Source organism: Peromyscus leucopus, chromosome 16_21 (genome assembly GCF_004664715.2).
Source record: "Peromyscus leucopus breed LL Stock chromosome 16_21, UCI_PerLeu_2.1, whole genome shotgun sequence".
NCBI lineage: Eukaryota > Metazoa > Chordata > Mammalia > Rodentia > Cricetidae > Peromyscus > Peromyscus leucopus.
This window is the reverse complement of record NC_051084.1, coordinates 76,679,890-76,824,068: the sequence shown is the minus strand read 5'-3', so window position 1 is coordinate 76,824,068 and position 144,179 is coordinate 76,679,890.

Here is a 144,179-nt window from a genome sequence, read left to right as displayed (position 1 = left end):
ATATTTCATATTTGTACACCTGTGTGAGTTATTAACCATCTGAGCTCAGTAATATTTGACGTTAACAAATCCGCAACATCCCCTGCCTTCCATTAAGGCAGCAGAGCCAGTCTCTAGAGAAGATACTCCAAATTATGGCAGTCACCAAAGGAGACTACACCAAATGACTGAAAAAGACTCCCTGGAAAGAAAAGGAAGCTCATGAAACCTAGAGGAAGTAACAGCGTTGGGAGGGAAGGTGGGGTGGTGAGGGGTTTCTCATTTCCAATCCTCAGGGGAGAATTTGTGTTAACATCCTTCTTAGAGAAAGTGCATACCTAAGAAGTATAGTCATTCTATTCCCCCATTTCTGACATAAATCTCCTTATGGAGAATTCTTGTCTCCCATTTTGTGTCTTAAACCTTACTATGTCAATGTAAAATCAAGTGTTCACTTTAACTGACAGGGCTCACAGACTCCCATCCCTAGCTTAGGAGCTATTTGTATTTGATTACTGCTGGGGGAAGATAGTTATCTTCAATGTCATGTCCTCTGATAGAATGCCAGTACTCCAGTGAATGACCCTACATCCACACACATTCTAAAAGCACTAAGTTGACTCAGTGGAATAAACTAGGGGACAAGAAGTTGGGGGAAGATGTTGGGAGAGTACAGAAAGAGCATGATTGATTATTAAAGAAAATAGATCTGTGTAGCTTTAGTTTTTCCTGCCTTGCCCACAGTCAGGACAAACCTCTGCCACCCGCCAGTCCCACAGCCACTCAGACCCAACCAAGTAAACACAGACACTTATATTGCTTTCAAACTGTATGGCCGTGGCAGGCTTCTTGCTAACTGTTCCTTTATCTTAAATTAATCCATTTCTACAAATCTATACCTCACCACGTGGCTGGTGGCTTATCGGCGTCTTCACAGGCTGCTGGTCATGGCGGCGGCTGCAGTGTCTCTGGTCATGGCGGCGGCTGCAGCCTCTCTGGTCACTGCGGCGGCTGCAGCAAGTCCTTCTGCCCTCCTGTCCTTTTATTTCTCCTCTCTGCTAGTCCCGCCTATCCTTCCTGCCTAGCCACGGCCGATCAGGTTTTATTTATTAACCAATCAGAACAACTTGACATACAGACCATCCCCCAGCACAGCCAAGTGCAGACCATCTCAAACACCTGCACTCAGGCCCATGGTCCTAATCGTCCTCTATAGGGACCTGCTGGGTAATGCCACAAAGAACCCAAGAAGGGCTCCCACAGGACTTACAGAACATCCCACAGCAGATCTGGCTGGATGACAGTGGCACACACCTTTAATCCCAGCACTCGGGAGGCAGAGCTTGTGGATCTCTGTGAGTTTGAGGTTAGCCTGGTCTACAGAGTGAGATCCAGGACAGGCACCAAAACTACGCGGAGAAACCCAGTCTCGAAAAACCGAGAGAGAGAGAGAGAGAGAGAGAGAGAGAGAGAGAGAGAGAGAGAGAGAGAGAGAGAGAATGGATCTGATCAATACATATTACATAAATTTTCAAACAATACATTTTTTTAAAAAAAAAGGAAAAAGAAAGAATATGCCATATCTCATTCCTTCCATCAATTACATTGCATATCACTGCATGCTGTCTTTTTGACATTATTTATCTCCTACAATTCTTTAAAAATCCATGCATAGATTATATAAAAATATAAATGCATTAAACTAGTGAAAAACCTACACTACCACCTTCAAATTATGAATAGTGGATGAAGCATACCTTTCAAGCTCTCAATCTGTTCTTGATATCAAGACTTGCTAGACAGAAATAGAATTTCTCACTCGGGTTCTGGTGTATTACTAGAGCCACTGTGGAGAGTCTCATGAATAGCAAACAGGAATCACTTGAAAGAAGGTAGGGCTTTGGTAAATCCAACAACATGAAACCTTAGATAGACATCATTAGCAAGTGGGGGCCTAGTGATGTTTCACCACCGAGCCATAGTGTCATCACCCATATTTTCTTTGGAAAATTCATTTATTTTTTGTCCATTAATGTTTTGTATGCATGTTTTTATGTACACTGTGTGTGCTTCTGATGCCCACTGAGGCCTGAAGAAGGTGACAGATCCACTGGAACTGGAGTTACAGATGGTTCTAAGCTGCTATATGGTGGCTGGGAACTGACTCTGGTCTTCAGTAAGAGCAGCAAGTACCATTAAGCACTGAGCCATCTCTCTAGGTCTTCTCTTTTGTCTTCTTGAGGAAGGCAACCGTTACTTCCACCATTGTCTAGATCAGCATGTCATTACATTTATTGCTTTATCTACAAAGTAGCAAAGGTTATTTTCCCTCCCTGCATTTATAAGGTAAATCACTTATTTAGGAATATGTGGGATAAGGTAATCCTCCCACATTAAAGCTATATAAGTTGCATAAATCATTTTTTATGTGCAGAAATTCCTGTTCTCTTGGCAAAGAGGACCTGTGAAGAGAGAGGGATAGTCCATGGAGACTTCAAGGAATGTGGACCTTCTGTCAATTTTGTGATGAGGTAGAGTGAATGAAGACATGCACAAAGGAAGGGATGACTATCTGGCACCTTCTGAGAAGTGAGAGCCTACCATTCTTCCTAAACATTTGTGGTCACAGAAATCAGGAAATACTGGGCTATGACTTTTTCTGGCATTGGTCATTGGTCCCCAGTCTTGTAGCTTCTGTTTTCTACCCAGACCTTCACTGTGAGAAAACAGAGGCACTTGGCTATTATGAGGCATGTTTCTTATCATATTCCTTTTTAAAGTTTCAGGGGCAGGATACATGATTAAAATGTAATTATTAGAATGTGAAGTCTTAGAAAAGGTTATAAATCAATAATAAACATTAAGTGCATTAAAAAGCAGTTATTACAATGTGTAGAATAGAAAAGGATTAGAAAAGGATATAAATCATTAATAAACTTTACAATGGTATTTTTGCTGCATGTCAGAAACTTACTTTAACACATCCAACTTCTTTGGCAAAGATGCTCGGTAGTTACAAAGCTTACATTCAAGCCACTAAGCTTTGTTTCAAATCAAAATGGAGTTAATTCTGCAGACACAAACATGAGAACACTGGGCTGCAAATAAACATTTCAGAGAATGAGTTATTTCTGTATGAGCTAATGAAGAGTGACATGTAAAGAAAATACTGCTCAGTTAAAAATAAATAAGTGTTCATTTGAAAATTTTTCTAGGATTTGAGGCTTACTGCTTCTATACACAAAAAAAACCCTCTTCTTTACAGTCATGCAATTTGTTTTCCATCCCAAACAGCTAGTCATTTCTCATGGATGAAGACTGCAGTTTTTCACCTTATAATTGTTATTTATGAAGTTGTCAAAGGTGTTAATAAGCACACATTAATAAAACTCTCGTCTGAAACTGAATAGTTAGTAGTCTGATGTCTGAGTAGAAGCAAACCTAGTCAATGGAACTAAGTTTAAAAATATGCCCGAGTTATTTTCCTCAATTAGGGATACAAAGTGCCCAAGGCTTAAGGGAGGGTTACCAAACATATATGTTGATGCCAAGACTAACTGTAATGCAGTGTCTAGATGTTTGGAGACTTATGTCATATTGTGCAAAGGGACCTGCGCAGACTTCACTGAAACTTATTTAGGAGTCACTGTGTCCTTTTCGTTGTTTCATTGGCAATATAAATTCAGTTTGATTCCCCTTTGACAGATGTGTTCATTTCAAACAGAACTTGCAATAATAAGCATGTGTTCCTAGGCTGCAAAGACTTTAGGGTGTGTGCATGTGGGAGTCTTCTCAGTGTTGGTTAACTATGTTGTTTGTAAGGAGGAACTTGATTATAGTTGTACATTGATTAACTGTCAGAATATGATAGTGAAGTGCATCATTTGGGAACACCCTGTGTGAACAACCTGAGGCCTATGGTACATAGGAAACCTGGACTCTTGAGCCTTTTTGCATATGCCCTCTAGGGCTAGTCTGTGTGTATATGTCTGTTTGTATGTGCATAATGATACACTTATGTGATATATATATAGCTAGATAATATATGCATATATGCATAATTCTTACATTATTATAAATTAGAGTAAAATAGGATCCTGCAGCTCCTAGGGTCACAGTGAACATTAGGATGAAATGAATCAGAGGAGCAAGTGATGCACAGAAGGGAAGTGGCAAATTTAAGATGGATGAGGCTGCTGGCTTAGCACATGAATATGTTTACAGTAAATTTCTAAGTATGAGGAAAAGTCCATAAACTAGCACTAAAACCTAAGGTATGCTAACTCTATGAACCACAACTGTGGTTGAATGAAGCTACCTAGCAACACACAGTTTTCACATGATCTAATTACAAAACATGGAGTTCAGCAGGTTCCTTTGTATCAGCATCTTCAGGAGCAGGTAGGCAATGTATTGTTCAGTGACATCAGGGTGGCTTGCAATGGGTACGTGACGGAACTGCTTTGGTGCCAGCATTGTATGGGTATATCCTGAAACCCAGTACTACGTTGTTCACGGTTGTATTTGGGCAATCCATGAAGTTTAATTATGAGCTATCTTCCCAAAGATAGCTTTATGACCATGCATGTGACTGATAGCAGGAATAAACAGAGTTATAGTAACCATAGCAACCATCACAGTTCAGCTCATCAGCAACAAGGAAAAACATCCTAGATCTTAGCATTCTGAACTAGTGTCCTGGTTTCAGGGTCTCTCTCTCTCTCTCTCTCTCTCTCTCTCTCTCTCTCTCTCTCTCTCTCTCTCTCTCTCTCTTTCTCTCTCTCCCCGTCTCCCTCTCTCATTTTGCTCATACATGTTCCCGCAGTTCTTTCACAGCCTGTTCATCCAAAGCTGTAGCACAAACTACAAACATTACGATACATTCTATACTTTGTCAGTTCTTTTGAGCTGTGTGGGTTTGACCCGGGCTTACAACCCTAGGAAAGAGAGGTGAAAATCCATCAATGAAAGATTTTGAGGATTCTTAAGGAGGATGGCAATTTCATTTGCTCTCCCTGAGTTACCAAATCAGTGGAGGGATCGGTTGAAAAGAAAGGATGACAAAGAAGGGAGATGTGGAGAAGACCAGAACAGGTGTCAGTTCAAAGAGAAATGTTAAATAATGGCACAGAACCCAAACCATGTCTGTCAGTCATGTGATTCAGTAGCAGTAGAAATAAGACCCTTGCTTAAGTAAGAGTCAAAAAATATATGGGAACAATAAAAAAAATTACATGGTCTGTTTATGTGAAACTGAAGAGCCCTATTGGTAACTAAAGGAAAGAAAAGACAAAATGATCAAATTTATGAGACTAAAACCCATGAATTCCCTCTAAATATCTCTACATTCATACACAGACAATATCATGTTACAAATATTTGAAGTTTGGGACATATTCAATTAATTTAAATAAATGACTCTGGTTTAGTTGCATAACCATGGTTTTCTAAATTAGAAGGTTTATATGCCCAGTAATGCTTTAAACTGATTTTGATACAATTCAGAAACTTTAAGACCCCACTGTAGTTTTACACATTAGAAGATAAATTTGATCTTATTATTTAAATTTAAACATAGAATGTGGACCAAAGCCCTGGCAAGACAGACATAAAATTTGAATGTGTCTGGACCTGTCTGAGATTCAATCAAAAAGGACTGGTGTTGCAATCATAAAATAAAGGCAAAAAGTTATGATTGTCAGGTGACAGAAAGTGACTTAGGCAGAAAAATATGCACACTTATACCAACCGATATTTTCCACTTGTATAAAATCTGTTTCCTGAGTATATGTTTCAAGCAAAAAGAAATCCACAGAGCCAATCAAATGCATTTAAAATGTAATAGAAGCTAAAATCAATTTGCTGTTGTATCCAGCTCATTGTACTTGAGATCATGTTGTTGCAGAAAGTATCATAACCACCATATTTTGCAAGTACAAACTGTTTTATTCTAATGAAATAATTATTGATTTTCATGCAACAGCTTAAGCTATATTATGTGAAACTGTTTAGAGCCCATTGTATTTGACCTATAAAATTAAAGGATTTTGAATTAATTAAGGAAAAACTTGGTAGCAATCCTTTATCTAAAGAATGGAACACTACAGAATTTTCATGATTGTTTTGAGGCACCTGCATCCAACTTTCTAGTCATTATTCTCTGCTTCTAAGTTTTGTATCACATTTTCCTGTAGTATATGTAGTATAACTATTATTGTAATGCTGTATATTTTTTAATTTTGTTTGTTTATTTTAAGATAGAGACTTTATTAGTGGGTTAGAAGTTACTAGTAGAGCACAGAGATTCATTTGTCACTGCCTCCTGAATGCTGGGATTAAACCTTGTTCTTATTGTAGGTGGTAATTAACAAAGAGACCCACACTGGACAAGGTACAGAGTTTGAGAGGTCTTGGAGTACTCATGTCTAAATAGAGTGTTTTTCTTGACTTCTTTTCAAGACTCAGGGATGATTCTGAAATTGTGGGCGGGAAGATTGTAAGAGACAGAGACAGTGGATGATTCCAAGGAGACAGCATTTTCTAGAAACAAGAGGATTGATGCACATATAAACTCACAGAGATTCTGACAGCATGCACAGAATTTGTACCAGCTTAAGCCGACAAAATCCCAGCATGGAATAGGTGAAGTGGGCACACAAAGTTTCACCCCTATCTAAAAAGCTTAATCGGTCTTGTTCAATGGAATGGCATGGACTGGATCAACCACATGGCAGTATTGGCCCATGGTCAAGAATAGTTGACCTATGCACACCGGACTCCAACTGAATTTAATTAATTAAATAATTAATTACATTTTGAGAGAGAAAGAAAGATCATGTTATGGGGTACGTAGAGAGGTGACAATGGACCTGGAGGAAGATGGGGGAGGTGGAAGAGTATAACAAAAATATATTCTATGAAGCTCTCAAGAATAAATGAAAACATTTAAAAATGTACTATTTTCATACATATCAACATTGTTTACATGTTAAATAACATTATAATACAATGATTTGGTTCACTTTTAAATAGAAGGAAAAAAATAAGAAGAAAACTTTTTAGTTATGAAATCTCTCCTCTCAAATCAATTTTTAAAAAAAAAAATCTTTTCTTTGTTCTAAGCTGTACAATGTGAGAAATATATTGTATTCAGTGACTAGCCACGCCTAATAGAGTTGAAAATAAAGCTCAATTTTTACATTCATACAGTACTTTTAATTAAACTATTTTTGGAAATTTATTCAAATAGAAGCATACAATAGATAATCATTATGTGGTGTGTTTTTAAGTCTCAGTTACACATAACAACTTTCTGAATATAATTGTGGGTTATTCAACGTGTCATCTTCCTTAAAGGTATCTTTATTTTTAATTTCTGAAAGTATTTTTGTAAATTGTTTCTGTTGAATTTAACTCAATTCTCATACTCTGAAAACCACCAGTTTCTTAAAAATAATCAGATCATGGTCTGGGGACACAATTTCAGGGATTCAGAGATCCTAGGTTCAGTCCCTAACATGGCAAAATTAAAAAAAAAGCTGGCCCCTTTGAGCGTTTCATGCCTCCCTTGTAAATAAAACAGCATATTTCAGTTTTGTATGTGAAGCAGTTATGCACATGTGTGCTTAACATTGCAGTTGTATGTGTACATTTATATGCAGCACTGATATATATCATTAATTATGTTCACATCTTCATGCATTTGAAATGTTTGGTATGTGCAAAGAATGTCATTCTATTTTCATATAAAACATTTGTAAAATTATTTTTAGAGTTTTACATTTTTATATATTTTTCTTTTTACATCTTTAAGGTTTACTACTCAGTATATTAATTATTAGATGAACAATATTTTTCTGAGAGTTCATAATCTGGATGAAATACCTTAAATTACATTGAGGAATTATTTTAAGCATCCAGCTAATTTTTGTTGATTTTATATGTAAAATTCTAGTAGTGTTTATTTAGCCTATATATCTTGTTTTAATTTATTTGTGTAGTTATTTATTGTACTGTATGTGTTCCACATAACATAATGCATCTCACTTTTTTCAACTCAGTTACATATTCTGTATTTTTACTTTTAGCCATTGTTTTGGGATTTTATATAAATATACACGCTGAATGTAATACTTTCTAAACTTAAAAATACTGATTTTATTATTCCCTACATTCATACACAGACTTTTGACCTTATCATCCTTTCTATCCACCTATCCCCAAATCCTCTCTAAATCTGACTCAGACTCCTGATGCATTTGCTTATTTATTTATTCCTTTTTCCTTCTCTCTTTTTGAAAAGGTTTATTCTGTTATTTGTTATTAGTGTGTGTGTGTGTGTGTGTGTGTGTGTGTGTGTGTGTGTATCTGTGTATAGATGCATACATGTGTGTAGGTGTGTACAGAGGACAGAAGAGGGCATCAGATTCCCTGGGAGTGGAATTACAGGCACTTGTAGCCACCTGACCTGGCATTCTGTGAGGCTGTAACACCAGGGCTATTTGTTTTGTCTTCATTGATGTCTGGTCCTTTTTTTCTGAAAACACACAAACTTTTAAACATAACCTACATATCTGCACTAACACAAGTATGGGATATGTGGTGTGCACAAATCAGCTATAGATGATTCTCTGCTTTAGGTTTGAGCAGGTGAAAGTCGGCTGTTAATTTTATAAGTTCATTTGGACTGTAAACCAAACTGTAATATAAATTTCTATCCATGCCATATGAAAGGATGACGTGTAATAATAAGTCATGAAGACTCTGTAGCCAACAAGATTTATCATATTTCATCCAGTCCTAGACCTGTTCCCATGTACAGGGATCAGCATACATGATACCTATATTGTGACATTTCTTGGTTTATTTCTTCTGCAGTCAAGACTTTCAGGAAGTCTCCCCTGCTCAAATTTAATCTTGATTTATTTTGAAGAAATCTATAGCTTTTCATTTCCTGTAGAAAAAAAGGGCATGGTCTCTCCCTCAATGTAACACATTTCCTGACTTCCATTCTGAAGTTAAGACATTCTTAAAACATATAGGCTGGTTTAATTGAGCAGTTTTTTTCACAATCCAATGTCTCTCAGTGGCTGCACTTCGTCCCCAGTTGGTGGTACAGTTTGAAAGCTATGAAACCTTCACTAGTGATAGCCAGGTTGGAAGGTCAATAGGGGTGGCTTTGAGAGTTTGTAGCTTCACTGCATTTCTCTGCTTCATGTTCACAGTTGGAGTTGAGATTTCTCAGCTTTCTTTTTTGGCTTCTTCCTTCATCATCCTGGACTCCCCCCTGGAAACCATGGTCGAAATAATCCCTTTATTCTATAGGTTGATTATGGTTGCATTTTATCACAGCAACAAAAAGTAAATAATACAATCTTTTAATATCTCTGTCTTAGCTCTATATTTGGAAATTAATTCCAAAGGCTCATGACACAAAAAGTGAACCAGAGCTATCTCTTTATTTTGCTTAATTCATAATTATAACTGCTAATAAACGGACATGCAGAAGACCTTACCAATATTATGGAGACATTTAAATGATTTATTTAGTTGGATGAAGGTGTAAGGGTAAACAGAAAGTGTGAAAATCCCCATCTTCATAGATTTACAACATTGGCTCTGCCCTGGGTTGGTTAATCCAGAAGTCTGATGGTCAGCATACAGGCTACAGAGAGGCTGCCCTAGTTGATGTCAGTAAGCTCAAGGGTCTACACCATTCCCAGGGGTTGTATACAGTCTTCTTGGAGGAGAGGTTTATACCAGGAAAAGCCAGGCTGAATAGGAAAGTATTATGGTATAATAATAAATAAATAAAGTATAATAGAACAGACATTGATCCAAACAACAGAAAGAAAATAGATTATAAAATATTTGTTGCTTAGCTGTCAAAAGTCTCTAAGAGTTAGAAGTCAGTTCTCTTCCCCTTGTATAACTTACAGAATCTCATAGAGGTGTGAAAATGTCCCTATCACTTTGACAATCTGAAACTTTCTCAAAAACTTTATGCTCATAATTTGTTGCTTGTTTTTACGATCTTAAGAGTACCTCCAGGCACTGTTATTTTTCTTTGTATTAGGCAGGGGGAGATAGGAATATTTTTCCTTGTATCATTTTCTTTAGAAACTTGTAGATTAACAGCTATTCTAGGGGAAAGAACATGGGAACAAAGTGTTGATATGGTCTATGGAGACAAGAACACACAACAATGCCAATCTGAAACTAGTTATTTACAAAGAATGTCCTGAAGGGAACAGAAACTTGCATTTACTAATTTTTTTCTTATTTGGGGGGGTTGAATCCAGAGCTCATTGCACCCTAAGAAGGTGCTCAGCAATGAATCCATACCCATGCTGTGATCGTACATTGTATTTATTGGCTGCTTGGAATATTTTATGTCACTCCTTTTGGTCTTACAAATGGCAAAATGCAAGACTCATTTACAATCTTATGGGTTAAATGAAGAAAATAAAATTCATCAATAGTTGTTTGGTGGCAGAGATGCATTTGAAAACCTACCTGAGACTTAGATTTGACCTAGGATAACCCATGATAAACAACTTGGAGAACTGACTATGACAGAGGCACTAAACAAACACAGTTGTCTCAGAACATAGGAGCCTGAACAAGTGCACACTGCTGTCTCAGTATTGGCCTTCCATAATGTATTGGGGATAACACCTTCAGAATAGTTTGAGTAGAAAATTAAGACGGTACTGTAGGGCATAAGTTTTCTCAGGTCCTGTCCTGGCCTGTGGTCCCCCAGCCACATATAAAATAATCATTTAGAGACTTAATGTTAATTATCAATTGTATGGCCTATGGCAGGCTTCTTGCTAGATAGCTTTTACAACTTAACCCATTTCTATTAATCTATGAGTTGCCATATGCAATGGCATTACTGGTCTGCTGGCATCTTGCTCCTCCTTAGGTGGCAGCTGGCATCTCTCCTCCTTTTGCCTTTCTCTTCTTTCCATATGTCTGCTTGGATTTCCTGCCTGCCTCTAAGCTGCCTTGCCATAGGCCCATGTAGCTTTATTTATCAACCAATTAGAGCAACACATATTCACAGCATACAAAGAGATATCACACAGCACTTCCCCTATTCTATCTAATCAAAAGGGAAGTTTTATAATTTTAAGATAGTAAAAGTATATACAATAGAACAGTTATTAAGCAGGAATTACAATTACAATATCTAGTCTATTTGTATTTGGCAAAATTAAAGAAAATATTCTATCTATCCTTTATTTGTGAGTCTGAAGTTTCATATCTCATTTATTTTTATCATAAACAAGGAAAATTATAATTATTTAGTCTTCAACTATATCAAAGACCCCAGAAAAATATATTACCTAACCAAACAGGAAGTGCATTGTAAGCAACTTCCAAAAATCTAGAATGACAGAGTCACCGAAAGTTTCCCTCCAATGTTTGGACATCAATCTTCAGCCTATAGATCTAGAGGTTTTTAGTCATTTCTCCCTGTATCCTGTATAATAGGTATACAGATTAGTAATTAGTCATCTAGGATAATCAAACTTATAGTTATGTTAGTTTTTTTTAGCTATATAAAGATATATTCCAGTTGAGGAGGTAATCTTCAAACACTTCAAAGACTTACAAGATATGGCATTTAAAATGTTTTAAAAACTTAGACTTTCTGGACAGTGAGACACATCTGCTCCTGGCAGCACTGATTTACTTCAAAGAAGATGATGGGCATCAAAGAAACTCCATATGGAGTGTGTTATCCTTATGGCAAAAGTTAGTCATTTGGGCAAGAAACTGTTCTTTCCTGGACTGCTTGACAAAAAGCTGTGTCAACTGGGCATGCAGGACCCATGGAAAAATGGCCACTAAATTTTGCCAAAACAAGACAAGATGGTCCTTCAGGTTCCTGCTTTGCAGAAGAGACTGCCAGATATTCTACAGGACACAGGGAGAAGCCACTAAGAACTCTAGACCTACAGGCTGAGGATGGATGTCCCCACACTAGAGAGGAGATTTGGGTGACTGTCTAGGCAGCCAGCTAGCTGTCTCTGTCATTCTAGATTTTTGGAAGTTGCTTATAATGCACTTCCTGTTTACTTAGGTAATATTATATCCTTCTAGGGTCTTTGATGTAGTTGAAGACTAAATAATTATAATTTTCCTTGGATGTGATAACAGATAAATTAGATAGGAAACTTTAGACTCACAAATAGAAGATAGATGATAAAATATTTTCTTTAATTTTTCCAAATATGAATAAACTAGATATTATAACCGTAATTCTTGTTTGATATATAATTTTACTATATTAAAGCTAAAACCTTCCTTTTTGATTAGATAGAAAAGGTGAAGTGCTGGGGTATGTTTTTCTGTATTCTATGAATATATGTTGTTCCCATTGATTAATAAATAAGCTGCTTTGGCCTGTGGCAAGGCAGCTTTGAGGCAGGTGGAAAATTCAATGAGAGGGACAGGAAAGAGAAAGGCAGAGAGAGGAGAGATGCTAGACTGCCATCCAAGGAGCAACATGTTATAGGATGCAAGTAAAGCCACACAGAACACGTGGTGATACATAGATTGATAATTATGGGTTGAATCAAACTATAGGAGCTAACCAGCAAAAGGTCTACCATAGTCTATACAGTTTGTAAATAATATTAAGCCTCTGAATAATTATTTTATAAATGGCTGTGGGACGTTAGGGCCAGGCAGGACTGGAGAAGCCTTTGAACAAAAAAGTACATCTTCATCTTGTCCATAGTCCAAAGCTAGTGCCTTAAACTGCTAAGACACCACTCAGAGTAAATAATGTAACACCAGACTTTTCTTCTCTTCAGCTGTGAATGAAAATGGCCATGAGCCTAAGACTTGCTCTTAATTATTATGGTTCATTATTGCCATCCATTAAAGTGTTATCATGGTTTTTGTACCTGCCCCTATATCTATGTTCCATTGGGATATCTATGCAGATTAGAATAGTATAATTTTTAAATTAACATTTGAACAATAATGTGTTCTTACATCAACCACTACCCACTTTACCAAGACTGAAAACAGCGCCAATCTATGATTAGAAACATACATTTTTAGGAGGCAGTGTGACAGCATGACTTGGGTCTATGACTTATTTATCCCTTGGTATTGGTCATGTTTACAGTGCCATGAATGAACTCCCTCTTTTGGAGCAAGTGTCAAACCTATTCAACAGAATGGTTGGTTATATCCATTAATAGTCATGACAGTATTGTACTAGTGGGAACATCTGGCCTGGAAGACTGTTATTGTAGCAGGCAGAGTTTAGTTCTGGGTAAGACCAATGCTATCTTTCCTCCCTTAGAATCCTTCATGGCTTTTGCATCATATCTGTAATTCTAGCTCTCCTGAAGCTGAGGCAGGAAGATTGCTATGAGTTAAAGCCAATCTGGATTTCAAAGTGAGATCCTAACCTGCACTCAAATCAACAAATATATAAAAAGTTAAAGGGTCAGATTCATGATTCCAAATATCTAATCTATTATCTAACATAGACATTGGATCTTAAATTAGTTATGCCATGTCAGTTATAAACTATGAGATATTTGTTACCCAGAGCATCTCTAATACTGCTTAGAGGAGCACAGTGCCTGCTACAGCCAGGTGTTGTGCTAATTACTGTCTAGCCATTGGAGTGAACTTGTATCCTCGACATTTTCTGAGATAAGCCAGGTCTCTTCTCAAGGGTCCTGTGCTTACCTTCATATTAGATGAAATGTGGAGGTGTGACTTTTGGTTCCCTGGAAGAATTAGGAATTCCAAGCTCTCATCTCACGGCCTCATCTCCACCTACTGCCTGAGGAAGTAAAAGCCAAGTGTCTTTAGTCAATGTCTGTGACGAGACTCAGCACAGCCATTTGCATTTAGCATTAAGGGCTGAATATTCTCATAATACAAAGTTCCCAGAAACTTGCAGAGAACACCTGCTAATGGGCTTTCTACATTGAAGCCTTTCCATCAGTGGCAGTTTAAATGTATAATTAGTTTTCAAATTTTGTAATGTTGCAGCAATTAGTGCTCATTGTGAAAGCTGTTAATTTTATACATGAAAACAACTTTTAAGGTTTTCATCTGATTAAATGAGTGGGAGAAAGGATTAATAGATAATATAAAAGTTGTAAAATTATGTTAGCTAAAGTTCAGGAATTTTTGAAGCAAGTGATGTCTATAAAAATTTAAGTTATGATGCAGAATAGTAGAATAGGGATTAGCCTACACTGTGATGGTTGACATTGTGAAATTGCTTATTGAGTTATGGTTTTAATATTAACCTAGAAGCACCCTAAAAGCTTCATTGACTTTTCTCAAACTTTATCCTTTGAGTAGTTTTCCACATCATGAGTTAGTAAACAAAATATTTTGTGTTGTATGTTATTTTGTTTGAATTCTGATTAATAAAGCTTGCCTTGAGATAAGAGGGCAGAGCTAGCCACTAGTTAACCATAGAGACCAGGCTGTGCTGGCACACACCTTTAATCCCAGTGCTTGGGAGAGGGAAGCAGGAAGATCATAAGTTCAAGACCACCCTGGGTTATATGAGATTGAACAAGTCTAAAAGAGAAATGGAGCTGGGCAGTGGTGGACCATACATTTAATCCCCAGCACAAGGGAGGTGGAGACAGGAATATAAGGTAGGTGGAGACAGGATCTCAGCCCTCATGCAGTATGAGGGTTTGGAAAGGTAAGAAGTTTCTAGTGGCTGCTGCTCTGTTTCTCTAATTTTTCAGATTTCACGTTGATATCTAACTCTGGGTTTTTATTCTTAAGGCTAATTAGGATCATGCTTCACATTTGATATATATGTATAAAATTCTGTAATGGAAAATTATTAAATATTATGAAGAAATCCATAATAAATCACATTGAACTGGGATATTCAGTGGGATTCGTACCTATGTGTTGGCTATATATGTACTAATGAATGCAGTAGTGAAGATTCTTCAAACTTATCTTTTCTCTAGGATAGACCACAACCAAAAGCCAGCATAATTACATTATTATAAAGAATATTCTAATTTAAAAAAAAGTTTCTGACTTTTCAGAAATTTCAAGAAACTTAATGAGTAATTTCTTTCTTTATTCTATTTTGCATTTCAACCATAGTTTCCCCTCCATCCTCTCCTCCTGTTTCCTCCCCTTCCCTTCTTTCTACCCCCCCTATCCACTCCTCATCCTTCTCCATTCAAATTGGGCAAGGTCTCCCTTGGGAATCAACAAAGAATGGCATATCAAGTTGCTTCAGGACCAAGCTCCTCCCCCCTGCATCAAAGCCGAATAAGGTGCCCCACTATAGGGAATAGGTTCCAAAGAGCCAGCTCACGCATCATGGACAGGTCCTGGTCGCACTGCTAGGGGCCCCACAAAAGATCAAGCTACACAACTATCACCCAGATGCAGAGGGCCTAGGTTAGTTCCATGCTGGCTCCCTAGCTGTCCCTCCATGAGCTCCCACAAGCTCAGGCCAGCTGTGTCTCTGGGTTTTCCCATCATGATATTGATGCCCCTTGCTCATATCATCCCTCCACCCTCTTTTCAACTGGATTCCCAGAGCTCAGCCCAGTGCTTGGCTGTGAATCTCTGCATCTGCTTCCATCAGGTACTGGATGACAATTATTTATGATGATTTATGATGATGATTAAGGTAGTCTCCAATCTGATTACAGGGAAAGGCCAGTTCACATATCAATTTGTAGCTAGAGTTTTCCTGCCTTGCCCACAGTCAGGACAAATCTCTCTCACCTGCCAGTCCCACAGTCGTTCAGACCCAACCAAGTAAACACAGAGACTTATATTGCTTACAAACTGTATGGCTGTGGCAAGCTTCTTGCTAGCTATTCTTATATCTTAAATTAACCCATTTCTATAAATCTATACCTTGCCACGTGGCTCGTGGCTTTCTGGCATTTTCACATGCGGCTTGTCATGGTGGTGGCTGGCAGTGTCTCTGACTCAGCCTTCCACTTCCCAGAATTCTTCTCCTCCTTGTCCTGCCTATACTTCCTCCTGCCTGACTACTGGCCAATCAGTGTTGTATTTACTAACCAATCAGAGCAACACATTTGCCATACAGAACAGCCCACAGCATTAATTCTAGAAGTCTTAGCTGGGGTCATTCTTGTGGTTTCCTGGGAGTTTCACTAGCACCAGGTTTCTGCCTAGCCCCTTAATGGCCCCCTCTATCAAGATATCTCTTTTATTACTCTCCCTTTCTTTCTTGTTCACTGATTGAACATCCTGATCCCTCATGTTCCCATCTCTTTAATCCCCTCTGCTCTATTCCCTCATTCCCCCAGTTTACCCAGGGCATCTTTTCTATTTCCTCTTCCCAGGGAGATCCATGCATCCTTCCTAGAATCCTCGTTACCTAGCTTCTGTGGGGCTAAGGATTATAGTCTGGTTATCCTTTCCTTTACATTTAAGATCTACTTATGAGTGAGTATATACTGGGTTTGTCTTTCTGGGTCTGGGTTACCTCACTCAGGATGATTTTTTTCTAGTTCCATCCATTTGCCTGCAAATTTCATGATGTCATTGTTTTGTTTGTTCTCTCTCTCTCTCTCTCTCTCTCTCTCTCTCTCTCTCTCTCTCTCTCTCTCTCTCTCGTAATACTCCATTGTGTAGATTTACCACATTTTCTTTATCCATGCTTTGATTGAGGGGCATCTAGGTTGTTTCCAAGTTCTGGCTATTACAAATAATGTTGTTATGAACATAGGTGAACATGTGTCCTTGTGATGTGATTGAGCATACCTTTGGGTATATACCCAAGAGTGGCATTACTGGCTCTTAAGGTACATCTCTAATTTTCTGAGAAATCACCATATTGATTTCCAAGGCAGACGTACAAGTTTCACTCCCACCACCAGGGAAGGACTGTTCCCCTTACTTTGCATCCTCTCCAACATAGGCTGTCATTAGCATTTTTAATCTTAACCATTCTGTCAGGTAAAAGATCTCAGAGTCATTTTTATTTGCATGTCCCTGATAGCTAAGGATGTTGAACACTTCTTGAAGAGTATCTTGGCCATTTGAGATTCTTGTGTTGAGAATTATCTGTTTCAATCTGTACCCAAAATTTTAATTGGACTATTTGGTATTTTGATGTCTGATTTCTTGAATTCTTTATGTATTGTGGATATCAGTCCTCTTACAGATGTGGGGACTTTTCTGTTTCTGTGGGCTGCCATTTTTTCTTACTGGCAATGCCCTTTGCCTTACAGAAACATTTCAGTTTAAGGAGGTTCCATTTATTAAATGTTGATCTCAGTGTCTGTGCTACTGGTGTTATATTCAGGAAATAGTTGCCTATGCCTATGTGTTCAAGGCTACTTTCCACTTTCTCCTTTATCAGCTTCAGTGTAACAGGATTTATGTTGAGGTCCTTGATCCATTTGCACATTCTTCTATATGCCTCCATCCAGTTATGCCGACACCATTTGTTGAAGATGTTTTCTTTTTTCCATTGTATATTTTTCATTTCTTTGTCAGCAATCAGGTATGCATAGATATGTGGGTTAATGTTAGGGTCTTTGATTCAATTCCATTGATTCACATGTCTTTTTTTTATGACAATACCAAACTGTTTTATTAGTAGAATTTGAAATCAAGGATGGTGATACCTCTTGATTTTATTTTGGTATATGTTTCCTATCAAGAAAGTTGCCCATTTCCTTTAGATTTTCCAATTTTGTTGAGTACAGGTTTTTGAAGTATGACCTAATGATTCTCTAATTTCCTCTGTTGTTATGTGCGCCTTTTCATTTCTGATTTTGTTAATTTTGGTATTCTCTCTCTTCTTTTTGGTTACTTTGGATAAGTGTTTGTCTATCTTGCTGATTTTCTCAAAGAACCAACTCTTTGTTTCATTGATTCTTTCTACTGTTCTCTTTGTTTCAATTTTATTGATTTCAGTCCTGAGTTTGATTGTTTCTTGCCCTCTGCTCTTCCTGGGTGAGCCTGCTTTTTTTTTTTTGTTTGTTTGTTCTTTTGTTTTTTGTCCTAGAGCTTTCAGGTGTGCTGTTAAATCATTTGTGTGAGATTTCTCCAAATTCTTTTGTAAGCACTTAGTGCTGTGAACATTCCTTTTAACACTGCTAATTTCTTTATTTCTTCCTTGACACAGAGGTGGTTCATATGAGAGTTGTTCAGTTTCCTTGAGTTTGTAGGCTTTCTGTAATTTGTGTTGCTGTTGCACTCTAACTTTAGCCCATGGTGATCCAATAAGAGACAAGGAGTTATTCCATTTTTTTGTATTTATTGATATTTGCTTTATGACTGAGTATGTGGTCAGTTTTAGAGAAGGTTCCATGAAGTACTGAGAAGAAGGTATATTCTTTTGTGTTTGGGTGAAACGTTCTGTGGATGGCAATTAAATCCATTTAAGTCATAACATCTGTTAGTATCCATGTTTCCCTGATAAGTTTCTGTCTGCAGACCTGTCCATTGGTGAGAGTGGGATGTTGAAGTCTCCCACTATTAATGTATGGGGTTTGATGTGTGATTTAGTAACGTTTCTTTTACAAATATGCATGCACTTGTATTTGGGGCATAGATGTTAAGAATTGAGACTTAATCTTGATTGATTTTTTCTTTGATGAATATGAAATGTCCTTTTCTATCTCTTGATTAAATTTAGTTTGAAGCCTATTTTATTAAATATAAGGTTAGGTTATCTACACCAGTTTGCTTCTTAGGTTCTTTTGATTGGAAAATCTTTTCCCAACCCTTTACTCTGAAGTAATGCCTGTCTTTGAAGTTGAGGTGTGTTTCTTATATGCAGCAGAAGGATGGAAACTGTTTTCATATCCACTTTGTTAGCCTGTGTTTTTTATTGGTGAATTGAGTTCATTGATATTAGAGATGTTATTGACCAGAGATTGTTAATTCCTGTTGGTTTTGGGTTTTGGTTCTGGTGATGGTACTGTGTGTATTTTCCTTCTTTGGGTTTTGCCATTGTGAGATTATCAATTGCCAGTGTTTTCATGGGTGTAGCTGGTTTCTTTCTAGTACTTTCTGTAGGTCTGATTTTGTGGATAGGTATGGTTTAAACCTGTTTTTTTCTTGTTCACTCCATCTATGGTGATTGAAAATTTTGTTGGGTATATTAGTCTAGGCTGGCATCCATGGTCTCTTAGTGTCAGCATTACATCTGTTTAGGACCTTCTGGCTTTTGGAGTCTCTATTGAAAAATCAGGTGTTATTCTGATGGTTCTGCCTTAATACGTTTCTTGGCCTTTTTCCTTTACAGCTCTTAAATTATTTCTTTATTCTGTATGTTTAATGTTTTGATTACTATGTAGTAAGGAGACATTTTTTATGCAACCTGTTTGGTGTTCTATAAGCTTCTTGTAGCGTCTTTATGGGCATGTCCTTCTTTATGTTGGGAATGTTTTCTTCTATGATTTTGTTGAATATATTTTTTGTGCTTTGAGCTGGGATTCTTCTCCTTCTATCTCTATTATTCTTAGGTTTGGCCTTTTCATGTTGTCCCAGATTTCCTGGATGTGTTGTGTTAGGAATTTACTGGATCTAACATTTTTTGGACTGATGAATCTATTTCCTCTATTGTACCTTTAATGCTTGAGATTGTCTCTTCCATCTCTTGTATTCTGTTGGTGATGCTTGCATCTGTAGTTCCTGTTTGCTTCCCCGATTTTCCATTTCCAGAATTCCCTCTGTGTTTTCTTTATTGTTTCTATTTCTGTTTTCAAGTTTTGAACTGTTTCCTTCACCTGTTTGATTGTTTTTTCTTGGTTTTCTTTAAGGGATTTATTGATTTTTTTGTTTGTCTTTTCTTCAACTACTTTAAGGGAACTTTTCATTTCCTGTCTAAGAGCCTCTATTATCTTCATAAAGTAATTTTCAGGTTCATTTTCTTGTGTTTCACCTGCATTGGAACGTCTGGGTTTTGTTGTTATACAATCATTGGGTTCTGGTGGTGCTGTATTGTTCTTTTGGTTGTTGAATGTATTCTTACACCGGCATTTACTTATATTTTTTTTCTGACTGGTGTGTCTTGTGCCTGTGCCTATTCTTCCAACAGTTGTGGTTTGCATTTTTGTTTATGCAGTCTGTTGGGGTTGTGGGGGAGAGTGTTCAGGTGATGGGGGTTGGGTGGCAGAGAGAATCTTAGTGGGGCAGAGTCCAGTGGGTGTCTGGGGTAGGAGTTCAGCCTGGAGGCAGGTATTTCACCTGGTTTCAGGCTGATGGGGACTGCAGCCAGCAGTAGAGTTCCACAAGAAGTGGGGACAGGGTCCAGCTCCCTTGCTGGTGCTGGGATGGAGAGGTAGGGTCATGGAATGTGGTTTAGTTAGGGTCTGGACTTTTGGCCAGTCCAGCTGAGAAGCCAGTCAATCTATTTTTCCAACTGGTGTAGCCTTATGTTTTCTCAGGACCTGCCTGGCCTGCAGTCAGGATGAATTTCTCCCACCCAAGTCCCGAAGCTGCTTGGTCCATGTAAACACACAGAAGCTTGTATTAGTTACAAGCTGTATGGCCTAATGGCTCGGCCTTCTCACTACCTAGCTCTTACAACTCAACCCATTTCTGTTTATCTATCTATGAGTTTCCATATGGCCTTGGCTTACCGGTACTTTCACATCTTGCTTCTCCTGACAGTGCTGGTGTCTCCTCACTCTGCCCTTTCTCTTCCCAGCATTCTCCTAGTCTGGTCACCCCACCTGTACTTGCTGCCTGGCTGCTGGCCAATCAGCATTTTATTAAACCAGTATACATGAGCATTATCCCACAGCATTTCTCCTTTTCTGTCTAGTCAAAAATGAAGGTTTTAACTTTAACATGCAGAAGCCAGCCTGCCACCTAAGGAAAAACATGCAAACAGTCTGGTAAGCCACAGAACACATGGCAAAACATAGATTAATAGAAATGGGTTAATTTAAATATAAGAGCTAGCTAGCAAGAGGCCTATCACAAGCCATACAGTTCATAATTAATATAAGTCTCTATGTGTTTACTTGGGTCTGAACAGCTGTGGGACCACAGGGGAAAGAGATTTGTCTGGACTGTGGGGGACCAAATGGAGCCCGAGAAATTTACAGCTATAAACTGGTGTGGTTCGCACCTGTGCCTGTGAAGTCTGCTGGGGTTGCAGGGAAGGGTTCTGCACAGGGAGGGTGTTCACATGTTGGGGTTGGGGGGTGGAGGTGATCTTGGCAGGAGAGCATCCAGCGGATGGCTGGGATAGGACCACAGCCTGGAGACAGATATCCTACCTGCCTGCAGGCTGATGAGGACAGTGAGTGAAATTTTAACAATAATATGGTGTTGCAATAAAAAATGTCCTACATACAATTTTAGATTTATTTTCAGTTGTACACATGGCATTACTAGGCATGGTTTTTAAATTTGAGAAAATATGAATTCAGTAATTTTAGTTTGTTTCAACTTTAAATATTTCACTTATAAAAAGTATGTTAATTTTAAAAACCAACTTCTGAAAATGAGCATCATGAGCTTGTCTGTCATGTCTTTCAATACATAATAAAAATGCACCTGAAATTTTATGTATTATAATGGTTTGAATGAAAATATCCCCCGTAGGCCCATAGAGAGGGGCAGTATTAGGAGATGTGACTTTTTTTAAGCAAGTGTGACACTGGGGGCTTTCAAAAGCTTAAGCCAGGACCAGTGTTTCTTTCTTTTCCTGATGTCTGTAGATCCAGATGTAGAACTCTTGGCTCCTTGTCCAGTAACATGTTTGCCCATGTTTCCCACCCTGATGATAATGGACTAAACCTCTGAAGTGTAAGCCAGCCCTCAATTAAATGTTTTCCTTTATAAGAGTTACTATGGTCATAGTATTTCATCACAGAAAAAAAACTCTAGGAATATATATATATTCAATACATTCATATGCATATAAACCTTTATATACATATACACAATTTTCTAAAAGTAGTGTGATGACACATAGTCACCATAAATTGTCAAAAGTTTCTTATGGTGAGCAGTTAATTTAGGGAAATTATTAACCCCAAAAGCTGTCATTGATACTCACACAACCCACTAAGAAGTTAACACTAGTCATCCTAAAACATCTTCATGTAGTCACGATATTAAGTCTGAATCCTTCACACACACACACACAAAAAAAAAAAAAAAACCAGCAAAGTTACCAGTCAGTAGATGATGCTCATGAATTTCCTTGTCACTACCACATCACCAGAGGTTATCTACATGATACTTTCCAAATCCATACTATAGAAATGACCCAAGGCTAGAAAACCTGACTTGGACATGAATATTAAAAAGTGTTTACATGAAACTTATTGCTGAAAAATATATCTGTAGCAGAATTGCCAAACTCTTCGTATAATGAAGTAACCAATGAATACATGAGCTTTGTGGGTCAAAAGTAAAGTACAACTTTTACAGAAACTTAAGAAATGCCTTCCCACCCCCCACCCCCACAACCCAAAAAAGCAGTTTTCCAAAAATAATGCATGAGTTGTTTTAATGTTGGTATGACCATATGACTTGATGGGAAGACCTCTGACGGAAGGCATAGTAAGTTGTTTCGGGTGTGGTTCCATAGGTGTTTAACCTGCCATTTGAGAAAGGTATGGAGAAGCATCTCAGCTCATACCAAAGCTAAGGAAGAGGCAGCCAGGAAGCAGCTGGGTAAGATAGCTCCAAGATTCAGCACCAACTGTCATTCTTACTACTGTGAAACCTCTCTTCTGAAAGTTTCCACAGCCTCCCACTGAGCACCACAAGTTGGGGACTAAGCATTCCAAACAGGAGCTTGGTGAGAAATTTTCAAATTAATGTCATAATACTTTTAATTGACAAAACAACTTAATGATTTGTGTTATTTTTAAATAAAATTTTCATATTAGTTTGCTTCTATGATAAGTTACCTTATATGAACATCACAAAGTAGCCTAGCTTCAAGTAGATCAGACATTTGGACATGGTTCCCTCAGCTATTAATCTGTTCTTGGTTTTGCAAGGCAAGCATAAAAGTGTCTACAATAAGGCTCTGATGTTTCTATATCCTCCAGTAGACCATTTGGTTCCAGGTCATTTTAGCTCCTGACAGATTTAGTTCCCATTTTCTGATCATTCATAGTCAAGTTAGCAGTAATTTATTACTTCCATACGAGAAGCATTCTTTGACTTAGGGTGTCCTCCTTAGTCCTTAAATCAAAGAATGACAATTTGTGTTGCTATCATTCTCAAAATTTTCTCTGCCGTTTCCTCAGCCTCATCTTTCTTGCCTCCTCTCCCATCTGTCTAGTCTAAATACTTCTGCTTTTAAGGTCTCTTAAAGTATAATGATACTAGCTTAAATGTAGACAAACCAGAAGATTTTCCCTGCCTTAATCTCAAATGATTGACATCTTTATGTCATTCTGCAAAGACACACACACTGAACAGTGCCTAGGTGAGTGTTTGATTGAGCACCAGGAAATGTGAATTTAATATGTGTGATACTAAGAGTAGGTTGGAATTCTGACTATAATAAATCTATGAATGGATAGAATAAAGAATTTTTGGTGAATATCATTTTATTTAGTATCAGTTCCTATTTAGAGTTTACTCATCTCAGATGTACTGCAAATCTCATTCTATGTCTCCCAGTCATTGAAAACAGATAACATATTCTTTGGCTCTCTATCTATTAAGTTTCTGAATCAGGGCTTGAAATATTGCACAGTGGGGTGTTTTGGACAGGAATTGTTTCCCATAGACTTGTACATTTGAGTACTCGGTCTCCTCGATGGCACTGTTTCGGAGAGATATGTAACCTTTAGAAAGTAGTGACTTGCTCAAGGAAGTACATCGGAAAGAGTGGGCTCTGAGGGCTTCACTCCTTCACTCTGCTTCTTGTTCTCCCATGCTGCTTTCTGTGTGTAGATGAACAGTGATTTCTGCTTCACACTGCTGCTGCTATGTTTTCTGTGCCTTTCTGGACCCTGTCTCTCTGGATCCATAAGCTAAAGTAAACCCATTTTTTTAAAGTTGCTTTTTGCTGTGGTATTTTGTGATAGCAACAACAAAGTAAAGTATACATATAGCTACCTAATACCTTATGAATACTTTGTCATATGTTGAAATGCCTAAAGTATATAAATAAGTAAATATACATAATTAAACATTTCTCATGTAAATTAAAAACAGCCTGACATACTCATATGTATATAAACTAGAAGATGCATATTGTCCTGACAGCAACTACCTCTGGAGGTAGAACAACAAAGTAAACTGATACTTCGTGGGGTCTTTACACATATAAGAAGAGGACAATTATTTAAATATTATAATGTATTCTAGATTTCAGAAATTGGTATTTGGTTTTGTTTAGTTCCAATCACTTATAAAATTTAACATCAAACACCTTATTCTTGGCATAAGGCAATATTGTGCAGTGGAGATCAGTATCTTATTTCAAAACCATGACCCAACTAACTAAATTGATGAAGACCTTGAGTGACCCATGAGTCCAGATCCTTACTGAATCTATCTTGTAACTCGGTCCTGAGAGAGAATCATGTCCTTAGAGAACCATGATATCTGTTTTAATAGACATATACAGAACTGTATAAGTATCCCTACCTTCAAAGGTGCTGGTTTTAAATTTACCTAGAAAACTGTCAACTCCTCATACAAATGCTATTGTCTTAGTCTCTTTGTCAAGGTTTGACTTTCTGTTGACTAATACATTGCAAAGTATATGACAGCATAACTAGAGGTGGGCCTGTGGACACGATTCCTCAGACCTACAACCAGGACCCCTAGCTCCTGCAGCTATTCTCAGAGGTCTATAATGACACATTTGATAGTTTTCTTCACTTTCTGTCTATTCAGAATATAGAAATCAAAGAATATACAACATATATTCTGGAGAGAGAGAAATAAAAGGAAAGATCGAAAATAACACCACTAAACAAAACGTATTCACTATCCATGTGGGAGGGATGGGAAGATGCATAGTGACAGAGAGTTATAAATGTATGGGAGGGCCATTCTGTATATTAGGAATTGATGACAATGATTGACAATATCAAAATGTCCTTGACGTAAACACAATTTGCCATATCAACATGAATATGTACATCTTATGTATGAATAAACAATGTTGATACATAGCATAGTATTGTTGAGATATAAGAGACAGTGAACAGACTGAGAAATAGCACTTGAATAAGATGTACCTGGGACCCAAAGTATATGAGGAAATAAAGTGTTATAATGTATGACTCCCTGACACTATTGAGGTAGTTTGTTTGATGACCTCAACAAAAACTCTCTTACAGAAAGTCTCAGAAAAGGAAAAAGTGTACCTGTACAAAAAAGCTCCTCGGGGGCCTGAGTCACTCTGAAGTTCCCTCAGGTAGGCTGATCTTCATTGTGACGGTGACTATAGTGCCATACCAGAGCTGAGGTATTTATAATGGACTGGTAAGAAAAGTGAATAACTGTGGTGATATTTGCAATCTAAGAAATAAAGGCCTGAAGATCAGAGCACAGAGCCAGCCACAGAATTAAACATAGAGGTCAGGCAGTGGTGGCACACACACACACACACACACACACACACACACACACACACACACACACACAGACACACACACACACCTTTAATCCTAGCACTCAGGAGGCAGAGATCCATCTGGATCTCTGTGAGTTCAAGGCTACACTGGGCTACATGAAATTGATCCATTCCAGGAGAGAAACAGAGCCAGGCAGTGCTGGCCACACCTTTAAACCCAGTATTTGGGAAGCACATGACATTAATCCCAGGACTAGGAAAGTTGAGATAGGAAGTGAAATGGCTGAGCGTGTAAGGCCTGAGGAGACAGGAATGGGGATGTTTTGGCTGAGGACTCAGAGGCATTCAAGCAGAGTGTTCGTGGAGTTGGCGAAGTGAGAAGTGGCTGTGGCTTGTTCTTTGTCTCTCTGGTCTTTCAGCATTTACCCCAATATCTGGCTCCAGGTTTTTATTAAAAGACCAATTAGGATTCGTGCAACACATAACTCTGAATTCAGCAAGCAGCTCAATATTAGAATACCCACTTACCCTGGAGCCGACTCTGTGTTCTATTCAGAATGGGAGGAAGAACGGGGAGGGAGAAGGGGGAAAGAAGGATTGTGGGGTGAGAAGGAGGAGAAAGCAGAAGGTGGGGAGGAGAAGGAGTAGAGCGGATGGCTGGGTGAAGGGAGAAAGGCTTTAACAATTGCTGTACAGTGGGCACAGAGTCAGCAACCATTGTTAAATATTTAGCTGAAGGCCACCCCAGCCCTGTCACATGCAATCACCTTTCCTGTCATTGTGGAATTGTAGTACACTGTAGAACCCTGATTTAGACTGGCAAGCAATTTAGAATTTGATTCTTGACAGTTCATTTCAAATTGATAAAATAAATAAAATATATCTTCTTGTCAGCTATCCCAAATATCAAATGTAAATATGTAGCATTATTTATATCAAAATAAAATTTGCCCTACCTTCACTGAATATCATTTCATGATATACTATATCTTTTATAACAGTAATTTCATCCAATTTCTAGGTACTGTCTTTCATTTTGGAGGAATAAAATTCTGTATTTTATGTCTTTATACTCTCCAGTGGGGCAATTCAAAAGTAAAAGTGCATCCTTAACATTAAATTCGCTTGCTTTTGGCCTGCACTAGAACTTTCCCCTCATTTCAATGAAGCTTTTGTATGGGCATGTGCAATAAAAACAGCTAATAAATGTAATAAATGGTTCAGTTGCATGACTGCACCTGTGTGTTACCTTCATCCTCATTATTCGCTTCCTCAGACATTGTCCATTACCTTGTCTTGGTCACAGAACCCTATTGTAAGGCTAATAAACAGTGCAATAAAAGTAAATAATCTGGGAAAATATTACAGTGCAAACTGAAAATAGTTTTGCAATAAATTCATGAATGTTTTACCCAATCTGCTAAGTGCAAGAGTGCTGTCATTTCACTGTTCTCTTTACGTCTCCCCCAGGAATATGACCCACATCCTCATTCCTTATGCGCTTTCTTCAGATGTGTGTTAGAAGGGCCTGATGCCAAAACATGTTTCCTTGATAGAATTGTTGGAAACCATTTCAGACAAGAGTGTATGCATGAGTGGGTGCATGCACATGCTTTTGAATTCTGAAGTGACCTTTAAATTTGTCTACAAGTTTGCAATAAAGTAGGAGATTGGGGTCTCATACTCAAGCAGCACAGGCATTGCGCAAGCTTATGCATGCTTTTCTGTCTCCTTTTCATTTATCTCTATACATTCGAACAGACAATTTTGTGAAGCCTTCTGAGGTGTATGGATTTCTAAACAGATCTACCTATGTGAGCTAAGAATTTCTGTTCATTCAGGAAAGCAAGATTTTTGAAAGGATGGTTAGGGCTGAATGGCATATCAGATAGAGTGCTGATGTGAAGAATGGGCTGAGTTCCAGACGCCTTTTTAGATGTTTTAAATGCTTTTTGCTGTGGAGCATTTTGTACATCCTGTGCTGATTATTAGATGCATTACTCCTTTCTCAGTCACTCTTTCCCATGAGGTCTGTAGACAACTGAATGTTAGTGCATTCCCTAATACCTTTGACAGTTCACAGCTAGCTTCTTACAGACCCGAGACAAGCACTGAAGAGAAGAGGCGATCCCCTGATGACAGGCATTTTAGGGAGGCTTGAGGCAGATCTAGCTGACTCTTGGTATATAAACTGCTTTCCAAAAACAAGCTCTGAACTAATGGATCAAGCTGATGAAAATCCTGGATAGATCTTCATCAGTTCAATACCAACCAAACTATAGTGTTTAGCATATGTATTTTACATGTTTGTGTACATGATATATGCTTAGATTGCTGGCATAAAAGCCAGTGTTGCCCTTGCTGACCATAAGTAGGTCAAGTTAGTGCGTCATGCGTCGTGTGTGTGTGTGTGTGTGTGTGTGTGTGTGTGTGTGCCTGTGTGTATGTGTGTGTGTGCATGCACACACATTGGAAATTTAATCCAGAAGAGAATCCAGTGAGTCATCTATCCATTCCCAAATTTAACTTTTACAAAATTGGACTACTCCAAAGTTTCTTTCAATAGATTTTCTTTTTATAAGAAAGACTCCCATGAACTGGTGCTACACAGAAAACACTTGTGTCTTCATCTGAAAAATATGTTTAGAAGCATTAGACAATGTTAGCAAGTTCAAAATATGACAGTTTGAGCTACACCAAGCTGGGGATGAATGAAAGCCCTGGATTTTACCACCATGGCATGACACGTCTAAGTCTCTTAGATCATAGAGTACTCTAATCTTTTCTTGATGAAATCTCCTCATTTGTGTATTTCAATGATCTCTGTCTTTCCCTACGTGGCTGTATGATTCCTCTTGCTCCTCCTGCTTTGTATTTTAGTATTTCAGCTTCTATTCTAAAAACAAACATAGATACCCTGATGAGAATAGTGATTAAAAAAAATCAACAGCCACCTGATTTACAGAATTATACATATAGTTAATGATTCATTAGGGAAATGCTGAGCTTAGCTTACTTATAGAAGAGACCTGAACAGTAAACAGTTTGTTGTATCAAATTTCTATTAACACATTATGACTCTAAAATAAAAGTTATAAAAGAAGCTTTCATTAAAGTAATTGGAATATTTGTGTTCTTTGCTTTTAAATATTTGAAATAGCAATACAGTCATAATTAGCAAAAATAAATCCCTCAATTTATGTTAATGTTTTATATGCTAAATATATATATATATATTATTTTATAATTAATTTAATTTTACATATCGGCCATGGATTCCCCTGTCCTCTCTCCTCCCACCCCCCAGCCTTCCCCAATCCACCCCCATTCCCACCTCCTCCAAGGCAAGTTCTCCCCTGGGGAGTAAGCCTAGTCTGGTAGATTCAATTGGGGCAGGTCTAGTCCCCTCCTCCCTACACTAAGGCTGAGCAAAGTATCTCAGCATAGGCCCTAGGTTCAAAAAAGCCAGCTCACGCACCAAGGACAGGTCCTGGCTCTACTACCTGGGTGCCTCCTAAACAGTTCAAGCTAATCAACTGTCTCACTTATCCAGAGGGCCTGGTCCAGTTCCATGGGGCCTCCTCAGCTATTGGTTCACAGTTTATATGTTTCCACTAGTTTGGCTAGTTGTCCCTGTGCTTTTTCCAATCATGGTCTCACTATCTCTTGCTCATATAATCCCTCCTCTCTCTCACCTATTGGACTCCTGGAGCTCCACCTGGGGCTTGGCCGTGGATTTCTGCATCTGCTTCCATCAGTCACTGGATGGGAGTTCTATCGTAACAGTGACAGGGTGTTCAGCCATCTGATCAACAGAGTAGGTCAGCTCAGGCACTCTTTCGAACATTGCCAGTAGTCTATAGTGGAGGTATCTTTGTGGATTTCTGGGGACCTCTCGAGCACTCTGCTTCTTCCTATTCCCATAGGGTCTTCATTTATCATGGTATCTCTTTCCTTGTTCTCCCTCTCTGTTCTTGATCCAGCTGGGATCTTCTGCTCCCCTAAGCTCTCCTTTCCCTGACCCTTGGCCTTCATTAATACCCCCTCATGTCCAGTTTGCTCATGTAGATCTCATCAATTTCTCTGTCATTGGGCAATCCCTGTGTCTTTCTTAGGGTCCTGTTTTCTATGTAGCCTCCCTGGAGTTGTGAGTAGCAGTCTAGTCACCCTTTGTTTTTCATCTGGTATCCCCCTATGAGTGAGTAAAACCATATTTGTCTTTCTGAGTCTGGGTTACCTCACTCAGGATGTTTTTTTCTAGTTCCATCCATTTGCCTGCAAACCTCATGATGTCATTGTTATTCTCTGCTGAGTAGTATTCCATTGTGTATATGTACCACATTTTATTTATCCATTCTTCAGTTGATGGGCATCTAAGTTGTTTCCAGGTTCTGGCTATTACAACTAATGCTGCTATATATTAAATTTTAAGGTGGTAAGCAGTAAACATTTCATTTGGTTTCTATTAGTCTAGTTGCATTAAAACATATGTAGTGAATGGAGATAAAATGATACTAAAAGTGTATAGAAAGTAAATATTCTCTGTAATGACTCTTAAATGCGATAATTGGTAATCTTGATTTTCAACCAATATTTAGCTATGTATCATTGTTGCTTGATGACATTATGAAAGAGGAGACATGGATCCCTGAGAAAGCAAAGCCCTAAACAGACCTACAACATTTTCTCCTTGGAAAGTTAGAGCTTCCAACACTAAGCTTAATATTTTGAATATATTAAACTCTTAATAAGTGTTTGTGATAATTAAATAACTCCCAAACCACCTTATGATGTGCAACAGTTTTTGAAATAATATTTTGGAAAGTTCTGTATTATAGAGTGACCTCACCAGATAAATTACTCAACTACATACATTCATACATAAGCTAAGTTATATTGACATGATTGAGACTATTTAATTGTTAATTTGTTCAATTATGAATTTCTGAAAAAAGAGAATAATTTATTCTTCATTTATTTATTTCTCATGCAAAATAGACCAGAGAGATTTGACATTCCAGACATAATGGTCACTTTTGGCTCCCATTACTGAGTCCACCATAATCTATAACCTAAATCCCCATGTAAATATCCCACAAGAACTACAAGACAGATGACCTTTATCCTACTTCCTCTCTTGAGGCGACCCATAAAGATAAACAATCCTTACTCTCCTGCAGTGTTTAAGGTGATTCAGGGGTTAAACATGACAGCAACATCAATGACTCCAAGGTTAAAACATTTCTCATCCTTGATCTCAGAGTTCTGCATTTACTGCCCATGGGGACTCTTGATTGCCTGTATTTCTTTTCAAGTCCCATATCTTACTTATTTGGATATTAGTATTTAACTCCTCACTGCCCGGGTCTACTCCATATCAAAAATAAAAATCTCCCAATTTTTCATTTCTCTAAGTCATTTCCCTATATGTCCTCTCAAGGAAGTCCATGCCATTATGCAGAAACTTTGACATTCCATTTGGGGCTGACTTTGTTTTAATAAAATCCTTAGCTTTCAGACAGGGCTGTCAGAAGTACTGGTTTAAACAGAAAAATCACCCTTAGCATTCTTCCTCCTTTATCAGCATACAAAGAGGAAAAGGGGAAAATAATAAAATAAAAATAAAAAAGAATAAAAACTAAAACATAAGTAATATGTTTTGCCATTACCATGAACACACCTTCACCTTTTAATATAATACTCTGTAATGAGCAAAAATGAGGGGTATTTTCTCAACATTATTAAATAACTCCATTTGTTTTAGTGATGACTGAACATAAAGTACTTCTCAGTGGCTGGCACGTACATGTTCAATGATAGTTTATTTTTGTTTAATTAACATATATGTATATATAGTACCTTTATTATGTAAATAAAATGTTAATTACTATAGGAAGGTAAATGGGGGAAGATTATGGAAAATAAGCAATCACTGTGTGCTGGTGACAATGGAAACTCTGAACTACAAGAGCCTAGATTTGAAGGCATATCATGTAACCTAGTATGTTATATTAAATGCCAGAGAGTCTCATCTGAGGCCTCTAACAAATAACTCTTCAGCCACACCTCCATTGCTTTCTTCTGACCACACATTCTCATTTTGCACAATATGGTTTCTTGGGGGTTTTCTAGATTTGCAAGTGGCATTCCTCTTTGCTTAGCAAGTTTTTTAAAACACTACTCTCCTTTGCTTTTAGCTTGAGACAATAAGGAGGGCCAAACCAAGCCTCTGACATTCTTCAGAAATCTCCTCTGATAATATTTGATTTCATCACATGCAAATTCTCACTCCCACAAAACACTAGAACACAGCTTCCCCAGAATCTTCCACTCTATATTAAGGACAATCTTTCCTCCAGTTTCAGATAACCCACTCCTATTTCTGAAAAGTCATCAAAACAGGCTCCCACATCCTTAATTATACCAAAATGTCTGTCATTTTACACTAATCACTGCTTTCTTCTAACATGCACCTCAAAATTGTTCAGTATCTATCCATTACCCGGCTCCAAAGCCTCCTGCTCACTTTTACTTGTCACTGTAGTAACTCACTTCTCAGCGCCCAAACCTAAAATAGTTCAAACCTAAATTATGGACTATCTCATAACGGAGTTGTTTTACTAAGTATCCATTAGTTCCAAGAACATTATCTCAAATATTAAATTCCTTTCTCAAAGTAGCTTGAATTCATGTACAGAGGAAAGCCATGTCAAAAAAGCAAGGTCTTACATTCAACCTAAACACAGTGAGTGGTTCCATGACACACTGATTATGGAAGTAATCATAAAGCAACCTATTTCTTCTTTGGTTTCAGATGAGAGCTATTGATGTCACGGTGCCAATGCTGGTCTTTGTGTACACATGTCTACAGCTTAATGAGAAAATATTTTACGTTGAGTAAAACTTTCCCCAAAACATTGGCTTCAGTGATCTCCCTCATTCATGAGGAATTGTCTGTTGATGTTAGGCACTCTCTCACCACATTAACAGAAAGCAATTGTGGCATTTTCTCTCTTGCATGGCTGCCCATTAAATAACTTCTTAATAGTAACTTTTGACAAAAGAAATAAAAAAAATGCTGACTTTATAAACATACTGCTTCAATAAATCCAATACTTGACTAAAACATTTCTCAACATTATTTGTCATATAAATTCAATAAATCCAGTACTTGACTAAAACATTTCTCATCATTATTTGTCATATACATTGTCAGTGAAATAAATAAAAAAAATCTGAAATTATGTAAAATAATATATGAACTTACCAAAAGTATTTAAGTATGTTTTCTGCCCTCTTTATGTATCTTTAGAAAATGTTCCATATAGTTTCTCTAGCATTGAGGCTTTTAATTTATTGTCAGTAGACTATCAGGTCTATCCATGCCATCCACACAGACAGCAATATGGATAGATATGCAGAAATAATCCATATGCCTTTAAAATTTAGTTAACATGGTAAGGATTTATAAACATCCTTGGTTACAATTTTTCCTTTTCTTGGTTCATTCTATTTTTGTAATATTTATTATAAATTTTTGAAGTGGAGAGCATAAAAATTTAATTGGTTTTAATATTCTCACCTATCAATATAAATCTCTAGTGAAACATTTGGGTTTGATTTTCTAGTGCCACCTTTGAAACCCAAATTTTTATGTGTGCTAAACAAATGCTCTACCACTGAGCTTTACCCTCAACCTGAAGCATCCAGATTTTAAGTATCAATCAATTTTTAAATCTGAGTTTTGGAAAGTACCAGAAAAAAGGATAGTAGAAAGATTACTAAACGGATTTTATGTATAATTCCACAAAGAATTCAATATGCTTTTGTAAGTCTTTGAAAAGGGGCGGCTTTCATGGGGCAAACACGGTTTGGTAGATATGCCAACACATATCAGGGTTTTCTGTGCTTTGACTCTTCCAAAATTCACTTTCTTTCTCTTCTTTGATGTGCTCAGCCCACCTGGATCTCATAGACTATACTTAAATCTCTCGATTACATTTGAGACATCAGGCTTGAATAAACTCAAGTAGATTTTCATTTCTCTATTTTACAACTTAGAAACTTAGAAAGCCGAAGCTCAGAATCTGCAGCTGTATTTGGGTTCCCTAGAGAAACAGAACCAATACTATTTATGAGAAGAGATTTATTAACCTGGTTCACCAAATATTCCCACAGAGGCTACCTTCAGGCTGGAGAGACATAGAAAATGGTAGCTTTCCTCGAGGAGGCTAGAATCCTCAGAACAGAGACCAGTGGCAGCCGTAGTCCTAGGATGAAGGCCTGGAGGCTCTCTGCAGAGTCACTGCTGCAAATCCAAGATGAAAGCCTGAAAGAGCCAGACCCCAGACCCCAGACCCCAGGGTATCAGCACTAGACAGGCGTGCTTGCTCTGGAAGGGTGCATGCAGTCCGGCACTTGCTGATTTTTCCTTCCCTCTGGGCCCCCAGTACACCAGACAGTACCACCCACATATGGGGCAGGTGTCCTGCTCTGTATGCACTGACTCTTCACCACATTCTCTCTGGAAACACTCTCCTAGAATGACCTAGAAGTCTACCTTTCCAGTTCTCTAGGAATCCATCATTGTAGTTAGCAACTTGAATTGGTTATCACATGCACATATTATATATAGCCTCTTACATTGTTTTTAATCCTCAGTTTATGTAGCTCTTGCCTCGAGGTTCTTCGAACCCTTTATAGTAACAACTTATTTAACTGAGTTTTCCAATTTACAGTTATTCTCTAAGCATTTACAAAAGAAAAGGCCTGCCTAATTACTAATTTAATCATTATATAAAATAGCATATCAAAAATCCATGTAATTGTTTTATTCTGTCTCAATAATGAATACATTAAGTAGGTTAAGTCTCAATAGTTTGATATGCCATGATGTATTTTTATATACCACATGGCCATGGCTTATCAGTCTGTTGGCATGTTATTCCTTTGGTGGCTTTAGTGTCTCCCTTGCCTCTCCTTTCTCCCTATGTCTAACTGTTTGGATTTTTCACCTGCCACTAAACTGCCTTGCCATAGGCCAAATGGCTTTATCAACCAATCGAAGCAACATATTTTTACAGAATACAGAAAGATATTCCCCCATCAATAACTAAACTATTGCACATTTTATAGTGCATTCTGCATTGTGTTCTATTACATGTAGACTTAAGTCTGCTATGGTGTTTTTACCATATCTGCTGGAAACATTCATTCATTTTTATGTTTATTTGCATTTTACTTTTGTCTGTTGAAGCCCAACACAGTGCATCTGTGCAACTATGTTGGATGTTAAATGCATATATGCTCACTGTGTGCAAAAGCATCAATGATGAAGCACAAAAGGTTAGCACTAGAAACTAAAGGGGGGATGAGATTGGAGCTTTACCAAGCCAATAACCTCCAGAATACAGCTTTAAACATTTGTTAAAGGCATGGTATGAGCAGGTCCACACATCCTTAAAACACAGTAATGTTTTGTATTTACTATATGTATAGGGAGATCAAAGACTTTGTCATAAACCCCCCTGATATTGTTTGAAGATCTTATTCGAGGTAGAGGTCTGGCTTTTCTTTTTACTAAAAGCATAAAAATCACATGCAAAACAATGACCTATATTAGTAGCATATTTAAAATTTTAACCAGTGCTTCTTAACATTAAATGTTACATTCAGGGCTTTGATATACACCATGTCTAAAATGTTGAAGTAGTTGTCTTAGTTTATGAGCACAGCTTGCCAACACTTATTGCACACCTACTCAGTGAACAGCACTGTAACAGGTATAGAGCCTGCAAAACATTAACTTTGCAACTCCACACAATGCTGTGGCAAAATATTCATTTTTCTCTCATGTTGTATGATGTGATTAATAAGTATCTTTATCAGCCTTTCAAAATGCATTATATTTAACAGAGCTGAGAGCTTATTCTGAACATCTACTCATTCTTTTTGACAGCTGCCTGCTGGCAGGAATAAAGTTCTAGGTCACACTTGGCCGAGAGCCCCATGGCCACATGTTCAATGTAAGAGGACAAATTCCATTTACAACACTGCTATGTTCAAGTTCTGTTATTTCAGTGGCTTCTTTTAACTTTTTTCTCTAATGTATTCTTCTTAACATAGAGAATCTGTTTACAGAAACCCTGTGAATTTGAGGTATTTGCAATGCTAGTAAGTTTATTGATAATATTTCTCCAAACAATGGCAGGCAAATGATAAACTCACAATAGAAGTTCACAGCCTCTATACACATGATGATAACTGTATATAGCTGGTCTACATTGTTAAGAAGTGTGGTTATAAGTGAGTCTTGTATTTTAGATTAATTTTTTTGAGTCATCTCCTCTATGTAATATGAAATAAACGGCAAAGGAAATTATAATAATGAGGAAGGATATACTCTTCCATTGTACCTCCCAGTTGCCTCTCCAAGAAAAAATTAAATCCAAAATGCAAGCTGAAGCTCCACAAGAGCATAGTTGTAAACCAGTATGCACGCCAGGCATGCAGCTAGCAGAAAGTTTCTGATGGTTTTTCTGAAAAATAAGTTTGTTGTATTTCTCTGTCCCCCTCCCTCTCCCCCACCCAGCTCCCACTTAAGTCAATTTCTCTGTGTAAATGGATGAAAAGAATATATAGAGCATAGGACACAAATGAATTGAAATGTTACAGAGCAGTTTCATCTACAAATATGGAGCCCCAGGCCAGGTAGGACTAAGGGTATTTGCCCCAGAAAGAACAAGGAACGTGATATTCAGTCCAATGTGAATAGGTAGGAATTTTTGATTGAAATGTCACAAATATTTCTATGAAACAAAGTACAGCCTTCCTGTGTTTAATTGCATTTTTGGAGAAAAAGTAAAGTCGACCAGAAGTCATAAGCAGTTGTTGAAATGTTCCACAGTAGAGAGTGTCTTTGCTGAGAAATGAAAGTTATATTATGTGCTAGCTTTTCATCTATTGCATTTCTTTGCCAGCTGCAGAGACACGTCAGAGGCCATTATTCTGCAAATTGTCCTCTCCTTCTCAATTGCTAACCTCTTGTTGACAGTAATCAGAACTTGATGGAGGGGCCTCTGCAGGTGTTATGCGATAGTCGATGCTAGCGTGATACTGCATGCGACAGTTTTAGTATTACATCCTGTAGGATGATCTATCATCTGATAATATTTCAGATAATCCTTAGTCTTTCGGAAACATAATTGTTACTCTTCTAATAATATTTCCAGATGGCACAGTGGGTGAGGTATGGGCTAAAAATACAAGGCAAGATCAAGCCTGTGCATCCAGAGTAAAATGTGTGGCAAAGTGAACAAATAGCCTTTGTACTAAACTGAAAAACTGTTCCAAAGTTAGGATTTTATAAGAGCATCCAGTGTGAAAAAGTAAGAAGAAATGAGAAATAACAGTTCAGAACAGTAGGGTAACTTGAAATGGTTTTCACACTAGGCTCGTTTCCATTGGACAAACATTGCAGGGGAGGTAATTACTTATTATTATTATTTTTAATACCAAGTGGGAGTATATAGCTCATAGAAATGACAGCCTTGTAGAAAATATCTATTGGTTAACACCCGATCATTATAAGAAGTTATTATTTTTATAATTTTGATTTACCTAAGGCCCAAAGATTTTATTGCTTTAAAAAGAGTCACTTATTTTTCATTGTTGTTAGATAATGTCTAACATTATCTTTTTACTTCAGCAGAGGATACTAAGATGTGTTTATTTTTTCACCAGTGTGTAAATGTTTTTCATTTACTCTAATACAGGACATCACTTTTTCAAAAGTTAATTCTTCTCAGTAAACATGGTTTTGTCTAGATTAGTGAAAAGTAATGTCACCAACAGATCACATCAACATGAAGCTGGTCTGTCTCATAGGATGGGTCTGGAAATGTCCCTTCTTCACTTTTTTCAAGTTTTAGAAGTGTTGGTAGTAGTTCTTTATCTTAACATTGGATTTAAGGTACTATAAATAAGAATAATGTAAGTTCAAACCCAATAGAAGCAAGAAAATTCCAAAGATAAGAATACAGATTCAAAATCGGTGGCTAGAAAAAATTAGTCATCAACAAAAATGGATTGATCTTTATAGAGGAAAAACTGCTGAAAGTTTTAATACACTAGCAAGAGGAAACATAACAACTGATATCTCAGAATTACCCAAGCATGAAGAATACAATGAACAGCTAGTCATTAACAAATGGAGGTATAAGAAAGCATTCAACCTACCAAGAATGAGCAGGGAGAAGCAGACACTCTGAAAAGATCAACTATGAGTCATGAGATGAATTCAGTAATCAAATGTTCCTTCAAAGAAAAGCACACAATCTGTTGATGTCATTTGGTTGTTTGGAGGCCAAGGAAGGGAGATATGAGCAACACTGGTGTGAAGCATCCAGTAAAGATTTACTTTCCCTACAACTAGACAAATAGTGGTCACTGCTTTGCGGTCAGATATATTACCAAACAAGGTTGGTACCTCACTTAGCGGTTATCTCTGTGTAAAAAGTATACCTCATAACTCTACTCCCTAAAGTGTAGATCAACAAAACTGTAAATCAGTTTGATTTAAACATTCTAAAATGTGTGTACATAACAACCCTACCCCCAAAAATAGAGATATGGACACATTATGTGTACCGAAATGGACATAATTCATTACTATTCAAGTTAAAATGTTTTTTCTTTTCTTTCTTTTTTTTTTTTTTTTTTAAGAAATCTGTCAGAACTTTTTCTTGTTTGTTAGTGTATGTGTTATTTCTAGGGACACAAGAAAATCTCAGTGCATAAAATAAAATGATACTGCATTTAATAAGACTATTCTTATACAAGATTCCAACCCAAAATGACGAATTGTTATCTACTTGTCTGAGATCACACTGCTGTTAATTTGGCAAAGCTGAACATAGATGCAGACAATTATCTCCAGGCCTAACTTGTGTTGCACCACCAACTTCACAAATAGATGCCATTTTAAATACTACTTCCACCCAAGTAGAGGAAAAAGTTTACCTCAAATATGTGTCAGGTTAATAATATAAATAGAATACACAATTCACAAATTTCCAATATTTGGCAATTTTTCATTAAACAGGCTTATGTTCATATTTGACACCAATTTTGGAACAATTCTTGAACATGACAACTTTTCACATTTTTGTTTCTGTCAGAATTTACACAGAGAGAGACAGACAGACAGACAGACAGAGAAAAATACCACTGTATTATTTAATGTACTCCCAAAACTTGAAAATTGCCTTTTCCAAAGTATTAGTACTTAACCATGGCCATCAAATATAAAAGTGAGACTATAACAATTTTCTTTATCTTAAACATATCTTAAATATAAATAAGAAATGTATTTCAGTTTCGATGTTAAAGCACATTGTATCCTACTAAAATCTCCACGAGAACTAAAACACCTCCAGGAAATTTTGCTTTGCAGTTTATTTTATGAGGGAATTTCTAAGTTTCAATTTGTCACATAAGCTTGTGTATATGGACTGACTAGCTGAGTCCATTCAATCATTTATTCATGGAGAAGTCATGTTCAGAATATGTACCACACAAAGCTTATAACTAACATAAGAAAAACTATATACAAAAGTACAATAACTATATACAATATATACAAGTAATAAATACCTAAGCAACTTCTAGTTCATTTGTATTTGACAAATTCAGAGAAAATAATTCCATTATCTATTCTATTGTATCTAATTCACTTTCTATCCTAATTCATCTTCAACTATAACTAACTAATCTTCAACTCCCTCAGAGACCCAAGAAGGGAATAATATTAGCTAACAAAAATAAAAACAGAAAGTACATGCAAGCAAATTCCAAAAAATTGTGAGTTGACAGAAAAAGCCAGCTGCTTGGACAGGCATCTGAGTGATTAGTGAACTATAAACCCCATTCAAAGCCTTTGCTGTTACAATAAAGGGGAAAGGAAGGACATTAGGAAGGAAAGAAGGATGAAAGGGAGGGAAGGAGAAGGAGAATGGAAGGAAGAGCAAAAGAAAGGGAGAAAGTGGGAGGGAGGGAATGATGGTTGAAGAAAAAGCAAGATGTAGAAATGGAAGAAAAGAGAGAGACTTTTAAAACATTATTAGGAGTTAAATTTGGAGGTCTTGAAGTCTGAGAGTTTTATGACTGGATAAAGTTATTCCTCCCTTTGGAGAGTTCAGAATTTCATTCCAGGTGTGAATAACCTCAGAACAGGGGGACTTTCTGCAAAGTACATTAGCTGTAAATTACTAATAAAAAACAGATTTTATTTTGGGGAGTGGTTAGTGTGGGAATTGGAATTCCACATCCTCCTGTTACAGTTCACTCAGCAATTCGGTAACAGTGGAATAGGAAAGAGCATGGACTTGCCCATAGTCTTAATATCTAACAGCAGAGCTCATTGTGAGTGTGGACCACAATTCCCACCAGACCTGGAGTCTGGATGTCTGCCTGATTGATCTAATCCCATAATGCAAAGGAGGCAAGGCGGTGTAGAAACAAAATGTTTTCCCTCAGCTCATGTCTTCCTCTAGGTTGCTAGTTCTGTCTGCCCCTCACATGAGATATATGAACTTAGCACTGGTTATTTGGGTTCTAAATTGAAATAATAATGTAAAACATAATGAAAATTTCCTTTACTCTGTCCTCTATCGCATTCCCTATTAATCCCCTCTTTTATGAATATTGTATCAGAGGAGGTAATGCAGGGTTTTGACTGTGTATTAGGAAACCGTTGTGAAAACCAGCTATTATTTTTAGTACAGTTAGTGCTAGCACCTCTGTCTCTCCAGCCTCCTCTACCTCTAAAAAAGTCTGGTATTTGTAACTGTTTATGACATCACCTCTTCTGGCCACGTAACCAGAGTATCTTTTATCTTTCTTCCTTTGTGCTTTGGACAAGTTCATTTAAAAAAATCTGTTTTTTTAAATGAGTGTGATGCCCTCCCCCCCAGACCATTTATTTTGGAAATAGCATCTTGCTACATAACCCTGGCTGCCTTGGTATTTGTCAAGTGTTAGATTTCCTTGGTTCATGAAAGGGTCAAAGGCCATAGTGACCTGGGAGAAAGGCTATTACTTCAGAGAATTCAGGCTTAGGCAGTGAAGGGGCGCCTGTACAAAGTTCAGTCTCAGCCCCAGAGCTAGATACTCCAGGTGAGAACTTGGGTGCTATGGCACTGTTCCCTGAAATGGTACTAGGTTGGAAACTGTGATGAAGGACAGGAAATGTATGGGGTCAAAGAACTGCCAAGCATCTAGAAGTTCTCACCTTTGTCTCTCTAATTTAACAGCACTGCTAATAGCAGTTGGCTCAGCAGCTAAGACAAAGTACCAAGCAAGGAGAGGTTGGTGGTAAGTTTGGAACAGGTACACATATTCCTCTCAAAATTTTCTCAGCCTTAAACTTCTGGCAGCCTAATGAACAACTTCAACTATGAATCTTTAAGGAACACACAGCTGAAAAATGTCTCAAATGAAATCTGCCATCTAAGCATTCATCCTCTGCTCTGCCTCATTCCTAATGTAGATCACACATCAGTAATCCAGAAGCCAGTGCAGCTACTCTATGTTCATGAACTTACCATAACTCTGTCACTTATACATAACTATCACCTCTAAATTGAACCTGAACACTGTTCTCAAACCCATAACGTCCCCAGACCCCTGTTATGCCTCTTGCACAAGTTAAGCAACTGTCTTCTTTATTTTACTTTTAGTGGGAAAAAACACCATGGCCATGGCAACTTGTAGAAGAAAGAGTTAGTTTGGGGCTTAGAATTCCAGAGGGTTAGAGGCCGTGATGGCAGAGCAGAGGTAGTAGATGGCACACAGCTCGAGCAGCAGCAAAGGACTCACATTTTGAACCACAAGCAGGAAACCGATGGAGCACACAAGAAAAGGCAGAAGTCTTTTGAAACTCTAAGTCTGTTTCGAGTGATCTACTGCTTCCAGCAAGGGCATACTCCTAATCTTCCCCAAATGGCCATCAACTGGGGACCAAGTATTTAAATACAGAGACTTATGGAAGGCATTTCATCCATACCACCACAGTAACCATTTAACCTCATTTAGAATATAGCATGAATTTCTATCCTGTATCTTTCCCAGGTCCTCCCAAATACTTCTCATTGGGAAATAAAAATTTGACCATGTCAAACATCAACTCTGAATATTTTAAAACCTTTCTGGGATTTCTGGGATTAAATGACTCCTCCAAAGCCAACTCATCTCCCTCTTCAGTCACCAATTTCTTTTTTTTCTTTTTTTTTTTTTTTTTTGGTTTTTCGAGACAGGGTTTCTTTGTGTAGCTTTGCGCCTTCCTGAAACTCACTTGGTAGTCCAGGCTGGCCTTGAACTCACAGAGATCCGCCTGCCTCTGCCTCCCGAGTGCTGGGATTAAAGGCATGTGCCACCACCGCCAGGCTAGTCACCAATTTCTTATGACCTATATCTTAGAGATTCTTAATTCTTTACCATTCATTATATTTATAAAGGGATTATCTTGAGTATAAAAAGAAGTAGAATTCAGACAAAAAGTTTATCTAGAAAATATATTGGAGTAGATTTGACAAATAATAAAATTTCTAAAAACATTAATATTTAAAACAACTTAAATTCAAGTGGCTCAGAATAATGGCAGTAAAATCTATATTGATTTATATTTTAGTAATATTTTATGGATTATATGCAACAGAAATTGACAATACCTAATATTTTTATAAGAGAGGAACTGTATTCACTCACGGAATTGTAATAAAAACTTAGTAAATGGAGAAAGCAATGGAAGAACTGTCGCGATAGCAATTCGTGCATTTTGCTTTGAAAATTCCGTATTTCATTAAACCCTGTAGTAAGTGGTACCAGGCTGTGTCTTTCCACTTTAAATTTTTATATCAGAGAATGAAAACCTGATGGTCATAACTGGAAGAGTATGTGTATGGATGGTGCTCAGGGCATTCATTAGCACACAGAGCAGAGACGGGGATATTGGCATACTTCAACCCACCTGAACCGAGTCAGTTACAGGGGACTTACCTCAATACAAGTACTCCCTGTTGGGTTTAAATCATGATTAAGAATATGATATCAATTCCCATCTAAAATAGGAGCAGTTCCGTTTGAGTCTTGTAGGTTTGGGGCATGGGACTATTTTGGAAGATGCTTTAGCAAATATGGCTGATAGGGGTATCATTTTAATAGTTCATCTAATTATTCTTAGCAGGTATGAAAGAAAAGTGTGAAAGTTGTCTCATGCTGCAGGTCTACAGGACTCAGTGCATACTCCGGGTGATATATTACATAGTGGTGTGGACAGGAGGAATTTTTTTTTTTTTTTGCTGCTAAGAACCATATTTCAATGAACTTCCATTCTCAATGGTTGTTGGAACAGAATCTGCATAATGTTTTGTCTTCCTAGATATGGATGTGGGTTCAAGGCATGCCCACCTGCTGGGGCAGCAGCCAGTCTGTCTCAGGAAATAAAAGACTGCTGAGCAATTCTTCTAGATAGACCTCCTAGCCTGTTACCCCGTCTGTCATTCCCTATCCACTCCACAAAACCTCTTAACCTCAAAGTTGTTGGGGAGCCAGATATTACCAAAAGGACTTTGAGAATATAAAACAGCTGGCCTGTCTAGTGTCCTATAGATGCACATATACTCACTTTTATAAATGTTCTCCTGATAATTTAAGCAGATGCTTGTTGTACTGAAATATGAGTCATCTAAGAAGTATGGATCTCAACATTACTCAAGGTTTTTACCTAGATTTATATAATTTCTTTAAAATAAACGCTATATATGTATGTATTCCTCATTCACATATGTGATTATAGAAAATAAAGATTTTACATAATAAGTAATGCTTGGTTGGTTTAAATAGAATGAAAAAATAGCTAACTTCATTTAAGTCTATAATTTGAGTATTCAAGAGGCTGATAAAGACAAATAATCAGAAGTTTAAAGGCAGCCTGGGATAAATAGTTTAAAATTATAATTTTATAAAAATTAATTACAAACATCTTAAAATCGTTTTCTTTTTAAGTGGTTTACACTGAGATAATCTTACATTAGTGAGGCTCTGGACTTGATTCTCAATTCCAGGAGCACAATGAAACAATAAATTACAATAAGAAATTGTTTGGATGGTTGCTTCCATTGAGTTAGGTATCAGTGGCATTATGTTTAATGTCATTAGGAGGGTGTCTACACCATCACTCTAGCTAGGAATCATTGCAGATTCCCTCCTCATATTTTCAAGAATAAGCTGTCAGGTGTGCTTCAGAATGCCTCAGTAAATACAGCATTGTCTGTCCCTTCTTTTAAAATATTAGCACCAAGGAGAGTAAGCAAAAAAAAAATAAATTAATTAATAACAATAGCAATGATAACATTATTTTTAAAACATTCATTATTTATGGATCCTGGAAATATAGCTATAAATGCCTAGTAATTAAAAGATAGTATCAATAAACCATGATTACAAATTGTGATTTTTTTCTCTTTTGTGTAATGTTTAGTGCTCATAAATATAACATCTAAAGTATATTTTAATTAAAATAAGTCATCATATATTATCTATATTAAGTAATAAATGATTTAGGATTAGACGTGGTTGTAAGGAACATGAAAGACCACATGTGTAAATATGATGGGGGTTTCCCTCTCTATAACATAATGGATTGCTGATGCTCCAAACCAGAAGAGCTGAAGCACTGTGCAATAGTAGTTAACTGTGGCATCTCTAATCATTTAAGTGCGATGCACAAGGTCCTTTGAACATTACCTCAAGTTGGTACATGGAGCCTGAGTCTGGCCTATCTGACAGCCAACAGAAGTCAGTGAGAAGTACACAGTCGCCTCTGTGAAAACACAAGTCTTGTTTCACATCCATCGTTAGATCAGTCATGCTGCTCACAGGTACATAAACTCCTGGAAAATGGGCTCAATTAAATGCGTAAAATTATTTTCCAATGCAGAAAAATGCCATGAGCTTGGGAGTAAATTTATTTCATTCTCCATAGAGCAACTACACTTTCATGATAAATACTGCATCTTTGTGACATTAATTTCACTCCACAGAATAAAAGTGTTTAAACATGTATTTGCTTTTATTTGTGTGTGTCAGGGTGTGTGTTTGTGTGCCTCAATGAATTATGTGCGCTACATGTGTGCAGGTGTCCACAGAGTCCAGAAGAAAGTAACAGTTTCACCTGGAGTTAAAGGTATATAATACTGTGATCCACCTGATGTGGGTGCTAGGAACTGACCAGAGTCCTCTGCAAGGGCAGTACCAGCTCTTAAACACTGAGGCTTCTCTTCAGCCCTTCAAGTAAATTTTGAAATTGTGTTCCTAGCATGTTATTTTTATACAAGTTTCATCATTAATCTATTCAAACTCACAGATCTTTCTTCATGGAATAATCAATTAGCTATTAGCCTCGAGTCTGCTAAATCAATCACTATATTCAATTTTCAATATTGTCCATTAGTGGTTTCTTATTCTATTTTGTCTTTTGTGCTGATATTTTATTTGTATATTAATGAAGAAAGTTTGCCTGGAGATCAGAGGACATAGATAGCTAGCCATAAACAAGTCAGGCAGTGGTAGCACACACCCTTAATCCTATCACATGGCAGGCAGAGTCTCTGTGTATTCAAGGACACAGCCAAGCGTGGTGACACATGCCTTTAATCCCAGTACCAACCATAGAGACCTGGAGGTCTGTTCAAACAGGAAGTGACAAGGAAGTGAGGTAGCTGGGCTAAAAGCCAATGAGAAGGCAGAAGAGCAAGGCAATAAAGGCACAGGTTAGACAGGAAGAAGATGGTTCTCTGGGGAAGCTAAGGTGGCATGGTGAGATAAGGTTAGCTGGTGGCTATTCCTAATTCTCTGATCTCTATGACTTTCACCACTGTATTTGGCTCTGTGTTTCTTATTTAATAAGACTGTTTAGATATTTTGTATACAGTCTTTTTGTTTCTTTGTGTGTCTCATCTTATTTAACTGGAAGCCTGACATCTTGAGCTTTGTTTATGCTACATTTTAAATATCTTTGTTTCCTAGAATCCAAACGGGCCCTAGTAGTCTTTTTTACTTATGCCTAGAATGCAGTTAAGTTACATGGAAACAAGCTGACCCTTTGGAGTTTTGGTTTATGATTTCTTGAGTCATTCTGTAAGCAATGGTTTAGTGCAATAAAATGGGCATACATTACTGAGAATTAGATGGAGATTTTATAGTGCTGTTCTTTATGGGTCATTTTGCCTGCTTTAGTGTGAACTTACACAAATTTTTTTTTTTCCATTCTTCCTAAGGGATCCTTGTTCAGTATATGGCACTTTCCATACATGGGTATGGTGATGAGCATTTTGATGGACATTCTAGGTAAACCTTATTCAGATCCCTGAGTTTCTCCTTCACTCTCTAGCATGGTCCTATAAGCTACCCAGTGGGGCTCCATAAACTCTGAGTTCTGAACTCTTAATTTCAAAAATTTCTTCTAGGCAACGTTTGTATTTCCTTTTCTTGTCAACTAGCAGACAATCTCATTGAGAAAGCAGGTAGGTAACTTAAGAACATCTGATGACATTCCCCATGTCGTGGAATTCAATCCTTCATTCCTTCAGACTGAGCATATTGCAAACAGTGACTCGTATTTTTGTGTCTGATTGTTTTCATTCCCCTATCACATCTAGGCAGGAAATAGTAATGCTGCTCATGTCTCTTTGAATAAGAAAATCTTAATAGAAAACAGTTAAATAACAATGTTATAGCGTACAGGAGGAATAGTACTCTTAGAGGGTACAAAAAACTTACCTTGTCGTAAAAAAGAAACTTAGAACATTGAAAAACCCAACTAGGCTGAACATCTCAAGGTAGAGATTCAAAACCTGTAACAGGAGACTGGTTCTAACAGCAACACACTACCAGCTGGTGTGGAAACAATAGTTCAGAATGCTGGCCTGCATGGGACAGGAGTGTGGATATGATGAGAATTTATAAGATTCTTATAATTTACCTCAGGTTTTCTTCATGGCAGCTAGTATCGTAAAATCTACCCAGGGAGCTGGTTTCTCCTTATAAGGCACTGGGACCCTGTCCAGTGTCTTCCTTCAAAAACCCTAACATAAGATAAGTCGGCAACAGAGAAATGTGCATGGCCCTGCAGCCCACACATCAGAAGGTAGAGAGGCAGGTATTGGAGATGAAATGTGAAGGGTGACAGAATATTCTGTATCATAAGCATAGTAAGTGCCATGCTGCTGCATGAAGTAGAGCAGATGACCTGTATCAAGTCTTCATGAGAGAGCATACATACTTCATGACATTTCCTGAGATGTAAGCAAACATCCATTTACCCTAGGTAGACTCCCAACAAAAGATGAACTAAATAACTCCATTCCTATCTAGTCTAATGAACAAAAGACTTGACTAGAATTAATTGTAGGAGAATGGATGACTCAATAGCAGCTGCATCATAATTAAAAGAAAAAAAGCCCACCATACCTCATGAGGACTCACAAAAGCTACTTTCTTCAAGCTCCTTGCAAAAGCTGCCTGCTGTAAAACTCTTTCAGTCAACAATTGTTTCGTGTGTATAACTTTAAAGATGGGCCTTGTGAGTCTTTAAATAATTAGGCTAAATTTAAGGCAAGATGTGAATGAGAGATATGAAGTTAAACACTCGGGTGCTGCTTAAGTAGAAAGAGTTTATGAGAAGCTCAGGGACAAGACATTGCACATAATTAGGACATGGACTAAGGGATTATTTTAATATCTTTCTTAACTCACACGTGACTAATAAGTAAAAGTACAGAAGGAAGTTGAATTGTATATTGCTTTCAAGAAGAAAAATGACATGTAACTGTTACTGCATGCAAAGAATGTTAGACCCCTTCTCTCAATGTTGTATTCCAAAAGTACAGACTGATCAGAAACAATATGTATCTGGAGTCTGTGCCTTCAAATTATTCCCTAATTATCCACAAGTGGAGAAAGGATGGTAGGAACCAGAGGGGTCATACAAAAATACCCACGGAATCAACTAACCTGGGCTAATAGGGACTCACAGACTGAACCAACCATCAGAAAGCCTGCATGGAACTGACTGGGCACTCCGTATGTACGTGACAGTTGTGTAGCTTGGTCTTCTTGTGGGACTCCTAACATGGGAACAGGGGCTGTCTCTGACTCTTTTACTGACCTCTGGAACCCTACTCCTCACACTGGGTCACCTTGCCCGGCTTTAATACATGGGGAGGTGCTTAGTCTTACTGCAACTTGATATGCCATGTTTTGTTGACACTCATGGGAGACCTGCCCTTTCCTGAACAGAAACAGAGGAGAAGTGGCTTGAGGGTGGGAACAGAGCGGGGATGGAGGGAGCAACTGTAGGGAGAGGAGGGATGGGAAACTTGGGCCTGAATGTAAAATCAATCAATCAATCAATCAATTAATTAATTAAGAAAAATGGATATCCCCAAATGCTTCTTGGATTATATGGACCAATCCAAATTTAAATAAAAAATATTATCATTAAAGTATGTAATTGATAAGTTGGTATAAACATGACTTGATTAATTTCTTTTATATTTTAAAATCATGCCATTTAAGATTTACATTTTGAAATTCTGGTTAATGAGTGGATTTGCTTAGATTTGCATGTGGATGTTTTCCATCCCTTGTCTGATACTCTAAAGGCCCTGTGGGTTTTCTCATCATAGGGAACACACCTACTCTTGAAGAACAGAGGTCTTTTCCTGTGATACGAAGAGATACTGGCTGACCTGTTAAAGATCAAGTGTATTGAACAATGATAGAGCACATTATAATAAGGGCACCATATTTAAACACTGCTTGCCTGAGTCTTTAATTAAAATGCAGGAAGTTCACCACAAATGAAGAATGTTAATCAAATATCAAGACTCCATTTTTATGAGGAATAGTTGTAGGAAATATTTAATGTTTAAGTACAGTGAATATATTTTAATTATTTTGATTGAATGAACAGAGTCTCAGACCATGTTTTAATGACAATGAGAGAACATAGGAATATAGTTTCTACTTAAAACATTTTGTATAAGTGTTTTTTATTTAAAGTACACATACATATATATGTATTGCATATATATCACTAACTTGTGATATATAGTAATATCTATATCTATATCATTAACTTGTAAATGACTTATTTAGGAATATAGCATGGTCCTAGGGAGGAGGGTAATAAGTGTATCCACTGAGGTGTGTGAATTCAAGTGTTTCTCCTAAAAAATGTCAAAGGAATGAATCCTTATTAACCTAACCATCCCCCCATTTTTATACTTCCTTTTGATTGTAGAATATAACCAAGTTTTCATGCAGCAAAATATATATAAAAAAAAACTGGCAACTTTTCAATAAACCTAATTAATGAAGACTTTGCACTGGTCATGTATGTTCTGAAATGAAAAGTGCATTGAGTTAAAGTTTTTATTGGTTTCATGTCATTATGAGTAAAAGAACAGTACCTTCACCCTGACTGGTGTGTATCTTCTGAACTCACCTGTGTGAAAACAGAGTCGGCCATTGTTCTCACTGCAAAATCAATGAATACACTTGGTTTACTGTCTGTCAATACACCTGTAAATATGTGCTATTTCAGATATGAGGAAACAATGTAAATCACATGTCACAAAGAGACCACTGGAGATACAAAAAAGAATAGCTTATATAGTGCTCTTGGGGGTATATATAGTGTGTATATACAAAGCATCATCTAACAGGTTAGAGACAGGTTCATATCTTAATTGTAATAGGCTTATATATTCAGAATAAAATATACCTAGACACATGAAAGCTCTCATATTACTTAGCACTCACATTACTTAGGCAAATTGTTTTAGTTCACTTTATGCTTATCAACACCCTCAAAGACAAAGTTGTGCATATGTTATGGAAATACAACTTGTATATCTACACACAAAAAATTAGTGCTGATGTATATATGACGAGTAGGAGATGCTTTCTGATAATTAAAATAAGACATGGAGAGGGTGGAAAATGAGCTTTACTAAAAGAGTAGTGTCTGGAAATGTACAAGGACTTGAGTTCAGATCTCTGGCAGCTATGCAAAAAAAAAAAAAAAAAACTCTCTGTGTGAAAGTGAGTGCCTATAATACAGCCCTAGGAAGCAGAGACAGGAGGCTGCTTGGGCCCGCTGGAGAGTCAGTCTAGATGAGATGGTGAGCTATAGTTTCCCCAAATCAGATCAAAAAGAAGTGACAGAAGGCTTCCAACTTACTTATCTGGTCTCCATACAAATGTAAACAAGCATATGTAAACATATACCCTAGACACACACAGATAAGACATGGATGATTCATATTTAATAAGACACATTGCTATGTCCTTAAAAGACTGTCTCATTTATTTAGAAAAGCTTATTTCACACTGTTATGTTCTAGGAACTTTCTCAGTTACTGATGAATATCGACATTGATCTGCATATTGTTCTGGGGAGATGCTCAGAGCTTGAATGGTACTGCTCTTGCAAAAGTCCCCAGTTGGGTTCCTAGTACCAAAGTCAGGTGGCTTACAGGCACTGTAACTTCAACTCTAAGCCATCTGATACCCTCCTCTGGACCCCACAGGTGCCTGCACTTATGTCTACACACCTCTAATGTATGCACACATGATTAAAAACAATACATAAACTGGAGTCATCCTAGTAGATTTCAGGGAGTGTCCCTGGCACCAGGTTTCTACCTCACTTTGAAATGTCCCTCCTTTCCAGTTATCTCTTTCAGTACTCTTGCCCTCTATGCCTCCCTCACCTGATCTCTCATGTTCCCATCCCTATGCACCCCTCCCAGAGATCCAAGCCCCTACCCCCACCCATTACTCCTCCTTGTTATCTAGCCTCTCTGAATCTGTGAATTGTAGCATAGTTATGCTTTATTTACAGCTAATATCCACTTATAAATGAGTTTGTCTTGCTGGGTCTGGATTATCTCACTAAGAATGATTTTATTTTTTTTTTGTAGTTCCATCCATTTACCTCCAAATTTCATGCTGTCATTGTTTTTAACAAATGAGTAATTCTCCATTGTATAAATGTACAAAATTTTCTTTATCCATTCTTAGGTAGAGGGACATATAGGTTGTTTGCAGGTTCTGATTATTAATAATAAAGCTGCTGTGAACGTAGTTGAGCAAGTGTCCTGTGGTGATATATTGTGTACCCTAATAAAATTTGCTTGAAGATCAGATAACAATACAAGCCATTAGATTAAACATAGAGGCCAGACAATGGTGGCACACACCTTTAATCCTATCATTCAGGAGACAGAACTCCAAGTTCAAGGCCACACTGCGAACAGAGCCAGGCATGGTGACACACATCTTTAATCCCAACACTTGAGATCTCATGCCTTTGCTTGGGAAGCACAGATGCCTTCAATCCCAGGAAGTAAGGTGGCAGGGCAGAAAAAATGGTACATAAGGGAGGCATGAGGAAACAGGAACTCACTCTCCTTAGACTGACGGTTTCCCAGAGGTAAGAACTAGTGGATGGCTGTTCTGTTTCTCTGATATTTCAGCTTTCACCCCAATATCTGGCTCTGGGTTTTCTATTAATAAGACTGTTTAACAATTCATGTTACAGGTGGCAGAGAGATTGTGGGAATAGCCAACCAATGTCTCCTTCATTCTCGGATCCATGTCACAGGATCAAGTCCATACATTACACTATCTGGAGCAACAGGATCCAGAGACTGGATGGCCCTTAGACCTAGGAGAGAATCAAAGAGGATTAGATAAAAATGCCAATGTACCAATGTAATGATGCTTAATTATATTCTACTGTAGTTATAGATTGGTGCCTAGCCCAATTGTGATCAGAGAGACTTCATCCAGCAATTGATGGAAACAGACGCAGAGACCCACAGCAAAACATTAAGCTGAGCTCAGGGAATCCTGCTGAAGAGAGGGAGTAACACGTATAGAAGCTAGAGGGGTCAAGGACATCATAAGAAAACTCACAGAATCAACTAACCTGGACTCACAGACTGAACCTACAACCAGGGAGCCTTCAGGGAACTGACTAGACCCACTACATATATACAAATATATGGACAGTTATTTAGCTTGGCCTTCTTGTGGGGCTCTTAACAGTGGAAGCAGAGGCTGTCTGTGACTCTTTTGATGTCATCTGGGACCCTATCCCTCATATTGGATTGTCTTACCCAGCAATAATACAAAGGTAGGTCTTACTGCAACTTGATATGCCCTTTTTGTTGATAGGCTTGGAAGGTTTCCTCTTTTATGAATAGAGATATAGGATTGGGGGACAGGGACAGAGACACGATGTTGAGGAGGGACTGGGAGGAGAGGAGGAAAGGGAAACTATGGTAGGAATATAGAATAAATAAAAATTTTAAAAATAAGAAAAAAATTAAAAAAAGAAAACATAAAAATATAATACATAAATATTTTTAAACTTTATAGTCAAAGAAAACAATAACAGCTAAGCAAACAAATAAAATACATTTTAATTTGAAAATGGGCAAGTGCAAAGAGTAGAATAGAAGACCCAGCACTGGGTGAAATTTTAGAGTTACAAATAGTAGCTTGGCAGAGTGTGGTGTGGTGGAGCAGTAAGGTTTGAAAGGGTGAGGCCATGTGTTAGTTTGAGATATAGGAACGAGAATACAAAGTCAAAGAAGTGTGAGTCTTTGGCATTTCTGAAGATTCCCAGCAGCAGGAAGGGGGTAAGGTACTGAACTACAGGGTGTGCAGGGTCAGTCACGTGAGACCTTCATGTCAGGTAAGGCTTTCGACTTTGTGAATCTATGGGAGACTGCAGAAAATGGGAGGACTTTGAAGCTTTGGGACAATTGCACTGTTGATCTGTCATCCTTCACTCCGCTAATTTCACAGATGACTCTTCTTTCCTTTTTTCCCATTCTTTAGATTGTTCTGGTTCATGATAAAAGTGGCAATCGCCCAGCTTCGTGTTGAGATGATGATTTAGTTCATGAAAACAAACAAACAAACAAAAAGATCAAGGCAAACATTATACAATTTCTAACTACAGCAGGATCTTCCCTTCTCTTTTTCTTGTCCTCATGAAGACAATAATATTGATCCTTCCAGGGTCCCACTTTCATCTGGGTGACAAGTTCTAGCCCCTGATAAAGTCCAGGCTATAGTATACCTCTCCTCTTTCTGGGTTATCCATGACCACTTTCCTGGCCTAGCCATTCTATCCTGGGCATGAAAAGTGTAGCTGGAGTTTTCTCTCCGGGTCCTGCCAAGCCCCGGTAGTCCAACAGTCCACTTATAAAATAAACACACAGATGCTTATATTATTTAAACTGTTTGGCCTAATGGCTCAGGCTTCTAGCTATCTAGTTCTTACATCTTAAATTAATCCATTTCTATAAATCTATACCTTGCCACGTGGCTCGTAGCTTACCGGCATCTTCACATGCCGCTTGTCATGGTGGTGGCTGGCAGTGTCTCTCTCTGCCTTCCTGTTCTCTCCATTCTCCTCTCTGTTAGTCCTGCCTATACTTCCTGTCTGGCTACTGGCCAATTAGTGTTTTATTTATTGATGAATCAGAGCAACACATTTGACATACAGACCATTCCACAGCAGAAGAGACTGTGTCAATGCAAAAGTGACTTTACTATGGATTATTGGAGTATCTGGGAGTGGTAATATTTTATTGTGCACCTCAATAAAGCTTGTCTGAGGATCAGAGGGAAAATTCAGTCACTATATTAAACACAGAGGTCAAGCAGTGATAGCACACGCCCAAAATCCTAGCATTTGGAAGGCAGAGATTCATCTGGATTTCTGTGGTTTCAAGGCCACACTGAGAACAGAGCCAGGCATGGTGAAATATGCCATTATTCCTAGCAGTAGTTAATAGATGTCTGGAGATCTGTACAGACAGACAGGAAGTGATGGAGCTGGGCAGAAAAAAGGAAAGTGATGTAACTGGGCAGAGAGAGAAAGTAATATGGCAGGGCACAGAAAGGTATATAAAGGCATGAGGACCAGGAACTGGTGGCTTTTTAGCAGCAATTCAGCTGAGATCTGTTTGGGTGAGGAATTAGAGACTTTCAGTCTGAGGAAACAGGATCGGCTAAGGAGTTGATGAGGTGAAGTTGGCTGTGACTTGTTCTGTTTCTCTGATCTTTCATCTTTCACCCCAATATCTAGTTCCAGGTTTTTTTTTTTTAATTAATAAGACCTATTAAGAATTGTGTTACATCTGGGAACTTTTGGCTTCCCTGAAAACTGATCAGAGCAATTTGGTAAAAGTCATGTTAGTATTCTCATGATATAAACATCGTGATTGTCTGTAAGAAATTATTGAGGGTCAGAGTGAATTTGAGATTCTTCACTTTATAACTTCCAGTGTAGATACAGTGACTCACAGAGAGAACATCAAGAACTTCAGCACCTATCACACCCCCATGCAGCCTTGTTCCTCCTAAGAAGTGCCTGCTCAAACTCAGCAGCATAACATTCAACCTCGCTAAAGGTTACTTGCTCAAAATGCTGCTTCTAGACCAAAGGGAACCCCATGAAGAAGCACAATTGTGTTCTCTAGAGTTCAGATTGCGTTCCCACACGTGGGGGTGTGTACAGAAGTACCAGAGACACTTCCAGTTGTTTGGGAAGCTTTTCATTGATGAGTTGACAGCAAGAAAAAGTGCACACATGAGAGGCACGATGTTTCAAGACATCATTTTAACTTACACTACAATACATAATATTAAAGTACATTAAGTGTATTTGAGCCTGAAACTGAAATGCCCATTGGTTTCTACTTCTATTTTGAGAATAGTAGATGTAGCTCCTGGTGAAGAGATGAAATAGCAAAACCTAAAATAGTGAGTTTACAGAAGCTTCAAAAATGGGAACTTCTGGGTAAAACTGGAATCTTGTGCTCATAAAAAAGGGTTATCCTTCCCAGTGTTCTGGAAATATATAATTTTTATAGATGCTAGTACAAGAGGCTTAACAAAACACCATGTGAGAGAAACCTGCTTTTCAGATCCCCTGCTTTTCAGTTTGTGAAAACGGGACACGTTGTGGGATATTTGTTTGTACTGGGTGAAGATGTACCATTGTGATTGGTTTAATAAAAAACTGAATGGCCAATAGCTAGGCAGGAAAGTCTAGGCAGGACTTCATGTCGGAAAGAGAAACTCAGAGGATTAGAATCTACACACACAGGAGATATCAGCAAGACACTGAGGAAGTAGGATGTACAGAATGGAAATGAGGTAAAAATCTGCATGGTAGAATGTAGATTAATAGAAACTGGCAAATTTAAGGTATAAGAGGTAGTTTGAAATAGGCTAAACTAAAGGCCAACTTTCGTAATTAATAATAAGTCTCAGTGTCAGTAGTGGGGAGCTGGCAGTCCCACAAAGACAAACTACAGGGGTACAAAAGGCATTGTTTTCATAATGCTGATTAGAGAAAGTAACCCCCTTCTGAGATATGTTAATAGACATATAAAGATGAATCCTGTTTAATCTTAAAGCAAGTAGCAAGTTGTATTTACTGACATTTGAATATGAATAAATTGAAACTAGTCAAAACAACTATACATAGTACAATACAATGAAACAGCCACTTCAAGAGAAATACATTAGAACTGGAGAAAAGTTAAATTCAGTGATTTAAGAAGCATGTGGAATCATGCACTGTGAAGGTAACTGACACTGAAGTACACCTCTAGCCTATAGAGACACCTTGCTTCTGAATTGGCTGGGCAGACCACTGCATTTTTCATAACCACTGGGTAGAATATCAAACAGAATGCTGTAGTTGTCTTCCTAATTCTGAATTCTGTTCTTAGTGTATGGACCTTTAGTTATGTTCTGAATGACATAATGCAATCTATTATCCTATTAAGCCAACTTGAAAACTAAAAATAAATGTCAACTAGCAGAGTAAAAATAAGCTCTTGGTTAATAGTTGGGTAAAATGGTTTTACTATTACCAGTAGACATTAAAAGAGCAAAATGAAATTCAGTAAAAAAATAAAAAAAGATTTAAAACACCACCAGATAGCTCCTGTTATGAGAATATCAAACTTGTGAGGTCTTAGGCAAGCTGACAAATTATCTGTACTTTGAACAAGTTCCCAAGTGATTTAATGACGCTGGTGTCAGGAGCTCATTTTGAATCTATTTATATAGGGACTGGGAATTTGACAGGAAGTGCTGCTGAAAAAAGGAAAAGCAATGTAAACAACTCAGCCACAGATAAGAATAAACATAAAATAAGCCTGGGAGGCTATATAAAGACCTCATGAAAGGAAAAATAATATTCTAATAGAAAATATTAGTCTACCCTGAAATTTAACAAAAAGTTTTATATGCTTTTTGTGTCCTCCTTTGTTTTATTTGATTATCACATTTGTATATAACCTCCAAGGTATAAATCACTTTAACATTAATTAAAACTCATTAACCCTAATAAAATAACATTAAAAATGTCGTGTTTCAGTTTCCACCATTTAGAAAAGCCCTGTGAAAAAGATCATCTCACCCTGCCCAGGCATATTTTGACCTTAGGTAGTCATTCTCATCTCACAGGTCTACATAGATGTCACAAATCCATTTTCTGGATGTTTTCAGTATGTCTATGTCAGTTCCTTGAGCCATTTGGCCATAGTTTTGGAGCTTCTGTATGGCTTTTATGGTCTGCCATAAGCTAGTCACATCTTAACGGCACAAATCTAAGTCTGCCTCCCTTTGCTTCTAGAAACATTTGCTTACGATTGCAGTCTCATCATTCATGTGTCGTCTCTTCCCCCTCTGCCTTAGTGCCAGCTTTCCCAGCTGATGCTTGTAAACCCTGTGAAGACCGGGGATTCAAACCACACCACACATACAATTGCTTATACCACTTAGACATGTTTTTAAAACTAGGGTGGGACCTCTTTATGTGTTTTCCCCTCACTACTCAGGCACGGGAGTCAGTGATGCTAAGTCATAGAGAAGAGAAAACTCAGAATCAGACAGCCATGGATATTGGTTCAATGGGGTTTTGTCTATCCAGACTTTCAGCAAGAAGTTTTTGTTCTCCCAAGATTGTTTTTCACAGAGGCACAGCTGCATCTTGTCAGTATGAATAAAGTTGGCAACAATTAAAAGATTTGCTTGTCGATTAAAATCAGGCCCTCTGAATAGGTGAGACAGTTGATTGGCTTGATCTGTTTGGGAGGCATCTAGGCAGTGGTACCAGGTCCTGGGCTTGTTGCATGAGTTAGCTGTTTGAAACCTGGGACTTATGCAGGGACGCTTGGCTCAATCTGGGAGGAGGGGACTGGACCTGCCTGGACTGAGTCTATCAGGTGGATCTCAGTCCTTGGGGGAGGCCTTGCTCTGGAGGAGATGGGAATGGGGGTGGGCTGGGGGGAAGGGAAGGGGGGCAGGAAGGGGGAGAACAAGGGAATCTGTGGCTGTTATGTAGAACTGAATAGTATTGTAAAATAAAATAAAATAATAAAAAAATAATCAAAAAAAGTGGTCAAAAATTAATAAGTAAAATTTCAATAGCTGAGGAATCCTGCTAACATTAATTCTCTTAATACTGAATCCATTTATTAACAAAAGCAGTACTAAATAAACTTCAGGACTACTGTGTCTAAATGGATAATATTGTCGCAGAACTTGAAAAGTCAAAACCTCATGTAATTGAACAAAAATAGGATGTTCAGAGTTGTGAAGGTATAAATTACTATCTATTTCTATGGGAAAGTATCTAATGTTAAAAATAATCATAAGTAAGAACATAATAGCTGGTTTGGTGGACCATACTTAATATCCAAGCATTCTGGATGCTAAAACAGAAGGATTACCATGAGTTTGAGTCCAGCTTGGACTACAGAGGAACCCATTTTTATCTCATATCCCTGCCTCACAAAACATTTTTAAATAAAAAGAGCATATAGTGACATGTTTAAAGTCTACAAGAAATCATTTCTTTAACATAGAAAATACCACCATATTTAAGAAATATAACTTGATAATTCTTCCTTGGTTCTTTTAGTTTTTAGGACAAATTAACATAATGCTTTGTAATTTAAAATATTTGTCCATATCATAAATTGAATTATATTTATTATGATATACTTTCATCCATCATTTGTACTACTGTCTGTGTACATTCATTGGTATATGTTTATATGAATACTTCCAGGATGATATACACTTGACATTATGAGATCTGTTTCTTGTTTTTACTTTTTAGTAATAGTCCCATGACTTAATTTTTTGTGTTTATGTAGAGATTTAGAAAAGAACATTATTTTATTAGTATATGAAAACAGAACTCAAAAGAAGTTCCTTATGGGCCAGACCTAGTTAAACTTTTTAAATAAATGAATTAAACACACTGTATTTCTGGAAATAAATGTATTGTTGAATATTGGATGATACAAATCATTAAAATATCTATAGAATATAGCATAGCTGCATTTCAATCACATGTAAGAGAGAAGCCAATCATCAAAAGATAAAAGTCTTAGTCATGGCTGGAGATAGCTAAAAGGTTAAGAGCAACATTTGTTCTTCCACAGGACACAAATTTAAATTCTCTGCACCCATATAGTGGTTTACAGCCATCGGTAACGTTCCTTTCCAACCTAGTCAAGTTTTTCATGTTCTAAATGTGCCCTTTGACCTTGGATATTCCCCTGGGATCCTTCTGTGTCCCACCATGTTCCCTGTGACAGCAGGGACATGTCTGTACACAGAAAGAGCACACAGTCTCGGGAAGAGATTAAGTAGTCTCTGTTGTTTATAGGAGGGCAGAATGTTTGTCTAGACCTCACTGACTGCACCTTAAGAGAGGACTCTCTTTAAAAACTTCTGTGGATGTTTTTTCATTATATTAATATATACAATAAACAAAACAGCTAGAACCTAAAAGCATAAATAAAGGATGTAGCCATGGGGTCATTTGAAATGATTTACTATAAACCATTGCATTTATAGTATGTACACATATATATCTAAATAACTATACATTTTAATTGGTTATTTAAAATAATAATTACTTATACTTTTCACAGTAATTACTGATTTTATACTGCAATTGTTAATTCCTTCAAATACATCCTCATACTTAGATATATATGTCACTCATGGATATGATTTAATAGACATATTGTGTTTCTGCAGTGATTGAGTACCTTTTGAATACAGGAAAATTACAAGACCTCACAATATTGAATATTTTGCAAAATGTAGAAGATTGCCAACTAGGGGCATGGAGACTCAGAGATTTAAGGAGCATACTTATTTTAAACAACCTAAAGTTTATATATTATTCTTCATAAAGAAATTTATATGATGTCAACAGCATAAAAATGTAAATCTATCATGGTAAGAAGCATGCAGAAATCTAATTGCTGAACATATATGAGTTTCATATTGCTTCAGCAATAAACAAATTTTGTAGGATTCCATAAATCTTCTCTGAGAAGATGTAATAACTATGCTTTTATTGTTTGGTTTTACTGGGTAAACTGTTATCAGTGAAGCCTAAATATTGTTTCCTTAATTTACTAGGAAACGTGCATTTTTCTACAAGAGTCATAGGATATATTTATTGGGAAATACTAATAAAAGGCAGGCTGTATATACATAAATTAGAATTCAGTTCAACCTGTGATCTGTTTGTGAGAGCATAATAGCTCTCAGATAACCTTCCTGTGTAAAAATTGTATGGCCAGCTCATATCATATTGGGATGGCACTAGTTGGCCAGACTGTCCAAACAAAGTAGCTCACTGTTGGTGGTTAAACAACTAATTTTTATTGTCAAGGGTACTGGAGACTAGAATTGAAGGTCAAGTCATCAATAGAGTTGACTCCTTCCAAGGTCCACTGCAGAAACCTTGTTAATGTCTCTATTTCTGGTTATTAATTAGGAAATGATGTACCTCCACTTACAGAAGCAGCATTTCTAATTTCTGCCTTCATCCTCATGATATCTCCAGCTTGGAGCAAGACAGCTTCCAGAGCCACAGCCAGCCCCAGTGCACTTGGGTTCAAAAACTATAAACAAAATTATTTAGGTGTCTGCCTTACCTACTAAAACTCAACATCAAGCCCAACATTAAGAAGGAAATCAGAAGTGGTATCCACCAAAGACGTGGTCTATGATCTGTGTGACCTGTTAAGACAGGCAGCAGCCATGTTCTCCTGGCAGAGATAGTTCAGGGGTTAGGATCAATAGCCCTGTTGTTGGGTGACATCTACAGGATGAGGTAAACAAATTTTTCTTATGTCAATATCTTGGTGATAGTGGGAGCAATGACTAACATTCTTGACATTTAGAAGACTTGGGCTAGGACATTAACGATGTGCTTTTACATGTATGATGAAGCTGGATGTACTCTACCTATGGAGATGCAAAAGAATGAGTGCAATTTCTCAGAGAACTTGCCTGGGGCCAAAGAGCAATTTTCAGGTCTGTGCCTGGTCACACCCCAAATGGAACAAGATGTGTCATCAAGAGTATACCTCAAAAGCTGGGGTTCTCTGAACTAATCAAAATGATGCCTTCAAGGAGCTGACTCAAGGGCATCAAGAGTATAAATGTCATAAAATCCTGTGATTCATTGGCAGCTTTACAAGTAGATTCTTCAGCATAAATGAAGAGGGTAATTGATACTGAATTTCAATTTTGTTTTATGTGGTTATTATTATTAGGCTAAATATGGCGTGGGTGGGCTGTGTGTCATGGTGCATTTGTAGTCAAATGTTGTCAGAAAACAACTTCATGGGGGAAATTCCCTGCTTTCAACTTTCCATGGGTTCCAGTGATTGAACCCACTCTCTAGGTTTATGAAGCTAATTTCTTTATCTTCTGAGCTGTCCCACAAGATCTGATTTTGAACTTCTTTATTCACAACATTTAAAAATTGGGCAAAATATGGTCTTATTAAGGAACATTTCCACCTGCCTCACTGTCAGGAAACAGAAACAAGGATATTCAAATGGCCTGGGTTCCTTTTAAAGGATTGGTCCTTCTGGAGGTTGTGAACAGGTAATCCACTTTCAAATCTAGGACAGGGTTCAAAAGCTGGGACCAGCAGAAAAGACATTCTGATATAGGAGCAGTCCTTAATTGTCCTTAAGCTGCTGATACAATGAAATATTGGGTAGAATCTCCATTTTTAATTTCTTCCAGAAAGTATGTTTCCCATTCTGACGTTTACTACTACATTTCAAGCTTACCCCAAAAGACCCAGAGAATTATAAATAAATATATTTTCTGATAAATATCTGAACATCTTGGGGATAGTGTGTAAATTCAGGATGTTGGAAATACTGGAGCATGGTAATTACACCCCATAAGGGGGGAAATTAGAAATTTAGCTGAAGTTCACAAGTCATTTAATAAAAGCACATTTACTGCCATGTCCATGGATGAAAAATCTAGCTTGATTCATGGCCCCAACATACATGGTGCAGCAAAAAGTGTGAAGAGAAATCTAATCTTCCAACTAAGCATATATTATAGGTGGCAGACAGGGATCCAGAATAGGTATGGCAAAAGGTCAAGAGAAGCATGCAATCACCTTTGCACGTTAAGATACTTAAGTAGTAGGACACACAACTCAGTCTGACCTATGGTTCAGCTCTTGCTAAATCTGAAGGGACAAGATGAAATCATACTTGGTCAGACAAACTGCTTACTGAGCTTCCCTCTCAATTTATTGATTCTTGTGCCAGTGGAAAAACATCACAAACATTTTGTTCTATCTCTATGGAATTTACTCTTATAAAATAAAAAATCATAGAGAGAAGAGGACATTACACATTCAAGAACAATGGTAGAATTGACTGGATAATGACTGGTCCGTGAAAGGTCTAACACTGGATGGAGCTGTCCCTTAGCAATGTTCACATTCACACGAGTGAAAAGGAAGAACTCTGTCGATGGGAAATCTCTGGTTATGAGACCTCACTAGCCATTTTCAAGCATTTCAAGTGGGCAAAAAATATGAAGAACAAATTTACCTGACAACTTATGTACAGACACTTAGGACAATGTTTACTCTCCTATTATCTTCTGGAACATGGGCACTTTACCAATGGAAAGCAGGGGAGTGTAGCAACAACTGGGAAGAACAGAAGGTTATTATATTACTCAGTTTTAATAAAGTGTCTAGCCATACTTGTTACAAACAAATCAATAATTACAAGCAAAGATCAACTGTTAGGGATGTGGCACTCCCAGTAATTTGATGTACCCACAGAGGGAAGTCATTGACACCAATACAAATATTGACATTGCTTAATTGTCCACCATGACTAATCATTCTTGTTTGTGTGGAGTGATATTGTTGCATTACATTGGAGAATGCTTCTCATTCCATTACTCTGTATTAAACAAATAAAGGAGCTCATCGTCCTCTTCTAAATCTCAAAGACAAGGCATTTGTTAATGGAAAGGCTTCACACTAAAGCAGAGAACTCATGAATGGTGCATATTTGTGGATAACAAAGTACTATAGCGGTCTGTACAGCTCACTGTCTGACCACAATTTGTCAGAAAGCATCTACTCTCCTGTTGATAGAGTCTGGATGTTGGTTCTTACTCACCCAGAACCTCCTCATTACACCTTATCTACTTCCCTAGGTTTGGAACGAAAAGAATAGCCACCAGTGTCTCTCTGTTAGACTATTTACCTTCTGTAGCTGATACTTAAATTGTGCTCTAGTGTGGAAGGGAAATTAGAATCCAGTTGGACCCCGAAGTGATCATTATACAGGTCATATTCAAAGACCTGAAGGGAAACTCACAAGCTATTCCTCAGAGTAGCTTGTAACAAGAAGATATTTAAAATTCATTTTGATAATCTAGTAAGAAACTATAAGTAATTTAGTAAACAATTTACATCTATGTCCTTAAAGGATTTATGAGCTAAATTAGGAAACCTGGGCCATTTACATGGCAGAACCCTGAAGGGACCAAAGTAAACTGTGCAAGGAAAATACCATGTACCAAACACAGAGCTTCAGAATCTAGTGGTTTTTTTTTTATTTTTTTAAATTAAATTTGTACATTTATTTTACATCTTGACTGCAGTTTCAACTCCCTCTTTTCTTCCCATTCTCTCTTTCCACCTCTCCTTGCTCCCCTCCCCATCCATTCCTCCTCTGTTTCTGTTCAGAAAGGGGGAGTTTTCTCATGGGTGTCAACAAAACATGGCATATCAAGTTGAGATAGGACTAAGATTCTCCCCTCATATTAAGCCTTGGTAAAGTAACACTGTATGAGGAATAGGTTCTCAAAAGGATGTCAAAGCAGTAGGGACACCCCCCCCCCCACACACACACCTTACTTCTAAGAGTTACACAAATAGACCAAGCTATACAATTATCAAACTTATGCAGAGGGCCTAGGTCAGTCCCATGCGGGCTCCTTTGCTCATGGTCCAGACTCTGTGATCTCCTATGAGCCCAGTTTGGTTGTTTCTGTGGGTTTCCTTGTGATGACCTTGACCCCCCTGACTTGCACAACCCTCCTTCCTTTTCTTCAATAGGATTCCTCAAGCTTGGCCCAGTACTTGGCTGTGGATCTCTATATCTGCTTCCATCAGTTACTGAATGAAGGCTCCCTGATGACCATTAGGGGAGTCACCAATCTGATTATAGGAAATGGCCAGTTCAGGCTACCTATCCACTACTGCTAGGAGTGTTAGCTGGGGTCATCCTTGTAGATTCAAGGGAGTTTCCCTTACACTAGTTTTCTACTTGACCCCAAATGCCCCCCCCCAACAAGACATCTCTTTCATTACTGTCTCCTTCTATCCCAAGCCCAACACAATCCCTTATATTTGCATCCCAACCTACTCCCAGTTTTACCAGGAGACTCTTCTATTTCCTATTCCCAGGAAAATACGTGGATCCCTCTATGGTCCCTCCTTGCTACGTAGCCTCTCTGGGGCTGTGGATTGTAGTATGGTTATCCTGGGACACAAGGAACACACCTATACATAAGAATCTCAGGTTTTTAAGGGTAACAGACATGTATTATGCCATGTGGTGCTTTAAATTCTATGTTAGAAAACCTTGGAACACACAGAGATTGTCAAACACATACATATAGAAAGGTTATTGTAATGTTAGTTCTTTGACTGTATCCATAATTTATCTATATTTGTGGAATATGGGAGTTTACATAGTGGAGCAACAACTTGTTTGGGACAGGATGGCTTTGTATAAGGAGTCTTACTTAAAAAGTATTTCACCATTTTAAGCACATTGCTGTGTAGTAGTAGGTCTTATCAAAGCTAAGGAACAATATGCCCTTGGCTAAGGCAAACAGTTCCTTCTAAACAGACTATACTCTGTGCGATGCCGTCATGTAAGGTATGGGGATTGGGATCCAGCAATTCAGCTGGGAAGACATAGTTACTCAAAAATGATGTTATATGAGCTTCTACATGTGGTCTTTATGCTAACTCACTAAGGACTATGTAGACCTCACTCATGTCTTACATTGATCATTTTGATGCTAAAGATCTTAAGACACTGAACTATGATATCTATAGGACAAAATTATCATTCAGTCTTATAAAGGAAAATTTTTTTATCTGTGATTCCAGGAGCTCAAGGACTTTCATAAGTTAAAGACCCCTGGTAAAGCGTTTAAATTCAAGCTCTCTCATGCTGTTTCAACACACAGTGACAACACACACACACACACACACACACACACACACACACACACACACACTCCCCTTCATGCACAGTCTTGAAAACCATGACTGACACATCTCTATATTGCCTCACTTTCTATGTCAGTCATCTGTCAGCTGTATAATCAGCTTATGTTGTCATGGCCTGTATAAAATGCTCCCAGGGAACAATACTCAGAACACTGCTTATGAGCTTAAACCTAGAGATGTTATAATGAAGAGTGTTACAACACCCACTTTCAAAGTGGCTCAGTAAAGATAACATAAAATCTATCATGTGAATCACTCAGAGCATACAGCTCTGTGGCAATGAACATTCACGCCATTGTGTAACCACCACCACCACCACCACCACCACCACCACCACCACCACCACCACCACCACCACCACCACCATCTACCTGCAAGAGATTTTCATTCATCCAAAAAAATGGGATACCTAGGAAGAAACGTTCCCTCCCTCTCATTTTGGCCCTTTAAACAATCATTCTAGTCTTTCTCTGAACCAGGGTGCTGTAGCAATCTCACACAATAACTGATTGTTTGTGACTGGCATAGTCCAACCAATATAACTGACAATTAGCATGTGTCAGAATTGCCTTAACTTTTGATGGCTATGTGATATTTCTTATTAAGTGACAAATTGTGCTTTTCACCCATAGATGTGCATGGTGTGACTTATGCCCTTCATCCTTTGTTCATAGGGAACACTATGTAAATCTCTGTGAGTATGCTTTTACTTTTTTGGGAATAATACTATTCCAGAAGTAGAATGGCTGGCTTATATGGTAATCATATGCTGATTTTTTAAAAAAGAACTGTCATCCACAGTAGCTACTCCATTTTATATTCTAATTCATTTTTATGACAAATATTTTTGGACATTTGTTACCACACACATACATATTCACGTCTGCATTTATATTCATATTTTGCTCTGTAAGAAAAACCAGGGGTAATTTTTCTTTTATAGAGAAGAAAATTATTATCAACAATAGCTTTACTTCAACAGAGTTCCCTGTTTGTCTCTCCTCTATTGGACAGTATGAATCATATATTTTTGTTTCCTTGGCTTTGATGTCCTAAAAACACGGATCCAAGCTTTCAGCCCACGCCAGACAAGCCCACACCTAGCACCACATGTGCAGTCGTCACCTGGCTCTAACATAGTTTCTTAATGTTATTTCTTTCTTGTTAGAATTTGGTCTGTTTCTTCTTAATCACAAGTCCTATGAAACCACATGAATGTGCACATAGCTAGAAAGAAACAGGCAGACTGCACATATGAGCAGGGGGTATTTAAATGGCTCCATGTCTGACTTTTATTAGGATATTTTGAAGTTTGGAAAGCCATCGATGGGTGTCTTGCTCTTTACCATTTCAAGAAGAAGCAGTGATAGAGATAAAGTTTGTTTGAAAAAAAATCTGCTCTGATAAAGGAGTATTTATTTATAAGCATGTTGAAATCATACGGAAAAACCAGGAAGAGCAAAAGAGGACCAATTTTTTGCCTCTCATCCAGCTGCTAAGGGCTGTGTATATAGTATCTTAAACTTCTCTTACTGAAGAAATCACTGTCTTGGATAAACTGAGAATCAAGTTTGCTTTGTGTGTAAGTTTGCTGTTTTTTGTTTTCAGTGGAGCTGATATGAACAGGAAGGGAAGAAATTATTCAAAGGTGTTTCATTTTTGAAAGTGCTTAGTTGTACTATCAAGAAGAATATCTATGTGAATTTTCAGGAAGTGTTTCTTGACTCTTGCTGGGAACTACTGAATATAATAGGTGATCCCAGACCCAGCCAAGCTCCAAGTATCTGCTGAGTGGTCACACGTCCCTCTCTTTATTCACAGTTCTGGATGGCACTAAGGGAAGAGGACCTGTAGTTAAGACTCAGAAGGGAATATCATAAAAGCTCATGGCACTGTTCCTCACAGAATGAAAAGCAGTTTTAAACCATGCTCTTCATCAAAACCTAATAGTTAAGATAAAGTCAGGACACAAACAAGATACAGTATCATGGTAGGTCCTTTTGAATTGATAAGAACAATATTTATTAGTATGCTATTTTGTTAATTACCAAATGTTGTTCTGTATTACAGTCCTTATTTATACATTTTTTTCTGTATTAATTCCAAAATTTTTCTTTTTTCTTTGCAATTCTGGAGGTTGAACCTAGAGTCTCACACATGCTAAGAAAATACTCTACTACTAAGCTATACTCCCAGTCCTCTTTTTAGATGTAATTATGTTTCTACGACTGACCTTGAACTTTGCGGCCCAGGCAGGCTTGAGATGCAATTCACCTCCCTGAGCTTCTCAGTCACTAGGATTACCAGACTGTACCAATCTCCCTAGGCAGACTTTCTTTACTAATGATCTTATAATACCTCTTTTCCATCATTCAATTGCTAATATTTATGTACCTTTCTGTTTCAGATATGTATGTTATACACAATATATGTTTTTGGTATGGTTACTTTTAAAGTTTTTTTTTTTATTTTATTTCACTTTAAATTAAATGATTATGTGTCTGGAGGAATCAGTATGTTCACACGAGTCCGGGTGGCCATAGAGAATAAAGAAGTGAATTGGGTACCCTGGAGCTGGAGTAACAGGCATTAAGTAAATTTACAAACAAACGGGAATTGTTGAGATTGTATCAGCTTTGGTAAATAGCTCTGATACCACAAACACACAATCTTTTGGATGAGATCCTATGGCTCGAGACATAAAGGCACAAAAGCTACTCTTGTATCTATCTTGGATGATAGGCAAAAATAATGTTTCTACTTTGATAAATTCTTGTAAGTATAACTCTGTTTCCCTAAGCAATATTCACAGAGGGAAAAATAATATTTTTTTCCTGTCTCTACCTAGTCCTCATAAAAGGAATTAGTAACCAGATTCCAGTATTTCTTTACTCATCAAATAAGCTCAAAGGGACTTATTTTCTTTTGGTAGCTTGAAGGCTTAATTGCCTTAGAAGTGTAAGTGGCAACAGTATAAACTAATGACACGACAGTTTCATGGTATGGTTCAACGGAAGGTTTTTATTGTAGATATGAGGGGGAGAATAGCCAGAAGCATTTGGAAGAGTCTAAAACAGAAAGAGACTGAATATGGCCAGCGGACTGGACATGACTGTGACAGAAGCATGAGCAGAGCAGAAAAAATGGAGGAGTGGAGAGAGCAAGAGATGGAGACGACAAAGGGAATCACCAAGAGAGAAAGTATATTTGTAATAGCAGGGCTATAAGGATAATCTGCTGGGGAGAGGGAAACTCATGAGCTAGCAGAAGTTTAGGGTGGGGGTGGGGGAAGGAGCTGAGAAAAGTCAGGATACCACCAAGGACTCTAACATATGGAACTGGTGCAAATGATACTGAATGAGCCTGGGGGCCAGCATGCATGTGGGTGTGCTAACAGCACCACAAGTCCTTTTCATGAGTGATAAAGGAAATGGCTTCTTTAGGAATAGGGGAATTGGCTTCACAAGTCCCTGAAGAATCCTGGCTTTTGTCTAACTGACAGAATTTGGGGAAATGGAGTTTCATTTGGACCTGACCACAACCAAAGATACAAGGTGCTTAAGGAGTCAAAGATTACAGTAAGAAGTAAACATGAGCAGAAAGTTCAGCCATTAAATCAATTGAGTTGAGCTAATAATGGAGTAAGTAGGCAAGTGTAGTCCAAAATAAAATTAAAGTGTAATGTCCTCTCTGAACGTATTTAGTAGTTGACAGGTTAGTGTTCCAGAAAACACTGTGTGGGAATAAGAACAATGTCACTTCTGAAACTGCTGTCTAATCACAGCAGTCAAATAATCAGCAAGATAATACAAGGAAGAGGAAACAGAAATCGTGGGAAAGTAACCTAACAGACAATTCCCTTCTCTGACCTAGAAGATTTTATTATCTTCTCTGTGTACATAATAACCTCTTTTTGAAAAGCCTCATTGTATGAAATTATCTGTATCCTTTTGGTAGAAAATAGAATAAGATGGGTACAGTGCATGAGCAGCAATCCTCAGTTGTTAACCAGAAAATAAATGTGTAAAAAAATGAGAGAGATCATTCCCAGAAGACCTATGCAGGATTATATGAAAGACAAAATACCTGGAATCAGTTTTGAAATGGCTTTTGATTGAATCCAATCAGATTACCCTTTTACCTCAGCTCCTGCCCTTTTCATGTGAGTTCAGTCTGTAACTCCCCAACTTGAGCTAACCGGGTTACTTTGTTCTACAGTCCTTGCAGCTCACAGAGTAAATGGCACCATGATTCAATATGCAGTGCATCGGACAGTGAAAGCAAAATCATGCTTACTTCCATGGAAATCTTGAAACACTGATGTTTTAATCTATGAAGCTGATGACAGAGAAATGAAATGTAACAGCAAAGAAAATAATTTTATACATTTAGTAGTGATGTATTTAATTCCTGAATAGACTGTAGTACTTAAAAAGATTTTGTTTTCTTTCTGTAACTTGGTGAAACATCTCCCTTTGAAGTGTGTTTACGATGCTCAATCTCACACTAGTATGTTCCCCCTCCCTCCTGTAGACCCAGGCTCTCTGTTCATGAGGCTCCCTATTTCCCTGTGTTTTCACACTCTCACCTTCCTCTTTTCTGTTTACCTCTTTATCTCACTATAGAACGGTTTCATATGATAAATGAGCCTTTATTTTACTATTTACATTTGAGAATTCCATGTAATGAATTTTGATAATATCCATGCCCCCTCATCAATTCCTCCCAGACCTATGCTCACTTCACTACCCACCTGACTTAAGGATTTTTCCTCTTTGTTCTCTTCTTATCCTCTTCCATCTTTTCTTCCTCCTTCTCTACTTCTGCTTCTCCTCCTGGACTAATGCTGAGTTCTAGGTCATCCTGAGTCACATAGAACTTATCTCAAAAGCAGTAAGAAAACAATGAAGGAAGGAAGGAAGGAAGGAAAGACAGTAAATGTTGTAAGAGCCCAATTTAATCTCCCTAATTCAATTATTATCCATTCCCCTTTCCTGCTATGTGTGTTCTAAAATACCACTTCTTTAAAAATTTCTCTATCCACCTAATGTCTCTCTCTGGTTTCTTTTCTTCTATAGTTAGTCCAAGTTAAACATGCAAATCTAAATATTGGAAACTAGGATCTATATATGAAAAAGCATGCAACATTTGTTCTTCGGGCTCTGAGTCATTTCACTCAGCAAGGTGGAAATTGAAAGTTTGATATTAAGTGACCAGAAGTCAAGTGAATGAACCCTTGTGATTGATAGCATTGTTAAGGGAAGACATTCTCTTATCATACTATATCATATATTTACTGATATACTTTAATATTTCACATTTGTGTAATGCAAAAGGCTTATTTGCTTTAGAAACTCTCAATGCTTCACAATTGAATTTTCTACCATACTGAATAACATTCTTCCTCCATGTTAGAAGTGAATAAGGTGGTAGAGATTGATGGTAATTAAGAGGATACTTTGTTAAAAGGGAGAGATAAAAGAAGGGAATGAGACTAAATATTGCCACCATCATCTCCTCTGTCTTTTAATTCAAGACAAGAAGTAAACTTAAAATGACTAAACAAGAACAGATTAAAATAGGAAAACTTTAGAATGGATGTTGTGGTATAAAAACAAAGAAAACTGAGTCACTCTAAATGAAACACATAGATGACCTGAAATAGATGTTTAAGAATGTTAGTAATAACAATTGAAAAACAACAGAGTTTTCCAGAAGCTACAGTGGAATACATAGATGATATTGTTGTGTTGCTTCACCCAACCTCTCCATTTTCAAAATTCTACCCTTTAAATTATGTCTGCTTGAAGAGACAAAAATAACCTTCAAATAATTTTCTCTGTGAGAACATAAGACTCTAAGATTAAGGCAAATTTTTCTCTTGAACAGATAAAAACAATTATTGGTGAAAAATACAATATTAGGTAAGGTGAGATACCTTTAAATACTAAACAAAGCCATTCATACACTTTGATAGAACCCAAGCCTACATTTACATTATTTAGATCATTATTTCCAAGTTTATTGGGACATATACTAGGGAAAAATAGTGTTCATCTACTTAGATGATTTCTATTTTATGTTTGATGTCACTGGCTAAGTAGTAATATCCAGGGGAGACAATCTAGGAATCAGGAGGCTGTGACCAAGATACTCAAGCAATTAACATAGTGATTTCACTAGAACAATCAACACTGAGCAGAGTCCTTAGTTCAGTACAATATCCAATTTTCCCTTGTGTACTTTTGTCAAAGTAGAAATTATTACAAATGCTTCTATTAAAATTGGACTGTTATTAAGAATACTTTTGTCACCTGCAAGGAATGTGTTAATTATGTCATTTTACTTTACATTTGTTGTAGAATAAATCTAATATATGTCCATATCTTTATAGATATATTTTAATACATTACACAGACAAGTTAGGTCCCATTATCATAGAGTGAAGGGTCTATTGGCTTTTGAAATCCATATTGTTAGAGCAATTAATTATAGCTAATGATTAGAAAGGATTTGTCATTTTTGGAATCTTTGAATGGGGGATTAAAAACATGTGAAGTTTAGAACACATCAGCATTAATTCTCACCTCAGCAATCCATAGTGTCTCTTGAAGCTTGAGGCCAGCACTCATCTATGATTCAGATCATGTGCTTTCCCATTCTTAATGGAGATCTTGAAACAGTACTCAGATCTAATACAGAAGCATTTGTGGCAAGGGTTATTGTCACAGTCTTCTGTTTTAAAGATGTCCGAACCCATGAGCCATTAACACAACAGTTATAGGTTATTTCAGACTTTACTTTGATAACATACATGATTTCTCTTAATAGTATGAAATTCTATATTTCCGTAAAAAGAAACAACCTATAATTATATGAATATATTGAACTTGGAATTAATACAACTCTGACTATTTAATAAAATATGTAAGGAAAGATTTTAATGGAGTCAATGCTTACTAGCTATGCATTTATTTATCCTTTCCTTTGAGTTTTGAGAAATAAAGTCTTTGTAATATAAAAACTGAATGTTGACCTTAATGATCTAAAACATTAACTTATCAGTAATAAATGACATAAAATTTTAACTTTTTTTTACGAGTGGTGCAACATGAGGGTATAGTGAACTGGCTTATTGGACAAAGTGATACAATGCAAGCATGAAGACCTGAGTTTTAATCCCCAAACTCACTTAACAGCAGACATCAATAACCCCAGTACTGTGAAACAAAGACAGGCAGATCTCAAGGGCTTGATGGCCAATCAGTAAAGCAGGTACCACAAACCATAGGTTCAGGGACAGTCTCTGTATTAAAGAATAAGTTGGTGAGGGCTGAAAAGATGCTTGACTGTTAAAAGCCAGGTTTACAACCAAAAATATAAGAATAACTTGGTGAAGAATAGAATAGATATCCAACATTGTCTTTAGCCTTTCTGCACACATGCATGGATGAGACACTTGTTCAGACGCCTGCACACATACAACTACATTATTCAAACAATCATTTTTAAAGGAGTAGGTAAAACAAATACTTTTATGTGTAATACTGTTTGTTTTATAGAACTACTCTCAAGTGGATCATTTATACTGTAAAGAAAACACATAAGAGGAGAAAACCACTTCTCATTCTCTGTTCATACTGATGTACAACCACACTGAAATGTTAACCTTGGCTTTCTTCACAGGCTTCAATTTACTGGCTTGTTTAGGGTAGGAGTCTCAAATTTAGTAAGACTAACTATTTTTTATAATGAAAGGAATTACAAGAAAATGGTATCTACTCATTAGGCTCCACACAAGTAATTAGACACTTCATTATTTGATATGGTGGTATAAAGATAAAGTAACGAAATGAAAGATGTGAGCCAATCCAATTGTGGCTGTTAGTACATTTATGTCACACCACCATTTCAAGTGCTTTTGAGTGGGCTTAGAATCTCAGGATCTGTGATTTCTGTTCATATTTACTAGTAACCTGTATGGTTAACACATTCATACACCCCCATACATTTACACAATGAACAGACATTGAAAACCATCTAACGTACATTACTCTGACAACTCTCCCTGGCTTGGAATGTTCTATTAAACTCACTCAAAGGTTACATTTGAATCACCAACGGCCATCACAATTGCATTTGCATTAATCTTTCCAATACTATCAAATTGTTCAGTTAGAAAATAGAATATTTCTACCCACAGTCAGACATTATGCAGAGAGAGAGAGGCATTGGGGGCACAGAGCTCTAGATGGGAATAGGAAGCCGATCGAGTGTAATGGCCAGAGGGGATGGAGGACAACAGGCCACGTAAATTAACTAAACATGGCTCATATGAACGCATTTGGAGACTGGAACAGCAAAACCGGAGCCTGCCTGGGATTGCATGAGGCCCTCTGTGTATATATTATAGCTTATGCTTATATTTTTATGGGGCTCCTAAGTGTGTGAGCAAGTGGCTCCCTGATTCTTGGGCCTGCTCCTGAAGCCCTTTCCCTTCAGTTGGGTAGCCTTGTCCAACCCAAGGTGATAGTTTTTCTTTTCTTTTCTTATATTTTATTTTGTCATATTTGGTCGTTATATACTAGAATTTGTTCTTTTCTACTGAGAGACGGAGAAGGAGAGGGTCTGGAGGGGAGGGAAGTTGAGGCAGGGACTGGGATGCGTAGAAGGAGGAGAAACTATAGTCAAGACATATTGTCTGAGAAAAGAATATTTTCAAAACATTTAAAAAATGGATTAAAAAGAAAAGACTGTTCTGAGTGCTAACTGTGGACTTTTACATTGTCTTTTATGTGTACCAAAGCCTTATTTATACATGTTAAACTAAATATGATTAACTCATAATTTTTATTTCCATGTTACATTACTGAAATATAATTATAATGTATATTTATATTACTGTTACTGTTATTAGCTAATCATGATAACTTTTTGTATTTATTTTTAGAAGAGTAATAAGTAATTTTTCCTATACTAGCTTGACATATTCTGTTTAATATTTCTCGTGACAATTATTGTGTGTATGATTGTCTTCAATATTTTTATGGAAGATGTAGTGAAAAAACCCAACTACATAAATATTAAAGTCATGTACATGTAAGCAACAAGATACACTCCTTACATCACAAAAACTTTATTTGAGAGTCTTTTGCAATTTTTTTCTAAAAGAAAGTACAACCTGAAAGTAATGAAAATTAGTCCTTTTGGGAATCTGTGAGTAGTTAAAAATATTAGCATGCAATTTATGAGCAGCCATTTGCCTTGCTCTGTGGAATTCTCATTTTCTATTCTAATATTTTCCTGCATAATTTTCTTTCAGTTTTAATTTTTTCTGTATGTATGCTGAGCACAAGTTGGAAAAAGTTTTTCTCCTGTTTTCAGGGAAATGTCACCATTTGGTCGCTCTGGTTGTGAACAATTCACATGCAGTAGGCTTAACGGAGGCTTTTATCTTAAACAACAAATTTAGACACAACTTCAATTTAGATCTTAAATCTTTCCATGGTTCCTCAAAATTCAGCATAGGTTGGGAGAAACAAATTAGAACGTTTTCGCAAACTTGAGTCATGACTCAGTCTGCAGTGAGCATGGACACTCTGCGGAGCTTTGCTGGTGAATAACAAGAGCACATGTGACTGGCAAACAGTGGAATGTAGAATGTCAACATCCTGTTTAAAACAAAAGTATTGAGGGGACTTCGATTTTCTAGTATTTTAAAAGCCACTTTTAGTTTTATTTTTTCCATAATTTGACAATGATTCAAATGTCCCGATGGTCACAGCTTCAATTTTAGAAGGACTGTATAAGCAGACACTCACATCTGAATTGATAATTCAGGCAGACAGCTTCCAGGAGCATCTTGGTAGAAAGATGCAAACATCAGATGTGTTCATGTGATGAAGCCAAAAGACACTTGGAAAACACCCATCAGAGAAGGAACGCCTCTGCCAGAGACAGCAACACAATGTGTCAGCTAACTGAATACACGATGACTCAGCCACTGTGTGACTCCTCTCTAAAGCATCAGCTCATGGTGACACGTACGCGGGAGAAAGAAAATGGGGTAATGTGAATGTCCACTTGCTTGCTCTGGGCTGTCATGATGTTATTGGGAGCCAGTGGAAACCAAGATGAGCGGCATAGTAACCTAGAGTCATTATGTTGCTGTGATTCAGCACTGACCCAAACTTAGGAGAAGAGAGGAATTCTTTGGTGCATCCTTCAGTGTGGTGATATTTTATTTGTGCTGAAATGTGGTGATGTTTTATTTGTGCTCTAATCAATAAAGCTTACTTGGAGATCAGAGGAAATAACAAGTCATTCTAAGTAAACAAAGCAATTGGGCAACAGTAGGACATACATTTAATCCTATCACTTGGCAGGCAGGATCTCTGTATGTTCAAGGCCACACTAGAAACAGAGCCAGGCGTAGTGGTACATGCCTTAAAATCCAAAACTAGTTAACCATGGAGGCCTTGAGGTCTGTACAGACAGACAGGAAGTGACAGCTGGGTAGGCAGAGGAAGTGATATAGCTGAACTGAGAGAGCAAATCAGATGGCAGAACAGCAAGGCATATAGTCATGGGTAGACAGGAAGTAGCGGGATTTGGAAGCTGCAGAGGTAAGGATGGCTGGTGGCTTTCCCTATTTCCCTGATCTCTCTAAGACTTCCACCCCTATGTTTGGTTTCATGTCTTTTATTTAATAAGACCATTTAAAAATTTGTCTACACTTCAGTATCGCAGACCATCATTGAAGGAAGTCAGATCAGGAACTTGAAGCAGAAACCTTTGAGGGAGCTTGGTTGTTGGCTCACTCTCATTATCATGCTTAGCTAACTTTCTTATATAGCCCAAGGCTGCTTTACCAGGGAATGGTGTTGCCCACAGTGGGCTGGACCCTTTTTATTAACAACAACCAATAAAGTCAGTCTCTCACAGGACTGCCCATAGATCAAACAAATAAACTAAAACCTTTTATAGATGATTCTTAGATGTCTGTCCTGGAAGGGATATTGGAGCCTTCCTTTCCTTTTTCTCTCTTTTTGACTTGCTGCTTCCACGAGTGGAGCACTTTCTTCAGCTGCATATGCTGACCATGATGATTGGCTTTTCCAGAGCAAGAGTGCCACCTGATTATGCTCTGAATTGAAAACCCCAAAACCGAAGAAAAATAAACTTCTCGAGTATGTCTGTGTGTGTGTGTGTGTGTGTGTGTGTGTGTGTGTGTGTGTGTGTGTGATTTATATGCATAGATTTGTGGGGGGCATACTCCCACATTGGGGAAGCAGACAAAAATAACTGATGTCCTGATTTATCTATCATTCCCTGTCTTATTCCCTGAGCCAGAGTCTCTCCGAGAACCTGAAGCTAAACTGAAAGCCAGCAATCCCTTGTGACCCCTCTGTCTCTACCCTAGAGTGATCTGAGATAACAGGGACCTTGACTGCTTTTAGAATTTTTTATTGATGCTGGGGATTCAAACTCAGGTCTATGCGCTTACCTAGAAACAGATTAACTTAGTGAATCACCATCTCAGCAGTCCAGTTCCTCATCTTTTAAAACTGATTGTCCCAGATGTTTGTTTAAGTAACACACAGAACAAATGTAGAAAGGGTGATTTAATTAAATAAGATACTTACACAACCCTTAAATGTGAGTAGTTTCCAAACACCTTCTGGTACATTACATAGATAGATAGATGTTAAAATTTCACCTGTGCAAATGTGACCTGGCATTTGGTAAGTGACTGATATTTTATCTGGAAGCAAGGAGTTTTCTAAACAAAAGTAGCATTGGAATAGCTAAATATATATATTGATGATTAAGGAAAACTGTTACATAAGGAAAAGATAAAGGTGAATCATGTGATTAAGTCTTCAAATTATGTGCCTGATGTTGCACACTTATTCTGATGTGTTTAACAACACTTGGAATTTCCACAGCACATGTTACCTTAAAGTATATTTTGGAATAAGAAGTCCATAGCTGATTAAAACATCCAGTGTGGAACTTCAGTAAGCTCCATATAATTTAAATAATATGCTGTGGTATAATGACAAATATAATTATTTTACTGACATCTCCTTACAACATTGAATTATAATTTGTATGCATCTTAACCCGAAGTTACCACAAGCTAATGTCACTTTAGAATACTCTAGTGACTATCATGATATGAAAGAGGAGACGGCTCCCTTGACATTGACTCCACTGTATGTGGTCATCAGAGTGATAGTATAGTGAGTATAATAAACCTGCATACATCTGATATGTGCTAAAGACATATAGATCTTTAATTATTATTTTCTCTGTTTAATAAGATATGAAGGATGTACCACACTTGCTGTTTCCTTTTATTTTGTTTATATTTATTGACTTATTAATTTTTTATTTTCCACAATGAATAGAAATGTTATCTAGATTTTTGCAACATAAGATTGCCAGTATGATGAATGGCTATAACTGAGCTTATAACAACTAAATATGTTTTATGTAAGATAATTATAGTTATGTCAGTAATGCCATGATGAATTTTTTTCTAATTGGAGAAAATACATTTTATGTATGACACTATTTTTATGAAATGTTTTCTTGCATTTAACATAATCATTAAGGTTATCCAGAAAAGTTGGAGTAAGAACATTTAAATGAATTATTACCATCATTATTAAGAGCACAAAGAAGACTTTAAATTAAAACCAGATCTTAGGCAGAAGGATCACAACCTCAAAGCCAGACCTACAGACTTTTTTTTTTCAATAGCAATAAGTAAGTAAGTAAATGAATGAATGAATAAATAAATGCCGATGAAGTATCTCAACAGGTAAGAATACTTGTTACCAACTCTGAGAACTAGAGTTTGACACATGGTAGAAGGAGAAAACCTACTACTGAAGGATGTCTTCTGGCTGCTACACTCATGCGTGTGCCAACAAGTATACACACCCATGCAAAGAACAACTAGATAAATATATTAATTATATAACTTAAAAAATTAACTCCAAAGAACTTGAATAATTAGGGTATAAATAAAAATGTATATATGCTAACATATATATTTAAATATTTAAAAGTTTATAATAATAACCAAGAAGAGTGTACCATAAGATGATGTATGTTTTTCTATTTCTTTTTTATAAAAGATAACAAAATACAAACACAAAGAGATTTATAAAGTGTGTTTTCAAATGGTGAGGTAAGTTATACTCTCTTTATTCAAGGTTTCACATGTGACTGTGTTACTAGACTGTGCTTCTGGGGAATAATCCTCTTGTACACGGTAAAAAGTTGTCACTCAAATTGGTTTAATAAACACTGATTGAACATTAGACAGTCAGGAAGTATAGGCAAGGTGACCAGACTAATGATGGGAGAGTCAGGAGTTGCCAGCGTACACAGAGGGAGTGGGAGATGAACATGCCATGCTTGTAACGGTACTGCCATGTGGCAGAGCATATATAAGGATATGGGTTAACATAAAATGTAAGAGCTACTTAATAATAAGCCTGAACTATTGGCCAAACATTTATAGTTCATGTAGGTTTCTGTGTGTTTATTTGGGACCAGGCAGTCAGGGCAGGAACCATCTGTCTACACTGTGCCATGATGCTGGATTCATTGGGACATCACAGAAACAGAAGCAGATCTTTGGCTGTTGTTACCCACCAGTTCTCAGCTTCAAGGTTCAAAGTGGTAGGTTTGTTGACTATCATTTACTGTAGAGTTTTGTCTTTGATAATTTTTTCTATTGACATATCAATAAAACCTTCTGCTAGTGTGGGAAGCTAATTTTGTATTTAAAAGTGAAGTATTCATTGGAAAATTCTGACCTGAAAGAAAATCCAGGTTGAAACTCTTGAAAAAAGAGATAAAGGAACCCAGATCTTGTAGGTGATGAGTGGCTGAAGCTGTGTTTGTTACTGGGGCCTCTCAGTTGCTTTCTGTGTATAGCCAAATATTCACAACGTCCTTTCCAATCCACAGGCTGTCACTTGTTTCTTGCCAATGAAATCATGCCTTTCATTTTCTTCAACATTATCATCTGTGACAATTATGAAGTTCCCAGAAAAAGGCTGTATATAATAACAGTAATCTTTTATTCCAAAATGCATTATATATCTCCATGTAATATGAGAATAAAAAGAGAAATCATAGAAATACTTTTCATAATACTAAATCTATGTATATTTGCATTTTCAAAATATTCTCACCTTTTTTTCAACAATTCCTATAACTTTCTGAAGTCTACATTTATAGTAGAGAGTTCATTTAAACCATGTTAGTATGTTTCCTGGATGCAATAATTCTGTTGTTATTGTGAAATCATGTGGAGTATCTGCCCCACTTATTTGTTTTTGTGTTCAATATTATCTACAAGGGCTTTTGTTAAATCTTGCCTCCTCCTTCTTCACTGGTTCAGGTTTCTGTACAAGGAGACTGCTTTCTGTTTTATCTCTAATGAGGTTTATTTGTATCTATCATAGACACAGCCTTCTGAAGGATGAAGGCTCTAAGGAGTCATTGTAATAATGTTCTGACAACCCCACCTGATTTTTTTCCTTTAGTTTTTTTCTTCTTTAGTTTTTTGAGGAAGGGTTTCTTTATATAACAGCTTTGGATGTCCTGGAGCCTACTTTGTAGACCAGGATGGACTTGAACTCACAACAATCTGCCTGCCTATTTCCCCAGTAATGAAATTAAAGACATGTGTTACCTATACCCTGTTGGACATTCTTTCAAGCTGAAAATATCTATCAGAACCAATCTGAAACATGAGAATTAGTGTTAACAAACATAAGATAAGTTGGGAAAAAGATGCATGGAGGCATTGAAGTCTCAAAACCTTAGACAGTAGTGAACATCACCTTTTGTGCACATCTGTAAACTTTGCTTGGATTATATGCCACTGTGGATGTAAATACACTGTTATTGGATCAAGTCTATGGTGACAACACCTTGCCCTCATCTGAAATCTCTGATATCACAAGCATGTATCCACGAAACTACATGACATCTGTAAAAACTTACACTTGACTTCTTGTACACTTTTATACACGATGATGCTGTCAACATATTTTTGTGATATGTGTAGCCAAATAAATTCTCTTACATAGCACATAGCTAAAATTCCATGACGCATCATGTGGAGAGTTGGATTTCTCATATTATATCTCTGGATATATCTAGATAAATAAAAGTATATTATTTATGTTAATTAAAATTATTTTTCTATGTTCTTCATAACAGAAATTTTCCTTGAAATGTTTACTAATGTTGCTCAACTATTATTAGAAATAAGCAAATGAGATGAATGTAGTCAATTTAGTGCCAATATCATAAAAAGGAGCCCCACAAAAACAAAAGGATAGTCACAAAATTATTATGCCAATTTCCAGTCATGTGAACTTGATTGTTTTTGTTTTCAGCCCAAATTTTATTTCATTTCATGTATTAATGAATGAGATCTAGTTTCTGAATAACTTTGTCCTGTTTAGGGTTTTCCAGTAGATCAATGACATGACTAATTTGGATGATTATTGAGTCAGCTCTGCAACATCCAGATCAACATTTCAAGAGAGGAATGTGTATTTGTAACATTGTGTGAAGACATTTGACTGGTTAGAGCTCTGATAAACAATCTCACCACTTCTTTCTTTTGACTAAGCATCTTGATGGAATGGCACAATTGAAGAAAGTAATAGTGCATGGCCAAGGCCTGCCACAGCAAAGAATAAATCAGAAGTGATCACTAGTTGGGCTCAGTTTCTGAGAAGTTTATTTTCTTCAAACTGTTATAAACTGACAGGCAGAATGGCTTTCCTTTGAGCTGTCTGACAGGTCCCATTGAGACCGGTGAAATGGCAGCTAGGAAGTTAAATGGGAGCCCGAGGTCAGCATGGTGGCTTTTCTTTTGCTATTAAACATGTATTTCCAAGAACTGGTTGAAGAGCTTTGACACCCCCACATACACATGGAAGAAAGCCGGGTTACATCCTTGTAAGAATGATATTTACAGTTTGAGTCATCATTCTGCAGCTTGGATGTCCATCAGTGGATCTGCGAATGTCACAGCTTTGAGCTGCTTCCTTCTTAGCAGAGTGATGGCAATGAGGGGCTCAGTGTCAAATCAACCTCCTGCTGTGTGGGAAGGGAGTTACAGCAGTACTAACACACCATGTGGATTTGGTAAGTAAGGAGTTGGCACAGAGGAAGTTCCTTCATTAAAGGAAAGACAAATCATAATATAAATACATGAACATGGGCAAGAGGACTAGCATGGAGAAAAGGGGCTGGCCCAGGTGTAAAGAAAATAAAAGAGTAGTAGTGTAGTAGTGAGAAAAATCTTAGATACATGTATAAAATTGACAAATTTTAGGGGGAAATGATAAATTACATTATAATCACAAAAACTTTTTAAATACTTTTTCAAAAGTGCAAGAACTTCTGAGTATTTTCATATTATAATTCTAACTATTTCTTATGTGATATATTAATCCATGAAATATCCTCTTTTATTGTTTTCTTCATATTTAGCTTTTGCTGTGGCTTTCTGTAATCTATGTACTTGGAAGTCAACTTTAAATTAGTAGCAGTGGAGAGGCTGAACTTGCAGGATCAGAACGCTTTACAATGCTTTAGAGTGAATAGTAAAGAACAGACAACACATAAAGACCTATGACTGGAAAGAAAAGGAAGCTAGCAGGCCAAGATATGGATGTCAGGTCAGCTGTGTCCAGATTGGTCAGGTGGAAGGTGCTAAAGTGCTCCAGGGGCAGACTCTGATAAAGGGGATCCTTCCTGTAATAGTCCGGATTATCTAGAGGAACAGAACTTAAGGAATATGTGTGTGTATATATATATATACACATACACACACACACACTAGATGGACCTCACCCCATAAGCCATTCTAAAAATATATATAACATATTTTATATATGTATAAGATGTGTTATATTATCTATATTTATCGTTATTAATTATTATTATTATTGCTATAATGGCTTACAGGCTGAGGTCTAGTTAGTCGCACAATGGTTGTCTGCCCGTAGAAGTTAAGTATCTAGTAGTTGTTCCTTCTGTAGAGTTAGATGTCTGGGCTGGTTTTCAGCATGTGCAAGAATCTTGAAGAACTAGGTTCTAATGCCCATTAAGGAATGGACTTGCTAGAGAGAGTGAGGGCAAGCAGGCAAGGAGCAACTGTTTCCTTCTCCTGCATCGTTTATTTAGACTTCCCACAGAAGGTGTGGCCCTAATTAAATGTGTATCTTCCCACCTCAAAAGATGCAGATTAAAGTGGATTTTCTCATCTCAAATAATTTAATTAATAAAAAATCCAAAAATTCTTCATAGGCGTATCAGCCACATGGATTTTAGTTAATTTTTGATGTAGCCAAGTTGACAGCCAAAAATAGTCATCACACCTCTTCTGTACCATTGAATAAAACTGTTCTGTTTTTACAGATAATTTTTGACTTTGTGACAAAACTCTATTAAAAAAAAACTAGTTTGTACTTATATATTAGACAACAAAAGAAAGGCTCTAGGTTTCCACATTTGTATTTAGATGTTGTATGTATTTCATGTTGCAATGGAGATAAGTTGGAAAATAACTCTTGAGGCGGTTGAGGGGCCTGATAAGCAGCATCAATTTTCTAGAGATTTCTGTAAACTACAAGATTGGGGAATCCAATTTTTTAAGAGGTGGATTCATACAAATCACATCTGTTTGGAATGGTGATCAAAGTTAATGAACTAAAAGGGAAGGTTTTACACAAAGCCTGTTAAATACAATCCCATAACCAGTCCTCTGTTTATGGGCTCCAAATATCCCTTTAATTCAGGTAAATATTTTTAAGTTTCATTTTATCAGATGTATCTCAACAAAAGACAACATTGCATTTGAGTAATGCGTTACACTTACTGTTTAAGTAATATGACATATCTATACATGTGTCAATATGTCTATTTAAATATATGGACAGAACCATAAAAATTTTGGCTTAAAATTGTCTTTTGTGGTTTCATTGATCTCATCATAATGACAGAAATTTTGATAGAACTTTGGAATTTTATTAAACATGCTATTTTTAAGTATATGCTAATTCTGCACTTTCTTATATCACCATTTAATTTATATATAAAATTGTCTCTCCATTAAGGTCAAAACTAACATTTTAACATTTTCTTTTCTTTTTTTTTTTTTCAGTTTTTCCAGACAGGGTTAATTTGTGTAGTTTTGTTGCCTGTCCTGGAACTCACTCTGTAGACCAGGCTGGCCTGGAACTCACAAAGATCCACCTGGCTCTGCTTCCTAAATGCTGGGATTAAAGGTGTGTGCCATCACTGCCCAGCTCATTTTAACATTTTCTAATGTTTTGAGTGAGTTGAATTTCTGGTTTTTAAATGGATACATAGCATTTTTTAGGGAAAAGTATCAAATGGTCTCTGTCTCCCTATAAAACACTCTTAAATGATTTAATATAAATTTACATCATAAATCATCTTAAAATTACTTCATAATTGTCAAATGTTAAATATTTGGGAAAAAATTATTCAGATGGTAAATTTCTTTGTATAGTAGAAAAGGGGTGAAGTTTCAATAAAATTCTTTGTCCGAGGGAGGAAGGTGGCATAGTGCGGAAGGATTGATGCTCTTTAGCATACTTGTGCTCGGCTCCAAGCACCCATGTCAAGTGGCTCACAACTATTTGCAATTCCAGCTCCAGATGATCAGACATCCTATTCTGGCTTCATGGGCATCCACTTACCACTACACACACACACACACACACACACACACACACACACACACACACACACAATCACACATACACACGATCACACATACACACATAAATACAAACAAAATTTTACAAAAAAATTAAAAAGTCTTTGTAATTATAGTTTTTTTGTTGGCCTTTATTTTGTCAGTAAATAAATGTGGAATAATGAAACAAGTGAACTCTTCAGGAAGCAAAAGCACAATTCTAACCAGACAACATTTAAGTACATTTAACTTCTTTAAATTAAAGAGGGTTACAGTCACAAAAATTCTCTAAAACACTGTGAATTAGCTCTTTTTGGTGAGTACAAATAAAACCCACTTACAAACATGTCAGTCAAACAAGTATGTTTTCAAGTATTTTATTCTGTTGATAAAAATGTTTTAAATGGCGTTGGTGTTCTAGCCTCATCTTCCCTACTTATAAGAACTATAGAATATGACATTTAAAATGTTTTAGTAACATAGTTTTTTTTTTTTTCTTTTTTTATAACTATGAGACATGTCTGCTCCTGACAGCACCAATCTACCTCATAGAAGATATGGGCATTGAAAAAAATGTATAAGAAGTTGACTTTCATTGCAGCAAAAGTTAGCCACTGGGCAACAGAGTGCCCTTGCATTAACTGCTGATAATATGCTGTATAAACTGGACATACAGGACCCAGAGGAAAATGATCACTGAATTCGCCAAAACAATGAGAGATGGTCCTTCAGGTTACTGTTTCACAGGGGAGACTGCCAGACATTCTTCAGGACACAGGAGAAGTGACTGAAAAACTCTAGGCCTATAGGTTGAAGATGGATATCCCAACATTGCAGACAAACTTTAGCTGACTGTCCAGGTAGCCAGCTGTCTCTGTCATTCTAGATTTTTTGGAAGTTGCTTACAGTGCATTTCCTGTTTACTTAGGTAATATATCCTTCTGGGGTCTTTGATGTAGTTGAAGAGAACATAGTTATAATTATAGTTTTCCTTGATTATGATAAAATATAAATTAGATATGAATCCTTACACTTATAAATGTAGGATAGATAGAATATTTTCTTTAATTTTACAAAATACAAATAGACTAGATATTGTAAGTGTAATTCTTGCTTGATAACTGTTTTGTTATGTGTAATTTTAATAGGTTAAATTAAAAACCTTCCATTTGTTTAGACAGAAAAGGGGAGAAGTGATGGGGGAATGTCTTTCTGTATGTTGCGAATATGTATTGCTCTGATTGGTTGATAAATAAAGCCATTTGGTCTATGCCAAGGTAGCTTAGAGGAAAGTGGGAAATCCAAAGAGAGAAAAAAGAAGGAGAGAAGAGATGCCAGCCAGCTGCCCAAGAAGCAACATGTAATGGGATGCAGATAAAGCCATGGAACATGTGGCAATACACAGATTAATAGTTATGGGTTAATTTAAGATATAAGAGCTAGCTAGCAAAAATCTTGAGTCATGGTCATGCAGTTATAATTAATGTAAGTGTCTGTGTGTTTACTTGGGGGACACAAGTGGGAAAGATTTGTCCTGACCGCCGACAGGCTGGGACACAGGAAATCTTCCAACTACACCAAAAATTATGTCCTTGGATTCTATCATTAAAATAACAGTTAGTCCTTCTAAATGTACATACTAAAATTTCACAGTGACGTTTGGAGCATGTACTAGTTAGATTTTTTTAACTTCCATGCTTCAGTTCACACATGGCAGGTTCATTAATCCTCTTCATCCCTGATCTGTTGTCCCAATGTCCCAGGATGTTAAAATGAAAGATCTGTATCATATTTATTATTTAAGTAATCCATTTTAGCCTTTACTTCATCTAATCAAAAATTAAATAAGCTATACATATTTTCGAACATTCCTTTCAAAATATTATTTATTTAATGCTGGTATGTCTTAACTAGGAAGTTAGCTTATAAAATCATTAGCTAGAAACAAAATAAATTGATGAAACCATTTTCTACTACATTATTTCATTACTTGATAATTTAATACATTATGCAAATTACATGGATTTTCCCTTTACTGTTAAGTTTGCTGAAGACCACTTTCTACTTAGGAGTTCTAAAGTAAACCATTTCATTTTAAACAACTTAGTGATATTTAAATCTGAGTTAAAACAGAAACATAGGTGACCAATGACTAACAATATTCTATTAATAGAATATTGTTTTTATAGCAATAATTCTGAGAAACAATGATTATTCTGAAAAATATTGCCAAATAATTCAATATAGATAAAAAATATTAATTAACACATATATTTATTCAAATCAGAAACTGTATAATTTATACAAAAAAATCTTTCACATATAACAGAAATGTGTGTGTGTGCGCGCGCGCGCGTATGTGTGTGAGTGTGCATGTGTGTGTGCCTGTGTGTGTGCATGCATGCATGTGAGCGTGGTGTGTGTGTGTGTGTGTGTGTGTGTGTGTGTGTGTGTGTGTGTGTGTGTGAATAAAGGCTATTCTACAACACCAGCACTACTTTTTCAACATTTCTACACAGAGCACATAAGAGAGTTAGGGCTGTGATCCTTGCCTAAGGCCCTTATTGAAACAATTTATTCATTATCTGCCTACAAGTGGTGAGGTATCTGAGAATAATCTTATCAAGGTCTAGATTTGTTTCAGAAAGACTTGAGATCTGGAGATACAACTTTGAAGCTCTTCCACTTGGGAAATTCTTTCCCTCGAGAAAATTAAACAGCTCAGAATGTCAAACTTTGATCTAAACTGCTCACAAAATTCAGAGGCAATATCAAGACAGTAATTTCCTTATGTTTTCATCTGCAGGTGTGAGACTCAATAGCAAAACACAAAGAGCCCAAGACATGAAATTGTTGCAGAAAATATTCTCGAGGGTACATTTTAGTAATTATCTCATTTTACTCATGAAACATATTGGAAGGATGGCTAAGGGTAAGGCAGAATTGAACTTGGTTTGAATGTTTTATGTATATTGGATAAAATAGTTAGCAATTAAAAGATGTGATTTTGTTGTGTATTTTTAATAGCTATGTATAAATTATTTCTAATTACAGAGGAAGGAATGGTGCCACATTTTCTGAAATCCATTTCAAGCTCAGCCAGCCCTAAATGAAATACTTCAGCATTCCCAAGATGCATATTTCTTCTGCATAATTTTATCACTGTGATACAGATGTTGCTCTGAGGTTTCTGATGAAGGAGTGACACACTCCAAAACCCCTCCCTCTTCTTCCAGGTAGTAGAAAGGAAAATAGCTCAACCTGGGAACAGAAAACTTTTAAGTCACAACCGTTTCTGTTCATGGGCACACCAGTCTTTTCTCCCTTGCTTTTCTCCATCTCTTCAGACACTTCTTGCTCTTTGTGTAGCCACCATACAGCAGTGCAAAGGCCTTTACAAGGTAGACGACTGTCAGCACAGTGCTCATATATCTGGAGTGTCTTCTTGTCTATTTTAATGCTGAGTAATAAAGAGCACAAGGCAAATGTGATTTCTGAAAGATGGTAATGCGTTGTCTAATAACGTGTTAGTATCTCCATAGGACTGTCAAAACCTTCTTTGATTTGCACAAAGGGGTGACTTTTAAGTGAGACAAGTGATACTTGCTTTCTACAAAGTGGTTGAATGTCTGAGACGTTGCTGTCCACCCACCATATATGTATTTTCAAGAGGCAGGGAGAAAGAGGAAAAAAAATACTCAAAGTGAAGGGGGAAATAATACACATCAATATAGTGTTTATTACTAAACAATATCACAAATTAACTCAAAATGAATGCATTGTCTCATACTTGATAAACAGAGAATGTGGGTGGGGATGAAGACATATTCCCTGCTCACTGTTTAACAAACTGAACTCAGTGGAGAGGTTCAGAGTCACAGTAATATCTGATGCAGTCCCAAGGCCTGGACCAGCTACTGCTGGCAGATAAGTTATTAGTGGAAAATGTAGAACATTCCTGTCTTCTGAGTTTTTTGACACTGAGAGCTGATGAAGGCCCCAGACTCAGGGCCTGAGGCCTGGTCATGTGATCTTTTTACATAAGACAATGCACTTGAATAGTGATGGCCAAGCACCTGTTCTCCAGTGGGCTACAATGGAGGATTACTGATATATAACTAAAGGTAATCATCTCATTGTCTCAGGATGACTCACTCTAATGGCCAAACACAGGCACAGTGGGAGTGGATCATGGAGGAACTTCCTCCACCCTGAGTAATTCTTGTCAGAAGGGCAAATTCTGCCGACATATGAAAATGAGCATAACTCATGTTTCAATAATTGAACACACTAGTCATCAGCTAAGCTGAGGAACAGAGGAAAGAGTTGTAGTGAATAGCTCTTTTGTCTATGACCTTGAAGCACTGCCCCTAGAGATGCAGCAGATAACTGTTCTACCTGCCTGTGACCTTCAAGAACAAGCCTCTGGAGCTACCTTTAAGACTTGAGATGCATGTAGGCAGTCTCTCTTTGCTCCTTTGGGGGACTTGGATGGGGAACTAACTCAGACAACCAGAGCAGCATGCAACTTTGCCCCAGCATTCTAGAACCTGCAACAATTCTGTTCTGTACAGTAAGTTTTTCTCCCCCAATAAATTAATTTACCCTTTAAGCAGACTCCATGAATTTCTCACTATAAAGAGTATGACTGGGCTCTGAGAAGTGAAGAAAGCAGTTTGAGTCTAGTGTAAGGAGGTTGGAAAATTCTAGAAGATTTAGCTTTCTTGTCAGTACACTGTAATAACTATCTTGTATATTTATATAAAGAGTAGAATAAATATTATACTAATTATACTGTATCCCAATAAGGGACTTCTAATATGTAATATATTTTATTAGTCACATTTCCTTATACATGACAATCCTGCTATTGCATGACTAAAATGAATCTTGATAAAACAGAATGCAGGGGCCCATGCTGAGTATTTCTACACACCCATCAGTGCTACTTTTGTTTCTGCCATTTTAACTATGATTAGCCTCAGGATCAAGTGGTGTTATTTTCTTTCTGTTTCTGGAAGTCATGAAACGCTTCAATTGCGAGATACATGCTCTGAAAAGTACCACAGGATAAAGTCTTTTGAGTTTGTAATGAGATCAACAAGATCATCTCTTGGTTCCATGGTAGTCAACATGATGCACAGGAAATCATTTCCCCGTAGAAAAAGAGTTTTCAGCATTCACACAGTCAACTTAAGAGCGACCAGACAATGACAATCACGATTGTAGAGAAATTTAGACGTAAGCAGTTTTACACACACTCAACAAGAGCAGACAGTCAACTCTGAATACATATTGTAAATCTCCATGCTGAAAAGTGGACATAATTGTTATCATTTGTCATCAATAGTGTTCCTATCTATTTCGTTACTTGCTGTAAATAATAAGAAACTGTAGAGGATGCTGAAGGGAATTGTGGTTTACTATCAAGACTTTCAGGGGGAAAGGAAATTAGATGCTCTCATGTCCTGTAAGTAAGAAATATGAAGAAGAAAAACTGTGGCTCTTCTCATATGTCATCTCATCTAAGACTTGCTTTAAAGTCACCAGAGGCATATGCTCAGCATATTGCACAAAAATGTTAGGCACTAAACAAGGTAATGTGCCTGCTTCCCTATACAGGATAGACGATGGATAACACTTGGCAATAACTAAGAAATCTACTGGATAACACAAATATTTGAACGTATATCCTTGAAATCATAAATTATGGGCATTTTTGTGCTACTCCTACAGTATTCTTTTAAATAAGCAAATCCAGCATCATTGTTTTCCAGCATTATTTTTATTCTATTTTGTTGAGATCATACTGTTCCTTAATTTAAATTAATCTATCTTATGAAGCAGTTCTTTTATAGGATGGACTTGTCCTGTAGACTGTCGATTTAGAAAGCATGATTTTGCTCCTTTTTTAGGGCAATCATAGAGAAAAGATGACTCTGTACTGTGGTGATAACTGAACACCATCATCTATTCAACAATAACATGAGTCACACACATAAACATGACTTATTCATAGAAGTAAAAAGAGTGCTAGCCTATAAATTTATTATAGTTTGGTCAGAACCAGGTAAATATATAGAAATATTAAAATCATACCAGGAAAGTCAGGCCCAAATATTCAACTTACCAGACTGAGGAAAGTCTGTAACATATTCACCTGGAAGGAAGCTGTCTTTAAAACTATGATGACAAGGGACCCATCATCTGACCATCTGGTATATGTATCATAGGGACTGAGAGGTAGAGATTTCATAGTTGTCTCGGAGGCTTTTGCTAAATTTGGCTCCACACTATTGGCATGGCCGACATGAATATCAGTCAGATTATTATCAGTTAATTTGTTGAGTTCTGTCATTCATTCATCTGACTATTTATCTATCTGTATCATGTGTTAGACTTCTCCTCTATGGATTTTAAAGTCTTGTACTTTTCCCTCTCTGTTCAACTCAACCCTGATACTGAGTTCAAATATGTGACCCTGCAGGTTGACTCAGGAACATGTACCTCTAGTATATCATCATCAGGGTTGTGGGAATAAAATAATGATACTTGTTTTCATTCCATTGGCTTACCATTTTTGTCTCTCAGGCTTCTTTTGAAATCACTGCCTTCTGATGCAGCCTCTTATAATACTTTGCAGGCATTCCGTAGGACACACAGATAAATATATATAGAGAGATATGTAGATATAGGTATAGATATAGATATAGATAGATAGATTTACTGTATAACATATAATGTGCAATGTAAGAATTAATAATAATGATAATGAATGGAATAATATATTGTGTTTTCTTCATCTAGTTATAAAGGGAATTGAGGGTATATAATAAATTACCACCATTGAAACTGCTACATCTCATGCAATTACTGCTACACAAACATGCTGGTCTGTTTCTAATACAACATGCTCATTGTATCATCATTGTATTATAAAATACATAACTTACCGGCTTTACCCACTCATTTCATCAGACTCCTCCCTTCAACATTGCTCAGAATATGATTGATAAATTCTTTAACTAAATTTCTTTTTTTTTCTGTGATGTATGTAGCTCAGAGTTTTTGGTCCTTACTAAGTTAAAGATAGCCTAAAATGCGAGTATCCTTTCTCTATTTACCTAGTAGTGAAATTGCAGATGTACCAATATGATAAATAATCAATGTAACTTTATTAATTTTGCCTGACTTTTAATTCTCTTGATAAATGGCAATTAAAAAATAACAAAATATTTCCAGAGTGTTAACCAGAGACCCTAAGACATTCAGATGCCTATGTCAACACAGAATTTATAATGAAGGGCTTGACTGACCAGAAGGAAAAAGAGACATAGGCATGGAAGAAGAGTGGAGGGATAGCCTTACCACTCTCCTTTGTCTGCAGATGACTCCCAGGACAGCTACCATAAAATTACCCCTTAAAATTTTACACACACACACACACACACACACACACACACACACACACACACACACCATATTCCAGATAACAGATTAATAGGTATCATTGTCACCTCCTCAATGTTGGACATCCTCCACCTCTTTACAGGATACAAGTAAGTTATGTACATTCTTTCCTTAGTCTATTGCATTTGATAGGTTCTGTCAGTGTGTCAATATTTTCAGTTCATCAGAGTAAATTTATAGAGTGGTATCCTTCCTACTCCCCAGGAATTTACTTCTCTGTGCCACATGGGTGCTGCTAGACAGATGCTGTTCCATTTTCTCCTAGGTGCACAGTCATCATTCCATCCCCCAAATGGGCCCTGTAAATAGAATATCTCAGGGCAAGTACACAATCTGAAGAAAACCCACAGTTTTACACAATGTGGGGTATTTTAGAGCAGGGCACAGATCTCAACTTTGTTTATATTCTATTGAGCAAAACAAACCAGATGGAAAACTGAAAGACAAGTAAACTCTCCTTGCAAATGCAGCAAGCACACTGTGTGATAATGTATTACATTGTCCATCTTTGGAACTGTAGTAAAGTCTATTACATCTATTTCATCTTAGTTCACAGGCCTCCTATGTGTAAAATGTGTAGATATAGTTACCTCCAGCATAGGCTGAACATAGTTCTTTGGGTCTTCCTTGGTGTTACTCATGGTGGAAGAAATCTTGTGATTCAGTGAGAGGCAGGAAACCCTTGGGAACTTCATCAGCAGCATCTGTGCAATCCAAATGGGTTCTTCCTTAACCTGTTATATGGTTTTCCTCACTTGACTGTACTGTTCTCACAAACCAAATATTGAGACAATTCATCCTGAAGTCCAGCATCAAAATTCACACAGAATTACCTGCTTCATATTTTAATAGTCAAAGAAAGTGAGGTCACAAAGTCACAGATTTGCACATGTGAAGTTCTAGGACTAAAAATGTTTCTCTCTTGGTAGAATGATCATCTAAGATGCCCAAAGCACTTTCAATCTCCAGACCACTTAAACTAGACATGGTGATGCAAGTTTGGATTCCCAGCACTTGGAAATGAAGGCAGGAAGTTCAGAAGTTCAAGCCACTACACAGAGAGTTGGCACATTCCTGAGCTGATCTGCAGGAAAGGCTTCATTTGCAGTTACAAAGCAGCAAAGGCAGCTGATGAAGAGGCAGGAGTACAGCGTCTTCCAAACAACCTGCCACTTATGTCCAACTCCTATGATTTTAATCATTCCTGACAAAAACAAACGCACATTCAGACAAAAGCCACTTCTCATTGTTCACAAGCTTCACAAGCAGGCTGCAGGGGTGATTTTTTTTTCCACTCCTCAATTCCCTTTACTCCTGTGAAAATGCTTCCCACTACATGAGAGCAATGCTGTTGTTTGGACACCAAAAGTTCATGTCATAGTTAATTTTAACAGATAATCTAGAATCTCTTGAGAAAGGAGTCTCAGTGAAAACTTATCTAGATCAGGTTGGAAGTAGACCTATCTGTGGAGAGTTATCTTGATTATATGAATTAAGGTGAGAAGTTCCAACCACGGTAGATAGCATCATTCCCTAGCCAAGAAATCTTAAACTCCTAAATGGTTTGAGTAGAAAATGTGAGATAAATGTCACCATGTATGCATTGATTCGCTCTTGACTTTTGATTGAGGATCTGATTGGTTGCTTAATATCATAGCATTTTGACTCCCCCACAATGATGGACTATAACTTGGAAATACAAGAAAAAGTAAATCCTTCCTCCTTAAGTCCCCCTTCAAAGGTTTTTTTTTTTCATCACAGCATCAGAAATGAAACTTAGAACCTAAAACAAGACTATACATATACCTATAGTGATTATTGTCTTAAGGAAGATACTAGTCTATGAGTATTGCAATATTCCTGCGTTTTATGCTGTGTCTTGCAGGAAAGATATGTGATTAGTCTTAGGAGATACACTTTCATGTGATTTGTCTGATTTATTTTATTTGTATTTCTTATTTATTTTGTCCTTGGGCCTCACATGCACCAAGGATGGTCTCTCCCACTAAGCCATGCCCTCAACTGTAATATTATATATAGCTATTTTTATAGCACCACGTTTTATTATATTTCTGCAATATAAGCATTCGGTGAGTGGATCAAAAATGATAATGTCTGTGTAACAGGAAAAATAAAAGGTGTAGTATAAACATCTCAATATCATAAGCACAAAGGTAAAAGATTGTGTGTCAGGACATGGTGATATGGGAGTATTAATGTCACCTGATCCTTCATAAGAAGCAAAACAAAGGATTATAAACAAAAGAATGAAGAATAGAAAAAAATGTTTAATTTCGGATACATTTACACACAGTTCTCAATATATTGTCTTTCATTACACTTCTCTAAATTGTAGGCTCCTGTCATAGGGTTGTTGATCAATTGATCAAATTGTATTCTTTCTATTAGACTTTTTGTTTGTTAATATGATTCTATACTAAATTCAGTATATGACTTACTAAATAAGACTTTTGGGTATACACACACACACACACACACACACACACACACACACACACACACCTCCATACATATACACTAAGTGTAGGGAAGAGACACCAGAACAATTTAATCATTACTCAAATCAACATTACAAAGTTCACCCCAGCTACTTCTTTAACACAAACCTTGTCTTCTGAAATATACCAGAAATATACATAGATGCTTCTTTTAACTGAAATTAGTATACATGGCATATCAAGTCTGTATTGCCATCACACGGCATTTACCAGTCATGTGAGAACAAGTGCTTCTGTCAGAATGTGGTAGAAAACAACATGGGCACTTGTATGCACTTGACACACCAGCACTTAGCTTAAGTGAATCACATCTGAAGAAGAATATTTTGGCAATTTTTCTCTATGTCACTAAAAACACACTAAGTAGGAAAGTCCATTCTATTTTGTTAACAGTTATTGGTGACCTGTGGTGAGAGCTAGGAAGAGACTGATGGTAAAGGGTATCAGCTGTGTGCCCCATTCATCCTTAAATGATTTGTGAACATCTTGAAGACCTGGAGTGTTCATAGCAGCAAACTGGCTGAATTTCAATCATAGCAATGTGCAAAAATCAAATAATGATACTTTTTTTAGAGGAGATCAACATGTGTCCTTCCTTCTAATCTTCCAAATGAACTTGGTGGGAGGTTTTCAGTGATTTCTCCCATTAACAGTGTTTCCATCATAACTGATTTAAGTAAAGTAAACAAAGAACCTGGGTCTGAAACATGACTTCAAATTTCATGACATGGTGGTTTTGACTCCTCATAGTGTGGCCCCTTTCTCCTTCCCCTGTGCCCTTTTTTTCTTTTTAATATTTATGTGCATGTCATGTGTATTTATTTATATGGGCACATGGTTATTGATGCCTGATGAATCCAAAAATGGATTCAGGATCCCCTGCAGCAAGAGGTATGTGTTTATGATCAGGTAGGTGTCTGTGGGTGTGGGGAACTGAACTCTGATGCTCTGGAATCACAGGTACTCTTAACTGCTGACTCATCTCTACAAACCCTTCCTTACAATTTAACACAAAACAAACCAAGCAAACAAAGAAACAAAAAAACTGCTTTTCTCAATATAATCACAGAAAATATACTGAGAATATCGGTTTTGTCTGGCCCTCTGATCTTCAGAGTGTCTATTTGTTTTGTATTTCTCTTCTCTAGAAATTTCTCTATGTGAAGAAAGTCTTTTTTTTTTTTTTTTTTTTTTTTTTTTTTTTTTTTTTTTTTTTTTTGTCCATGAGAGCATGCTTTTTTGCTCCAGCCAACTAATAACAAAACCTTCTTTGACTACTAGGCTGGAAACCATTTTTGACTTAACATTCTGTGTTATTTCAATCTCACAGCTCTTAACTTTTGCTAATTCAGAAGCATGGCAGAGCCATACAAGACAACACTTTGCAATATATTCCTCTGCTTTGTAGTAATTTTAGTTGTCTCTTAAAGTGTTATTCAGTACCAAATGGTCAACACTGAAAACATATATAAAAATAACATTATTCAAACTTAGAAGATTGTATTTATCAATATATGTACATAAACATACATGAGGGTAACAACAATTAATGAAAAAAAAGGACGAGTCAATAAAGAACAAAGAAGGGCTTATGGAAGCCTTTTGAGGGAGAAAGGGGAAGGAAGAAAAGATATAATCATTTTATAATCTCAAACATAAAAAGATAAGCATATTAACCCCAAAATATTAAACTGTTCATTGCTCATATATGAAAACACAGAGCCTGGAGAGATTGCCCAGCTCTTTACAGAATTTCCTACACTTCCAGAGGTCCTGGCTGAGTTCTATAATACCAGCTTCACTGGATCTGATTTAATTTTAACTTATTTTGCATACTCTTTCCTTATTTGGATCGCTTTGATTTGTTTGTTTGGTTTATTTTTGTCTAACTGATTAGATCCTGACTTCCAAAACTACATAAAATAAAAATGTGAGCTGGCAGCTTGTTTCTATCCCTGACCCTGAAGAAAGATTTTCAGATTTCCACTGTTGAATATTGTCTGAGCTATGGTCCCACCACATGTTTCTTTTACTGTATTGATACACTTTTCTTGAATGTGTAAATATTGGGTTATTTTTATCATGAATGATTACTGAATTTTCTGTCATGTTCTTTTTATACATCTCTTGCGATTGTTATGCATTTATTTATTCTTTCAGTAAAAGTGATTTGCCTTTGTAGAACTATTTGGAAGAATCTTATTTAAAATATCATTAAAAATAAGAAGGCATAGTGTATAAACAAGGTCTATATGAGTTAGGGGTTGGTAAAGGCCCTATAAAACATTCAACCATGAGTCCATTTAGTAGAATCCCAACTTTAGGGCCACTCCATGGCCAAAGGAATAAAACTGTTACTTCTTTCTCAGTGGCTTGGTATTCTGTTATTGCTAGACATTCAATTCCTTTGTGTATGACAGAGAAAGAGTTTAGTCATTCTCTAGCCTGTGGATCACTAGCATACAAGTTTTCCAGTGTACCCAGAGAATATATATCTATCTAGATACTTCTTAGAGTGTTTACCTTTGTAACTGGGAGTATGATGCTCCTAAATCTAGTGGTCATGGACAATCAAGCTTTTTGCTTCATGTAGCACAAACACTGTAATGAAGATCAGTATTTCCAAAGCTGAACTCGTCCTTTCTGGATGTGCATATTATTATCTGAATTTACAGAGAACATTGGCTAAAGGCCAGGTAACATAGCTTTGAAACCCATAAATTAATGATATTAAATCAAATTATCAAAAGCATAATCTAAAATCAAATGCAGAGTTACAAGGATGAGCTATTTCAGCGATCTTGTGACACCTTTGCACCGTGGATTTCATAAAAGACAGACCTAAAAAGCACACTCATGCCAGGATATTCTACCAAGGGCTTGGGGCAGCACAGTGACTTTACGTTCTGTTGCGATAATGAGAGGGCACATAGCAAGGTGAGAGGTGACAGGGCCATGGCACTGAGTAAATTTATGATAGGATGAAAAACAGTTTTGAGGATCTAATTTCCCATTATGACCAAATAATATTACTTGTACAGTATTTTAAATGCAATTTGTTTGATTCAATTTATTTCTGAGCATAAAATTTGCTCTTTTATAAATATAAATATGCATCAGTGTTCTAGATGAGTGGGTGTCTGACATATTCGCTTATTATCTATGAGTATGATTTCCGGCTTACAGAAACAGAACTTATAGCTTCCAATTACGGGAGAATTTCCAAATCGGTGGCCTTCAGGGGATGCAAAGTTAATTAATCTTTAATTCACTCCAAGTGATGAACATCTTTCTATATTAGGATCATAAGAGCAGAATATTGCCTATTTAGTTTGGATACACAATAATAGTAACTTGTGCATTCAATGCAGAAAAAGTCTCACTGGAATAAATAAAAAAGCAACATGATCCTTAGAGACTCTAGGGAACCACAGTCTACCATAAAATATAAACACGTAGTTCTCTATCAGTTTGTATATTGAAATGTACCCACAGAGACTTGTTTTAAACCCTTCGAGAGTTCTGAAGATAATTTATTATAATAAGCAATTATTGAATATCCAATTAAAATGAAAAACTCTGGAAATTTTTCTTTCCTTGCAAAATAAATATGCATCTTACTTCATTTATGAGGTTTATAGTCTTATCATCCATATATATTCCATATATTGCAGTAATTTTCACATGGACTGAGATATAATTATAAATGGGAGTTCAAATGTAGTTCAAATGAAGTTAGCCCATTGTGGAAGTGATATAAAAAGCAGAAAAAATAATAGATGGTAATCATAGTGTTTTCAGACTGTTGTTTCAATTCTTTATCTTTGGTATTGAGCTGTAATGCATCAATTTGTGTAAGGCACAATGTCTCAGTTTGCATTGAGGCCTCATTATTAAGCATGCTAACGAAGAGATCATCTTTCTGGACTGTGTTTGTCAAAATGTTTTCTGGTACTATTTCATGGTAGGACTGCTAAGAGGGCATTTATTGAGACTATTTGGGAGCACGAAGAGGGATAGTGAAGGAAAACTGCCACAGCTTTCTAAGTGAAGCTACTCACCCCTCGGATCAGAGGACATACATGAACTATATGAACAGTGAATGCTCAGAAATTACCTAAACTAAAGACCTCATTGTATGAAGAAAAAAAGGGAAGACCTAAGAGGATTAATGGATGTATGACCATTCAACATGCTGATGGTAGGTGTAGAAAGATGGCTGAAGTTTCTCAACTCAAGTACTATAACATATCAGGAATCACTAAACAGGACTTATAGGATGTACCACAGAAATAAACAAGTTTTATAGTCTACATCTGGTGAAGCGGATTCTCCTTTACACCTTCACTTCTCTATTGATATTTGGGGTTCAGGTTCCTTTAATGTGCCTGTACTAAAGTAGCTCCCAGGTTGTTCCACATAAAGGAAGCTCATGGGTGTCGGCATTTAATTTTACAGCCGTGGTGGCCTTAGCCTAATCAAAGGGGTCAGTGTTTCACTATGCTCATTAAAGGCACCATTCAGTTGAGCCATAAAACCTTAAAACTGCTTCTACTAGAAATAATTGTGGAATGAATGCAGAGAAGCAAATTTTCATTAAAAATAAATATCCCAACTTCTAAATCAGCAATAAATATATGATGAGTTGGACAATATAAATATAAATAAATAAGATATGATGAGTTGGACAAAACTTTTTTCCATATTAATCTGAAATAAGAACCAAGGATTAACAAATGTGTGCAGGCATATGTGTGAACCTAAGTGTGTATGTATGCTCACCTGTGCTAAAAAATTTTATTCTGAATTTTCATCATTATTAGATCAAATAAGTGAGTTACTGACTATATAAAGTGAAGAGGGGGAGCTCAGCACTGGCATGGATTTATTACTCTCTGCTTTCCAACTATGGATGTGATCTATCAAGTCACTTTCAGCTCCTGCTGCCTTGGTTTCCCTGAAGTGATGGACTATATTCTTGAACTGTGAGTTAGAATATTCTATTTCCTAAGGTACTTTATCATTATATTTTACCACAGCAAAGGGAAACAAGCTTAAACAAGCTAAAACATAAATGTATACTTTATTGTGTATAAGGTTTTGCGTTTCTACATTTCAAAGCAGTAAAAGCTATTTTGAAACTTCAATCTTCCTGTGTAAGAGTCAGTGTACTTAAGTGCATGAAGCATAGGATAGCAGGAAAAATACCAGCCACCAATACATGATCTTGATTCCAGAAGCCACAAAGTTAATTGTTCAGGTTCAAGTGTGTTTCCAAAATTATATTTACTAACCCCAACTTTGTGATTCTCCAAATCCTTGTGCTATTTGTACTGTTTATACACTTTAAAATTCACTAACTACTTTGAAAAGGTTTAGTTCATGTATTTCACCCCCAAACTCAACTTACTATGTAGCTTTTCACAAATGAGCAATTGCACTGAACATGTGTGGTCTTCTTAAGCAGACTGAACCTGACACAACTTCTCCAAGTGCTTCGTTCTTACGATGAGTATGCTTTTGTAATGACTGGTGAGGTTTTACTGTGCTTTACTATTCAGTCGTCATCCCCAGTGATGGATCAGTCAAGAGCAGTAAATATTTTGAAGCAACTTTCAAACCGTATTCATCTAGAAGTCAGAAACTTACACTGATATTGAGTCTTCTTTTTTTTTTCGAGATAGGGTTTCTCTGTGTAGCTTTGCACCTTTTCCTGGAACTCACTTGGTAGTCCAGGCTGGCCTCGAACTCACAGAAATCCGCCTGCCTCTGCCTCCCGAGTGCTGGGATTAAAGGTGTGCGCCACCACCGCCCGGCCAAGCCAGGAAGAGGTTATATATGTTGCAGTGACTTGGGATCTCAAGAGTCACAAATATGCTGTTAGGAACAGAGAAGATTATGGCTGTGTGCTCTACAAAATAGTAATTTATTAATAATGAATCACAAGCTATATCGATTTTGTTGGGTGCAATTTTCCAATTTGTCCTGATTAACCTTGGTAACTGACCATTGGCAAATGAAGGCTCTTTTATTTTTATATTAATTACTAATATTAATTCTTAACTCATGCATTACATACTACATAGTGATTCATTTTATCAGTGTATCCGTCAGTCTCAAACCAGTTACTGAATGACAAACTGGCTTAGAAGTTCACTGTGGAGTTTCACGAGTGCTAAGAGGCTTTTTGGAAGACAGAGGCAAAGGGATGCTAGAGATTCATTAAAAGGCCACTTTAGCTCTTAGATAACCCAGTTGAAGAGCTGCTGGAGGCACAGAGCTGAGATGCAGGAGCCGGCTGCTGGGCTGCAGGATGAATCTGAACCTTACACTTTAGTTGAGCTGCAGAGGCAAGGTGCAAGAGTGAGTCTTGGAAAAACAAGCAGGCAGATGATGAATTACAAGTGGATGAAGCCACATCATGAGTGGAGACCAGCCTGAGCTGAAACCACTGGGACAATTAGGAGCTTTCTGTCTGCCAGTTCCTCAGCACACACAGTTTAGTAGGATGAAAGATCAATGTTGTCACTGCCTTCACCAAGTTAGGTGTTCTACTCTTTTATGGGGTGCAGATGAAGGGATTCTAAGAAAGGGGTGCAGATTAAAGGTGCAGATAAGGACGTTCCAGCAAGGGGTTCGGGTGAGGATGCTACATTCTTCCTCAGTCTGTTGTATTAAGTTCGTAGTCCTGTTTTTTCTAACAGTTTTAGTGCGCATGCATACTCGGTCTGTTCACAACCTAAACGCCGCATATAGAATGTTACCTCTAACACCTGGGAGTCAACTTTTTGCCGGTCTTCATCGTGCTTGGTGATGGACAGGTAGTAGTGTTCACATGCACACCAAGGTTCAGATCCATTCTTTCCTTGCGTTCACACTTAAAAAGAGCAGGATCGTGTTTGTAAAATGGCTCCGCCAGGGCAAGGCATAGTGTGAAAAGACACTGTTTTATGCAACACACTGTTTTCGACCATTGTATCACCTTGCCTCAAAACCATGTATTTAGAGCAAATTGTAGGAAAAGCAAAGCGCCTTTACTATTTCACTGGCATTTCAATTTTGTAGACTGATGCTTCATAACTGGCTCAGTTCTACTAATCTGGCCCCTCTCCCTGCAAAGGTGAATACAAGGTACACTAGGGGGAAAGAGAAATACATTATAAATTGATGGTCTGGACAGAAAGATTCTTGTCAAATGGTACCAGAAATGCAAGAACTTTGGAATGTGGAGCGTGTGTGAGCATGGAGAAAATAAGACAAGAAGAGGGCAACTAGCTGCAGGAGCTTCTGAGGAGCTTCTCTCAGAAGTGCATACTCTGAAACTAATTTCTAAGTTCCCTTGGCTGTGCCAGCAAGGGTATCTATCACCTTGGTTGTTTAATATATTCTCTGTTTGGGTCATTCATTCATTCACTCATGCATCCATGACTTCTCCTCTTGCTTTGGTCAGGAAACATTTACGTCTTGCATTATCAAAATACTATCCTGATTCTCTTCCCTTATTTAATTAAGTTTCCCGAGTGAATTTTCAGCACTGCACTCAGAAATTTCTTTTAAAATTGACAAAATATGTTTCCCTCTGATGAGTCCTTGAGTTGCTTCTCAGCTTTCTTGGTGTACAAACAAAAACCAATTCAATGGCTTTCTACACCCTTGAAGTCAATCTCTCACTGTCCTCCTGGAACAAAATTTGATCTATTTCCTGTTTGTGCTGTTCTGCAGACCCACAGCTAGCACTTACTCAGTGCCTTTTGAGTGACATACTTGTTTTCAAAAATGTCTTCCCAAAGATAACCCATTACTTCATTTGTTGTCTTTCTTTACTCATCGATGCCCTAATTATCTGAATAGTTTGTCTGATAAAATTTATCATTTACTCCATTCCCTAGGACCCATTTACCAACTTTATTTTTTCTGTCATACTTATACAATCACACACATTCATACACACAAATGCGCGCGTGCGCGCGCGCGCGCGCGCACACACACACACACACACACACACACACACACAGTGGTATGGCTCAAATCCACAACATTACACAGGTTGTTTGAAGACAGAAATATATATTTTTTTTAAACTGTGCATTTCTCATCTACAACATTTCTAGCACCAGTCACAAGTTGTTTTTTAAAGTATAGTATTGTTATCATTGGTTATTAATTAGCTAAATCTTCTAAAAGCACAGACTCTAATTTTATAATTAGGATGTTGATATTTGCATAAAGCAAATAGTAACAAAAGATATTTGTCTCAGTCAAGCCAAATCTCAATTTTAACTTCACTAGTTACAGACATGGAAACTGATGCTGCCTCCAGTTCCTACCTGGCATACAGCTTGTGTCTGATTTATGGGATTCTTTATAAATTGATAATGTATGAAAACTATCACAAATACTGAACTAACCCTAGCAACTTAGAAATAATCCAAGATTATTTCCAATAATCCAATACTTACAGAATAATCAGTAAGCCTCTATCATGATTCATGTTTGAATATACAAATTGCATTATGCTACACAAACAATAAAATTGACTCCTTGTCTTATAGAAACTGAGCATGCTATACTGTAAATTTAAGAGCAAACATGGGAAAGATGGAAACGTAAGATTTAGACATTTGGTTGATTTTCTAAAGCATTTCCCCAGGTTCACATGCTGCTCTGGATCTCCCTAAGGTGGGAGGCAGGGCTGTGGAGTGCTAGGCAATCCCAGATACATCCTGACTGCCATAGGCCAACAGCTGACAGGACCAAATGAAATGTTATATTTAAAGACAGCTATTAAGAGTTCATGTTCATGCCATAAATGGACACCAATGAAACAGGTGATTTGAATAATAATAATAATAATAATAATAATAATAATAATAATGGTCTGCCAAAATCTAAAGAAGAAGATAAATTGGGAGAAAATTATTTGGAAAGGTCATAGAGAGAAGATATTTACTTCTTTCTGGGAGATTATCATAATTAAATTTGGGCATATTTCTTGGGTAAATCATAAACACTTAGCCAGTATGTGTTTATGTAATTCTTCTACAGGTAAAGTGCCTCAAAGAGTCCTACAAGGGAAGGGGCCTCAGTGTTGAATTCATTGTGCAAGAAATATTAAAAAATAATATGAATATGTTTTCCACAAGAGCCCTGTGTTTATTATTTTTAAGTTTTAGTGTCTCTGTGAATCCAGTATATAGTTTGGGTATCCATATATGAAATTATGCAAAAGCAATATGAATCCAATATCTAGAGAGTAACTTTATCCTGTTCTTGCTGAAAGTAAATAAGAAGAAACACTTCTTTGTTAATGAACTCCCTGAGACCTCTCTGAAAGCACTGGGTCTTTAGACAAGGAGATGAGGATTGTTGTTGAGTCTTGCTTCATCTAACAGTGAGGAAAGACAGTGATGTAATGCCCTGGGCTCCTTTTCACTCATAGTGCCCTGTGCTCTCTATCCCAGGTGTTTCAGGACTCGAAGGACAGATGGAGCCAAGGGCAGAAGGATGAGTCACTCTGACCCTTCAATAGCTTTGGAGCAGATTCCACACAAGGCAGGCCACGGTAATTCTAATCTGAGACAGTCAGCACAACATGAGGGATGCATTAGTGAAGTACAGACTTCTAGTCTCTAATCTGGACTATAATTTGTAAAATGTTCACTGTGTCTGAGTTCATGCATATGCTTAACCACTCGATCTAGTTTACAGATTTGAAATTGTATGCAATCCACACGGGGCAGAGAATGGCACACACACACACACACACACACACACACACACACACACACTGTATGTCACATGTACATAGGTATGAACATTGCTTGTAACACTACTATAATCTCCAGTTTTGAGAAAATATCTTTTACTTTGTTATTTTTTTGTCCTAGATGATACTAATTGCTGTCTGAGGTTACAACATATTTAAAACATGATTTTTGTCTCTGGGCTCTAGTTGTTCAGGAACTCTGTGTCTCTGCATTATACAGTTGAGTTTGTGTGCCTGCTCAGGAACCCAGGGACAGCCTTTCCCATAGTGTTATTCATCAGCCTCTTATGCAACAAATTAATCTTGGCATGTTGGGATCAAAAAGGAAGAAACTTACTTGTTTAAATAATAAAACATTATACTTGAGTCACATCCACATTCATATTTGATATATGAAATAAATATGACATGTACAGATTTAATTTATAATTTGATTTAATTCAGAATTCACTTTAGAAATTCTTATTCTCACAAAAAGGTAATTTTTATGCCTGACATAAAGCTTTATAACAGCTTTAGAACTTTTCTGTGACATTAATGAAATTGTTCCTGAACAATTGTATTTTATATCTGACTCCAACAGTGATTTCACTGGGGAATTAGTCTTGGGGTGCAGACCGTAGGCAGTACTGTAACCATGACTGCCTGGTCATTTCATTAATTCAATTCTCCAATTTGACTTTAAGGGAGCAGTTGTCCCTTAAAGTTAGGGTTTATTATATCCAATTTAGGATCTGGGAAGTTTTGCTCTGTTCAAAGAGAGGACATTTTATTGCTTCTTCTGTTTCATCTTGCTTTTATGCTTTCATTCATCTGTTTTAGGATTATTGCCTACTCTTCCTCCTTTTTTAGGTGTATGTGTTTAAAAGAAATAAGAAACAATGAAGAAAGACAATTTTAGAATTAGAAATGAGTGAGAAAGTCTCAAAACAAGGACTTTTTTTTTTAAAAGCAAAACGGCTTCCCAGTAGGAAGACAGATTCCACTATTCAATACCTTTACATTTTCCCAATAGAATAGAATAGAAAGTGGGACTTTAAATTGAATTAAATTTGTTCCTGATCCTTACTCTTGATAAGTTCACAGAAACATGCCATTTAAAATCAAAATTAAGAACAAATTTAGAGGTGACTACCTTGCAAACCCCTTCCCATGTACCTCTGGGAGCTTCATCTTGGGCTACTTGGTACTGATTTGTAATATGAGGAAGAAAAACAGAAGATTTAATGAAAAAAATACAGAGCAAAAAACCATGCTACCTTGTGTTTCCAACCTGTATGGAGCAAATATCAAATCATTTACACATAGACTCTTGCAATACAAGCAAAATAGAGTGATGACTTTACTAGTGAGAAAAAAATGTCCTTTCTTTATATGTTTGCCTATACTTTGAACAGTGTATGTATTTGAGGAAAATAACATGAATTTGGATATTGATACAAAAACCCTTAATTACCCAATTTCAGAAAATAAAATAATATACATACATACAACACACACATACACACACACACACACACACACAACCACACACATATTTAGATCTAGATTCATTAAGTAAAACGCACTATTGGGTCTTCCATCAATTACTGCTCTAAGCTGACTGCAGATGCTACAACTAATGACTTGTGCTACTGGCTCAGTTAAGCTTTGAATCTCTCCAGGCATTTTTGTGAAAATCTGTTCTCTGGAGCCCAACAAACACAGCATTTATCTCAGGGAAATTCCCCAAGGTCATGCAATAAACCCCTTGAGATAATAGTTAAAACCAAACTGACATAGGGTTTGCTCTGCAAAGCATTCCTTGGGCACATTCTAGAAATTGAACATTCTTCACCTAAGAGTATAAGGTCAGTCCTCACCATGCCATGTTCTCATAGAGCTCAGTCAAGAAATGAGAGATTTCCCCAGTATATGACAGGAGCTAGACACTGTGTGGCTATGGTATTATCTTAATTTTAGAATAAAAATATATACATTTAATAATATTACGTATGTAAGCAAATTAAATATAATGATTAATAAATAAATGAGTCATAACTTTAAAAATAGATCAAGCCTGTGTATCTCCAGTAAGGGTAAGAAGTCTATGTATCTTCAGTAATGCTAAGTTGTATACACCCTCTCAATTTTGTACTTTCTTGAACCACTGCTACCATCAGCACTGGTATTAGAAATCTGTTTGTATCTTCAGCCAGGAGTCATAAAGAATGACATTACTCTCGACCTAACTCTTCTAGGATGGAAAGTTTTAAATTATGTATCTTGTGAGGTTTTTTTTTTTTTTTTTTTGTAAATGGAAATTTTCCTGTGTCCTGCCTTGCCCACAGCAGCTTATAAAATAATCACTAGAGGCTTAATATTAATTGCAGACTATTTGGTCTATGGCTCAGGCTTCTTGCTAGCTAGCTCTTGCAACTTAACTCAACCCATTCCTGTTAATCTATGTTTCGTCACGTGGTTTTGTGGCATTACCTGTTCTCTCACATTTTGCTTCTCCTGGCGACAGCTTGGAGTGTCTCCTCTGAGTCTCCCTTTTTTCTCTGTCTCTCTTGGGTTTCCCACAGGGCTCCATTCTGCCCTGCCATAGGTCAATTCAACTTCATTTATTAACCAATGGGAGAGACCCATATTCACAACATACAGAAAGATATTTCACAGCACTTCCTCTTTTCTGTCTAATAAAATAGAAATGTTTTAATTTTAACATAGTAAAATTACATATAACAAAACAGGTATCGAGAAAGAATTACAGTTACAATATTCAGTCTATTTGTATTTGGCAAAATTAGAGAAAATATTCTATCATCTATTCTATTTTTGTAAGTCTAAATTTTATATCTAATTTGTCTTTTATCATGACTAAAGAAAATTATAATTATAACTATATAGTCTTCAACTCCATCAAAGAACCCAGAAGGATATAATATTACCTAAGTAAACAGGAAGTACATTGTAAGCAAGTTCCAAAATTCTAGAAATGACAGAGACATCTAGCTGCCTGGACAGCCACCTAAATTTCCTCTGCAATGTTGGGGCATCCATCTACAGTCTAAAGGTCTAGAGTCTCTGGCATACTTTTCAGTAAAGAAGTTTGAAGGCCTGTTTTGCCTTTGGGCAAAATTCATCAGTCACTCTTCTCTATGTCCTGCAGGATGTCTGGCAGTTTCTTCTCCAAAGCAGGAACCTGAAGGACCATCCCACCTTGTTTTCAGCAAAGTTCAGTGGTCAGGCCACATTCCTATGGGTCCTTCATGTCCAGTTTATGCAACATATTGTCAAGCAGTCCAAGTAAGAGAAGTTTCTTGCCAAAATGGCTAGAATTGTCAAGAAGAAGATAGATTCCATATGGCGTGTCTTTGATGTCCATTTTCCCCTTTGAAGTAAATTGGTGCTGCTAGGAGCAGACATGTCTCGCTGTCCAGAAAAGTCTAATTTTTTAAAACATTTTAAATTTCATATGTTTTAGGTCTTTGAAGTGTTTGAAGATTATCTGACTAATTGAAATATGGCTATGTATACCTAGGAAATGTAACCAATATCACTATAAGTTTGATTATCATAGATAACTAATTATTAATGTGCATTTTTAAATTATACATTACAATTTTAAATGAGTTGTATAAACATAATACATTAAACAAGAGTAGAAATATACATACAGTATAACAGAATTAACTTTAAATTTGTATCAATAAACCAAAATCTGTACTAATGGAAAGGATTTTGAGATTAACAGTTGATTTTTGGAAAAGTAGATTCAATAATCTACCCTTTTTTCATCATTTCTATATCATATCCCCATTTTTTCTTTAGAAAGAGATTGACTATGACCATTACCCACTTATAATCAACCCTCTTTAAACAAAAACAAGCATTTTTAAATAATATTTTGGGAATTTGGGCACACCTTTTCATTCTGCTTCCTGCTGATTGGGGGTGCTGGCAATCTTATGGGTATCCTGAGTAATTTTAGAATTATTGTCAAATCTTGGCTGTAGTAGTCTGTGAGGCTGCATCTTCTCAGCCAATTGCCTTAAAGATGTTTTAGATATTGGATTTTCTGGGCTATGGTTCCCTTTGGAGACCTCTCAGGAGATCTTCCTTGATGGAACCATATTAACCTGAAAGGAACCCATAGCTTTTCATCTTCTGTGGAAACAAAAGCAGAACCTCTTTTCCAAAGCAACATATTCTTAGGCCAAAATTTATATATATATTTAACTTATATATATATTTAACTTAGTAATTCCCACAATCAATTGTCTCTCTGTATTTAGCACATTAACAGTCAAAAACTTCAAGGAAAACACACTAATATACATAATCCAGACTCTGTTTATTTTCCATCTTTACATGGCTTATTCCTTTTATATATTATTTTATTATTTTAAGACTTAATTTTATTTTATTTTATTTTATTTTTCATTTAGGTTTCCTCACATCAACCATATACTTTATTTTTTTTAAGTAAATTTATTTTACAACATCATTTAGTTCAACATAATAGCCACAGATTCCCCTGTTCTCCCACTCTCGCCCCCCTCCCCCTCCCCCCACCCCACTCCCCATTCCCACCTCTTCCAGATCAAGGTCTCCCCCGAGGACCGGGATCGACCTGGTAGACTCAGTCCAGCCAGGTCCAGTCCCCCCCTCCCAGACCGAGCCAAGCGTCCCTGCATAGGTCCCAGGATTCAAACAGCCAACTCATGCAACTAGCCCAGGACCCGGCAACAACACACAGCTGCCTCCCAAACAGATCAAGCCAAATGACTGTCTCACCCGTTCAGGGGGCCTGATCCAGTTGGGGGCCCCTCATTATGACTATATATATCCTTTCTTCTCTCTCAAGCCTACATATCTTCCTTTTAAACAGACTATAACTCATTTAGGGTTTTTTTTTGTTTTGTTTTGTTTTGTTTTTCTCATCTGAATCTGTCTTCATTGTGTATCTGTAATCATTTTCTGACCAGGAGAGTTTTAAAACTGTTAAACTGTATGGCAAGAATGAAAGGGCAGTCTTGGCTACTTGCTCTACCCCGTTGGGCTTTTCAACATGGCACAGGTACCAATGAGTCATGCTTACTTCCCCAGTTCGGGGAAGCAGTATTAATAGCGTGGAATTGTGTTTTCAAGACCACAGCTGTGCTCCCAAGCCTGCAGGCAGCAGCTGGGAGAAGCCTCTTAGTATCACACCCTGTGAGAGACCAAGGGAGTCTGCCATGTGACCCCTGAAGCCCACGGGGTAGGGGCTGGGGGCACACATCTCTGTACTATGTCGGCAATGAGTGACATGAAAAGGAGGCTACTCTTGGCTCTGTTCTAGAATTTCTTCTTAAGCTCTCTCAGGTTTTAGGTGGGAACGCTTGCCACCACACCTGGGTGCCAATTGTAGCAGTTACGATCGCTCTCAAATCTTAGCTAAGAGTAAATTAGGTACTAGATTCAGATTCTTCAGGACAGACAGCTTTTGGTATAATCTCTGTAATTTGTCATTTACCTGTGAACTGAGCATTTAGTGTGTTTCTTACTTCACATTGTTCTTGTTGGTTGTATTTCCATTTTTACTTATGTTATCACTCTTTATTTCTCATGGACAATATTTGATAATTATTCTTATTGTATATAGTTTGTATTAGGCTTAGAACCTTATTATTTTGCAAATGTAGTGCCATTTACTCTGCCGATGACTTTGGGCTATTTGGCCTATAAGAGGCTGTGCTTCTTTCCTTCATATGTGACCTTTTAATAGGAAAGGGAGAGGGGTCACATTCTTCTTCTTGGCGTGATTACTCCCAGACAGAAGAGAGGATGATTTCAGCTGTTTACTCGATTCTGTATTCATGAGTGTATTTCCCCAATTTAAATCTTAGTAAATCCCAATTACTCACTTAATAGACTCATGTGGATTGGTCTTAACAGTTTTTTTTAATATTTCTTTTATTTTTTGAAATTATAATATAATTACATAATTTTCTACTTCCTTTTCTGCCCTTGAAATGCTCCCATAAAATCCTCCTTGACCTTTTTTCAAATTCAAGGCCTCTTTGTTCATTAATTGTTTTATATATACAACTATGTATATATAAAACACACACACACATATATATACATATACATATATATATATATATATATATATATATATATATATATATATGAAAAATGGAGTTTTTAGTTTAGATTTAATTCACAGTACTTCGATAAACTTTTTCCCAGTAATAATTTCTTCAACTGAAATGCCATTCTTTTTGTTCACTATTCTCCCTTAGTTTTATGATTGGGCCTTTAAAAATCAGCATTAACTTTAACGTAGTGAGTGTAGCTTGGAGTAGATTTGGCATAAATCTGTGAAAGTGCTCTAGAGATCTGAATTACGTCACTCTTAAAGGAACTGAGCTTTATTGGCAGGGTTGGATGGCCTCAGTCCTTCCATCGTACTTCTCTTTGAGTCTGTGATTTAAATTGTGTTTCCTAATTAGCTCCTGTGTTGTTTTCGTTGTCTGACTCTTTCACATGGAAGATGGCCAGTAGCACTTCTCACATGAGACTAAGTAGAAATCAGGTTTCTATTCTTGTCCATTTTGTATGTTTGTTTGTTAAGGGGATCGATACAAGAATGTCTAAATGTCTGAGTCTTAGTTTAAAATAATATTTATTCCCAGAATTTTGTGTATATTACCTGCTGTGAAAATGTTTGTGCCCATCTTAATGTTCAACTCTCCATTTTAATAAAGAGGCTTGGGCAAAGATTTTGGGATGCCCAGATCCAAGGAGACTACCATATCTAGTCATATACACACATATTTGGTCAATTTTTTTTCTGCTATGTGACATCCACGCCTGAATCAGAAATAGTAAAAGGTGAAACTGTCCTTATGTTAAAGTTCATTTGTTCTGAGTGTCAAACAGAGTTTTAAGGACTGGGATTCCCACCTTTATTTCTGCCAGGGCAATCAGCACTAACCAAAAACACAAACACTGGGAAATACTCATCTCAGTGTGTTCTGACACTTAGAGACTTGAGACTTTGAGACTTGAAAACTTCAGTTCTGACTAATCTTCTCATGATGCTCTCTGGTAAGGGGGGTTGGGGATCCCCACTTCATTTCAGACCCAAGTATGTTTGTCCCCAAGTGTCCTCCATGACGCTCAGTACTGGTAAATGCCCTATAATTAGAGTACTAAAAGCATCAGTCATCAATGGGTGTTACAATCATTGTCTCTGATAATACCTGGGAACCATTTCCAGGAGATATTATTATTATTGTTTATCCTATGATATAAAAATGCCTGCTGTAGGAATAAGAAGTTGGGAATTTAACAGTGGAAGGGAACTCTCCACTGGGAATTCTTGATGACTGCTTCAGCATGGCTTCCCCAGTCTGTTTCTGATGGACACTATAAGCTATTGCTTGGTGATGTTGCACATATACACACATACATTCATATACAACCAAACTCCCCAACACGCACTAAAAATGATCTGTTGTGGGAACATCATCATCAGACAGCAAGGGTTTATGAGAGGTGGAGTTTAAAGCTCTTCTGAAGCCAGGTGCCTTTACAGAAGAGGTACCCTCTAATTAGCACAGTAGCAATGTGCTTCATCACAAAAGCTGACTTTATGCAAAAGTTCAAATAGCCCCTTCCCACAGAGTCTCCCTCAAACTCATTCATCCACAGCTATTTTCAACTTTTCCAAGCACCTTCTGGTCACCAAACCTTCCCAGTCCTTCGGATGTCTTGAATTGCCTCCAGATTCAACCAAACTTTATTCTCATTTCCAGAAACCTCACACATAGATCTCAGAAGAAACTGCCAGAAAGCAATATCCCCAAGTGTAGTTAGATGCTTGGGAATTGCTTCAGCATACACAGAGGTGGGAAGTGGATATAGCTGAAACAAAAGCAACCATGAGCCAAAAATTATTGAAACTGGCTGAATATTACACAGGATTTGAAGCTCTATTGTCTCCCTCACCATTTACACATATATACAGATGTAAGTTTAAAGACATTAGACATTAATGTAAAGATCTATGATGGTGTTTATGTGAGGATTCATAAACACCAGAGCATGACAACTAATCTCCACCTTGTGGATTTTATTTCATTTTATTTTTTTTAATGTCAGCTATAACCCTTCAGAAACAATAAAATAAGGTAAAATAATAACTTTAAAATCCAGTCTGGCTAGTCTGGTTAAAATTTCAGTTTAGTAGCTCACTAAATGTTGAGATATGTATGAGCGATTTTCTTTATTATCTTGTTTCTTCATTTAAGAGAAGAAAAAAAGAAAAAGAAAGTAAGGTGAATGATCACTGCTTCCCTAAGAAGACTGGAAAAGGCCAACACATTCCGCCCCTACAGAACTTTACACAGCTCAGCCTCACTACAAGGCAGCATAGATTCCACAACAGTTGTAAACTTCCCACAAAATATCAGTACCTAGTGATTTTCCCTTGTGCTTTATGAATAAAATTACAAATATGTTACAACCAATACTAATATGAGTTTCTCTTTCTCCTTCACTTACTCCTTGGTATTTGATACTGAAACTTTGTTTTTAGGAAAGATCAGAAGTTGTGAATGACTAATGTATTTTATTTTGCAGTGTTTGGGTAGCATTCCAAAAAGTAGGTGGATCAGGAGCTGAATACTACTTTTTTAAAAATTCTATAGTAGAAATTATGTTCCAGATATATGCAAGGACTTCTTGTGTTTGATCAGAAATGTTTATGTCTCAACTCTTCTGATCTGGCTCTTATCTCTCTACTGTTATTCATTACAGAGCAGTCCAGCCAGGAACATTCTCCGGTAGTCTCCTACCAGCATGATAAGAGTCAACAGAGGGCACTACCTAAAACTAATGTTTTACAGAACATTTAGAACCATCTACGCACAAGCCAGTGTTTTTTTTTTTTGTGTGTGTGAAAGTGGGGAGAATGATCTTAGCCAAGGCACTGTGACTTCCTACACAAGCCAATATGTCACAAAAGCACTACGTGTCTCAGAATTCCTCAAGGAATTTTAAGGCTGTGCTGGTATGATACTTCAACAGTTAAAGGTGACTGCCACCAATCGTGACAACTTGAGTTCAATACCATATGACACCATATGAGAACCGAGAGTCCCTCTAACCTACTCTCTCTCCCTCCCTCCCCTCTCTGTCTCTGTCTCTGTCTCTGTCTCTCTCTCTCTCTCACACACACACACACACACACAAATTAATAATAGAAAAGTTAGAACTTGAATGTTGTTCATTGACCCATTTGTTTGGATGTCTCATGAAGCCATTGTTTAACAATTTTGATTACATATTTCTGTATTTTATTTAGAAATCTAGGGACTATGGCTAGGTCAAAATAATTCAAGTTAATTTAAAGTCATGTTAGGAGGGAACAGAGCAAGCAAATGGTTGTTGACATTTACAATTCCAATATTTAGTGGTGACATATTAAAAAAATACTTCTGTCTTATTTACAGCTGTGAGATTTCATCTTTACAATCCTCTCATGCTCATTATGGGTATTATAAGGATTTTCAAAGTTAGGATGTCCTCAGTGTTAGAACTTGTCTTATTATTATTGTTAACTTTCTTTGCTAGTTGCAGCTTATGAAATGTTTTCAGTTTACATAGATTTTAATGTGTATGATGAACTGAGTTGTATTTTGAAAAAGCTAAATGGAATTAAGTTAGAGACTGACAGGCAGGAGTGGGATAGTAGATAATTATTCTGCCTTTAAAATCTTTATTATATTATTAAATTTCTAAATTAATTGTTGGGTACCTCCTTCCCTTCAGAAACCAGGTAGTATTGAGGAGAAAACAATGGCCAAAGAAAAGACAGACAAGACCCTCTGATGAGTCTGAAACATATCCAAAGAAAGGGCAGGGGATTGCACACTCCTTAAATATTTTAACAGTTGAACTGAATGTTTCACAGCTAGTATAAAAAGGAAAATGCAGCAACCATTAAATTAGTTTGCCTGCCTTCACAATAATTTAAAGACCAGCTTTTGCTTCATAATGGAGAAATGAGGAATTTGGGCCAACAATATTTCTTTCAACCCTTTTCAATCAAGATGACATGAAGCAGACCCACCACTTTCTAATTCTCTGTGTAGTTCTGCCAAAATCGGGCAGCTGTGCTGTGGATATCAAGTCGGGATTTTAGATATTGGTCCTGCATGTTGGAAGCTGAGAACAGTGGAAAGAGCCTGGCCTTTGGATTCAGATCAACCAGCTGTGTGATCATGAGCAGATCATTGGATTGAGCTCAGCTCAGTGTTTCTGAGGACTAAGCAAGAATCTCTAGGCAGAAAATCTGGAATAAGTCTAGGAAGCAGCATGGTTTGCATGGAAGAGTCTCACATTTGGAATCAGAACAACTTAAGGAAACTTCTGTGTTGTGTCTCCTACATGGCCCCATTATTAGCTTTACCACATGATTATGTAGTTGACAAACAAGGAAAGTTTTCTAAGCCATATGTGTTTTATCTGTAAAGTGAACACAATGATATCTTCTTAATTGGATTGGCAAAGGAAACAGGAGACAATTAAAAGCACCTATAAAGGTGACTGGCACAATGTGTCATTTATGCGTATGTTTTCATCACTTTAGAAAGAAATATGCTAATTTTTTCATGAAACTGTCTCCCTCTTCTTCTATGAGCAATTACCAAAAACGTAGATGTTCACACACACACACACACACACACACACACACACACACACACACACTTTACTGCCTTATAATTCTCTGAGGCAGAAGTCTGAAATGAGTCCTACCACAGTGATTCAAGGCCTGAGCTTGTGTGGGCTCTGGGGAGATGACCAACTTGTCCTTTCAGATGTCAAGTGTTTACTGCTGCTCACCTATGGCCTCATATCCCACAGTTTCCAAGCTTTTAACAACTGTCCCAGTCTCCTCACACTGTCATCTCTATGAGCGTCCTGTTTTCTGTTCTGATCTTTAAGACTATGTCATTGAAATTCCCTCACTGGGTAATGAATCAGGGCTTTGACATATCAAATCCATCTAACCAGCCTCTACAATTCCATCTAATCCATATTCTTCTTTTTTGTGTGTAAGCTGATACATTCTGATGTTTAGAGCATTTGGGCAGCATTATAGAGCTATTATACTATGTGGCACATAATGAGAAAGGATTAGGAGATTACTTATTGAGAAAGGGATTCTGAGTTTCCCTTTGCAGAAGGATTTTACAAGATTGGAGATGAAAAACACCATTAGCCAATAGGAGAAGCCATGTGATGGAGGCATGGGACATAGCAGGTATTGTGACAGGTTGTAGAAATGCCTGAAGTCTGATAAACTTAGACAGGATGCATAATATCTACATCCATTGACAATATATTGTTGACAGATGGAGAATGGGCTTTTGAGATAGGATAGCAGTGTTTCATTCAAGGAAATGAGATAATAATATGTGAGCAAAATAAAGGCGAATGTGCATCCTGGCAACAATTGGAGTTGGAAGTACTTGGAAGAGGTTGACACATTTGGGATCTATTACAGTAGATGAAACAGAACAGGGAAAGAAGGTAGGAACTGGAATAGGCATTGTGTCTGAATTATATCATAGCAAGACACAGAAAGGAGGAAGAAATCTAGGACACAAGTGATACTTTTCATTTATATGATTACGTACAATATGGGAATAAAAGAAAAGAAAAGCATTTCGAAAGTAGAAGTAAAGAAAGTTTAAAAAATAGCGTGTAGAATTAGGCCAAACAAAACAAATGTAACAAACAAACATAAAGCATCCTGGGTCTAGTGGTTCTGATCTATGAACACAATAATGCACCAGTATAACTTTGGAAACCTCTCTTCAATCATCTTATTAGAGATACTCTGATAAACTGCTTATTTGAATTAAGTCCATCCCTTATCATGTCATTCCAAAGTTAGACACATAATCAGACCAGCCTGCATCCCAATAAATTCACTTAATGCAATTTCTAGACCTATATAACTAGATGTAAGGCCTTTAGCTTAATATAGGAACCCCATTTTAGCAATTTAATATAAAAAGTCCTTTCCAGTGAATAAATAAAATGTCAATTCTCAGCAAAGAAAAACATAAAGTTAGGTTCTTCATATCCTAGCTCCTGTACTGCTCTATCATTCCAGGACACAAGAATAAGATGCAGAAAATAAAAAAATAAAGTCCTCTGAATGTTTATATCATTGTGCCACTGACGGCAAGTACCCCATGGGCACCACTGGTATATATTTCTGCTTATTATCTTGAATGAACATTTATAAATAAACCATCTAGAATAAATCATCTGATTTTCATTTATAACATTAGCATGCGAGGCACCAGGATAAGCGTGACTGCAAAAGTCCATGGCGAAAAGTCACCAGTTTGTGATGGAGGCCATGTTTAAATCTGAATAGTTCAACTTAGAAGGAACAAGTGATTTTTATCATTGATTTTCATGAAAAAAAAAAAGCATGAAGTATGGTCAGTCAGAAAAAGAAATACTTGAAGACTACATTTCCTGTCTTTACATACTTTTAAACATTGTTTATGCTTGTGACACATTCCCATCCATTCACATTACCAAAAGAGGAAAAGGAAAATAATGGAAGTGCTTTTCCTAAATAACATCTGAGCAGCACACAGGGCAGAAGCATGACACCTGACTGACAAGCTCATCCTTCTTAATAACTATATGCAGCTTTGTAATGGAAGTGCATGGGGCAACCGAACCCATCCTATCAAATATTTTAACATGGTAGGCCATTTAAACCATTTGCCTCTCCAGTGTTACTTTAGAAGCCTCATTTAGTTTCAGATTTAATAAATGTCTCTGGAAAATCAAAGACCTGAAACTGAGAAGCTGGGGAATTGCTTAGCTTTTGCTACTGCAAGTGTTTGGGGAACAGCTAATGAGCTAATTTCTATTCATTTTAGATGCATGTGTACATTATTAATTGGCAAATGAATTCTTCTAAAAATTTTCCTGGTTTATATCTTGATTTATCTTGTATTTATCACTTTTCTTTAATTGATAATTTAATATTTAATAACAATACACAATAATGCAGAGATATAATGAAGTCACAACTCTAAGTTATCAAAGAATCTTTATCTTCTGAGTTGGAAAGGCTTCAAAATATTGTATTTATAATAAACTTGGGAAATATAATAATTACATGGTGCCACATTATCTAAAAATGACTGAAAATATATAGAAATAAATTATTTTATTTATTGTCCACCCAAATTATGGCATTAATTATTAAATATATTAATATTTGAATATTAACATCAAAAGAATTTTAAGATTATAGTTACCATCAGCCTACATCAACTTGAAAACTGTTAGTCTTTGAAAAATATGAGATATAGTTATGAAATTTCTATTGATTAAAAATGAGCAGACCTGGGGCTGGAGAGATAGATCAGTGGTTAAGAGCACACAATGCTCTTACAGAGGATCAGAGTTCAGTGTCCAGAATACATATCAGGCGACACACAAACACCTGTAACCTTGGTTACACACAGAATATGTACACACAAATACCCATGGAGATTAGGACCTTTTTTAAAAAATAAGTTGGAAAATAATAGAAAAAGACACCTGATACTGACTCCTGGTCTCCACATGTGCATGCATAACCACTCACATATGTTCATGTGCAAACATACATACATGCACACACACAGAGAAATATACATTATAAAATTCAAATAAAATTAATCATTTATCATTATTCTGAAATATGCAGATGCAGCTATCAGGGTGAAATGCTACATCAAGTTGGCCGTAATGAGTGAGATGTCCTATTTCTTGTACCTGAAAATGAAGAAAAGCCAATAAGTCACTTTTTCATGATTGCTGAGAATTTCATATGCATATATTATTAAATATGATTCTAATCCCCTCCACATCCCTTCAACACATCCCTCTCCCAAATTCAAGTTTTTTCTTTATAAACCAGGAAGTACAGTGAGTGATGCCTGTGTATGCATAGTAATGGGGCCAATTACTGGACCTTAAGTTTTGCTACATCTTCAAAAAAGACTTAGTCTCCTTCCCCCATCATCTATCTGTGAATATGGCAATAAATCCTCAGGAAAGGGTATGGAGATCACTTATACTAGAATTTTTTGTGCCCTGATACTGTGTGGTCTTGTGCAGGTAATCATGGCTGCTGTAAATTTATAAGGATGATAGCCATGTCATGTCCAAAAGAGAGCATTTGATAGCACCAATTCTGCTATTACATATTCTTTCCGTCTCTTCTTTTTTTTTTTTTTTTTTTTTTTTTTTTGGTTTTTTGAGACAGGGTTTCTCTGTGTAGCTTTGCGCCTTTCCTGGAGCTCACTTGGTAGCCCAGGCTAGCCTCGAACTCACAGAGATCCACCTGGCTCTGCCTCCCGAGCGCTGGGATTAAAGGCGTGCGCCACCAACGCCCGGCTATTCTTTCCGTCTCTTCTTAAGGGATGCTTCCTGAGCTTGGGGAGGGGAGGTTCATACAGATGATCTGTTAAGGGATAAGCACTTGTATCCTTATTCTCAACATTTTGGTCAAATACATATCTTTTTGTTGACTGTTTCCCACTGAATAAAGGAGTTACTCTGACAAAGATGGAGTTCAGCCCAGATATCTAGCCATAATCATAAATATTTAGAAGGCACTGTTAACAGAGCCACAATAGCAGGCTCTACCATATGACTTATGACCTATGAATTGCTCATCCCTGTGTTTTTGACCATGACTATCATCCCAGAGATGAAGTTCCCTCCAGTGGAGCATGTAACAGCCCTGACACTATTGTACCAGTAAGAACAACTAACCTAGCCGGTAGATATTGTAGCTTGCTATGGATGTCACCATCAATGTGTTGTTTCCCCTAGCAGTCTAGAATAACACCTTCCAGCACTAAGGAAGCTAATCTTCAGGGAGGAGGTGTTCTTGTTGTGTATGATTGAAACTGTGTTCTCCATGTCAAGCAGTTAAAGGGTGTGGTGCCTTCAGGAATAAGAGTCTTACCATTTAATTATGGTGGACACCAATGGCAATGGCAAGAACCTGCATGACTTTGAGACATCCGAGCTGTTCCTGATGCCTCATACCTTACACTTCAGTTTTCATTTATTGACTTACATAGTCAGGGGCAATACTCTCTACCATACCAGAAAATCCTGGTGGAACTCACTTTCAAATTTTATTTGAAAGTAATTTACAAACAAGTAGGTTTTGATGATACTTTCTCATTCATTGTCCATTTTTGTTGACCCTCTCACTATCTCTCCCATTACTCCAGCCACCAACTTTCATCCCTGAAAATTCTTCAACCTTTAGTATTAATCTGTTCTTTCATTCTCCGTGTGCTCTACACTCCTTCCACAACTTTTAAGTTGAGGTATGAGCTAATGGGCTTCCAAATGGGTTTTTATATCTACTTCCTTTGGGTTAGCTCTTCCCATTATCTATAGATTTTTCCCATACTCCTTGGCCCAGGAGAGCTCCAACTTTTGATATCCCAGAAGTTTCATCTTCATTTTCATTTTATATATATTATATCCCTCCATTATTATGTACCCCCAAGAAGGGTCCCTTTCTAGTTTTCCCTCCTTTATTATTATGTGCCCCAAACAAGGTCGCTTTCTAGTTTTGTGGGTTCTACTTTTGTTTTGAGTTAAAAAGACAAAAGAAACCCAAAAATAAAAGAAGGAAAAAGAATAAAAACAAACTAGAAACTGTATATAGGAAAGAACAAGTAGCCTTTGTGTTTCTTCACTGGTTACACATTCAATATATTCTTTCCAGATCCACCCAGTTGCCTGAAATTTTCATTCTTTATAGCTTAATAACATTCCATTGTATATATTATTGCAACTTTGTTTTAATTTATCTGTTGATGAATATCAAGATTGATTCAATATTATAGCTGTTTGGAATAGAATAACAATGTCCATGGATGTGCAGATGTCTCTCTAGAAGGGTATAATCTTATTGGGTATATGCCATGGAATGGTCACATGGCATTTCTATTTCTATTTTTTGAGAAACTTTCGAGCTGATATACAAAGTATAAGGCAGAATTTTTAAAGGTGCTATTTTGATTTTCCCTTGTTTAAAACTCCTAGACCTAGAAAGAATTTATGTATATTTAAAGTGCTGTATTCTATAAAAGTTCTCTTTCAAAGATACGAAAAAGGACGATGAACTGACATTGTTGGAAAAGAAGGTTACAGTAAGGAAAAAAAAAGTGGTATCATGGCTGGTTTATCCTACACAGAGAAATATGAACTTAAGAAAATAATTCTTTTTTTGTAGCAGGTAAAGCTGCTGTCTTGGAATGTGGACGTGTGTCATCTGGAACCGTTCTTGTGTTGTCTGTATGATCACCCTAGTGCATCTTTTTCTTTTTTTTTCAGGATAAACTTTGATTCTTATAGTCAACACAGAGACCCTGAGAGGAGATCAATAGTTCCTGCCTCCTCCCACCTCCACATATTTGATCACCTTGAGGGCACCTAATGAACTCCCTACAGGAGCATTTCCTCGAAGAGTGACTTCCAGCTGCTATGCAGCTGCCGTGTGTAGATAAGGAGAGGCGAGCAATGTTCTTCAAAGTTTTTAAGGAAGAAATCTTGGAATGAGTTGGAATTCCATCAAACTCAACGATCTTACCTTGGACAGAGAGAAGGAAGTGGGTCCAAAGCAACAGTAGATCAAAAAATAGGGAACGAAATCTTCAGGGGAGGCTTTTCCAAAAGACTTGAACTCAAGAAACCAGAGCAAACCAAGGCTGGTTAGGAATCAGAGCACAGCATGTGGACTCAGAATGGCTAAGGACTTTGTCAGTCCAACCATTAAGGGTGAAGAAATTTTCATGTCACCTTTTCTACTCATTTACTTTATATTTTGTATTCACCCATGACTCTTAGAAAGCCAGATGAAAGAGAGGGAATGCTGTAATATGAAGATCCTTGGTTTCTTTGTAAACAGATAGGTGGGTTTTGTTTTAGTGATGTGTATAGATTCTTAGTTTTCATGAATTAAATGAGAAAATATTACTGTAGAAAACAACCCCATGGTTGTTAAAACGTCACTAGAAATTGTCCATAAAAGTTCAATTTAACAATGAAATGATTAATCCAGTAAATCTAATGTTATATTTGGTAACAAATTACAAAATAAATTCTATGAATTTTGAAGCTATATTCAGAAGGCAGGTAAAAACTTGAAATAAAGTGGTGCAGCATGCTGCCTGCCCCACAACTTCTTGGCATGTATCTTAGAAATTTTCTACACAGCTTTAACTTTCATGCCCCCAGGCAGAACCCTCATAAGATCTGTCTAATAATAAGAAACTAAGAAACATAAATGCAACTCCAGAGTGCCTTGTGTAGATGAAATTCTGAACAGTTTTATTAAATAAAAAACACAGAGCCAAATACAGAGTTAAAAGCCCCAGAGGTCAGAGAGCAGTAGCTAAAAGCTGAGACCAAGACTGCCTTATCACTTGCTGCTGCTGCTGCCATACTTCCCCTGAGAAAGAGACCTACTTCCTGTGTGTCTGTCTTTTTACTGACTTTCTGTTCTGCCTTCTCATTGGTTGTAAACCCAGCCACATAACCTCCTTGTAACTGCCTGTCTATACAGACCTCCAGGTCTCTACGGTTGGTATTGAGATTAAAGGCGTGTGTCTTCATGCTGGCTGTATCCTCGAACACACAGAGATCTTCCTGTCATGTGATCGGGATTAAGGGTGTGTGCTACCACTGCCAGACTTCTGCTAAATGGCTTGTTATTAGCTCTGACCCCCAGGCACTTTTATTTTTTTAACATACAAATAAAATCACATTTCAGCACAAATAAAATATCACCATAGTCTTGTGCTTGGGTCATACACAGACCCATCAGGAGAAAAAAAGAGAAGCCTGACATTGGGAGCCAGTTATCTGTCCCTAGTACATAAACTAAAATGTGCATGTAAAAACAGCATTCAATCAAACATTGACTGCAACTCACAAACACTTCAAGTATCCTGAACAGCAATGCTCACAGGCAGTGCTGTGCCTGACTATGGCCTGTATCTTTCATAGCTGCTATTAGAGACATTGATTTGATACATCAATACTACATATAAGCTGTGTTTGAATGAACATAAAAGGCAATTGTGAAAGAAACAGTGATCTGTGAGGGAGACTGAACATATTGTAAAAGGCAAAAGGCTGAACATATTGTGAAAGAAAATCATTCCTTCTAGCAAGAGGTTTTGAGAGTGGGAGTTTCATGTACACATCCTTAAGAACATTGTAATAGACAGCCTTTCCAGTCAAAACAGCCACTGGGAGAATGCAATGGAAACATGCAAAATGTAAGTTACAGAAACAAAAGATAGATGAATTCTTTGTTTTCTACATTAAAGCATTAGAAACAGGGTAATCATGGGAAGTCTCCAGGGGGCAGTTGAATCAGCACTCAGCTATTATATTTTCTATCTGGAATACATGCTGTGTTTGTGTTCTGCTTTCTTATATTCTGGGAGTGACAAAATCAAGACCAGGCTATATTCATATTATGATGAGATCCATTTATAATTGCTCCCCCAGCATCAAAGCTGATGCACAGTTCATTCATAATCTATTCTTATACAGTAAAATTCTGTCGCAAGTACTGTATCAGCAAACGTATTCAAGAAGATAATTTTATTCTAAAAGGCAGTGATTTATTTTCCTAAATGGTATGAGGCTTAAACAGCTAACACTGAACAAATGGGACTCTTGTGGGGAATGTATCAAATTTTCTACACAGCATTATTACTCACACAGGGAAAATGCATTATTCCATTAGTAGTTTTAACATAATTTCAAAGACATCAGTAAAATTTGCTTCTAAATGAGTCTAGGAATACTAAAACAAGGCTTAATATATAGAAATCTATGAGTAAAATAGCCTTTCTTCTAATTTGAGGAGTTTCATTTCCCCAAATATTTGAAGTTTTCCTTTCTTTTTAAAATTTTCTTTCATTTTAACCTAAATTTATTAGAAGAACAAGGAAGGGAAAATGCTTTGTGCAAATTTTCATTTTTTTCCTTCTATCTGTTCTAGAAATTATATAACAAAATACATTAGATAATATTTAATAACTAGCTGAGATAGACCCAGGAGGGCAGATAGCTGTTTGATGAGTAAAATAGCAGATGAACATATACAAGTTAGTTTAGGGATACTGTGAAAGTAAACATCTACATTTTTCATATAACCCTGCATACATATGTTTTTCAAAATTTTTCCATGAAGATTATAATTTGAAGATTACTGTTTATATTTAAAGACGTCACATTTGCTCGACACCTGAATGTGTATACATGCTGAGTTTTGTAGATATAAGTCCATAAACTAAGTGAGACATACTAAAAGTGAACAGAAGGTGAATTCTTAACAGTGTTAATAACAGTAAACAAATGGGAAATAACAATTGCCATGTCCATAGAATAAATAACAACACATATAGAAACCTGGAAGCAAAGTGTAAGATGGTGTCATTTATAGCCAGGTTGTGTTTACTAACAGTTTCCAAAAGGAAAGGGAATATTGGAAGCACTTTTGAGTTTATGCTAAAAATAGTAACAGCACTGGATTCTTGTTCCCCTTATTAATCTAGATACTGGTTGAGAGTTGGAAAAAAACTTACATATCCATGTGGTAAAACTCCCACAGTAGGTCATAATGATCACTCATACTAGTCTGAATTATATATTCAGTAAGATACCTAATGGAAATATATATATTTTACATGTTTTTTGTTTGTCTGTTTGTTTGTTTTTGGTGTTATTGTTGGTGTTCTTTTTGTTTGTTGTTTGTTTTTTGTTTTGTATTTTTTTTTTTTTGAGACAGGGTTTCTCTGTGTAGTTTTGGTTTCCCTCCATAGACTAGGCTGGCCTCAAACTCACAGAGATCCGCCTGCCTTTGCCTCCCAAGTGCTAGGATTAAAGGCGTTCGCTACCACTCCATGTTTTAAGGGTTGGGTGACATGCTTGTTTCTCTCTTTTAGTTAACACTGGATTATTTTTTATAAGATTTCACACAAACCCATCTGACCTTGGATTCAGTACACAGCCAAGTGGACCCCTTATCTGTCAATCCTATGCCTTTGTGTATTGTGTGCCGGAGTCAGAATTGTATACTGCTAAGTGTAGCTGTGTTTGTGTAACATCTTCTTCCTAAACTGCCTGCAGCTTAGGGGATTTAGGGTGCACTTAAATATGTATTTGACCTTGGAAACCAAAGCGGCTTCTAAATGGAAGAGAAAGCCATGTAATGAGCTGTCTGTCATCTGTATACTCACTCTCATGATCATTTTACTGAATTTATCCTTCGGGGGTAATAACCATGTCTTGCCAAACAAACTGTATCATGAAAAGGAATGGACATTACATACTTACTGTTTGACCAGTTATAAATCTAGGTGCTGAATTAAATGGTGAGCCTTCATATTAATAATGGCAAAGTATATGTTTTAATTAGAACTATTGATTTGATATGTTATTGAATATCTCTTTAAGTAACTAACTCTCTATGTGTGTTTTTTGATAAACAATCATTGCTTTACCTGTTTAACCTATTATTAATATTTTACCCAAACACATATATGCATATATGATCAACCAAAAGGAAACATTCTGATTCTTAAAGAAAATACAAAATAATTCCTACAAGAGAAAAACATTAATGCACTCTGGGTACACTAAGCCCAATCCTGCACAAATGTTTTTGGCAAAGTTGTAAGCACTCCTAATAATTTGACTGTATCAATGATGTATAATGAGCTTAACTCCTAATTAACTAATAGTAGTTGATGTTTATGGTATGGGAAAAAATTCCATATTTGCTTTAGAAAACTGAATAAAATTAAAGATCTACAATTAACAAACTAATTAAAAATTACTTTTAAAAAAGCTGTTCATGGATAAAAGCAGAATGACTGTGTCTTATTTTTGAATGTCAATGCCAAGAGACTGCAAAGTTATGAGACAGCTGGCTATTTCCATTTACCCACCTTGTCATGCAATTAATTGGATGAGTATATAAATGGAAAATGCAGTATGGAGACAGCCCTATCAGAGCAGATGGCACATGCTTTCCCAGCTCGAAGGATGTATTTTGTTAATTTATTTTATTTAGTTTTACATTCCTCTTAAAAGCTGAGTGTGAAAATGATATGAACAATAGCATTGGAAGGAGACGGCCGTGGATATGCACAGCCAGCCAACTCACCTGACTTTTTTTCATTCAATAAATGTCACTGAGAATCAACAAAGGCTGGTGCTCTCCAAGGTGCTAGAATGCAAATCATGACTAAAACAAACTGATCCCTCTCGTTATAGTGTTGAAAATAAGGTGAAAAGAATGAATTAAAATATTACAGGTTGCCGGGCGGTGGTGGCGCACGCCTTTAATCCCAGTACTTGGGAGGCAGAGCCAGGTGGATCTCTGTGAGTTCGAGGCCAGCCTGGGCTACCAAGTGAGTTCCAGGAAAGGCGCAAAGCTACACAGAGAAACCCTGTCTCAGAAAAAAAAAAAAAAAAATTACAGGTTGTAACATCTATTCTTGTGTCTGTGTGTGTGTGTGTGTGTGTGTGTGTGTGTGTAAGAGAAAAGAGTAAGAGTAAAGAATAGAGATGAGAAAATACTGGGATTCACTTCTTTTTTAACAACCTTAAATGAAGCCAAGAATTCATTTGAAAGAATGGCTCAAAACACAAGAAATGTCCAACAGCTTGACTCAATTTCAAAGTTCTTGACACTTACAGAGTATGAGAAATACACCACAGCAAAAGGGAGGGTACTGGGGAGAGGGATGGGAATGCTCATCAGGAGTCATCCCTTTGTGTTCTTGTAGAAAAGAAGATGACTGAATTTGTATTGGGTCATTTGAGGCAACTGGGTTTAAAACTGGGAAAATATCATGGCCAGGATTACTTTTGAAGATCCCTGTTGTCATTGTTTTGAAGCATCAGCAGCAGATGCATGTGCTGGGAGGCAAGAGAATAAGATGGTGAGAACAACACTGGCAGTTATGGAAGGGATGGGGAAGGAGTTGACTTGGCATATATTTTGACATTCAGGTTAATATTTTCTATATATATGAATGTGTATTCTTAAAGAATAAGCATGTGTTTTCTTTTACAGAGTAGCAGCATAAATGTTTTTTTTTTTTTTCCAGTATTGGAAAGTCCAGTGACTAGATGACCTTAAGCTTCTCCAAAACTTATGCTACTCTGTAGCAGAAATCTTAGATGGTCTTATTAATAAAATCAAATCTGAGGCCAGTTATTGGGGTGAATACTGGAAGATCAGAGAACCAAAACAAGCCACAGCTACTTCACCTCAGCTGGTCTTGTTTCCTCATCCAGAATGGGTCTCAGCTGAACTGCTGCTAGAAGCCTGAAAGCTTAACCAGCCAAATGCTTAACCAGGCCAAATGCTTCTAGTTTCTGGTCTTCACGCCTTATATACCTTTCTGCTTTCTACCACCACTCCCTGGGATTAAAGGCTCACTTTCTGGGCTTAAAGGCGTGAGTCACCATGCTTGGATGTATCCTTGAACAGATGGATTTCTGCCTCTGGAATGCTAGGATTAAAGGCGTATGCTACCACTGCCTATCCTGAGTATCTAGTGGCTTTTCTGTTCTCTGACCCCAGATAAGTTTATTAGGGTACACAGTATTTTGGGGAACACAATACCACCACATTACTCATCTGCAAGTCATAATACCAAAGAAATTCTGTGTTAAGTTTGTTTAGTGTTTTGCACTCCAATTTTTTTTAATATGGTCTCATGTTTCTCTATGAGATACATCTTACAAGAACAGTAAATAAACAAATCCAAGAAATTGGAAGTCAAGATGAAAATAATCTGCAGGTTGAAGGGTTCCAGTATAATTGAATGTAGGTAATATTCTGGAAGCCAAACGTCATATAGTTTAGAGGATATGGTCTCTCTCTCTCTCTCTCTCTCTCTCTCTCTCTCTCTCTCTCTCTCTCTCTCTCTCTCTCTCTCTCTCTCTCTGTTTTTGTTGTTGTTGTTGTTATTGTTTGAGACAAGGTTATTCCTTGTATATTGGTTCCTGTCCTGTTTCTTGCTCTGTAGACCACGCTGGTCTTGAACTCACAGAGCTCTGCCTCCCAAGTGCTGGGATTAAAAGTATGCACCACCACCACCTAGCTAGGCTCCCTGCTCTTTATCCTTAGACTAGTGCTTGCTCGCGACTCACACTTATGAGAATTGTTCTTGACCCAGGATAAGTAAAGAAGCAACACTGAAATTAGTAATCAGTGTGGCCTCTTTTATCTTAAAAGTTACTTTGGGGAACAACATATTCTTCATCAGGATAATATAAATTACTATCTTGGGTAATATAAATGACAAAGAAATTATTTGACATCATTATTTCTGTAGTTCTTTTGTTTTATGCCCTATAATGATTCCCTTCTCCTCAGGTACTCAAATATCTTCCAGTTTCTGCCTCCATTTTTTCTAGCAGATAGACGACTTTGGAGCAGTGTTCTCATCATCACAACATCTGAAAACAGATTCATTGGTTGGAATTAAATTTTGATACACTGTGGTTTATATATTTTCACAATTAACCACTTACATGAAGTTATGGAGTATTTTATATGAACTAGGTACTGTTTGGTTCATTACCAACAGATCCATTATAAGCTCATGAATTTCCATGTATCAGTAATGACCTTGGTGCTCATGAGGAGCTCATAAAATCAGTTTCTGCCCACTAACTGATGAGAAGATTCTACTTGATCAGAAGTCTGTGGGACTGAATCCTCTCACATCTTCTGGCTTCTGTCTAGACTCATATGCCGAAACAGATGTCCTAGAAATGCCCACATGGTGAAGATTGCCTTTCTACCTTCTGGAAACCGTCTTTTTAGCAGTGAAACACAACCTTCTACTCTTCACCCATATCAAAACCACACAACAGCTGCATGTTCAATAATTCAGGCTTCATAAGCCTGTTTTCATTGCACCCTTCAGCATCTTTTAACCCAATAAATACAGATTTAGGCTGCACAGTTAAATTGTATAAGACCAAAATAAGAAAATGTTTACATTGTATAAGTATGTTTAGCATTGCAATACATGTGTACACTTAAAATTAAATATCTATATTTTGTCTGTTAGTCTTGAAATTTCTAACAAGTCATTTATAATTTGAAACAATTTTGAATCCTGTTGATATTTGAAAATTAAATATATTTAATTTTACTCTCAATTGTACTATTTTTATAAATACATGAACTATGAAATATTTAGGATATAGGTAAATGTATAATTTAGAATATAAAGACATTATATAAATTAGATGTCATAGGGTTAAAAGTAACTACGAAAGGACCACACTGCCAGTCTAAGGGTGTGTTTTCATGCACTAATAACTCACATGGGCATTCTCATATTCAATTATAAAACAACTTCACCATATCAGAATGATAGCAATATTACCCACTGTTTCTGATTTGCAAACACAATGGCAAGAGTATAGTAACCAGTTTATGCATTACAAAGAAATAGATATTTTTAAAGTCATCATTTTCAGATATAAAAAATAACTTAGCTAAAAAAAATAAAATGTTTTATCTTCAAAAATTGTTTCAAAAACCAAGAAACAACAACAACAAAACAAAACAGGAAACTAAAGGGCCCGCTGGTCTGGAAGTCGGTTCCATGGGTAAAAATGTTGTTTGTACAACCGTGTGACCTCAGTTTGAATCTCCTGCATTCATATAAGATTCTAAGTGTGCCTAAGTTAGCCTTAATGATGTGAAAGGGGGAGAGAGAGAGGACCTTGCTGAGAGCTATCTTAGCTACACAGTTTGAGAGAAAACCCATCACAAGAGAATCAGACAGAAGTAGATATTGTATCTTGTATTACCTTCTTACACACATCCATATACACACTAATTTTTATTTTACAAGTTTATGTGTTCTTTGTACTTTGTCTCCCCCCATCCCCTGTGCCTTTTCTCCTCTGACACTATTTTGTTTCTGGTTTTTCCTTCATTGTGCTGGAGATTGACATCAGGTCTCTAACATTCTGCTCTACCACTGAGTTACAACTTTAGAACTTTTAATTTTTCTTTAATTTTGAAATAAGGCATATATATATATGTATATATATATATATATATATATTCTCTTTAAGCATTCTATCATATGGTCTCATCTACCTACTTCCATTAAATGGGACTACAGGTCCTTACCAGTATACCCCAAATCTATTATATTTCAATTGCATTATTTCTTATTGAACTGTGGCACCACTCTGTGGGTTTGGGTATTAGACAAAAGAAAAAATAAAAAGGAAATTGAATACCCACATTCATCTTTCTAACTGCAGATGCAAAGTGGAAAGCTACCAATACTCTTGACACTGCCTTTCCTACAATGGAATGTGCCAACAATATGCTAGTCAACATATTCACTTCCTTCCTTAAACTGTTTTTGTCAAGTAGTTTTTCCCAGTTCTGAGAAAATTAACTTATACCATGTACCACTAACTTGAATTTTTAATAAGTTTTTGCCACTATAAATTGGAAAAACATTTTTCCAGATTGCTAGGATTAGGTTTTAGCCTGTACAAAGAAATTCAGTTCTATTCCTATAGGAAAAAACATAGCTTGTGATATATATCTGATCTGTTTATCTGGGACTGAGGGACATTTGGAATGAATCTGGGATTGTCAGAACATGAGGAGAGAATATTCACCTTGCATGGGACAATCATGTTGACAGAAAATCATGTGATGGCCTTTTATTGACTGAGACTCAGATATCCAAGCAAGGCCATCTAGGCCAAACCATAATGAACTGTTCTCATTATTTTTGTCTTGAACTTTAGAATGATGATAGCCTAAATTGAAGTAGGAATTGCAGAAGAATAGACTTTTAACAGATTACTGAGCAAAAGTCTCAGTATTCACAGAAGAAGAGAATAGTTTTTGTAATGTCCCCAAGCCTAGAGAACACACTATTTAATCACTTGATCAGAAAGCCATATTTCCTATCAAGCACACTGAACATGCCATGACAACACTGATCTCTAATCAAGGTTTATTTAAAGCTAAGTAAATGGACCATAGAGCCTTGTGGTCATGGTCTTGACCTCTGCATATGTAATAGTAATAGTGATGAATAGATACACTTTGCAACTGACTAGAGAACTGCAGTTTAAAAGCCAATACACCTCATTTGGTGTGTAAACTGTAGAATGACCCAGTGTGAAAGTCATAGTAAATGTTAATACTCAAAGTCATCTGCTCACAGCCAAGATCACATAGCAGAAAGATGACTTCATTTGTTGTTAATCTCCATGGAGCACAGCAGTCAACAATTCAGCCACTGAGAAATTCTGGTTGCCACTCTACTTTTGTTTACCTCATCTGTCTTTTATCTGCAGATTCAATGTACAGATGATAAAAGGCTGTAGGAAACCAAGGACGCGCCGAGTTTCACCTGCTCTGCCAGATGATGGTCCAACAGAAGTTTTGGCACTTGACTTCTTAAAACTTTGAAAATCATTTTTATTATTAGCATTAAATCTATCATGCACTCCTGCTATGTTCTGTACCTATGCAAAGCTATGTACTAATACAATGTTTGACTGTCCAATCAGTGAGCAGAATACAGAATGGAACCCTCTCCCCCTCTTTCTTTCTATTGTTTGGCTCTTGTCAACATGATGTGATCTAAAAATCATCAGACAGAGGCCTCTGAGAATACCAGTGCTGTATTAACCAGATGATTTATTCCTTGTTCATACCTTTGAGGGATTATCTAGATTATGACTGATTAAATAACTACCTTAAGATCTTGCTTCTATGGTTTCCCTACAATGATATACAGAACCCTTACACTGTGAACCAAAGTTCCCCTTCCTTATATCGCTCTGATATTATATGATCTCAATTAGAGTGGTAAGTAATGCAATTAGAAGTATGATATTTTCTTTATCTTCTTATGATTCTTAGAAGTCCTGTAAGTTAGCCCATAACTCTTTTTCTTTCTTTCTTTTGTTTTGTTTTTTTTGTTGTTGTTGTTTTTGTTTTTGTTTCTCGAGCAGGTTTTCTCTGTGTAACCACCCTGACTGTCCTGGAACTCACTTTGTAGACCAGGATGACCTCGAACTCACTGAGATCCCCTGCCTCTGCCTCCCAAGTGCTGGGATTAAAGGCATGCACCACCACTGCCTCACAAGTTAGCCCACAATTCTTAATGGAGCATTTGACATATGATACAGAGTAAGGTTCTTGGAGGTGTAATATCATGGAACGAGGGGATCCTGTAAAGTTAGGTGCAGAGAAATATCTACATCAACATTTTTATAGCTTAGTAGACCAAGCTTCCTTAGGGTAATGTTTTGTTAAATACTCTTAGCAATATAAAAGAAAAAATAAGAGACAGAGTGCTTAAAATGTGCTTGAGAGAGCTGATAAGTATTCATGAACTGTGTGGAAACAACACATATCATTGACTCTCCTGGTTTCATGATAAAAATCTTAAGTGTCGTGGGCCTTAGAGGAAGAGAGAAATCTGAGTCAGAATAGTTAAAGAGAGCTTTATGAAGGAGTTGGGATTTGAGGCAAGTTCTGGGTAATTTCTGAGAACATAAAATGAATAGTGTACTTGATGAAAAGAGGGCAATACAAAATGCACACAAAGTAAGAAAATATGTGTTTCAGGCAGGGGGGAAGAGTAAAATCAGGAAGAAAAAAGTGAAAACTCTTCACTGTCGTCAGATCTTGAAGGGCTTTTAATCATATGGCTTCAGCCAATTATGATACTGTATGAAATCATGGAGGATCAGAGATATATAAGGAGATGAATTAACTGGTGGGAACAACATTTGACAAAGCAATCGTGGAAGGGCATGCAGGATGGGAATTCCTGATTTACTCTCTAATTGGTTGGAAAATAATCTATTCTCTTTCTTGAAAGTTTTCTATCCCCTAGCTACCCAATAAATTTCATAAAACAATAACTCATCCCTAGCTCATTCTCACTCCAACTTTCCCTTCTACATTTTTATTTCTATCCAGTGATTTACTGGCCACCTATTCATGGACTTCTCATTATTTTTATGTGGCATTTAATTCAGACAACCCTCCCGACCTCTCTGTATCATTGCAGCTGGACATGATGGTTGAGCACTTTAATCCCAGTCCTGGAGAGGAGGAGGACTGCCACAAATTTTGATGTAGTTTAGCTTATATACTACCTACCCTAGGCTTTAGATTGAGACTCTCAATACAAAACAAATGAAAAAAAACTTAATCTATACATCTCTATTCTTCCAGGGCTGTCAAAGTTCACAGGCCAGTCACTGAAAGTTAGGATGGCAAGGAATCTAATGTAATAGATGTTAACAAAGCATAGGTTACAAAAACAAGTGATTTTTTTTATAGATAACAGTGAATACAATACCAGTCTCCTTCTCTAGGCATCCTGTGATATTTTTCCTGCGTGTGTCCCTCTCCATGCTTGTAAGAGGGCTGCTTCTCCTTTAGAGTAGGCTTCCTCATTCAAACAATATGAGGAAACATAAAAGGCTTTGTTTCTTTCTTATGTCTGTTGCTTTTAATCATTTTTGTTTGTTTGCTCATTGATAATATTAGATTCCTATGAAGCCACAGCAAGCAAGCCTTGATTTCCTTCTCATTGGCTATGAATCAATTGTATAAATGTATCTACATCTATGTGCATAAAGAATTTCCCATCTGTAGTAACCTTAAAAAACCAAGACAAAATCAGTAAAATAAAGGAAACCCAGTAATCCACCAGAGTTCCATTTTCAGTAGTGCCCTCATCAGTAAGCATCTCTGTAGGCCTGCAAAGAATCAAGCTAGATAAATGTTAATCTTCCCTACTTCTCCTCTTCTGTGTAGCTACAACTGCCCATTTCTCTCATTCCAACACCGGACTTCAAAGTAACACATCACTGTATGAATTATTGAAGAACCATTCTACTTTGTCCCAGCAGCTAGCCTTACCCTTAAGCCTTTTCCAGCCCCTTTGCCACTTTGCTGCCAGTTGTTTTCTTAAAAGGCAAATTGCATAGTGTCACCCAATGTTTTCTTTCCCACAGAGGCGTCCTATCGCCCTTGAATAGAGGCCCATTCATTAACATCACCCATGGCATTCTCTTGGCCTAAATCCTGCCAACAGCAGCTCAACCCCTCAGCCTGTTCCAGCTACACAACTCTCATTCAGTTTATTCTTTGTTCTTGATTTTTTTCTTTCAGGGATTCAAGTATGTTTTCTTCAATTCAGGAACATACTTTTAATTTCTTCCATGTGTGCACATATTCCTGTTAGTGTACAAATTTATGTATGAATGTGTGCCTGTGTATACATATGTACATTTGTATGAAGGCCAGAGGTCAAGTGTGGTATTTTTCTCAGTGACTATCAACCTCATTCATTTGTATGTGTGCATATGTGTGTAGATTTATGTGTGCAAATGCAGCTAGTGTGACACTGTGCATCTGTAGAAGTTAGAGGAAAACCTAGTATGTCATTGCACACATTCCCTCTGGTTTTTGAGAGAAAGTCTGGTTTATTCATTCATTCATTCATTCATTCATTTATCTATCTATATATTTAGATAATTTATCTATGTATTTAAATAACTGTGTATACCAGGCTTGCTCACCCGTAGACTTCCAGGGATTCTTATCCCTCTGCCTCCTGTCTTCCCACCAGAACACTGGGAGGACAGATGCTTCTGCTATGCTTCCAGCCTTTATATTCCATCCTGTGACCTGGGGTTACTGTTCATGACCCCCTGCTTTACTTCAAGAGCCCTCCGGCCACTGAGCCATCTACCTAGCCCACTCCCTCTTTTTTGAGCAAAGGTCTCACTTTGAACCTGGAGCTCATAAGTTTGACAGATTTGGTGAGCCCCTGGGTCCAAGGATCCTTCTGTCTCTGTCTCTTCATGGCTGGGATTGCAGGCACACACCACTACATTCCACTTTTTTATGTGAGAGCTGAAATCAAACCCACCTCCATGCTTGTGCAGCAAGACTTTATCAGCTGAGCCTCCACTTAGGCCCTTTCCCTTTCATTTCATTTAGTTCGCTCCCGTCTGTTCAGAATTTTAAGATTGTTACTGCTTCTTCTTTTTGGCTTAAAAAGAGGAATTTTATTTTTATGCCCTCCTCACCTCCCACCCTGTACCTCCCCATACATTCCCCCCAGCATTTGTTCCCCCCAGCATTTCTCTCCAGAGAAGGGCAGGTCTCCCATGGATATCAGCCGGTCATGACATACCAAGTTGCAGCAAGACTAGGCACCTCCTCTCCTATTAAGGCTGGATAAGGCAATCCAGTAGGAGGAAAGGGTCTCAAAAGCAGGCACAGAGTCAGAGGCAGCTCCTCTTCCCACTGCTAGAGGAGTCCCACAAGTAGACCAAGCCACATGACTGTTATACATATATATATATATATATATATATATATATATATATATATATATATTATGTGGGTTTTCTTGTGGTGTCCTTAACCCTCTGGCTCCATCCTCCCCCTTCCAAGGATACCCCTAACTGCATCTAATGTTTTGTTTTGGTCTCTGCATCTGTTTCGTTCAGTTGCTGGATGAAGCCTCTCTGATGACAATTGGGCTAGGCACCAATCTATATATAGAGAGAACATTATTCATAATCATTTCATTGCTGTGTGTGTTATGGGCCTCAAGCTGGACCAGTTATCACATGGCCGCTCTCACAATCTTTATGCCAAGTGGTAGGGTAAAGGTTTTGTGGAGGTTGGTGTCACAATCCCTCCACTAGAAGTCTTGCCTTGTTACAAAAAAAAAAAAAAAAAAAAAAAAAAAAAAAGCCTGTTCAGGCTCTGTATACCCAATACCAGCAGACTTAGCTAGGGTTACCCTCATAAATTTCTGGGAGTTTCCATTGCACTCGCTTTCCGGCTCATCCTCAAGATGGCTCACAATTCCAGTTGTGTCTCCAAATACTCTCTCCCTCCATCCTCCCCATGACCTGATCCCTCCTGTGTCCATCCACCCCACCCCACCCAACCTGTCCACTAGTGATATCTATTCTATTTCCCCTTCCTAGGGAGATTCATGTGACTGCCTTGAGCCCTCCTTGTTACTTAGCTTCTCTGAGTCTCTGGATTGTAGCCTGGTTATCCTTTACTTCACAGCTGATATCCACTTATAAGTAAGTAACAATTGTCACTTCTAAGAAGAGAATCTCCACTTTCCTCCAACCAGGCCATAAGAATATTTTGTGTCTGATTGTTTGAGTGCTTGCTTTGGGGTACATAATGTTTTCCCCTAAGTCTTGCATCATCTGCTTTCTCCAATGTGTCTCTAATAGTATATATTTATGAAATAAGGATGGCAAAAAAAGAAAAGAAGAAAAGAGGGAAAAGTTGTGATAATTTTGTTCTTAGTTTTCTGCCTATATCTCAAAGGAAAGCAGGAGAACACTTCTGTTATCTGGATAAAATTGGTATCCACAAAAAACTCAACTGTGATGAATAATAGGAAATCTAAGAATAAATATTAATCTAAGAAGAGATATAAATTAGAAAACTTTAGATTAGTCTACTTAAAATTAATGTAAAATCCTAGACACTATATTAAAACAATAATTGTGGATACAACTTAATAAAAAAATAAACCTATTGCCACACAATATTTCTTCTAAGTAATTAACAAGTAGTTTGAGAAAGACTGGCTATAAACATGAATTTTTACATCAGTAAGTCCAAAGATAAATTGGAGGGTATGTTTATTTAAGAATTGGAAAGTTACTTCTGTTTCTGAAAAAAACATATATTTAAAAAAGACAAAATAATAAAGAAAATAATTCTATTTCAATAATGTATATGCTTGTTATTTGTAAATAAATAATGCACTGAAATAAAATAGTTTATTTAAAGGGTGGCAACTAACAGAATATGTTGTATATTCTGCAACAGTGCAAATGATAGCAATAAGAAGCAAATTTTATCGTTGAATACCTGAAAGTTTCTATTTCATGGTAGTGTTATAAAGAATAAAAATAAAGGAAATGAGTGTAGAAATAAAGGCTTTAATATATGTAAAGTCATATGCTACATTTTATAAGAAAACTTCCCATATATGGGGGTGGAGGCTTGTACTTTATACAAATTAAACATGGGCACTGACTGTAAGCTCCCCATTTCTCACAGAGTTCATGCCCAGTCAATGCCTTATCAATTAAGAATTCTATTTCTGTTCTAGACAGTTTCTATATAAAAACCCTGAGCAGTGGGGATATTTGGTTACTGGTTGTTGTTCATCTGCTAGAAAACAGGGTTACATTTTGTTTGCTGAATATGTTTAGTGAAATAATAAGTATGTGTTTAATGTAAAACCTTCCAGTTTCTAAAATACAAACACCCAACTTCAGTGTTTCCAACATTGATATGTGGTTGGACAGTTCATATTTTGTGAATGTAATATTTCACAGTTTTTTATATTTGATATGTCAGGTTTAAGTACTCATGAGGAATCAATAAACCATACTATCTATGGAATTTATAAGCATATTTTCCATCAGGAAAATGAAAACCTGTAAGAAAATGTGTTATTTATTTTCATGGACGTATGCATGTGCCTGTGTTTGTATGTAAGGGCATGATGAGGTACTGTGAATGTGTTGAGGTCAGAGACCAAGGTTGGAAAAAGCACAGGGACAAATATACAAACGAAAGGAAACACATGAACTATGAACCAATAGCTGAGGAGCCCCCAACTGGATCAGGCCCTCTGGATAAATAAGACAGTTGATTAGCTTGATCTGCTTGGGAGTCACCCAGACAGTGGGACCCGGTCCTGTCCTCAGTGCATGAACTGGCAGTTTAGAACCTGGGGCTTATACAGGGACACTTGGCTCAGCCTGGGAGGAGTGGACTGGACCTGCCTGGACTGAATCTACCAAGTTGAACTCAATCCTGGGGGAGTCTTTGCCCTGGAGGAGATGGGAATGGGGGGGTTGGGCTGGGGAGAAGGCGGGGGCTGGGGTGGGGTGGGAGGGGGGAGAACAAGGGAATCCGTGGCTGATATGTAAAATTAAATTTAATAAATAAATTTAAAAAGTGAAAAAAAAAAGAAAAAAATAATAGAAAGTGTTCAATTGAGTTTCAGGTTTCCGAGGGTTAACATCCATGATGGAACAGGAAAGGCATAGTATCAAGAAGACCTGGGAGCTCACATCCTTTTTAAAAATTAACCCTTTTTCGAGATTAATATAATTACATGTCCCCCATTTCCTTTCCTCTGGCCACACCCACTTCTCCTTGAGAGCTTCTGTCTTGATCCACAAGCAGTGGGCAGAGAAATATAATGGGGTCACTCAAGTATGTTCTTTCACTCAAAAACTGGAAGCTCTTCAGGTCTCTTTTTCTTTCTATAAGGTCATAATTAGACTTGACTGGAGAGAACATCTATCAGAATGGGAGAGTCATCTTTAATTGCCTTAGCACAAAAATCCCCCAGGGCATTGCAAACCCTCGACGTTAGCGCTGCATCTCCTCTTCAAGCCAGCATTCGAGAAGAGGCCAGCAGGGGACAAGAGCGGGATCTAAGTTCCTAGCAGTAGCTGCACTGGCAACATGGGAAAAGCAGAGGCTGCATTTGGACATACATATGAGGCAGAAACAGGGACATAAGCCCCTACCACCAGAAGAGAAAGCAGTTAGCAGAGGGCTGAGCCATGGCTGAGGCATGGCCGGGGTGTCAGGAGCTCTGCATCTGGGAAGAGGAGACAAGCAAAGACAAAAGGGATCTTTTGAGAGGAAATCTCTCTGAAGAGGCTCCTGTTTCATATACTCTCACTGTTTTCTCACTGTTCCAATGAGGCGGGGAGCAAAGACCTGAAGGGTTGTCGCTTCTGGCACCAAGCACCAGTCAGTGCACATGGGTGGAAGGGCACGGCCCACTCCGGGGACAGTGCCAGGTGGAGAGTTTGATTAAGGAGGGACATCTGTCAAACACTAATGCAGGTGTCCTAATGAAAGACCAGGGAAGACAAAAAACCTTCCGTGGCAAAAGAGCAAAAGCTTGATCTTGATCTTCAGTGCTAATACAGACCCTGTAAATGGAACAGAGAGTGCAGTAGCCACGATTGGCCACAGCTGGGTTTTCTTCTAGCTCCCGAAGAGCTGCGTGGGAAGCTCATAAAGGAGGGATGGCATAGGCAGGCGGGCTCAGAGGAAGGCACATACAGCCTGGGACAAAAGCTTTGAAATGTTCCCCATGATTAAGCAGCAAGATGCCCAGGAAACATCCTGATGGGTTTGCCTTTATAAGTTATGTGGCCATTTTCCTTTGCTGCTCTTAATATTCTTTATTTATTCTGTAGGTTTAGTTGTTTAATTATTATGTGGTGAGGAGACTTTTTGGGGGCTCTAGTATGTATGGTGTTCTATAGGCTTCTTGTATCTTCATATGTATTTCCTTCTTTAAGTTGGGAAAGTGTTCTGTGATCTTACTGAATATATTTTCTGTGCCTTTGAGTTGGTATTCTTCTCCTTCTTCTATCCCTATTATTCTTAGGTTTGGCCTTTTCATGGTGTCCCAGATTTCCTGGATGTTTTGCCTTATGAATTTTTGGCTTTGGTATCTTCTTTGACTGATGAGTCTATTTCCTCTATTGTATCCTCTACACCAGAGATTCTCTCTTCCATCTCTTTTATTCTGTTGGATATGCTTGCACCTGTATTTCCTGTTCATTTACTCAGATTTTCTATTTCCAGAATTTCCTCTGCTTGTGTCTTCTTTATTGTTTCTATTTCCCTTTTCAGGTCTTGAACTATTCCTCTAACATGTTTAATTGCCTTTTCATGGTTTTCTTGACTTTCTTTAAGGGATTTATTGATTTCTTCCAATTTTTTACCTTTCTTTTCCTCTATTTCTTTATTGATTTCTTCCAATTTTTTTGTTTGTCTTTTTCTCAATTTCTTTATTTGTCCCATATTTCCTCCATGGGGACCTAAAGGGAGGGTCGGTGATCTGATCAAGCTCCAAAATTTTATTTTTATCTTAAGGCATATATAGTTAGGCAAAGGGGGTTGCAAGCAGGATGGACTTAATTATTGGCTGTTCGACCAGCAGGAATTGTTGCTCTGGGGGTTATCTATCTACGTTTGCCTAATTGCCTAATTGCTTAACTGCAGCTCATTCACCTGATATCTGAGAAGAGGTTCTGGTATCTGTGAGAAGAGGTTCTGGTGCTAGGGAGACTTAAGCAAGGCCTAGATCTAAGAAAAGAGGAGAGAAGCCCAAATATGGCAGCATGTGTGTTAAGGGTTGCTTAGGCTTATGGATCCTGTCATTTTTTTTTTAAATTTCTTCCAGGTTTTTGTTTGTTTTTTCCTCAATTTCATTTTTTATTTTTTCTTGAAAGGCCTCTTGCATCTTCATAATGATATTCTTAAAGTCGTTTTCTTCTGCTTCTTTTACCTTGTGATGTTCAGGTCTTGCTGTTGGAGGAGAGCTAGGTTCTAGTAATGCTGCATTGCTCTTTATGTTGTTGTGTGTACTTCTGCCTTGACATCTGCCCGTCTCCTCCTCTAATAGGTGTAAGAGGTGCCTGTGTCTGAGAGACTTGCTATTGGTCCACTCTGTGCTTGTTGTGTCTGTCCCAGGGGGCCCCTCTGGGTCCAATCTTTGCTCTTAGTCTAATTGGAGCAGGCAGATTCTGTGTCTCAGGGAGCTGCTCTTGGGTCAATCTAAGCTAGTTGATTCTGTGACTCACAGAACTGCTGTTGGTCTTATCATGGTTCTTGGTCCAGTCAGAGCTGAGAGATTTTGTGTTTCAGGAAGCCTCTCTTGGTCCAACAAGAGGTGGCAGATTCTATGTCTTAGAAAGCCACTCTTGGTCTAATGAGGGCTGGCAGATTCCCTGTCTCAAGAGGTTATTCTTGGTTCAATGAGAGTTCTTTGTCCTTGGCTCAGGAAGTTGCTGGGGTCTCAGGCAGATGGGAATTGGGGCAGAGCATGCAGATTGCAGGGTCCAATGGGGGTTTTGGTGGTGCGGGGCTTCTGCAAGCGTTTTCCCTGTTGGCCGGCAACTCTTAGTCCAATGAGAGCTGGCGGTTTGGTTTACATGCCTCAGGTAGTTGCTGGGGTCTCAGGAAGATGGGTATGGGGGCAGGGCATGTAGATTGCAGGGTTCAGTGGGGGGTTTTGGTGAGGGGGGCCTTCCTGCAGGAGTTTTGCCTGCTGGCTGGCAACTGGGACAGAGTTCAGTGGGGGTTCTGGTTGTGTCCCAGGGATGGGTCTTAGGGGCAGGACTTTCTGGGTATCTATCTGCCTAGGGAAATATCATGTAAATATATGTTCCACTTCCTTTTAAACAGCTTAAGGAATTAAAAATGGCTTACTGTCAATATAGCCAAAACCCCCCCAACTATTGCTTTTTCCCAATCAGTTTTAGAAAGCTTAGCTTACCTCCCAGGAATGGAAAACAGGTGAACAAAACTTGCCTATTAAAATACTAATGCCATTTGTCAAGTCATTTTTGACACTTTAGAAAGCAAGGGAAAATGGTCCGAACACAGGGAAGTTGCCTTGAGTGTGGAAAAACCTTAAGGATCAATAAGGAACCTGGGTTGTGCTTGAAATGTGAGAAGGAAAGATTGAACTAATAGAAATCTATCAAAGAAAAGACATTGCTGAAAGAGCTCACAGCAATCTTAAGATGAAGCTTAAAAAATTAATAAGGGTTAATTTGTACCCTCAGTCATCAAATGAAGTTTAATGGCTGCCTGAGTGTTTGGTATGATGTGCATAACAGAGGAATGTCAGCTCTGATACCATAGCTGCTGATGTTCTTCCAGAAAAGATGGAATGAAATGGAACCCAGAGCCACACTGCTTCTGTTTGTTAGCAGCAAATCAATGCATAGCTTCTTCAAGAGATGGTTCCTAATAGCTGCACAGAAAGTTTTTTGAAGAGCTTCAGAGCAGCTCAGTATGATCATTCCATTCTCTCCTTGAGGCAAGGCTTCTTGGGAAAGCTAACCACAGTGCTGTTGTAACTGAGTGAAGTTTCGGCAACATTTGTTTGAATTGTGGCACTCAGGGAACTGCAATAAGTAAAAGGACAGCCCCCTGGCTGGCAGTCGCCCACTGATGGGAGCATTTCTGCCAGTTATGGTGTGGCTGAGAGGGCCTGGTGGGAAAAGGGGCTTCGGGGGAGGTGTGTCATCCCTTGTTACAGCCCCCCAGCAGCAAGTGTTAGAGGCCCTTTGCAACAGCACTCACTGAATTCTGAAGTCTAGAACACAAGGATTCTAGAGCCACTGATGAATTAGGCTCTGACTTCAAACTGTCGGGAAAGTATTGAGGATGATATCAAAGCTGACTGTGAACTCCAAACTGCAGAAATGAAGCAGTTTTTTTTTTTTTTTGTTTTGTTTTGGTTTTGTTTTTCGAGACAGGGTTTCTCTGTGTAGCTTTGCACCTTTCCTGGAGCTCACTTGGTGGCTCAGGATGGCCTCAAACTCAGAGAGATCCGCCTGACTCTGCCTCCCGAGTGCTGGGATTAAAGGCGTGTGCCACCACCGCCTGGCTCAAAATGAAGCGGTTTTGAGTTCATCTATAATTTTAACTATTGTAACTCATGATTTGCATACTCTCTGTCTTGTTTGAAGAAAATGTTCAAATAAATAAATAGTTCTGTTAAGAGATCTTTTCTAGATGTTTGCTAAAGTTTGTGAAGTAATGCTATAGAGTTTGCTTTTGAATAGAAGTTTGTAAAAAGTGTAAATGTGGATAGTGATGTTTATGCTAGTTGTAAATATTTATAGTCAATGTTCATACTAGTGTGGTGATTTGTTATTTGTGCTGAAATGTGATACTTTATTTGTATGTTAATAACTAAAGATTGCCTGGAGATCAGAGGTCATAGTCAACCATAAACAGAAGTCAGGCAGTGGTAGCAAATGCCCTTAATCCGATCACATAACAGACAGAGTCTCCTTGTGTTCAAGGACACAGCCAAGTGTGGTGACATGCCTTTAAACCCCAGTACCAACCATACAGACCTGGAGGTCTGTATAGACAGGCAGTGACAAGGAAGTGAGATTGCTGGGTTAAGAGCCAATGAGAGGGCAGAACAGCAAGGCAATCAAGGTGCAGGTTAGACAGGAAGAGGTTCTCCTGGGAAGCCATGGCATTGGTGTGGTGAGCTAAGTTTAGTTGATGGCTATTGCTCTGATCTCTATGGCCTGCACCCCTGTATTTGACTCTGTGTTTCTTATTTAATAAGACTTTTTAGAAATTCATCTACATACTATAATTATGTTGATTTGTTAATGAACCATGGCTTGGTGAAGCTAAGGAAATTTTTAAGTTTTATGCAGTTTATTTAATGCATTTGCATCAAGAGTTGATTTAGAAAAGGGCTTGACATAGCTAAGGCTGTTATAGACATCTTAGACCCATTCAAAAGGAACACTCCATCTTTTAATATACTTCTTTAGTGGGGGGTGTGGCAGCCCAGGGATCACTATGGGTGTTCCAACTACTTGCAAGCTCTTAGAAGGGACTTGAGTCAGAGCTGATTTAGGCTCTATGACCTCTCTTGTCAGAAGATGGTAGTCAAAGACAGGCAACTTTCTTCTTGCTAGCTTCCAATCTAAGCTATAGTATGTTTGATGGAAAGTGTGTCTCCAAGACGAGTGGGTAATATTAGTAAAGAAGAACTACCTAAGACAGGAACAGTCTATCTGAAGGGCTTGGGTGGGGATCCTATATTATATAAAGAGGATGGAGCTGTGGGTGGCCCACAGATGTTTCCTAGTGAGATCTGAGATTGCTTTACACACTGGGGTTGCATTAGAGGATGGCTTGACCACATGCATGGTTACTAGGTGTTTGGAAGAGTCTGCACTTGGCTGTGCTAGGGAGGTCTTTTGCCTTGCCCCTTGGCATTCCTATAAAAAGCCCCTTTGAAGAGACAGAAGGGAGTGGTGGATATTGATCCAGGTCCTTCCAAAACTATCCTAGGTTTTTGTCTGTCTTCTCCTTACTAATTTTTGATCTAAATATTTCTTATTGCTCTCTCCTCAAGAGCTTTCTCCTCTCTGGGAAAAAAAGTGGAAGCTGGCCTCCCAAAGTACCACATGTGCAATTTGTTATTTCTCCTGTAAATTCTTTCCAGCAATAGTAAGTTTCTATAGCCCTATACACTGTATCATGCCAGAGGTGTATTTTATTTTATGTAACTTCTGTTTTGCTTTAATTTATGAAGCATGTTATTTATAGCAAAGTTACATATTTTATCACAAAAATTAAAAATGAAAACACAGATATGTAAAAAAAGAATATTATATAAATATTTGAATGTATACATCATTTTTTTCCAGTAATATCTATATTCATTAAAAAAACTAGGCTGGGTGGTGGTGGCGCATGCCTATAATCCCAGCACTCAGGAAGCAGAGGCAGGTGGATCTCTGTGAGTTCGAGGCCAGCATGGTCTCCAAAGCAGGTTCCAGGAAAGGTGCAAAGCAACATAGAGAAACCTTGAAACCTTGTCTCGAAAAACCAAACCAAACCAAAACAAAACAAAACAAAAAACAAACAAACAAAAAAAAAAACTAAGTAGTAATTCTTACTTTTCCATAAGGCTATCCAGTATTCTCAATTCCACTGACAAAAATTCACCCATATGATCCTTGTGCTGTTAAATATTTATCATTTAATAATACTTCACAAAGAGGAGATGGATAATTTGGACTTCTGTGTCCAACTATCTTTAGGTCCAGTTGGTATTAAGAGGGGCTAGAAGTCTTCATGAAGAGATTGGCTTATGAGGGCTCTGCCCTGCTGAGTGTTTTCACACCATAATAGGATATAAGTGAAAGAACCTTCAATAGGAGGGGACTAACTGGAGAATGTGTGTCATTGGCATCATGTCCTTGAAGGAAGTGTTTTGTTTCCAGTTTGCTCTTGTGAACTCTCTAACTCCCACTGACGCTCTCACTCTTCATCCTACATTGACTGCTATAAGCTGATCAATTTTGCTTGGCCAAGTGTGGTCTTATGCAAACCACATAGTCAGAACTAAATGACTACAAACCAGCACTGTCCTAAAATGAATATCTCATTTTTTAAGTTGATTATCCTAAGACATCAGATCTCTTGTCACAGTAAGGAAGTTCTGAGTAACTCAGTGATACCTGAAACAGAAAATGTACAAAATAACTGACCTTGCTCATAACGATGGCTTTCTCTTCTATTCTTTTTTATTTTTAAAAAAAATTATTCATTTTATATACCAATGATAGATTCCTCTCTCATCCTCCCTCTTGCTCCCCCCTCAGCTTCTCCCACTATTCATCCTTCATCCCCTCCTCTAAAATGGTAAGGCATCCCTTGGGGAGTAAGAAATGCCTGATACATTCAGTTTAAGTAGGACCAAACCCCTCCCATCTGCATCAAGACTTAGCAAGGCAACCCACCTTAGGTAATGGGCTTCAGAATGCTGGCTCATACACCAGGGATAGATACTGATCCCACTGCCAGGGGCCCCTCAAACAGACCAAGCAACACAAGAGGGACACCTGCATCACCTTTGGGAGGGGAAACAGATGAGGTCTCCATGAGTAAACTGGGGATGGGGGGCAATAGAGGGGAGGGGATGGAGAATGAGAACATGAGGGAACAGGATAGTTGAGTTGGGGGAGGGATGGAGTGGGAGAACAATGAAAGAGATATCTTGATAGAGGAAGACATCATGAGGTAAGGGGTGCTAGGCAAATTCCCAAGAATCCACAAGGACAATCCCAGATTTGACTACTATCAAGAGTAGAGAGGGTGCCAGAACTGGCCTATCTCAGTAATGAGATAGTTGAATACCCTAATTGTCATCATACAGCCTTCATCCAGTAACTGATGGAAGCAGGTGCAGAGATCCACAACCAATCACAAGGTCAAGCTCTAGTTCAGTCAAAGAGAGGGAAGAGGGATTATATGAGAATCAGGGGGAGGGGTCAAGATCATGTGGGGAAATCTACAAAGACAACTGACCCAAACTCACTGGAATGACGGAACTTTAGACTGACAATTGTGGAACCTGCATGGGACCAGATTAACCTTCTTTCTTTACCTAGGGACCAAAGTAACTGGAACGTGCTGTGTGACCCACATCCACATCAGGACTTCATCTCATGTTTCAGAAAATACACTCCCTAACACAATCTAAAGTGAGTTTTGTTGAGTTCCTGTGTGTTTCTCGATCTACTCACGTTGATAAAGA